Source organism: Trichomycterus rosablanca, chromosome 24 (assembly GCF_030014385.1).
Source record: "Trichomycterus rosablanca isolate fTriRos1 chromosome 24, fTriRos1.hap1, whole genome shotgun sequence".
In the NCBI taxonomy this organism is placed as follows: Eukaryota; Metazoa; Chordata; class Actinopteri; order Siluriformes; family Trichomycteridae; genus Trichomycterus; species Trichomycterus rosablanca.
The window spans coordinates 18,547,719-18,691,897 of NC_086011.1; the positions used below are offsets into that span (position 1 = coordinate 18,547,719).

At 44.6% G+C, this 144,179-nt stretch overlaps 5 protein-coding genes across 11 annotated transcripts; 2 read left to right on the forward strand and 3 right to left on the reverse strand.

Moving 5' to 3' along the window:
* Positions 1–3,319: 3,319 nt before the first annotated feature.
* cacna2d3 (calcium channel, voltage dependent, alpha2/delta subunit 3) lies at positions 3,320–40,093 on the reverse strand. Its single transcript, XM_062986328.1, has 38 exons — positions 39,999–40,093; positions 37,111–37,192; positions 33,055–33,171; positions 29,832–29,891; positions 26,580–26,742; positions 25,325–25,456; positions 24,080–24,140; positions 23,704–23,854; positions 23,375–23,449; positions 22,447–22,536; positions 20,814–20,927; positions 19,051–19,129; positions 18,720–18,853; positions 18,039–18,056; positions 16,275–16,346; positions 15,480–15,560; positions 15,167–15,241; positions 12,652–12,735; positions 12,471–12,542; positions 12,317–12,378; positions 12,147–12,214; positions 11,554–11,599; positions 10,536–10,633; positions 9,322–9,415; positions 9,073–9,168; positions 8,255–8,376; positions 7,827–7,904; positions 7,409–7,470; positions 7,201–7,245; positions 6,760–6,822; positions 6,484–6,554; positions 6,040–6,115; positions 5,848–5,888; positions 5,682–5,737; positions 5,439–5,556; positions 5,208–5,321; positions 4,659–4,740; positions 3,320–4,304 (listed from the first exon to the last, which is right to left on the reverse strand). The coding sequence occupies exons 1-38, from the start codon at positions 40,073–40,075 to the stop codon at positions 4,212–4,214; spliced, it is 3,222 nt and encodes a 1,073-aa protein (XP_062842398.1). The 5' UTR covers positions 40,076–40,093; the 3' UTR covers positions 3,320–4,211.
* Positions 40,094–43,530: 3,437 nt separating this feature from the next.
* On the reverse strand, positions 43,531–105,298 carry cacna1da (calcium channel, voltage-dependent, L type, alpha 1D subunit, a). 6 transcript variants are annotated; one of them, XM_062986335.1, is made up of 48 exons: positions 105,187–105,298; positions 96,020–96,398; positions 94,928–95,033; positions 88,240–88,379; positions 86,852–87,021; positions 85,978–86,130; positions 85,691–85,884; positions 84,380–84,483; positions 82,104–82,264; positions 79,917–80,004; positions 78,152–78,178; positions 77,755–77,915; positions 77,376–77,601; positions 76,162–76,369; positions 75,940–76,060; positions 75,545–75,629; positions 75,003–75,036; positions 73,417–73,447; positions 73,176–73,299; positions 72,945–73,074; positions 72,248–72,307; positions 72,061–72,167; positions 71,863–71,950; positions 71,539–71,646; positions 71,077–71,129; positions 70,802–70,948; positions 69,241–69,442; positions 68,961–69,119; positions 68,719–68,829; positions 65,683–65,766; positions 58,726–58,758; positions 57,896–58,024; positions 57,460–57,525; positions 57,250–57,341; positions 56,855–57,014; positions 56,644–56,771; positions 56,326–56,422; positions 55,575–55,677; positions 55,350–55,451; positions 53,562–53,695; positions 52,430–52,546; positions 50,677–51,074; positions 49,838–49,864; positions 49,557–49,685; positions 48,533–48,672; positions 48,068–48,174; positions 47,626–47,943; positions 43,531–47,028 (listed from the first exon to the last, which is right to left on the reverse strand). In XM_062986335.1, exons 2-48 carry the CDS (start codon positions 96,241–96,243, stop codon positions 46,723–46,725), a joined length of 6,192 nt encoding a protein of 2,063 aa, XP_062842405.1. In that variant the 5' UTR covers positions 96,244–96,398; positions 105,187–105,298; the 3' UTR covers positions 43,531–46,722. The 6 variants fall into 6 exon arrangements, with proteins under 6 accessions (XP_062842405.1, XP_062842402.1, XP_062842399.1 ...); XM_062986332.1 differs by lacking the exons at positions 58,726–58,758; positions 65,683–65,766 and adding an exon at positions 80,580–80,654; XM_062986329.1 differs by lacking the exons at positions 58,726–58,758; positions 65,683–65,766 and adding an exon at positions 80,580–80,654 and having other exon boundaries at positions 55,350–55,677.
* Positions 105,299–115,447: 10,149 nt separating this feature from the next.
* LOC134301480 (protein bicaudal D homolog 2-like) lies at positions 115,448–123,099 on the forward strand. Its single transcript, XM_062986175.1, has 9 exons — positions 115,448–115,922; positions 117,878–118,090; positions 118,300–118,452; positions 118,534–118,914; positions 119,008–119,301; positions 119,389–120,027; positions 120,646–120,797; positions 122,245–122,482; positions 122,923–123,099. Exons 1-9 carry the CDS (start codon positions 115,641–115,643, stop codon positions 122,923–122,925), a joined length of 2,355 nt encoding a protein of 784 aa, XP_062842245.1. The 5' UTR covers positions 115,448–115,640; the 3' UTR covers positions 122,926–123,099.
* Positions 123,100–127,147: 4,048 nt separating this feature from the next.
* Positions 127,148–132,535, forward strand: card19 (caspase recruitment domain family, member 19). Its single transcript, XM_062986853.1, has 6 exons — positions 127,148–127,165; positions 128,605–128,744; positions 128,832–128,991; positions 129,753–129,821; positions 129,930–129,995; positions 130,464–132,535. Exons 1-6 carry the CDS (start codon positions 127,159–127,161, stop codon positions 130,574–130,576), a joined length of 555 nt encoding a protein of 184 aa, XP_062842923.1. The 5' UTR covers positions 127,148–127,158; the 3' UTR covers positions 130,577–132,535.
* Positions 132,536–132,546: 11 nt separating this feature from the next.
* Positions 132,547–140,331, reverse strand: ninj1 (ninjurin 1). 2 transcript variants are annotated; one of them, XM_062986854.1, is made up of 3 exons: positions 140,253–140,331; positions 134,450–134,687; positions 132,547–134,098 (listed from the first exon to the last, which is right to left on the reverse strand). In XM_062986854.1, the coding sequence occupies exons 1-3, from the start codon at positions 140,310–140,312 to the stop codon at positions 133,959–133,961; spliced, it is 438 nt and encodes a 145-aa protein (XP_062842924.1). In that variant the 5' UTR covers positions 140,313–140,331; the 3' UTR covers positions 132,547–133,958. The 2 variants fall into 2 exon arrangements, with proteins under 2 accessions (XP_062842924.1, XP_062842925.1); XM_062986855.1 differs by lacking the exon at positions 140,253–140,331 and adding an exon at positions 136,575–136,592.
* Between the last annotated feature and the right edge of the window lie 3,848 nt (positions 140,332–144,179).

Sequence of the window (144,179 nt, forward strand, 5' to 3'; positions counted from 1 at the left end):
CACTGACTGATTTAATAACATAAATGTGAATTTTAGGGCCTGGCAGAAGTAAGACAAGAAGACAGAGCAGTAAAAAAACAAAGGTAAGTGGATTTTTTTTTTTTATTTAGCTTCATTTAATGGATAGGGGGACTGAATTCATAGTTACACATTCGTGGTAGACACATGGGGACTTTTTAAAAAACTGTAGCTAAACAGTATTTTATATGAACATGTGTGATTTTGCATCATTTGTGTGGGTAAGAGGAAGTTAGCTTTAATTCTTATCGCTTTGCTCATATTTTCAACATCTTTTTAGCACCGTACAAAAGGAAAAATGTCAAATCAAACGAGGTGACTGACCGGGGAGCCGACTCATTCAGTGAATCAAAGTACCAACTGGGCACCATCTGAATCTATAGACTAATCGCGTTAGGTAGAACTGCGACCGGGACCAGCACACTAGTTACACGGACCAACAGTGTACTGCCACCCGATCTAAATTGCCAAATCGAACTAAAAGGAAGCAAAAATAATCGCTGGAAGGAGTCCGGTGGCTGAACCGACACCGTGAATCACTAGACTAAATGAGGAATCGAGTCTGCGGTGGCGGATCGGAGATTCGATAAATATTGCCAACAAGGACAAGTGGTTAAACAGAAAAGCTCTAAAATAATAACGATGTATCGCAGCACCACCGACTACCTTACCGGCTGTTTGAGCAGCGAAGTACAAGTGTCCAGGCTTCATTAAACAGCCGCACAGTCAACTGAGCCCGAATCAGAACCAATGAGCGCTGACTCCTGGGATTTGTAGTCCGATTAGAACTACAAGAGTAATAAAATATACTTTTTATTTATTGAATTACAGTTAGGTTCAGCAGAATTATTGTAGCTATAAAGCTCTCTTGAAATATGTTATAATTCTGCTACGTTATCAAATCTATTTTAAGTTAGATTTTAGTTTTAGTAGGCCTATGTTATCTGGCTGCTTAAAACAGACCATCACCAAACCAAGATATTTCTTCCACCTTTTTGGCTGAAACGACTTCAGTGATTTTACTACATTGTTCCTAATTAGGCAGATGTGACACTTCCTTCTGCTAATGTTCATTTTCTTTCTTTCTGTTTTACTTCTCACTTTAGGATGATGTGTATCATTTGTACTGCACCATCCCTGATAAACACGTTCCTGCTAACAACATAAACACAGTTTACGACCTGCTGCAGATGCACTGACCTGCTGCACTTAAAACCATAAAACCACGATGAACTCTGAATCCATACAATATTTTGTTATGTTCTGGTGCAATACTACCCTAATGCAGGATTACACCATTTCCATGAAAAGTCCCGTTTCTGATTCGTTGATTTTGTGTTTCTAAAGAGTGAATTCACGCTTTACATGCTTGACTCAGTAACAGGTTCTGCTACATCTCCAGATATGACATCTAAACTTTGCTGATTAGGTCAAAGGTAGTTTATTGTACTGTATTAAAAATGTATCATTGATTCTTTAGTCATATTTCTAGCTTTTATAAAAATCTTTGTACAGTTAAATTAGTATTGCTGATTATGTAGGACAGAAATTGTTTATAGGCTACAATGTCTGTAGCTTATAAACAAAGGGTAGTTGTAGCTTAGTGGTTAAGGTACTGGACTAGTAATTAGAATGTTGCCAGTTCAAGCCCCACCATCACCAAGTTGCCACTGTTGGGCCCTTGAGCAAAACCCTTAACCCAGATTGTGTACTGTCACGATTGTATGTCGCTTTGGATAAAAGCGTCCACTAAATGCTGAAAATGTAAATTTGTGAAAATTAAAAGCAAATTTTGTTTTGTTAACCTTGTTGTGCCTTATTTCTTTTTGAAAGATTGGCAACAAGACATGCCGTCTTGGTGTCTAAATTTTAGATAACTAGATGCACATACTGTAGATGCAGCTAATAGAACTGACATAGGAACAGACAGTACAAACAGTGTTTTTACTTTTTAGGTTATCACCAGCCCACCAGAAACAAATGCAGGAAGTGGTCAGAAATATCTACCCTCACACAAATGTACTCATTCATTCAGAGCTTCAAACCTAGAAATCATCAATAATGTACCACTCAGTGTATGCATGCAAATTCAAGCTACAAGGCCAGGCTCAACAATAACGGTTTTTAATTTTAAAGAAACTTAGGGGAAACTTTGTTATGACAGTCTTGCTATTCCTGTGACTACATTTTTATCTAATTTTTGTTAACCTTGTTTTACCTCAGCCAGCCGCTTTTAATAGCCAACAACAAGCTACTGGTACTTCACAATAACAATTCTTGTTAGGTGACTGCTTTTTGTTTCAGATGGAGAATATAATGTCAGTGGCTTTCGACTGAGTATATTTACTGTTATGTAACTTTCACTTCACATGTTCACATGGGTGCACACCAAAACTTACATTCACACACCCCTTACTAGCCACATTCAGAACTACCTACATTCAGAATCTAAAAGTGTTTAGATGTAGTGCAAAGCCATAAATACACACACACACATTCTGCTGTGGCGAAGCTTCTAAAAAGAAATGATGAATTTAATTTGTGCAGAATGTTTATGTTGCACTTGCATTATATTTAGGTGTGACCACATGTTTCGGATCATAGTGCATTTTAGTAGCAGTCTGAGCTCAGCAAAGTGTGCATTGTTGACTAATGCTTTTTATTATACTGTTCAACTCTACTGGTTATATAATACACTTCCTATATTAACATATATTTAATCAATACATAATAAAAATATCCCTGTCACTGACAAAAATGAAAACAAAAGTAATAACACAAATTAAGTGCAAGTGTGATGATGTGAATAATCAGGACTGCACTGTGAAGATGCGAAAATAAATAAATTAATTAAAATACCTAAAGACTGAGGAAAGTTCTACATAATGCATACAATAATTATATATGAAATTATTTAGTAAAACACAATAATCGCTGCAAGATCAGGCTTTACCTGGCAAGATGGTGGGCTGTGTTCCAAATCGCACACAAAATCCTATATAGTCTGCTAGAAACAAGAAGGCTTCACTTTGTATGACGTCACGTTTAGCACACTATTTAGTGTACAAGATGGCATTTGAAACACAACAAATCTCCATGCGTTGTGTTTACAGCGAGTTTTATTAGGATTTATGCTGCGTGTTTAATTTATTTGTTTTATAATTTATTTTTTAAATCTAAACTGGCGTAAGTTTTAGTCTTTAAAATCCCCTGACACACAGTTTCTTACAAGTGTATTTAAATATACAATCCGTAAACAAACACGTCCAAAGAACTGAATCTGACGGAGCAGCGACGCTCATTTTGATGAAAATATGTTTTTATTTACAGTAAATGGCTTTATATTTTTGAGGTACAGCATCAAGCATCTTAAAGACGTTTTCATTCTCTTTTTTAAAGCAAGCATGTTTATGAAATTCTGATCAGTTCACATCATGATAATAAATCTCCGGGACATTTTCCTCTTTTACGTTTCCTTACTTCATGCATCTTGTTTTTTCATTTGAAAAATTACAAAAAAGAATGAAATAAACAAACAGAATCGTTTTTTTCAGTTGCTAATAAAGAAAAACTGTGTTTGGATTCTTGCAAAAAGCAGTAAATTATTCTTGGCTCAGTTGAAATAAAACCATCAGCAGGGCTGTGTCCCAAATGCTCCGTTTTTATTGAGTGTCTGAAAATCTACGATACATAGAATTCATTTTAACAAGATTTGTTGATTTTTAATTTATTATATGTAGTTTATCGTGTGTTTGAGACTGAATTTATCCATGTTTGGCCAAATATGTTCATTTATATGATAATTAGTAGATTAGCAAACAGTTTATTAGCTAACTAGAAAGTAAGCTAGTATTTTATTACTTAATAAAGTCAGAATGTTCTCTTTTCTAGCTTTTTTTTGTGACTCAGATGATAAAGAACAGCCCAAACGCCACGTTTAATCTTTTCATATGCTTGTTAGAATGAGTTTTGCGCAGTTCTAGCATTTTTGGGACACATCCATATCAGAACATCACAGTTAGACTTTCGGAAAAGGTCTCCGACCGCGTAAAGTGTCAGCAGGTTTCATCTGAGTTCGTCATGATGTGTTTGTTTCTGTCAGCGAGCTGCATTTAGCATTAGCGTTAGTGGTTGGCTTGGACGCTTTTCTCAATGGCCGCTCATGGTTGAAGGTCGGTGGCTGCCGCTGAAGGTCACCTGGAGACGAGGAAGGTCAGGAGAGGAAACAGAGCCACCACCAGTGCGGGAGAAAGAGCCACGGCTGATCCACACTTCATAGCGTTCTCCTACACACACACACACACACACATTAGCAGACCATAGAACATTTACTTTACCCCAAAACTCTACTAATGCCACTAAACTCCGGCTAATGGTTCATATAAATGATGTGATGTTGTCAGAATGAAAGCATAACAATATGTTGGACGTCCAAAAGTTTGTAAACATTGGTACACACATTACAATATTGGTATTTTAATCATTCGAACACCGATCTTGCAGAAAGTTGTCGCATGATGTGAGGGCAACTCCATACTAATCCCCCATGCTATTAGAAGAAAGGTCCAGCATGTTCAAGCTCAGGTGTTTGTATACTATTGGTCACATAGTGTTTGATACTGCCCAAAAACAAAGCATACCTCAGGATGGAAGGGGTGGCAGGAGTCGGGGCGTTTGCGGTCCTTCTGTAACTTAAGGGTCTCGCACTTTAGAGACTCATTGTGTGTTTAGTGGTTAAAGCTAATAATCAATCATAAAGTAATAATAACTCAAATACAACTAATAATAACAACAACAATACTATTTTACCATCACTTAATCTTATTCAGGGTCATGCACTGCACAAAGGGCAGGAAACACTCGGGACAGGTTGCCAGTTCATCACAGGGCAAACACACATAAAAATAAAAAACAGTAATGATAATAATAGTACTTAAATTGTAAGTTACTTGGTGTGTAACGCACTACAACTGGGTTGTGTCCATGTTTTTGACCGAGACAACACAGGCAATGCAATCTGGTCTTACTGTGGTTTACAAGGTGTAACATAAAGCCTCCACAAGGGGGTGCTCAAAGTTCATTTAATTATTTTTTCTCTCTGCGACTTCCAAACGATTACAAGTGAAAAATCTATAATGCCAAAAGCCGTCAGGCTCAATTAATTAATTATTATTAACGAGCGAAGGATATAAATGATCTCGATTGGCTCCATTGTAACTGAAGGGGCGGAGCTACAGTCACACTTGTTCTCCACCACGACCATGAAGAGGTTACTGCTGGGGATCTGCTGAATAACAAACGTCCTGAAAACAAAGTATAAAGAAACAAGAGGCAAATAAAGCCAATTAAAGTACAAGTGTAAGTAAAATGTAAGTATTTTACTCACACACACACACACACACACACACACACACACACACCTGATACAGTCATCACAGTCGATGCTGCCAGCCGTTTCTTTAATGGTGCGCTCCGAGACGAAAGCTGGATACTCCGTATCACACGGCACCATCATCGTCCTCTTGTTCACTCTGTCAGCTAAAACACACACCACCATAAACACAGAAATTACGCTAATAATTCCATAAATAGGATGAATATCATAATAAAAAACACACTTTATTTTCAGAGTGTGGCAGTAAGTCACTGTTAAACTGAATCACCTGTTACAGTCGAGTCCACGTTCCACCAGCTGTACAGGTTAAATTCCAGCAGGAACCTGGACCAGATGCAAACACACATAAACAAATAAAACCACGCAGCATGACACAGGAAGGTTTTGAATGTTTTATGATCTATTAATCAGCTGAGAAATTCAGTTTTGCTTACAGAATTATTTCACTGAGGAGCCACTTCACAGCGGTGAACGGCTGAGAGGAGAAAACACACACACACACACACACACACACAAACAAACACAAATCTATCACCAAATATTTAACAGAATAAGAGGATTTTGGAGTACAGGTATGATAGCTGACTACACGGTGTGTATTCACGTGTTTGTGTGATTGTACTCACGTTAAGAAGATTGTGTGCGCTGTCACTGCTGCCTACAAACTCCTTACACTGAGCCTGGTAATCATACAGAGAGATCCTGCAACACACACACACACACACACACAGGGTTTAAAGTGTATTAGTGTTAATATCCGGTTAGCATCGTGTTGCACAATATTTCTAGTAGCTCCAATTAACTTGACTGCATGTCTGTGAGAGGAAACCACGAGTACGATCTGATGCAAACTCTACACAGAAAGGACCCTGGCCTCCCAGCCAGGAAATCGAACCCAGGACCTTCAGCGCTACCCAACGTACCACTGTGTACAGTCAATGATTCTTTAACGTATTTAGTTTTTGTGCCAGATATTTATCAGTGCTGTGTGTGAATATTGTATATTGAATATTAGTGATAGTGTTTAATACACTTATGTGAGTGTGTGTGTGTGTGTCCTAGACGTTCACCTTTTAAACGAACCCATCATAAGCAGTTTGTTCATGACAGCCCCCTCCACCTCTCCAAAAAAGAGCCCCGTCTGTGAAAAAGACGTCACATCTGTTTATTGGCAATTTCATTTAGTAGAGTTATTATTACTTATTAGAAGGGAAAAAATGAACATAATAAAATAATAGTGAGAAATGAGATGTAGTGTGTTATCTGATAATGAACCGATAATTCAAAGTCTAACTGTCCTCCATTGTTTTAATTGGGAATAATTGTGAGTTTTAAGGCAAACTAACCTGAGAGTAATCCTCAGAGACCAGAACGAAGCCGTTATTATCGATGAGGTAGCACTTAATGTCCTGATAAGAGAGAGAAACAGTGTGAGTTCTGATTCATACTCGACCTCAAATCTGTGATCATATAGAAATATACAGCATCACTGGATCATGTCTAATCTGTTCATCTTTTGTGCAATGATAAAAAACGACAAGTTTTTTTATGCATTTTAATGTTGATGAACTCTACATCTTGGTTTTGACTTAATTGATGCCACTGTGACAGGAATTAAATGGACCCTGATCCAGCAGCCTCGGAGTTAGCCTGGCTAAAGTTTTATAAGTTTCACCAGCTGCATTAACGCTGTTTCAGTTCTCTGTAATTAAACTGTGGCGCCAGAAATGAGGAACCGCAGAGAAACAGGAAGCCGGTCGAGACCAAGGGAATTATGGGAGTCGTACCTGGTTATCACAGCTGATGCTGCATTTACCATCCAGAGCTTTACACTGCACAGAACAGAGAGAGGCTGATAAAATACAACAAAGTATTTTATTTTATTAAAATACAACCACTTTATCATGATCAGGGGTGCACAGGGACCTGGGCCATGCAAAACTTGATTCTGCACTGTCATTCACTACATGCAGGATTGGATATCAGTTCGTTCACCTGTCTGCTGGCCGTCCAGAATTTCCTTTGAAAGAATTCCAGTTTCATCTGAATCCCGACAGCTAACATGAGAAAAAATACGAAACAACACAGTGAGACCCGACATGGCCAAAAATATGTGGACACCTGACCAGGAGCTTGTCGGTCATTTTATTTCAAAATCATGGGCATTAATATGTCCACACTCTTCGACCCACACACAAAAAAAACTATCTGTGAGTTTAGGCACTAATGTTGGATATAAAGCTCTTATCTGCAATCAACATTTCAATTAATTTAAAGGTGTTGGGGTCGGGGACTCAAACTGTCGTTATGGACCTCGTTTTTGTGCTCAAGAGTGCAGTACCCACAGACTTACAGCCTTTTATTTACCTGTGGTGGGCTGAAAGTAGGGTCTCTACATGAAGGAAGCACTTACCTGCTATTATAGGTGAGTTCCGGTCATCCAGGAGCTGGATTGCAGTGCTGGCCAACACCACACTTTTATTATTATGTGCTACAATATACAAACACATCAATCACTGACAGTAAACAGCAGCTTGAATCAACACTTTAGGACTTGGGTTTGATCCTCTATCTGGTCAGTGTATATGAGGAGTTTTGCATGTTTACACACACACACACACTCACTCACACTCACACACACACACACACTACTAACGCAATTCTGAAGATACAGCATTAGAGCCTGTGTCGAAATGTGCACTCATATTGTAAACCACTAGATGGCGACAAATACAAAGATTTAAAACTCTGTATGTCTGTGATAGTGTATCCGTGTGTGTGTGTGTGTGTGTGTGTGTGTGTGTGTGTGTGTGTGTGTGTGTGTGTGTGTGTGTGTGTTACCTGAACTGAAGGGGATAGAGTACACAAAGGTGCCAGGAACCTGTTCAGCCGCTCTTTTATACCACAGAGGAAAGTGATCAGCATTAAACACACCCTCCTTATCCTCATCCCCTAACAGATTCCTAATAACACACACACACACTTTAAATATTACACATTTTCTTTCATAAACAAACATTACTGACGTCCTTTTTAATAAATGTTCATGCCCACTAGTGTAGCACTAAGCAAATTCAACACAATCTAAAGAAGCCAAACACTGGACATTAAAAGGTTTGATTAAGAGGCCGCTCAGGTGGCGCAGCGGTAAAAGAGACGCGCTGCAACCAGGGCTGGATTCTGAGAAGCGTGGTATCGAATCCAGCTTTGCTTTGCCGGTTTGAAGCTGAGTGGCTATATGAGCAACGATTGGCCGGTTGCTCATGAGGGGGGTGGGACAAAGAACCGGATGTGGGTCTCTCTCTGTCAGAATGCGATTACGTTCTCTGCCGGCTGATTGGAGGCGCTTGCACAGGGATGGGAGAGGGTGCCCTTAGGGTGTGTCTCTCCGCATGCAACGCTAGGTGGCGCCAAACTCATCAATGTGTGGGTGGCAAAGATGCATCTGGCTGCTGGTCGTGTTACGGAGGGGATACGGGTTAGCTTCAATCACCTCCGTCAGGGCAGGGTTCGGCATAGACAGAGAGAAAGCATGATGCTAATTGAACAATTGGATGCGCTAAAAGGGGAGAAAAGGGGTAAAAAAAAAAAAAATAAAAAATAAAAAATAAAAAAAAAAAAAGGTTTGATTAAGTAAAAGTAGTTTGATTGATACTCACTGATTGGTCAGCTGCTCCGGAACAACAAACAGGTTGGTTCTGGATAAACCGGTGCGAGTGCCCAGAAATGCGATTTCCACTCCTTTATCAGGGTTCCTGTGTGATTAAAAATAACTATTAAACTTCACTTTACTTCTTTACTGCACCCTGAATTGTTTTTTATAAAAAGCACGTTTTCTGTAGCCTTTTGTAGCTTTTACACCAGTCACATGTGAGGGAAGGTTTACGAATCCTAAAACTTTCACTTACTCAGATTTATTAAGCGCCAGGCCGGTCCAGTAGGATCTCAGTGGAGCGGTGATCAGGGCGTCGAACAGAACCTGCTGGATCAGCTCTCGGTCACCTACAACAAACCAGAGGTGACATTCACACACCCCCAACAGACACAAGGACATCAGCTCATAATGAGGACGCTGCCCGGATCTCTGGGGCAGTTTAGGAACGATGGAGGAGAACACATGCCGGGACACCAAGGGCTTCTGTAAAGTCACCACAAAGTTTCCAAAACTGGTTATTGGTGACAGTTTAGATGGAAGATTTAATACAATAAACTTTCATGCACCCTATAATATTCATTTACATCTTTGCATTTCTGTGATTTCAATGATTTGGGTTTTACTTCATTGGAACAAACTGCTTAGTTAAAACAAAACGGTTTAAATTATTTTATGTGGTTCTGGAAATATGACAAAAAAAGCTGGGTCAAAATATACATACAGAAACTTTTGGTGATGTAGAAAGCTTATTTGACATGATCTCCTAATGACCCATTATTAACTGATAAACTTTCGCTGATGGCTTCTCTGTGTCTATATACATACAGAAAGTGTAATTGAACCCATTACACTAAACCACAGACATTCTATTAGTGCCTTATAGTGTTTATTTTTATAAATTAGAAATGTCACCTGGAGCCTTTTCAAAGCAAATTTAAGTTCTGAGATACGTAGAATACACAGTACGTCCTAAATAGTTCAAAGAGTAAATCAGATGTAAACATTAGGAGTAACAGCAAAAACCATAATGTGTAAATACTGTACGTTGGACTTAATGAAACAGGCTTGGTACCTTTTAATGTTTATAAAACGTAGCAGTGTCCAGTTCTCCTGCATTACACTAGAATTGATGTCCGAGTGTTACACCAACTTTACAGTATGAGACTTTAGCGTAAGAGCAGGAGAGTGAAAACAGGACTGAAAGTGCTAAAAATTGTAAACATAATGGTATATTTAGCCTGAATTCTTGCTTTTTATGACTAATACTGTAGATACAAAACTATATTCTATGTAAATATATAGAGAGTACATTTGTATGCCTGCATAAATCGAGTGTTTTGAGAAATAGCGACATCAAGCGGTTAACAAATGATGTGACTTTATAAAAAAAATAGAGCTCCAACGCTCCACATTTTATTAGATTTTATCAGTGTGGCTGTAAGGTGAGAAATAATTGTACTTTCTTACATTTGATGTGTGGTTTGCGATTGGTCAGGTTGAGTTTGATGGCCTGTATCTGAGTCAGGTAACGATGTTCATGCTGATCGTCTGTATTGCAGTACGTCCTGAAAGGTTCAAACGTATACATTTACGCTGGACATAATGAAACACGACTAGCACCGTTTAATGCAGACTAATTAATCATCGCCGCACCCCAAAAATGCCCTAAACGGCTGAATGTCCGTCCTTGCTGTAGCTGGGTGTCCCAGTGGAGGAGAAATGTGTGTGTGTGTGCACGTACAGTGTGTTTCTGCTCTAATACACCTACTGTACATCAGCTCGTCAGCTAATTACAACGTCCTCAACACACTGCAGCGCTAAGGCCCCTAAGGAACAGGAGCAGAGAATCATGGGAGTCATTTATGGGCATGAGGTTGATGCTGCCTGCGGCACATTGTGATTTTCAGCAGTAACAGTAAGTCCTGGGTGAACAAGGGCAGAACCTTCGTTTAGTTTATCAGACTAACAGCAATGTTGACACGTAGCATTAAGCTAGTTTGTGAGTGACCTTGGCGATGCTAATGTTAGCTAAGCTGAGGTGTTACACGTTTAATTTTAGCCAAGCCTGCTGTAGTATCACACACTATATGGACAAAAGTATTGGGACGCCCCTTGTCATGTTTGAAATCATGTGTTTCAGCCACAGCATGTAATAAATCAGTGATATAAAGGGAATTATGTGCTTCTGACTTAGTTTAGGGAAGGTCCTTTCCTGTTCCAGCATGACTGTGCCCAGTGTCCTGCATAGAGCCCTGACCTCAGCCCCAGTTAACAGCTCTGGAATGAACTGGAACATCAACTGAGGCCATACAAATGCTCTTTTGACAAAACAGGCACAAATTCCTATACACAGACACACTTCTTGAACCAAACCTATTAATATAACTTAGGAAAAATAATTAATAATTGTTAATTTTGCACTAATGATGGCATTTTTCTTTCCATGTATAGAGAAATCCATGCACATAGTGCCAAGCAACTTTACCATTCATCTGCCAGGGCGACACCAGTCTGGTCCAGAGCACGCAGACCTGATACGTAAACACACAGCAGAATCCAACTTTATTCACTTTGTTAAACGTATTGATGAGAAAAGCCAAAAAATAATAATAAATAAACTAATTTCTAATGAAATGAACTTGTACACCACTGCCCCCTGGTGGAGGCTTTAGGTTACATCCTGTAATCCACAGTGAAACCAGATAGCCACCGTTTTTATTAATGAAGTATATTTCGTTTTGTGTTTTGTTTAGTGCCGTAAATAAACAGCTATAAAATTTTACATTGGATTTTTCAGATCGTGGGGGTGCCACGCCCCTAATCCCAGCAGTGTGGGAGGGAGAACTGTACCTTCAGGTTTAGTAATCTACATTTTAAGCAGTGTTACTTATAGTAAATCGTCTTTTGGTCTGTTCCTGCTCCTGGCTGGCTCACCAAACATTAGGCATCAATGTATAAATGAATTCTACTGCATTTTTAATTCGTTATCCAGTTTGGACATGTTCTGGAAACTATTAAACAGGATTAATGATAAATAATGTACAAAAATAATTAGGAACAGATTAAGAAACGGCTCACCTGCTTCGAATGAAACGTTTCCCTTGAAGAAGTGCTTTCCGTGTCCCCGAGACAGAGCCACCCCGACACTAAACACATGTAAAACTTAATTACAATTAAGTGCTTTACTTTTAAGACTCCTGATGAGTTTGTTAATGATTTAAAACATGTTATTAATTAGTGTTTTCTACCTAAACGGAGTTCCTTTGATGTCTGTGAAGTAATAATCATTGTGCATGGACAAGACACGCTTCTGTCAAGAAAATGCAGCATAATAAAGTTAACAATCTATAAAAAATACATGATATTCATTTATTCTGTTCCTTATTAAGAAATAGAGCTCACCCCTCTGTCAATGGTTCGCTTCACCTCCATGGAGAAGGTTCCTGTTTTTCTGTTCACCATGGCGTTCCTCAGCTTTCAGAAATAATAATAATAATAAAAACAAACACATCAGTGATACAACATGAATTAATAAACAATCTGGTCAGTTAATATAATCAGAGAGACTGGAAAGCGTTTATACATAATGGTCGGTGTCCTCCCACTCCACCTCGGACAGTTCCACACTGCTGTAATGGGCCTTCCGTCTGCGCTGACCCACCTGGTACTGAACACACACACACACACAGTTTAGCTTTTAAAGAGTGTAAAGTAATAAAAGTCAGATTATACGTCACACAACGTCCACAAGGTTAAACAGGATGAATCCTCAGTGACAGGAATCTGATGGTTCCAGCATCTCTCACACAGATTTGCTTTTGTGTTCCAGTATTAAACTGTAGATATTATGTTAATATAATAAAATATCACAATTTATTTGTAAGTACCTGAAGGTTTTCTGCTGTCATTTGAAAGTTTGTGATACTTGTATATATATTTATACAATCTAAAAATAATGCACTAACATGATGCTATACTAACAAAAACGATCAGTTATCTCACCCAACTCAAGTCCTGCGGTTTCAAATACACTATACTTATGGCCAAAAGTATTTGGACGCCTGACCGTGAGCTTGTCGGACGTCCTGTTTCAAAAACAAACAGAGCGACCGCTGTGTGATCCTTCCAGCTAGAACAACAGCCGCTCTTCTGAGAAGCTTCTCACACGACTTGTGACTTGAAGTGTGTCTGTGTGTGGGAATTTGTGCCCATTTGTGTGTCGGTTGATGGTGATGAGTCTTTATACAGGACAGGAACTTCCCTAAACTGTTGCTGCCAAGTCATAAGCATGTTGTTTCCTTTATATACTTGATTAAATACACCTGTTAGCAACTGTTGTCTGAAACATGTGAATTAGAAGAATTAAAAGGGGCGTCCCAATACTTTTGTTAATATAGTGTGTGGTTCAATATCTTGTCCTGGCTGGTTCACTAATTATGAATGAGGTAAATTCCTTGTAGAGTAAATGTAGGTTAGTTAGCTTAATTAATGTGTTAATTAGGTATAACTGAAGGGTCGAAGGCTGATACAGTACATGGGGGGTCTCATCTAACCTGTAGCCACATGAATTTAGTTGATTAAGTTGGATGTTTAGTGTCTGTGCATCATATTTTATTATATTTAATGTTACAGAAGTAACCTAATGTCCTAACTGTACCTTTTACCTGTCATTTGTTAAAGGTGTGTAGAAATTAAAGGTGTGTTGAGCAGTTCTAGAGAATGATCACACAACTTGGACACGATACACACATCGACAAAACACTATACAGTAACGAGAAGCCTGTATAGCCAACACACACACACACACACACACACACACACGTTAAAACACATGTACACACACACTCAGCATGGTTGAGTGTAGGCTGGTGTAACACTTACACTACCACAATAACAGATATACACACACACACACACACACACACACGCTCACGCAGTCACAGCACAGCGACCGGAGGTCAGGACGGGACGGGTCTCTGTGGTTACCTCGGCTCTTAGCTCAGGCCTGGCGGCCGCCTGAAGGAGCTTTTCACTCCTGCATGCAATACATCAAAGGAAAAGGATTCGCATTACAAAACTACAACTCCCAGCATGCACCTGCCTGCAGTGTAAACTTGTCAGAGTGAGAAACAGGTGAGCCTGGTAATACAACGAAGCTCTGGAGCTTTCTAATGTGGATTCAGATCAATATTGTAGAGCACGCTGTGTGTGTGTGTATTGCTTATCATTTACAACGTACCAACATCATCGGTACCATAGGCTAACATTTTAGAAACCTAGCTCTCTCTATATAGACACATTCTATGAGAAGAGGGCGTGTCTAAATTCTTAGCTTCCTTAAAATGCTTCTACTGACGCGCCTTAATTCTGAGTGATGATCTGACTGAATAACGAGGGAGCGTCCGACACCTCCTCAGTGCTGAAGATCAATCCCAGCATTCAGTGCGGCACGACTTCTCTCACAAAAACTACAAACATGGTGGACGAATAGAAAGTGGAGCAACTAACAGAGTTTTCTTCACATGTAAATAAATTATCGTTGATGTTTAATCTGTATAAATGTGTAATTATACGAGTGTTGTTTATTTGTAAATTCGGGTGTCAGGGACAGTTTTTGGTACACGAAGGGAGACGTTAGCTGGCGTGCTAACGTGCTGGGGTGATTTAAAGTAGAGCGTCCTAATAATCTGCCTTATGAGCTCCAGGTCTTATTAGAATCCTCTCGACTGAGGAGCTGATCAGGGAGGTAGAGGGAGCAGGGCGGGTCACCAGGTTTTCAGCCGGTTGCAAAAGTGTTTATAGTGTAGGCTGCAAAAAAAATGGAATACAATATAAAATGTGCTCTCAACAGCTCAGAGGGACTGTGTAAGGTATTACATGCTGCCAAAAGGAAATATTGCCTACATTTACTTACATTATACATCATTATGGACGTGGTTTTGTGCAACTAGTTACCCAAAATAGGTACCCAAACATTAAGCAAGAAGTGTAATTGATACGCAATACACTACACATGCAGCTCTTTTGCAGTGGCGGTTTTAGACATAACCACAGTTTATGCACTGATATACCTGTAATGCAGGATGTTCATTCCTTACCAGATGTCGCAGGTCTGGGTGCATGAGGATGTAGCCGTTATTGGTGACAGCGAAGGCGTAACCGTGTATTCCCAACTGCAGAAAAAAATAATAATAACGTTTATAATAAACAGCATTTAGCAGATACTTTAAAGTGACTAACAGTGTACTGTACAGTCTAAGCCCAACAGTGGTAACCTGAGAGTAGTGGGGTTTGAACCAGCAACCTTCTGATAACTAGTCCTTAACTGCTAGGCTACAACTGCCGAAAAATCTGATTGTTCCAGCACTGCTGCTGAGCGGTCGTGATAATTAGGATGAAGACGGCCGGTACCTTATGTTTAGGGACGATCTTCATCAGGTCCTGAATGGGAATATCTATCCCCACCACACCCAGGAGAATGCCCTGGTTCTTCTACAAGACAAATGAGACAAAGAAAAGACTGTTAGATTCTCTTTAAATCATTTTATCACTAAATAATTAAAATAAAAAAATTTTTGTCATAAAAACATTGGAAATTTTATTTGTTTTTATATTTGTAATTTAAATACATATACTTTACTTTACTTTATACTACATTATAATGCTGTGTAATTACTTTCAACTGATTAAGACTATAGCTGGTAGCATCTCTGTGCCCATACGAATTACTGCACTCAGTACTCTGAAGTACACTATGTGGACAAAAGTATCGGGACGCCCCTTCTAACTATTGAATTCATGTATTTCGGCCACAACAGCTGCTAACAGGTGTAATAAATCGATTATATAAGGGGAATCATGTGGCTCCAGCTTTGCAGAAACAGTTTAGGGAAGGTCTTTTTCCAGTTCCAGCATGACTGAGCTCTATAAAGACGTGAAGAAGTCCTGACCTCAGCCCCACTCAACAGCTCTGGGATGAATGGGGCGCAAATTCCCATACACAGACACACTTCCAAGTCTTGTGAGACGCTTCTCAGAAGAGCGGCTCTTGTTCTAGCTGAAAAGATCAACATCTTACAAGCTCATGGTCGGGCGTCCGAATACTTTTGACCAAATAGTGAAGTTAACGCCCTAGGATTCGAGTCGAGCGAGATCACTGAATAAACATTAGATAAAAAACTGTGACCTGATTTGTCTTCATCTCACCGTCTCGTTTCTGGTGCTGAACACCGGCATGGCTACTGTGGTCATCGGGTTCGGGTCTTTCTGTGCTGCAAGCTGGAGAGAGGTGGGGAAAACATATAAATATATATTTTTATTAATATACATCAGTGACTTTTCTACAAGTCACTAATTATGATCTTTTGCACTTTAGGTTTGTAGACACAAAAAACCAGGAATCCTTTATTTAAATGCTGTTCTTATAGAAGCTTTTTAACATGTGCATCACTGAATAAACATGTATTTTATATATCTGTAAAATAGTAGACAGAATTATATGTTCGTCTCTCCTAACATCACAGCGATACGAGATGCTGCATCTTCATACGTTTACTGCACAAAATTAAAAAAAAAAAAAAATAAATGAAAGTCACACTAACAATTCTAAGTGTTGTTTCTTCCATCGTCATTCGTAATAGCCTCGTGTACTCGCTCCTCAATCTCTCGAAATCATTTTCCTTCAGTGGAAATGAACTAATGTACGTTCGGGCCGGAGGAGATAGCGTTATCTTTAGAGCCCGCTTACAGAAATCCCCCAGAGTGCACTCAGCGAAACGATCCCTTGTGCCTCTTGAACCCTCGTTCTCCTTCACACCGCCCCAGCCCTCGTCCCTCGCTCCTCGTCCCTCGCTCCTCTTGACTCTGCTGTCAGGTTTATTACAGCTTCGGGAGATAAAGGCCAACGATCCACGACGTGATGAATGGTGTGTCACACTGGCCGAGGTACGACGACCGTACGCAGGAGGACAGCCGAGCCTCGGGGACAGTGTGTGTGTGTGTGATAGTGGGAACATTCAGATGCTCATGCGTGATAAAGTGTGTGTGTGATGATGAGGTTTATCAGCTGTACGATAGATAGCTCAACACTTTTTTATTTTCACCTACTGCTAAACTGAAACCCGATCCGTCTGTAAAGCGCGCTGTTGGAAGCATCATACATTTATATATACTGTCTAAGCAAGTGAGAGTTAAGGGTCTTGCTCAGGGGTCCAACAGTAACAGCCTGGCAGTGGTGGGGCTTGAACCAGTGACCTTTTGACTACTAGTCCAACCTGCATCATATAGCAGTTTAGGGCTGCATTGTTGCATTCGGTCTTGGTCGGCATGCAAACTTAAGATAACACGACATTTTGAGCTGTACTCGGGCATCTAAGGCCTAAAAGATCGAGACAGTGAGCCAAAAACAATCCCAGAACGATCCTATCAGCGTCAGAAACTCAAATCGGCTCTATTGTTCCGCCGACAAGGTCCTAATCTGCCGTTTTCCATCTCCGGCTGCACTGACGTGGGAGGAATGATGCAGCAAATCCTCACAGATTGTTCCAAATGCAATTTCATTAGTACTTCTCTGCACTTTCAAAGGAATCTAAATGAAACGCCTCTGCATTGAAATACGAACTGTAGCGAGTAATTAGCATTAAAGTCTATTTATTTAGACTGGCTCAGTGTTAGGTGGCACAGGGTGGCACAGCGAGGATGATTGATGAGGCGTCCTTGGTTCGTACGCACATTTTCCTCTCACAATACCTGAGCCAATTACTCAAGTTCAATTACTCGTTTGACGCCGCGTCCTGTCACCTCACCTGCGCTCTCGTTTTGAAACGATGTGTTTTTTAACGACTGTGGATGTTAGGAGTAACAAACCAAGATCAAACCATAACATTAAAATGAATCACATTAAACGCCAGGCTTTATATTCTTATATTCTTATATTCCTTATACAATGTGTACAAAGTCTAAATGTTTTACCTTGTGAGCCTGAGCAAGCTACAAAGAATAAAAAACATTTCAGATTAGTAACATCATCAGTAAACACACACACACACACACACACACACACACACACACACACACGTTATTCATGCTAGAGTTGATAGAGGGTGGGGAAACCAGACTTAATGAAGCTATTAATGTGCAATCATACACACAGTGGAGGTGCTGGAGAAAACCATTTACATCCTTTCAACAACACACACGATCACACACACACACACACACACACACACACACACACACGGACATCAGAGACACACTTACACAGCTTAGAGACAAATTAGGAAAAATAAAAGAGCAATTAAAACAAGCTTGAGTTACAAACACACACACACACATAGTGGTGCAATGTAACATACAAACACACATACTGGTGCAATGTAACACACAGTAGTAAAGTGTAACACACACAGTGGTCTAATGTAACACACACACACACACAGTGGTCTAATGTAACACACACACAGTGGTCTAATGTAACACACACACAGTGGTAACCTCTTGCGACCTTGTGGTCTCATACGGGAACATTACATGTTGACCTGTTGTCCCCATTAGTGGACACTTTTGTCTGCCATCTAGTGGTAACAAAAGTACTAGACAACAAATAAGGTACACACGCAGTGAGGTGTAAAAGTCCTGGCGAGGTGAACTTACCGCCTGATCCACGTAGGCCTCCGTCCACACCGTGTCGTGCTCGTGGTCGATGACTTTCGGACGGCTCATGACGTGAAGGTACCTTATAACGTTCTCCTGAACGTCCGCCAGCGTGGAGATCTGACTGAAGTAGCCTGCACACACACACACACACACACACACTGTACTAAACTGGCCCTGCACCCGACGTTTCCAGGTCAAATCCACCACAACCAAAACCAGAATGAGGTTGCTGAGGTAAAAATAAATGACTGAATGTTTTTCACTTAAAGGTGTGATGGTAAAGAACCATTATAAGAGTGTGTGTGTGTGTGTGTGTGTGTGTGTGTACCTTTATTAGCACATGCCATCCACTTAAGGTTATCAGCGAATGCTGACTCTCGTCCGATCAGGTAGGGAAATATTCTCACCTGAACACAGAAAAAAAAACAGCAGGTCTTTAAACACAATTTACTTTTTCTTTTCTCTGTTGCCAAAACAGCCCTGACCCGTCGGGGCGTGGAGTCTGACACCTTTCTATCCGAACCAGCATGAACCTCTTCAGCAGTTTGAGCTACAGTAGCTCGTCTGTTGGATCGGACCACACACCCAGCCTTCGCTCCCCAAATGCATCAGTGAGCCTTGGCCGCCCATGACCCTGTCGCCGGTTTACCACTGTTCCTTCCTTGGACCACTTTTGATAGATACTGACCACTGCAGACCGGGAACACCCCACAAGAGCTGCAGTTTTGGAGATGCTTGGACCCAGTCATGTCAAACTGGCTCAGATCCTCACGCCCGCCCATTTTTCCTGCTTTTAACATCAACTTTGAGGATAAAATGTTCACTTGCTGCCTAATATAACCCCCCCCCCCCACACACACACACACTAACAGGTGCCATGATGAAGAGATAATCAGTGTTCTTCACTTCACCTGTCAGTGCTCATAATGTTATACCTGCTCGGTGTATATCAATGATATAGCATCAAGCCAAGCCATCATCCACAATCAGGTCTCAGTACATGTACTTGGCAGAGAGAGGGGAGGAACATTATTAAACAATAGGAAGATCCTTTAGGTTTTAAAGTATAAGATCTTAAGTTCCCAAGTCTTAAAATGTGACTAGTGAACGTTTAGAGAAGAGCTCAGATTGTCTTTATTTATTTAGTATTAAAGAAAGAAAAACATAATGGCAGGAAATAAGGTAGAACTGTATAAATAAAAGAAAGAATAAATGAATTGATATTTCTGATTACAGCTATAAAAGCAGAATTAGCATTTATAATCAGTATGCTGTCTCTAATACATCACTTCCTCTTCAGTTCAGTAAACGTGAACAGTTGTCGTTTTGGTGACAGACGTTCCCGGGAGCCCGTTTGGGACGGAACCATCTGACAGTGATTTCTCCACCGCGGCGTTTTGGCTGTGCAGCCTGTGGGGCGCGTGAACACGCCGACACCGTCAGCGTTTCTAACACATTAGCAAAGCATTTCAACACACACACACACACGAGTCAATTTCTCAATGTGTCACACAAGAGCAAATGTACCAGCCGTGCAAAATCTTGATTATCCCCATCAGAAGCGAAAGAACATTAAGAGAAACAAATTAAATGTATATCGCTGAACCGTATGTACACAAAGCTTTATCTGTTCACGTCCTTCGTTTGTTTATTTCCATAATTCAATATTTACGAGTCCTGTGTTTATGTTCCCAGTCATACAGTCAAGGCCGGAACCATGAACTGAACACTGGGGGGGCATTCCTGTATTAACAACTGATGTGAACACTGACAGATCCTAAAATTATGGAAAGCTATAGTATATGTGTGTGTGTGTGGGGGGGGGGGATGATTATTATTACTTTCCTAGGCACTTAGATGGCTTGGTTAGAATCTCAGCTATGCTATTGACCAGCCAGGCATCTACACAAACGTGATTGACTATGTCTGAGTATTGGGAGGGTAGGCGAAGCCCTACAATGAATTGGCGACCTGTGTTTCACAACCCCGACCAGGATAAAGCACTTGATAAAAAAGCACCAAGTGTTTCCCCGGGGCTCTGTACTCCCAGTGTATTTCCTGGACGCCCGTGTCGGTGCGTGGTGGACGTACCTTCCTCTCGGGCCAGTTGTACTTGGCAAAAACATCGTCGTACATTTTGGTGGCTCCGTCCGTCACCAGCATGATGGCCTGACTGCACACGCTGCCACGACCCGCCTGGTTAAACTACACACACAGAGCACACGCCTGCATTTGTTTATTATTCTAGTAGCATAACAGTATCAGACAATATTTTGTTTCATCTACAGTTGAGGCAACTTATTAATACAGCAAGATTATAAATGTAATAAGTTGAACAGGTAAGAGGATAACTAGAGCACAAAAGTGCTTGAAATGAAAACTGCTGTTACAGCAAAAAAGACAGAATCTGTTCTTTTATCCTCTGTGAAACTGGTATCTTCATGATAACTCATCAATGTGAGCTGAAAGGCTTGGACAGTTGGTTTGTATCCCAGTTGTTTGCTTTATCACTCTGCTAAAAAGTTTAGAGAAGAAAATAAGGCTCTCCAAACAAAGAAACGAGTACATCATGCATACTGTGACGCGTACAGGAGGCTCCATGATGTTTTGGGGTTGCTTTGCTGCCTAAGACACTCAGTGCACAAAGTAAAAAAGCACTTATACAATCAAAAAACTATCAGGGCATATCAATGTGTCAGAAAAGGTGGGCCTCAGGAGCACTTCAAGGGTCTTTCTAAAGGAAAAATGACCCAAAACAGGTATCAAACAAGTGGTCAAACTTGCTTACTAGACCTTTTCAGAATTACAGAAAAGGCTTCCATTGCTTCCAAATTATTTAGGGTACCAATATTTTTACCCATGGACATTAAAAATGTGAAAATGTGAGTGTTTTTTAAGTAGTTTACAGGACACCAATATTTTTGGCTGCATCTGTATGCTGAGCTGTGAAGCCGATTTACTCAAAGTTTCTACCATCCATCATCTATACGTTTTTATGGGGACGAATGTGTGTGTGTGTGTACGTATGTGTGTGTGTGTGTGTGTGTCATCTTGCCCTCAGGCGTCACTTTTGTGGATATGAAAGCCTTGATAATCGCAGGGTGTCCACAGCTCAGTGTGATTGATCGTTAATCTGATGGATTAAGATCTATAACCGTAATTAAGTCACTTATTGACCCATGACGGACAGAAGGAGAAAACAACCAGCACTGACACACACACACACTCACATTTAAACACACACACTCACATTTACACACGTACATTTCTTTTAACGTTTCCAGGGTCCATCCATTAAAACATTAGATCACATACCCTACTGATGACCACATTCATTCCTTTCTCTATTCTCTCTTCTTCCTCTATTAAAACTTTCTCTTTCTGTACTGTTCCCTTCCTTGTTCCCCTCCTCTGTCCACGTTCTACCCCCCACTGCCCCCCACACCTCCCCTCACCGCCCCCCTCCATACAATCTGAGAAAGAGAGATAAAGCGAGTTTTACCACTATCTCCTCCTTTCTTCTGCCGGCCCGTTAATCAGTGATGTTAATTACTGCTATTAATCACAGCGAAGCAGCGACAACACACACACACTCTTACAAATGCACTCTCACAGTGCGCATATTACATTCACAAATCATAATTTACACGTTTTTACAGTGCGCACGCTTGTAGAGCTCATGGTATGATTATGAATCACTGAAGTCACTGTGTATGAACATCACCTCGTTTAGGACGGTAAAGGCTTCGGTCAGAGCATCTCCCAGCAACCCCATACCTTTCGCAAACAGTCGGTCGAGGTGGGCACGAAAATGCTGGGAAATAAAGAACGGGTCAGACGTACTGCATTTCCTCTTATAATAATAATGTGTTTATTATAGTAGGTAAGGTAGGGTTAGATAAGGTTAGGGAGGGAGGTAGGTAGGTAGGTAGGTAGGTAGGTAGATATGTGGGTAAATAGGTAGGTACGTAGGTAGGTAGGTAGGTAGGTAGGTAGGTAGGTAGGTAGATATATAGGAAGGTAGATAAGTAGGTTAGAACCAATAAAAAAGACAATAAATAGATGAATGAATGGATGATGGGATGGATGGATGATGGATGATGGTTGGATGGATGATGGATGATGGTTGGATGGATGCATGGATGGATGGATGAAGGGATGAATGGATGAAGGGATGGATGGATGGATGGATGGATGATGGTTGGATGGATGAATGGATGAAGGGATGGATGGATGGATGGTTGGTTGGATGGATGGATGGATGGATGGATGGTTGGTTGGTTGGTTGGATGGATGGATGGATGGATGGTTGGTTGGTTGGTTGGTTGGATGGATGAATGGATGAAGGGATGAATGGATGAAGGGATGGATGGATGGATGGATGGATGATGGTTGGATGGATGAATGGATGGATGGATGGATGGATGGATGGTTGGTTGGATGGATGGATGGATGAATGGATGGATGGATGGTTGGTTGGTTGGTTGGATGGATGGATGAATGGATAGATGGATGGTTGGTTGGTTGGTTGGATGGATGGATGGATGGATGGATGGTTGGTTGGATGGATGGATGGATGAATGGATGGATGGATGGATGGTTGGTTGGTTGGTTGGATGGATGGATGGATGTGAACACTGTGACACACTCACATCTTTATTGGCTTTGTCGGCCTGCACCAGCGTACCGTTCAGACATGGTTCCACGTAATGAATCTCCTGATTGTACTGAAAACAGAGAGCAGATAGAACATGTTATTTATTCTGTTTAAATATTTCAGGCTTTATTTATTAATCCCTATTATTATCCCTAATATTATTATTTAAACAAATTATGTTCAACACTTTTCATTCAGAGCTTTTTAAACCAAACGTATTTGATGTTCTACTGCATTTGATTGCACTCTAGTTCCCATTTTCACTGGAACCCATCCCAACATCCCAGCATTTCCAGCATCAGTGAATCTTCCTGCACTACACACAGCTATGATGTTGAAGAAGTCGTCGTCCCCCAGCGTGTCCAGAATGGAGGAGACGGTCTGTCGGGCGATGGTGAGCCGGAGACCCTTCATACTGCCGCTCACGTCCACCAGAATCACCACGTCTTTGGGGGACGTGGCCGCCTGGATGTACCTGAGGAGCAAAATCAGGGGGATGTTAATGCGCTGATTCATTTAAACTGGTTAGTATCGATGTTTACTAATTACTGTCAGATTATTAAACTCTGAATGAAAATGGGTTCGTCCTCCATCCTCTAGTAATTACTAGTTCATGTCTGGTTTTTAGATGTATCCTGCTCCTGTTGGTCCGTTAGACATTTTAGTACAGAATGAACATGAGGAAAGGTTCGTCTCATACCATTTTCTGTTTCGGCAGTCGAACGCGATGACGCCGTGTTCATCAGGATGCCATTTTGCACCTGTTAAATACAGGAAGAGAAAAAGATCAAACAGAGTCAAAAGTTTATAGACACTTTTATGAGATGAGATAATAGGAGACAATATTGAATATTACACTGATCCATTACTGTGACTGAATAATTTAAACACAAAACTTATTTTCATTATTATTGAATATTATTGTGGGTTTTTCTCAACTCTGTGTGTCAAAAATTTACATACAGCAACTTTTTTATCTTAGTTTCCTTCAGTTTATCTGGTATCTGCCAGTCTGTACATTCATCATTGCGCTGTGGATCATTTATTTACTGCACCAACAGTCTCAATATTTACAGGTACTTGTAGTATAGGTTGTTCCAGTATCCTACGTATCCTACATATATGTGTAGTGCTGTTACTGTTAAAGTATCTACAGTATCTAGATCAAGATCTTATTGGTTTTAATTATGGCTGACTACAGTTGATGACTATTGTGCCCATATAAATAGGATTACAAAGCATGCTATATAATATTACAAAGCATGCTATATGGCCACAGGTTTGTGGTGTTTCAGTGTACACCGATTAGACATAACATTATGACCACCTTCCTAATATTGTGTTGGTCCCCCTTTTGCAGCCAAAACAGCCCTGACCTGTCGAGGCGTGGAGTCTAACACCTTCCTATCAGAACCAGCATGAACTTCTTCAGCAGTTTGAGCTACAGGAGCTCGTCTGTTGGATCGGACCACACGGGCCAGCCTTCGCTCCCCACATGCATCAATAATGCACCCTGTCAGCGGTTTACCACTTTTGATAGATACTGACCACTGCAGACCGGGAACACCCCACAAGAGCTGCAGTTTTGGAGATGCTCTGACCCAGTCGTGTCAAACTCGATCAGATCCTCACACTCACATTTTTCCTGCTTCTAACATCAAGTTTGAGGATTAAATGTTCCCTTCCTGCCTAATATATCCCCCCCACTAACAGGAGCCGTGATGAAGAGATAATCAGTGTTATTCACTTCACCTGTCAGTGCTCAGAATGTTATGCCTGGTCGGTGTATGTAAACTTTGAGACTTTGAGTGGAGATTTGAGGCGTTTATATGATTACCTATAGTGGTCTGTAAATTAAAAACATCATCAATATTATTTATTTTCATATTTTAGTAGATTTAGTGAGGGATTTGACCAAACAAACACACACACGGTTATTATTTACCTGGATATTGTCTGAAGAAACCCTTTGCGCTTCCAAAGTACTGCCAGATAAGTGTTGGGTCCTTCTCGAAATTATCCACAAACACTTTATTCAAAGCCTCAGACCAGTAAACACCGTTCACCACGTCAGGATCTAAAACCACAGCACAAGTAAAGGATTATTTCATGCATCTTGTGTGGGAGGAATGAATAGAAAAATTAGACACGGTGTCCCAATACTTTTGCCCATATCGTGTATTACAAACAGTTCATTCCGTATTCAGCTTTTAATCATTTTAATTATATTCTGTCTAACCCTGAGCTCATCTTATCTCATGGTCCAGAATCAATTTGGACATTTTTATTTCCATTAAGGCACCAGTTTCATTACGGACCTAAAACTGGGCATGATGGTTCAAGCGGGATTCCGTCCCATTAAATCAATCTGCAGTTTAATAATCCCAATCCTGAAATAATCCCTGTATACACTATACATCCAGGTTCAGATGGGTTCCAACAACAAAGCTGAAAGGGGAACAGAACATCAAACGAAGTAATGAACAGAAACCTTGACATTTCACTCCTTTTATTTTACTCCTAAATCACCTCGCCCTCCCTCGTTCACCCTGTTCTTTCTCTTTAATGGAGCTGAGTGTGTCACTACTTCTAAACACACTGAGCACCACAATGAGGCCAATTATAGACAAACAAAAGAGTGTGTGTACACACACACACACACACACACACACACACACGGTGGGTATTGACCTGTGGAGGGTGCTGATGCCTAACTAATCCTCTCCAGATCAGTGGAGCAGGACCGGTCAGTGGTGCCCGACCTCAAAATCACTCACAAACACCCACAAACAAACTTATTTCATCTGACTTCAGGATTCAGTGAAAGTTGTGTGTTTATATTATATCTTAGATCGTTCCAACTTTTATTTTGTTGGTGTTACTGATTAGGCTAAAGGAAGGAACGCTCTGCTTTTGGATAGCGGATTGTCTTTAGGTTGTTGTACTGGTCTACAAACATGTAAACAATGTCCTGATGGACCCCTTAATTTTGCACAGGGGTACAGTAAAGGAAAGGACAGTTGTCACAAAGTTGGAACTACGTCTTTTATTTTATTTAGCTGATTTTATACACCTGTTAAACTGGTGTGGCTGAAAACATGAACGTATTGAGAGGTGAGTCCATTTTTACATTAAATGACATAATTACATCATTATAACTATTGTAATAACTCAACTGGAAGGTCGTAGGACGTGTTTACCTTTGTTGTACATGTTGGTGGGCACCTGGACCACGCTCAGGCTCAGGTTGACCGGCAGGTTGTTGAAATGATCGTTGGGCTCCAGGATGAACTCGCCCCCCAGTTCCACACTGTTCCCGTCCTCGTCCACCTCGTTAATCAGCACCGCGTTAAAGTACTCGTACTGTGTGGAACAACACACACACTAGCTTTAACCAGCTATGATAGACCACTACCAGTATCGAATGCATCTACAATGGGTGGGTAAGCATCAGAACTGGACCACTGAGCAATGGAAGGACGTGACCTGGTCTGATGAATCGCCTACCTGGGGAAGCCAGGATGCACTGTGAGAAGAAGGCAAGCCGGCGGAGGAGGTGCTGGGGTCCTATCTACCTAAGCAATGTTGAAGACCAAGTGCACCCCTGTGTCGCAAGGATGTTCCCTAATAGCAGGGGCCTCATTCAGCAGGATAATGCACCCCTGCGACACCCCAAAAATTGCTCAGCTGAAGGTGCTGCAAACCGTCCAACGCTCACTGGGCAAACCTGGCAACCTACAGGACCTAAAGGATCTGCTGTTTACGTCTAGTTTCCAGATACCACAAGAGACCTTCAGAGGTCTTGAAGAGTCCATCACTGTACATGATGCACCAGAGGGACCTACACAATATTCAGCAGGTACTTTTAATATCTTGAGTGTAAGTGTAAGGAGAGTGAGGAATTTTAGAGGTGAAACGATGGCGGGATGGAGGTTTGGGGGAAGGGAAGATGGAAGGGTGCTGTCGTCCTCTTGAAGTCCAGCAGTGACGGCTCATCTCACGGCTGGACGCTCCTCTAATGTTTAGAGAGCCGAGAACGAAAGCCTGCACGCTCAGCAGATCTGCTGCGCCGAAATCCCACTGCTACTGACACGCCGATCACACACAGCGCTGTGCAAAAGTAAGTGCCCCCCCTTTCTTGCTGCATTGGTTAGCGAATCAGATTGTTAAACAAAACTTGATGAAAAACCAATGTCACCCTTGTGGACCCCCCCCCCCCCCCCCCCCTTCCCCATTTCGTCACTTCACCAGTTTACTAAATGTAATTGGTAAGCCAGTTTGGGTATCTGATCACAGCTTGAACCTTACCATCAAAGTCAAGCTGCCAAGTTTCTACAGGAACACTAGAAGCTAAGAAAACGATGCCATGTTCTAAGAACACAAACCCTGGAGATCATCAGACCATCAAACTACAGGGGTTGGACAATGAAACTGAAACACCTGTCATTTTAGTGTGGGAGGTTTCATGGCTAAATTGGACCAGTCTGGTGGCCAATCTTCATTAATTGCACATTGCACCAGTAAGAGCAGAGTGTGAAGGTTCAATTAGCAGGGTAAGACCACAGTTTTGCTCAAAATATTGCAATGCACACAACATTATGGGTGACATACCAGAGTTCAAAAGAGGACAAATTGTTGGTGCACGTCTTGCTGGCGCATCTGTGACCAAGACAGCAAGTCTTTGTGATGTATCAAGAGCCACGGTATCCAGGGTAATGTCAGCATACCACCAAGAAGGACAAACCACATCCAACAGGATTAACTGTGGACGCAAGAGGAAGCTGTCTGAAAGGGATGTTCGGGTGCTAACCCGGATTGTATCCAAAAAACATAAAACCACGGCTGCCCAAATCACGGCAGAATTAAATGTGCACCTCGACTCTCCTGTTTCCACCAGAACTGTCCGTCGGGAGCTCCACAGGGTCAATATACATGGCCGGGCTGCTATAGCCAAACCTTTGGTCACTCGTGCCGATGCCAAACGTCGGTTTCAATGGTGCAAGGAGCGCAAATCTTGGGCTGTGGACAATGTGAAACATGTATTGTTCTCTGATGAGTCCACCTTTACTGTTTTCCCCACATCCGGGAGAGTTACGGTGTGGAGAAGCCCCAAAGAAGCGTACCACCCAGACTGTTGCATGCCCAGAGTGAAGCATGGGGGTGGATCAGTGATGGTTTGGGCTGCCATATCATGGCATTCCCTTGGCCCAATACTTGTGCTAGATGGGCGCGTCACTGCCAAGGACTACCGAACCATTCTGGAGGACCATGTGCATCCAATGGTTCAAACATTGTATCCTGAAGGCGGTGCCGTGTATCAGGATGACAATGCACCAATACACACAGCAAGACTGGTGAAAGATTGGTTTGATGAACATGAAAGTGAAGTTGAACATCTCCCATGGCCTGCACAGTCACCAGATCTAAATATTATTGAGCCACTTTGGGGTGTTTTGGAGAAGCGAGTCAGGAAACGTTTTCCTCCACCAGCATCACGTAGTGACCTGGCCACTATCCTGCAAGAAGAATGGCTTAAAATCCCTCTGACCACTGTGCAGGACTTGTATATGTCATTTCCAAGACGAATTGACGCTGTATTGGCCGCAAAAGGAGGCCCTACACCATACTAATAAATTATTGTGGTCTAAAACCAGGTGTTTCAGTTTCATTGTCCAACCCCTGTATATCTTTATGCACCTTGCTTTGTCTATTATGGCACAGTAATGCTGGAACAGGAAAAAATCCACCTCAAACTGCCATATTTATGCAAAAATGATGCAAAAAAACATTATTTCATTTCATGTGACCAAACAGCTATATCTTTTCGGCTGGTATATATATTCTTGACCAGAGGGCGTGTTAATGAATTCATTATTTGAAGGAAACCACCATCGCTTTAAAGGTAATTTGCTCCACTGACTTTCCCATTTAACACTGCATCAGCGCCTCTCCGCTCTGCCACCGAAACCCATTAATCTTTTTGTCGCACCGTGGGGGGAGGCACGAGGAAAGCCTGGGAATTTATACCCAAACCCCGAACCCCAAATTCTGTACGTCTGCGACGTGTCAAAATCTGATAGGTTCTGGATTTGCATGCATCAAGGTCCCGCTGATGCCAAACCTGGTTAAAAAGTGGGGTCAAGGGTTAACCTGCGCCAGTTCTAAGTGAAAGTCCCGTCCACATTGTGCTCATCCTGCAGCAACAAAAAGTTTAAGTCCAAACTGCCCTTAGTTTTGGGGTAGTGAACAGGTAAGTGTGTGGTGCCCTGCAATGCATTGAGCCTTGTCCAGTTATTGAAGATGAATGAATGAATAAATAGCTAGTTTAAATTCACTTCTGTGTATATGCACGGCTGATGTATGTGCACTGACCGGTTAAATGTTTTTAAAGCATGCAAACAGATCATGCAGACATTTGTCCATGCTTAAACCTGTGCAGGATTGGATCTTACCTGCAGGTCTGGATTCTCCTCGTGCTGCAGATACGCCTCCTCTGCTGCCTCCACCAAGCGCTGCAGCACAATATGGATGTATTAGTGTCTCTATAAGTTTAAGTGAACACAAGACGCGTTTTGCATCTGCAAGAATTATATAAATCCAGATTTGTTTGTTCCATAATAAGGATCTGAAAGCATTTTATACACACGTGTAATTTCAGACCACTATTAAAAATTGGTATTTGGGTAAGAGCTGCCGACCTTGCCACTGCACCACACACTCCACTTGGGCATCTTCTGTATTTATTTATTTATTTACTTACATTAATTGCTTTAGCCTTGGCAAGGTGAGCCATGCTCAAGGGACCCACACAGAAACACTGGGTGCCAGGCAGTAATACACCCTGTACTGGATGCTGATCCTTTGCACAGCCATACACAATTACGTACTTACTCATGTTGTAACTTATATCAGCCAATCAATCTTCTGCATGTCTCAGGTGAGAGTACCTGAATAAAACCCTCTTGGGATCTTTTTTAGGATGCTATATCGTGCACTCTCCTTACATGTTTCGTTGATGGTTGTACTGCACAATGACGTCAGAATTTATATTTTAATACATTCTTCTAAATATGTATAGCCCTTATTGCTGGCATTTTTGCAAAACCATCCAAGGCCATAGTTATGAACTGAACATTTGGGGGGACCGATTCTCGAAAGGGGGGAGAAATACATCAGTATATTGGGGGCATTTTTGAGAATCTGAATAGGCTATTGGGCAGGATGTGCTCCTAGTATACACTGTGATTACAGCCTTGTGTTATTCTGATGCTTACACTGAGCAGATACTGTAGAATGATGTGATACTCGTCATGTATTTCCTGCACTTTGTTGATGCACCCTGACAGCCTCTCCTGTACCGGTGTGCAGTGACAGGATAAGGGCTGTAATCTGTGTAATATATGAAACTGTTAGATGTGTTCGAGTTCTGCAGTTAGTTCAGTGCATGATTCTATCTGACATCTCCCCAAACAATCATGCACTTGTAATTGAGGTCCCTGTTCCTATAAAAAGGTCACCGAATAGTGCGTGTATGCGCGCACACGAGCGCGTCTGGATGTGTGCGCGCCGCGTTCTCGAGTGCCCCCTGGGGGGGAGGGGGGGGGCAGGAAAATGAAATTAGTGCAACGTTAACACAAATGTGGGAATACTGGGGTAACTGGAATTCACCCCTCCCTGCAGCAATAAACGTCCCCCAAATGTTTGCACTTCTCTGTTTGTGAGAACATTTGACCTGATCAAACATCCGAAATAATTTATTTGGGAAACACTAAACACTGAAGCTAAATCAGGTAAAATAATTACAATTAAAATAAATACAGTATCAAATTAATAAATTAATAATAAATATAATAAAGAGGGAAAGAAGGTTGCTCTGGATCTGTAAAACATACACAACAGAATATACAGTATTATTCACCTCATGCGTAATATGTGCAATATCACATAAGAACTGTGTTTTATTTAATACTTTGCACAGTTCGTCTATATAAAATTTTAAAAAAGTATTTTTTCTCCAGACTAGAATGGACCAATCGAGTATATTTAATACTTTAACATGATGGAGAAAGTGCACAGCCTATAAAATAATGCATTATTAATATGTTAGGATGCAAAAATGATATTACAAAATGACCTAAGGCACAAGAGTTGCATTCTGAGAATAAAATGTGAATTTTAGGATTTTTTTTACGTGTTTATTATGTTATGTCATATTTGTTTTTCGAAAACACACCTATTTAGAACTAAATAAAATGCTTACTGTTATAGACACCTGTATAGGTTCTTTAGCATCACATCCAGACTGCCTCTGTTTTAATTTCAGTTTGTCACTATGCCACGTTTATTCCATTTATTAATAATAAATAAGCAAATAACGAATAAATAAACCTGGTTATTGGTATCGGATTAATTTACAGTAAATTTACCAGTGTATTTCTAGAATAATGTACTTTAGTTTTCACACCCAGAGCTGTAAATGTAATAGCGGCTATATTCTCCGTTATTCCTGTTTAACACACATCACATCATCTGATAACACACTATCAGACCCGCATTTTTATTGAATTATTCCTACATTAGGATTTATTTATCCCTGTGTTTGGATTTTGTTTTTATTGGTGCAGTAACAAAACGCGGCTCTGGTTGCGCATCCAACTGTTTAAATCTGCAGCTTCATGCGGTAAAATAATACAGATTAAATACATCACTGTCCTAAATAAATAACAATAAATAAGTAACCTACAATAAAATAATAATAATAATAATAAGATGTACCTTCTCTTAAAAACCCTGAATATGTTTATAATCATTAGCCTATTGAAACATTTATTATCGCAGTAATTAACCGGGTTTGTTGGCACAAATGCACCACATCATTTTAGTCCCGTATAAACCAATTCTACAAAATTCTACAAAATTTTCCGCACCTAAACGTTTGCATCTCTGTCTTATGTAAGTATGCACTTGTGCTTTAACTAATACAAGTTCATAAAGCAAAAATAATAGCAAAAAATCAGTCAAAAAAATTTAGTAGAACAGGCAGCTACTAAAACATGTATTTAATGCATAATTTTTCTTTTGGTAAATGTTTAAAATACATTCAATTTGCTGCTAGTTTTATTAAGCAAAATTTTCCAGTTAGCAGTTTTAACCAGGTTTCATTAAGTGTACCAGAAATGGTTTTAAGTAAAACACACCTTAAAGGAAATAACCAAAAAGCTCTTACTGACCACACACAGTTTAAAGGGGTCATAAGTTTGACTTTTACTGAAACAGGGGAACCATTGATGCTTCCTCATTATTGCAGAAAGTGGGTAAACTAAATGCTAAGACTCCAGAACTTAGAGAATCTAATGACAGCTCAGCATTTTTATGATTGTAAAAAAGGTGCTGAAAGCTCACCATTAATACCAAACAGCCTACCAAAGACTTCTTTCTAAAATAAAAAAGGAAATAAATGCTCCTGAATTTAATAGTATACTAAAGTTCTGACTTACTCATGAATCATAACTCAGAGACGGTACTGTAAGCTCAGATATGTTTCAGAGAGTGAGCTGCAGGTTCAAACTCACTGATAAACCCAGATAATGTTTCTAAAGCTCAGAATCCTGATAAGAAACTAAACACTGCAACTAACAGATAAACCTAGAGGATGTACTGAAGGCTCGGACTCACCCGGGCCGCCTGCTCTTTGCTGCGGAACATTTTTGCCATTTTCTCAGAGATGCTCTGCACGAGCCTGGCACCGTCGACCTCCTCCATCCGAACCGACCGCTCGTACTCCTTACATTTCTGAAGAAACACAAAGAAACCGGTGCTTATGAGATCATTTAAACAGACTTTAATGCATTTTATTGATGCCAGGCTTTGACATTGTCAGATAAAACAGTTTACTTTTGATAATACACTTCAGGATTTGCCACCTTAAAAGAGACTGGATCAACTCTGGTAGGCTGAGTAGCTGCTGCAGTTTGTACTATTGGTGATTTATGTGTAATAGCATGTCAAGCTTTCATAATAAGGTGTCGCCACAGCAGATCATTCTGGTTTTTATGCCGGATGCCTTTCCTGGCACCCTCATTATTTTTCTGGGCCTGGGACCAGGACTGAGAGTGCACTAACAAGCACATCTCCCAATGGCTAGGCTGTTTAGTTGGTTTACTTAAGGGTCCTTCTATGAACACCATTCTTGTTTGGTATTTTGGACACAGGAACAGAGGATATAGCAGTTTGTAGAGTGTTTGTTGTTATCCTTGGGTTAGTTTCGACCTCTTACAGGACTGCGAGTTGGCTCTGTATGCATCTCTATAACATCTCTGATAATTGTTTGCCTTGAGCCATGATTCACACTAACTGGTCTTGAGTTCTTGAGAATAAGGGATTAGTCAGTAACCACGCTTTGTGCCGTCCATTAATATTTCTCCCTGCACTGAGGATGTTTACTCAACATTATTAATAAAATATATGAACAGGACAACTGCTTGTGTGTTGTTAGTTTAGTTAGATTGTCTTTGTCTGTAATAAAGACTTGGTAAAGGTTGGCCAAGTACCAGAAACAACCACTGCAGTGCCACCATTAGCCTTTTTAGTGGAGTCTGCTCTTCCTGCATTCATTGTTTAACTGTCAATGCGGATTTTCCCTCCTTGTTCTGTGCCAAGAAAGACTTTGATAAGTTATATCCCAGATCCGCCTTCCCTGATTGGCTGAGAAGCTCAGCATAGTCGTCACGGTTGGCCAATAAAAGGCATTCGCTCGCGTTTCGGTTCTTCGGGTGAACTCTGACTGGCTGACAAGCTGCTGCAGTTTATGTGATTGGCTGAGTTCTGGCACCATGGGCGGGTTGACGGCTGCGTCAAAAAAATGGTTGATGCCACACATGGACGCAGGGTAATTGAAATAGAGTCTGAACACAGGCGAGAGATAATAACGCGTCAGGCTCCGGTGGCTCGAGATAATAAAGTACATTTCAGACAATGCTGAGGCTGCAGAACACAATCACACACCTATACACTGACCTGAACCCACACTCATTACAGCTCACGGGCAGAAATGCTCGTCCTAACACAAAGGCTGATATTTGCACTGTTTATACTGAAATAAATCACGTTCACGCCACAAAACTGGGTCAATATACTGCGGCACACGTGCACAAAAAATAGCAGTTTGGTTACGGGCAACAAAGCGGCAAATCCCACAAAAATCAGACACATGTTCCTGCGAACCCACCACCCCCCAATCACATACAGAATCACCCCATTACAGTGGGGAGGAGAGGGCCGAGTTACTGAGGTGGAACACTTCATTTCACGCCTGTCCTCCCCTCGTACCCCCTCCCTGCCCGTTCCCCCCAGTCATCTCCAATATTCCTTCAGTCCTGAACGTTGCTGTAATTCACATCTTCTCATCAGTAGCCATGATGGTTCCAGTGCCTTTAATATACAGGGGCTGGGCCACTTGGTTTTTCAGAGCCTCTCAGACACACCCTTCTTAAATCTGTCTTGTAGATCTTAATATCTTCCAAACAAATCGTTTTACTTTTATTTGTGTAGTCTTGGTCCAGACCCTTTAATGAAGACCACAGCTACTGATTGGAACAGTGCTGCATATCTTAAGTCAAGTGTACTGGACACTGTAATGCTATTAAAATGCTTGCTTGTCAATATCAACCAAAGTAAATGAACCAAGTTAGAACTAGAAGATGGTTGGCTGGATGAATGGATGTTTGCAGGATGGATTAATATAAAAATGGATTCATGGATTAATGAATCGAAAAATGATTACACGGCTGTATGGATGATCAGTATATTAACGATGAACGACTGGATGAATGGCTGAAGGGTTGAATGGGTGTTGCGGTGAGTGGATGGGTGGATAAATGTTGCACAAGTGAATAAATGTTGAATGGGTGACCAGAATTTGTTGATACGAACAAGTTTCTTTGGAGTTTTTCTGGCCATTTACCAACAGTAAAGTTCATTTTAGACTGTCAAAAAAGCTGTTATACTATAAAAGCAGTAGAACTCAGACCCTGCCAGGTCACTGCATTGGGAACCTTGCTAACGTCAGCTATCCGGGCATTATTTAATTCCTTTTATCCCTGTCTGCTAAGAGACTTTAACTATCAGGACCTGCTTTGAATGCCGAATGTGTGGATGCGTTTCTTATCAGTGTGGTAATAAATCAAGGTAATTACAGGTGCTGATGTGTAATCAGCCCTCCAGAGGTGCAGCTGTCAAAACAAAGCTGCTTTTTCATTTAGGAAATGGAAATCTGGACGAGTCCACAGACATCCAGAGATACGGCAAAACAAAAAAGAACAATTAATGGTCTTTAGATAACAGTAGGAAAAATGCAGTCAGGTTTAATGTTTGTTGAGCTGCGTGCAAACGGGGAGACCTTCAATTCTTAAATACATCATTACACTTGTAATGTTTAATATTAGTGCCGTTTATCTGATGGTACCATGTGTCACGTGGCACTTGTGACTCAGGTCAGTGGTTTTAATGAAGTTCTCTGGAGGTCTGCCATGAACCAACAATGGCAACGTCTATAGCCCTTACTTTATGAAAGACAATACGTCAGTCACTGAACCTCAGAGAAATAAACAAGGGCGATGCTAACATCTCATATATCTCTGGTAAAGCCCTCGTATTGGTAAAACCTAACCATTTGACTGGACGCAGCACTGATGCTACTGCGCAGCATAATGAAGCCAATCATGAGCTGGATTGTGCAGCAGTGGAACTGAAACACTTTTAATGTTCTGTGAATGAATTCATTACTGATTACATCTAGGCTGGTGCATTAAATATTCAGTCATTAGTAGATTTCAGTGTATTTGCCAAACCTTGATTTTAAAACACAGTTTTTCTCCAAATGTCCTTTTTCTTTCTTTCTTCCTCAGTACACACACATTCAGTTATTCAATTTGTCTCCTCTGGGCTGATTCTGTCCCGAGATAAGGATCACTGTGTAATGAGCCGTCACCAAAACACTCATCAACACACACACACACACACACACACACACAGTCTGATCCACACCTGAGTCCTCAACCAAACCATCAGCATTAAACTCAGCCTGCAGCTACACTTCTGCACTGTGTATGTGCTCACAACCAGGGTTCACAAACTTTGGTCAGTTTTAGGGCCTAAAACCCTACTGAAATAGAAACATGCTGCTTTCTATTTAAAAAGGTAATAATCTTAACTTAAAGGTTTTTGCTAACGATGCAACAGTGGAAGCTTGACAGTCACTCCGGCCAAATAATTGAACGTTCATAGCTCAGTGACTTTAAATCATTTTTATTATATAAACATATAACATAATATATTATTTGACAGTGGTGAATGCCAGACCGCCACTGGTGCACCCATAGCAAGACCCTCAACGCTCAGTTGGTTGGATTGTATCCTGTTTCATTTGTTGGTTGTGTTAGATAACAGTGTCTGCCAAAAGAATAAATGTAAATGTTAAAAATATCATATACCATCTTTATTAATAAAGCTTTACATAAACATTAGGTGCTTTACACATGTAATAAGTGTGGCTCTAAATAGGCCAGGTGAAACAAGTATGCTTAATATAATCTGGGATACAATTCCAAAGTTTAGAGATTGATCTGGAAAACAGCAGAGCCACAAGGGATCACAGTGTGATATCACAATGTACCAAGACCAAGGAAATGTAGATAAAGTTGTAAAGCAACATAAAATGACATAAATCAGTACCTTCTGCAATAATATAGAGCCAGAGTATTTGGTGGCAATAGATTTGATTTCACCGCCAAACGCTGAAGCCCAAAGTTTAACCCTGCAACCAAGAAACAGAGAAACACACGATTACTGTGAGTAGTCTGAATAAACAGCCAAACATAACATCATATAAAAGTGGTCATTCTGGAGGATTAACTTCAGGACAACAGAATTCTAATTAGATTTTGTGTTAAGTGTTGGATGGGGTTGAGGTCAGGGCTTTTAAATCATTTCTTAATGGAATTGACTCTTTGCTAAAGACAGGCAAGAGTCAAGTTTGGGCGATTTGGTATTATTGGTAGAACAAAGTGAAGTGGTTTATAAATGAATGAAGATTATTATGTATTATTGTGTGTTAGCAACACAATGTTCATTTTGGCCAAAATGGTCACTTAAATCTCTTCGATTTAGAAGATTATACTCTACTGCCAACTCTCTAAGTTGTGTAGTGTACAGAATATACCAAAAGATGTTGTTGTTTAACTGATAAATGAAGTAAAATCGAGTCGATAACTGTCTGCGTTAACAAATCGGCAGAACAATTGAATAATTGATTCTTTTGGGAATCGAATGATTCGACTCTTCTTAATGAGCTGAGCCAATTAATATGATTCACAGAGAGGAGCCAGCGCGCGCTTAACTGTTCCAGGCTCGCGCCGCTGTTTGAATTTGAAACGGTTTGACGGTTAAACGGACAAACTTCACCATATATAGAACTGAGGACTGAAATAGTGTAAAATATTATAACATGTATAAAAAATATAGTATAAATAAATATGGTATACATAAAATAACAACAAACAAGATGATATCTGGTTTTAACGATAATAATAAGTGAAACTTAAGCAGCAGGTATGAAGCTATGGTACATTTAGCTAAAGCTACAGGTAAACAAAGCGCTAGTTGAATGAGTAGCTTAAGCTAAACGTTAAAGAATTGTACTGTACACAGAGTTGTGCTAAAAAATTATAATAAAATACACCAAACTTTCCTGCGGTTAAAGTGACAGCTTTAAACATTTATATACATTATAGTTATATAACCACTGTACAGGGTGGGGCATTGTACATGAGCCCCTTGTGCTAGATTTTCATCCAAGTCTTCTAAATGCATCAAATACTTTACTAAATGTAATAAACATACTTTACCAGATGCACCTTGCTTCAATTCAGCCATAACATCTACCATAAATTACATATTTAAAATTAACTATGTTTCTGTAGGGGTCCATTTATTTCCTTTCCACTGGAGCCAGTAGGATAGAATTCACGCCACTGCAGCAGCAAACACTTCATCTGTGTTTGTTCTTTATCTTCTGTGGTGATTAGTGCAAGTGTTTGTCAGACTGAATGTTGAACAGTTTCATACACTTGAAATCTATAATAAATAGTTATATTAATAAATATTTAGGTAAAAATTTAACAGTTTGCAGTGGTATTTATTTGTTGTATTTAATTGGTTAATGGTTGATACATAATTAGTTTTATTATAAGGCAAGATTAGAAGATTAGAAGATTAAATGTACATAACACTGTGTCTGTATAAACTGGTTTTATTTACAGTATCCATTTCTCCAGTTAAAATATTTGATTCAGAATATATGATCAGACTGCTTTATACCAAATTTTATTTTATTTCACTTTTAAAGAATCCACAGTATGCAGTGCTTTTAATTCAGACAAGAAAAGAAAGACTTTATTTATATTCAGTGCACCATTGACGATTGTGTGTTAATTGACGATTAATTGCATTACAAATATTTGCTTCCAATAATTTGATTCTCTTTTGACTTCATAACCCTCAAATATTTGTCCTATAGCTTATATTCTAGATTAGTTATACATTTACTGCGGAAAAGGTTTATTATTCAAATATATCAAACATTTTACTAAAATAAACAAAAGTCACACAACATATAAACATCTAAAAATAAATAGAATTATAATTGATTTTACAATTTCAAAGCTTTGACTGGCAATAACAAATAAAATCTAATGTACAGTGATTTATTATAATAAAGAAATTCATGATGAACATTTTTGTAAGGGTCCAAATCTGCGATTTTAAATAAGATGAGTCATTTCAATCATTATAAATAATCACGATTATCTTAAATAACATCTTTTTACAGACGATTATGAAAAAATGCTATTTTTAAACTCAAAATCTTAACATTGATAAACAAGTGAAATGATTTTAGCAAATTAATCTGATTTTATGTTTATGATCATGATCGTGTATAAGCTTAAACTCGTGCTTTTTTCCTTCATTATTGAGTTTATTTTCAGGGTACAAACCTTTACAGGCAGCGAGGGAAAATATAAAACAAATACAAAAATGTTATTTTAAATAGTTTGTTTAAAAGTAATTAGCAGATTAAATGGAAGCTGTTGTTGTTTAACGCGTTGGGGGTTTTTGTACCACAGATTTAACTTTTAAAAATACATGTATGATAGAAAATATTCTTATTGAATAAATAATACCAGCAAATCTTAAATGTCTTTGCTGCATCACTGTGAATAACATTTTCTTTTTGTATGATTGAGTTCAAGCAAAAAAATATAAAAATTCTGGCACTAAACACAATCATTTTAGTACACATAATGTATTATTTAAAACATACGAACTTTGGAGAGCTATGTAAAATATTTGAATAAATGATCGCACTCTTGGGTACTGAAGTATTCCAGGTGTTAGGTAGTTCAGTACTTTCTATAGTTCAGTACAGTGGTTTGGTGCCGGATTGGACCCGACCATGGCGCACAGTGATTTAAACCGAATTCTAACACGATTATTGAGTAACTACAGAATCAACTCTGCGTTTTTAGGTTCGGTCATGTGATGTGATGTGATGCTGGACTTACACTCCGAGCGGGATACCGTGCTGTGAGCCGCGCGCTCCCGCCGCAGCCACCGAGCACAGTGCCATCCAGTACAGCATGGTGCGCGCTCCCGACCCCGGTACCGTCCCCGGTTCCAGCCGCATCTTCACAACACCTCCGTCCTGGTTCCTCTCAGCCCTCCCAAACCGAGCCGCCCACACGCTGCTCCTCACCTCGTCTCCAGCGCTGAAAGATCAGCGAGCTGTCCATGGATTAACCCGAATTAATCCCGCAGTGCAAACAGAGGAAATGAATTAAATCTGAACCGGGTTTAATTCTCCCAGATTTCTCTCATGAGTCGCTTTGTCACTGTTGTGTTTTTATTTAGGTTAAATATTTAAACGAGTTCCTGAAACTTGGTTTTGAGAGCAAAAGCTGCTGCAGAATGAGGATTTATACCCGGAGTGAGGGGAGTTGTGCCTCCTCTGTCCCTCCCACTTCTCTTTAAATACAGACGCGCTGAAATGCGGCTCGAACCGGCGGCTGTTGGTGCGTTAAAACAGAAACATCAACTGTGCCAATCTGCCTACCTGCAAGTGTTTCCTAAACGCTGTAATGATTACTAATGATTACATGAACTGGTGATTCTCAAAGTGTGTAGACTCTGAGCAGTTGTAGCCTAGTGGTTACACTACTGCCAGGTTGCCACTGTTGGGCCCTTGAGCAAGGCCCTTAACCCTTAATTGCTTATACAGTAAGTCACTTTGGATAAAAGCGTCTGCTAAATGCCAAAAAATGTAAATGTAAATGTAAAGTGCCAAATCAAACCAACACCACCTGAAAGTCATTTTCCATTTCCAGTCCAAGATTGGGACAGTTGTGGCCTAGTGGTTAAGGTACTGGACTAGTAATCCAAAGGTTGCTGGTTCAAGCCTCACTACTGCCAGGTTGCCACTGTTGGACCCTTGAGCAAGGCCCTTAACGCTCAATTGCTTAGACTGTATACTGTCTGTCACAGTACTGTAAGTCACTTTGGATAAAAGCATCTGCTAAATGCTAAAAATGTAAATGTAAATGAAGAACAGCATGTGTTGGACATCTGTGGAGAAATACGTGTCTCCAGTAAACAATAAACACTATTTAATAGATAAAAATATTTTCCCCTAAAAAATAATTAAATACAAATAAAGAAATTTGTACATGGTTAATAAACCACTTTTTTCAGTCCTGAAAAATCATCCACTTGGAGAGCTTCCACATTCTTTTGGCTGCAGGATGTGCAGTAGGTACAGTGGGTGCCTCATGCAGACACAAAGGTCCTGGGTTGGCTCCTATAGCCTCCAACTTCTCATAGGGAAAGTGGAACGTTCTCCCAGTGCACCTATGGGTTCAATCCCACTTCCGAAAAAACATGCAGAAGGTGAATTGGCTAGGTGTACATGAGTGCCCTGTAATGGTGTAGCACCCTGCCCAGGTAAGAGTGCCGTATCCACTGTGACCCTGACCAGAAAAGCACTTAGTGAAAGTCCCCAGCAAAGCAGGAATGAACTGAGACTAATTTTATCTCGCTGTGTTTACTGTGCTTACCGTGTTTACTGTCTCGTAAAACACCGTCCCACAATTTGCCCGACTTATCTAACTGTAACATCCGCACTTACACAGATTAAAGTCTCAGTCAGCCTCAGTGTGAAACTCACACGTTTAAGCTTTAAATAAGGTCCTGATTGGAAAGTCAAGGGTACCTACAGGAAACTGAGTTAGTCTGTAATGAACTTGTGTAATGAAAATGTATTTATTTTACATTACATTACAGTGTAGCTCAGCCAACTCCAATAAAATCCATAAAACACCTAATGTGGGCTTTTAAACTAGCTTTGTTATTGGCAGAACTTCCCTAAATGTCAAGAAGGAACGTTCACATACATGTGGTGGGAGAGAAATCATGCCAAGGGTTCTGAATAAGCCTGGATGTGTCTGTTTTTTAGCTATTTAGTAGCTGTTTGTAAATTTTCACTCATAACTAATCAATAACTCAGTACTATATACTTTTACTTGAAGTCTAACTCGTTATGTTGGTGAGTTCTGGAGATCCTAATGATTTAAACAGTAAGTAAATGCATTGACAGAAGGAACAGACTGGACCAGGACTCGATTATTGATTTATCTGACCAACCCGGGACAATCTGGACTGTAATAAAGATTGTAATAATGTGAAGCTAATTAGATTTGAAGTTTGAGTCAGAACAATGAACTAATTATTATTGTAACGCTAATTATTAACAAGAGAATCAGTCTGAAGAAGGCACAGCTGGACAGATGTACTCCTTTTATGATTGTGGTCTATAATCAGAGGTCACACACGTCTGAATGTTGAAGATAAATTTAATACAAACCTTTGTGCTTTAGTTTAAAATAAAAATGCCCTCTTGCCCCGCTGTGGGCGACTCAGATTGTTCATCCAGCCATTATGACATTTTCCCTTTTACACAGTCGCCCCGATGCACAAGCAGCTGTGCCATGCAGTCACCCAATTTTGCCCTGGATGATCTTGCTAGCAGACAGGATGCCATCTGTGGTGCCCAGCCCTGCAGCCACACAAATGCAGTGTTGATTTGTTCAGCACATCGTCTCCAGAGCGCACAAGCTGTTAAGAGGATCGAGTGTGGGTACGAAGTTGGTCTGTCTTGGTTTACATGGGAAACGTTTTGGACAGGGCGCAGGAGTGTGGGCAGAATGATTTGTGTTGTGCTGTTGTGTAATTTATGATCCTGAAATGTACAAAGAGTCACATAATGCAGCTTCAAACGTGACCTATTCACCCTAAAAGACGTAACATCAACACTGGAAATGAAAGTAAAAAATAATGGGAATGAAGCGAATTGAGATCATTCAGACACGACAGTGTTGTGTCATCTTTGAGTTAATAACAATAAATAAATAAAGATTTAATGAGTGTTTATTACCAGGCTGCAGACACTCCACTGCCATCCCTGCCATACCGCCAAATTATTATTTTTTTTTTCTATTTTTATTTCTGCATTTTCTCCCAATTTAGTGTAGTCCGTTTGTCTTCTGCTGCTGGGGGATCCCTGATTGCACACAGCTCTTAGCGGAACCCTTTTCCACCCTTGCATTCTGCACAGGAGCCTCTATCTGCTAATCAGGGTCCTTACACAGCGTTTTGAAGACCTTACCCACATAGTCCGGTCATCCCGCCCTAGCAGAAACGTGTCTGCTGCAGGCACTGCCAATTATGCCCAGTAGATGACGCCCAGCCGGCCAGTGGCAACTGAGGAGTTCAGAATCTCTGCGCTGGTGTGCTAGCAGAATATCACGCTGCGCCACCTGGGCACCTCAAATTATTTTATTTTATAATCTGTTTGATGTTTTTCTAATGAATGTAAGTTTTATTATGTGAGTCAGTCCACATTTTTCAAGTTTATTTACTAACGATCGATAGAAAATAAAACTTCGGTATCGATTCAAACCGAGTCTGGGCCAAAATCATCAGGAAAAATACAAGATACGCGTCGATACAAAAACCTCGAGGGTTTTTCATAAATCTGCTACGAAAAAAAGAAAATCATTTCTTTACTGAATAAAAATCATAACAGAAAATCATCACATCATCAGTCATAGTTTAGTATATTTGTACAGAATATACATCATGACCTTCATTGTCCTTACAGCGTTAATAACAACAGGAAAACGTCGTCACGTCAGCAGTAAGAATCCTCGAATGAAAAACGATGAAAAGTCCTAAATCAACACTTTAGTTTTTGTAAACCTGTAAGTTCTGTAATAATAAACCCGTTACCATTTTAATCATGGTGAGGTGCATGTTTTTTTAATCATACTGTCCCAGCATTAAAGGTGAAAATTTTCAGACTAAAATCTATTTCACTAAACCATAAACACCAGTACAGAAAATAATCATCATCCGTTTACCTAAATACACGAAACAGAAACATAAAGCACGAACATTTCTTCAGAAAACCAACAGCCATGTGCTAATATATCAATCTAACAGGAATAAAATCAACCAACAATATTTATATATATATTTATTTATATCTATAATTAATTTCTATTCTTCAGGAGTCCCTGACTTGAGGTAAAACAAGTTGGTTTAAACTTTAGTGTAATTGTTAAAAAGCTTCTTAAAAAATAATGCATATATTATTCTTCTTAAGATTAATTGCTACAAATAGTACAATGTGCAGAGAGAATGCGCATTGGTCCTCTTACGTACAACAAACGCCACATAAAGACTGGAACACGTTATATTTACACTCAGTCCTCACTAAACATTTCGGAGCCCTTTAGGATGTGCACGTGTAGTGGTGAAAACCACAGTATTTTTTTATTTATTTACTCACGACAGTTTGGTTGAACGAAAGCACTCAACAAACTTCACTCAACGATCCAATATCAACCCCAAAACAAATACAAATCCCATAATAACCCTTTATTCTGTTACGTTTGCTCTGACGTAAAAAAAAAAGAAAGAGAACTACTTTTGGTTACTCGATGTGTCGGAAGTGACGTGATTCCCTAACCTGACACCTGATAGTTCGAATACTTGAGGAGATAAAACACTGTCAGGACAGAAAGGAAGGTGAATACTGAATACTGATACGCTTCCCCTGCGCTGACGGAGGTATGTGCCGAAGCCAGAGAGACAGACAGACAGGGACGGTCCGTATCTGCTCCAGCCCTGCTCGGTGAGATGATGCAGAATGCCGACCGTAGAGGTCTCGTGGAGCCAGACGTGATGCCTGATTATAGAGAACACAAGACGTTTTAAGTCAAGGATGGTTGGGGACGTCAAACTGCGCACTACCATGCTCAACACTCGCTCAAACGAGTTCTTCCACCTCTATGTGCCACCCTGGTGCCAATATAACCAAACAAGACCAAACTAGTTTTGTTGGTACTGGTTTTACCAAGTGCTTTCTGTACCACAATTACGTTTATAGTCTCATTGGCTTTATATCTCTGTAAATAACTCAACAATATTAACTTCTTCCTTTTTTTCCTATCATTTTCATGTCTGAGTATCGCTGTATCCTGGTGATGGCACCAGTGGGTCAGATTTCTCCGTAAACACCGTGCACAAGGCAGGAATACCCCGGACAGGGCGCCGATCCATCGTGGGACTTCGGGATATCCACTCCCCTAGGAGGTAGCCAATCGTGTCTGTGCAGACCTTGGAGAGATTTGAACCCGGACCTCAGCGGTGGTGGGCTAGCTTAAAGCGCTGCACCACTCCAGCGCCTTGTGATGAAGAGTTAAGTCAAACGGTAAGTCTATTTCCAAAACATCCGTCTGATATGGCTTGTTCACTTCAGTTCTAAACTGTGTTTTATCGGCAGTTGTAGCCTAGTGGTTAAGGTACTGGACTAGTAATCAAAAGGTCGCTGGTTCAAGCCCCATCGCTGCCAGGCCCTTAACCCTCAACGGCTCAGAATGTATACAGTCACAGTCGAAAATGTAAATGCATTAAAGCTAAATGAGGCGGGTTTAGGGTTTATCTAGGATGATTTGAATCAGATCGAGGTTTTATGATTGAGCATGGCAGAGGAAATCACATCCGGCCCCATGAGACGAGTCTTGCCTCCCACAATCGACAGAGCCCTGTTTTGGTCGTAAAGGGAAAAAACCGCCCCCCTGTGGTCATTCATGAGAGCAGCACATACCAGCGTCAGCTCCAGGTCGGTAAATATATCAACACTGTTAAAGCAGCATCGAACCCTCCGTGTGCACGAAACACGAGGAGCACGAGGTTCAGCTCCACTGGCCCCGCCGGAGCGTCCAGAGCCGGAGATTCATTACCTCGTGATCCATACCGCCTGCCGGGGGTACCGGGGCAGGAACGGGCCAAAAGTTCACTCACACTCTCACACACAGAAGAGAAATCTCATAAGAAATATTTGCATATCTTGTGCGGTTGTTTCCTACACAGATGAACCGATAAATAAATCAATAAATAATAAATAAATAAAAGTGCAAATAAACATTAAAGGTCGTTATCTAATCAAATCACACAAAATGTTTTTCTTCATAGTAACATCATAGTAACGTCAGTTAGGATCAGTATTGCTGATTCCCGTCGTCCTACAGTACAGAAATACAAAAACGTTCGGCTTTACAAAGTTTGTGTACGTTTAAATTCTAAATCATTTACAGCATAGTAATTCTGAAAGCCCGAAACAGGAGAAGCTAAAGTTTAAAAAAATAACCTGCCCTGCTAGTGCGCTCATCACCGCGAACGCTGCTTAATTAAAGACGCGATGAGTCGAAAGTCCAGCATAATCGTATCGGTGTTAATTACTCTAACGAGTTACGTCGTCATCCGGTAATGAATCTGTGTGTTCTGTTTAAACTAAACACTGAGTGTGTGTGTGTGTGTGTGTGTGTGTGTGCGCGCGAGTGTGTGTGTGGGGGGGTTATGCCTTACTTAACTTGCACTATAAAACATGCCTGATATGCAAAACCCTTAATAAAGTGACTGAGGTAATGACATTTAATTCTGATTGTCATCACCCTGGAGAAAGTTCCACCCCCTGCTCACCGGCTGCCACTGCTGATTGGTCCATGGCCTGCAGTGACAGCACAGGCAGCCAATCATGTAGCTGCGCTCTCCCTGGCTGGCGCGTCCTCGTCCCCTGTGCCTCCTCCGACAGTTTAAGGCACTTCTTTTGGTTACTAGCCGAATAAATGCATTTGTTCAGGAACTCATAAAAAAGTCGCTCGGCTCCGGGCGCTATAACGTAGTAACGCAAATCATCTCGTCCGCCAGGTCCTCCTCGTACCGGAGCCGGGACTCGGCCTCGGGCTCCTCGTCGCTGTAGCTGGCCGAAACGTCCTGCGCGTCGTAGTCCCGGTGATTCAGGACGGGGTAGACGTTCACCCCGTTGACCCCTGGAGTCACGCCGCTGTTTAGCAGGTGACTGGCGGCGCTCTCCATCTCGTCGATGGTCATGTCGCAGGCGTCCGCGATCTCGTGCTTCGTGGCCGCCACGAACTTCGGGTCCTTCGCGTACCGGCCCAGTCCTTCTGATATTAAAACCTGCTCGTTATACACACACACGGAGTCAACAAATGCAGAGTTATGTTTTAATTTTTTATATATATATTTTGTTTATGCATTTTCTCCCGTCCAATTGCTCGATTGCGTCACGCTTCCTCTCCACTAATGCCGATCCCCGCTCTGATTGAGGAGAACGAGGCTAACCCACGCCCCCTCCGACACGTGGGCAGCAGCCGTACGCATTTTGTCACCTACACTTTGACGAGTGCAATGCGGATCAGCACTGTGTACGGAGAGACACACCCTGATCCGCACTCTATTCCCATCTCTGTGCAGGCGCCATCAATCAGCCAGCAGAGGTCGTAATTGCATTAGTTATGAGAGAGACCCCATCCGGCTTAATGCCCCACCCCTGTCTGAACAACAGGCCAATCAATGTTTATGTGGCAGCTCAGCTCAATACGATGTATTCGAGATCCCAGCTCTGATTCCAGCGTGTGTTTTTACCGATACGCCACCTGAGCGGCGAGTTATCTTTATATTAGATTTATAATGTTGATACGTGTGTATGAACCTTTTCACTTTTACTGCTGACTTAATAATAAAGCACAAACTCTGACGCATGTGACTGCTCACCGCTTCCACGAGGCTGGTGGCGCTGCCCCTCTTCTGGTGGTACTGGTTCCGGTACTCGGGCGGTATCTGCAGGTGCACCGGCGAGTATCCGCTCTGCTGGTACTCCGACTCGTCCGTGTACCACGAGCTCTTCCGCACCGAGCAGTAGCTGCCGTTCGCGCCCTCCCGGAGCGGCCGGTCCACGCGGATCAGGGGCGTGTAGTAGGGGGTTCGGTCCTTGCTGACGGGCGTGGCGGGGGGCGTGGCCCACGAGCGAGTGGAGCGAGTCGGAGAGAGTCTGTGGGCTCTGCTCCAGTCGAGTCCCGCCACTGCCATCACCTGAAACAGAGCGGAAGTTCGTACGTACGCCACCTTCTGACGTTTTATTCTGCTATATTTATGATTCTAATAAGTTAATTTTACACGTTAATAATTTGTTTAAAGCATGAAATGACGACGTTACCTGGTGCTGCATCAGATGCAGAGGAAGAGCGGTTCTCTGGCGAGGAAGCTCATCCTGACTGCTCTGTCTGCGCAAACACTCAAAATTAAAGGACGGCCGCCGGTTACCTGAGCACAAATATAAATCTAATTAAAGTTTATTTGTCACATGCAGGTCATATATGGTCAAACTAGCGGTGAAATGCTATTTTTTATAACTGCCTGGTCACATTTAGTACTAAATAACAAAAGAAAAATGTAATGCACACAATATAAATAATATTTTACAAAAATATATAGAAAAATGTAAAGTGAGATGATACATAGAATAAAAAGAAGAGGGAAAAATGCAATATAAGGTGCAATATATATATAAAAAACTAAATGAGGTACAATGTAAGCCTATAATAGTTAGTTTCCTGGACGTTTCCTGTCCCTTCACACCCCTAATTAAGATCTTTAACGTGCTGGGTCAGCGGGGTCTCACCTTGCGGCGTGGGAGGAAGCCGGCGTCTCTTGGGTGACCGGTGCGGGTCGTGGTAAAGGGGCTGCTCGTCGTCCTCGTAGTAACCGTCGGGATGATGGTAGCCACGGGGAGTCTCGTACTCCTGGTCGCTGTTTTGGTATCTGATCAGAAAAGGGTCAGACGGGTTAGGGAAGAAGACGCGACGAAGCTGCAACTTCCCGGTGATACGGACACCGTACGCATCAACAAGATCTGAATGATCTAAAGTTGTGATATTTTAAAAAAAATTTAATGTCAGACCTCACGTATAGTAGATTCAGGAGGTATTTAGACCCTTTTACTTCCTGTGGAGTTAATATAGATCCTCTCCAAACATCAGTGTTGTTTTGGTTGTATGCTTCGGGTCACTGGTATGTTTTTTTTTTTTTTTTTTTTTACATAATCCAGTCCTGGCCAATTGAAGCTTCTCTCTCTCGTCACTGCTACCACGCCCACCTCCGATCGAGAAGGGCCAAGGCTGTCAGGGGCAGGGCCCTGTGCAGGCGCCTTAACCGGTCAGCAGAGGTCATAATTGCCCCAGTGATGAGGAACGCTGTTACAGCCAATTATGTATCTGTGTAGGCGTCTGGCCGGCTGATAGCAGACTGGTGGGCTAGCGTGTTTTACTGCTGCCCCAGTCTGAGTTTGTGCAACCTAGATGAGGCTTTCTTCAAGTGTTCCAGTCTGTTCTGTAAAGCACAGGGTCTGAAAACTGTTGTAAACAGAAAAAGTCACGTCCACGACTCGAATGGGGTCTGAATACTTTCTGAATCCACTGTACATGCCAAACTAGACCAGATACTAGCAAATAACACAGAATTACACTAAAGCACAAAGCTGGTGTGAATAATCACTGTGGTGCCACCACGCTTTGGCATTTATTGGCAAAATAAACAATTATTTGGCAGGAAGTGTTGGTGGAGCACTTCTCCAGGGACCCTGGTTCAATCATCCCCTCGGGTATCTACGTATCTATTCCCACTCCCTGCACTTGCAGTGCTGTTACCTGTCTCCAGACATGGTGCCCTCGTCCTCATAGAACTCCTCGCCGCTGTAGTACTCGGCAGAGTGGCGGTCCTCGTCCACCTCTTCCTCGCGCCGAATGGTAGGATGGCGCCTGTCGTTGCCGCGCGACCTGTGAGAAGCATAAGGGGTTAAAAGGGATCGGTTCAGAGACTTTGCGGCAAATCAGAGATGATGCAGCCATGCAGACGCAGAGCTTTAACGAGCAGCGATGCAGCAAAGATCCTCACAGTAACGTTAATGATGGAGCCTGATGGAACCTACCTAATATAGGTCTCGTAGTAGCGTCTGCTGCTCCGGAAAACAGAGGAGGAAGCGGATCAGTCGGGAGGACCGAGAGGTTAGGAGAGCAGAGGAGGAAAAGAAATCATTTACTTTCATTGAATTTAGTTTAAGTAAATGAGAAGCTTTGATGACGTCCACACAGAACGAGCTTTGTATCACCGTTGGCTAAAGGGTTCTGCTTTTTGTCTGTACATGTGATCAGCATCACATGTGGTAGAGCTTTAAGATGCCAATTCTGAAGCAGGGGCTTCTGTGTGAGGCTCACTCGACTGTGGACGGCATAACCTGCGTTCCGGTTCTTCTAAATTTAGTTCTAGTTTAAGGCGACAGTTTGGGTTTTCTTCCCGACTTTGGCAAATCGATTACTGAGGCTAAGGTAGTGGACAAGAATTCAGAAGACTGCTGGTTCAAGCCCCGTTTCCTTAACTCTCAATCGCCTGCACTGTGATTGGCCAGCCAAATTCTAGAGACGTAAACAGATGAGCAATGCACACTACAGAGACAGTTCTAAACGATAGGACTGCAACGAACCACAGCGAAAGCGCTGATCTCCAAACCCTCTCCATAGAGAAACCAAACGCTAACGTACTTCCATAAAAAGATTCTATAACTGTATGTAACATGGAGCTGTATTAAGCGTTCTCAAGCCTATTTTCAGCTCTAGTTAGGCCACTTTTCATGGAAGGATGCAAATAGCGCCACCTTCAGTCAAAAGGTGAGATACTGGACGGCACAAATGGAACTAGGTAATCTGAACTAGGTTACAGGATTAGTTGGACTAAACTGGACACTAAAAAGAATCGGCGCGGTATATTCACCTCTGTCCGTGCGGTGTCCTGGGCTTCTCACACTCCCCCGGGTGGTACGATCCTGGGTACCCGTTGGCCGGAGCGTGTTGGTAGTAGCGACCGTGGCCTCCGTTGGGCAGGACGGACACGTTGGCGTTGTTCAGGTTGATGTTGGTGGATTTGGGCGACTTGCTGTATGAATTGTGGTTGTTGTGATGGTGGTGGTGATGGTGGTTGTGGTGGCGGTGTTGGTGATTGTGCTGGGCCATGGCGTTGGCGCGATCCAGCCGGCCGACGGGCTGCTCCATGTGGGCGTAGTGCGGGGGAGGGTGAACCTGCAGGGGGCGCTGCGTGGCGTTGGTCTGGTGTCCGCGGTGGGGGTCGCCGTTGATGTGGTTCACGTGGTTGCCGAATATGCCGCCGTTCCGCTGTCGATAAACACCGACAAGCGTGAGACCATCGAGCCGTTGTTACTCACAGATACAGAATCATCATTTTTAAACGTTTATCTTACGACTTCATACTTTTGGTGTTAAAAAAAGAAAGAAAACAAAAAAACTGATGGCAAAATTAGGACAGCAGTGATCGCAGGGATGCATCTGAAAGCCGTGAACATGGATTTATATATTTATATATTTATATAAGTCGTATTTTTTATTTTATTTCTGGAAAAGTTGGGACATTTTGTAACACGCAATAAAAACAAGCATCTGTGATTGTTCGTTCTCTTGAAAATGAAATTAACTGACCAGCTTCATTATATTTTGTAAATAGAAGCACATTTATAATTTGGTCCCTGTAACACACACTCCAAAAAAGTCAGGACGGGAGTGTGTTCCATCAGCGTTCCTATTAATGAGACATTTTAATGATTTGGGAACTCAGGACACTAATTGCAGTACGGCGTCAATAGAAGACAGATCTGGACTGCAGGCAGGCCGGTCAAGCACACAAAATACAATTTTGTAAATAATTTGCTGTTGTTAAAATCTTAATTTCAAAATGAGGTAAAATTAGGTTTTGCATTTGACCCCTAATTTTACTCCTAATCTGGTCGTATCCGATAATACATGACATTAATCCGATTTGTATTCCCCCTAAGCACGTGTGCAGTACCGACCGCCTATTTTCACCGGCAGCAGGCAGGTCACACGGAGATCCGTATCGTGCACGGAGAGTCACTTAGGCGGGAGTATCAATCAGCCAGGAGGGGTCCTAACTGCAGCAGTTAGAAGGAATCCCCTCCAACTCTCCCGCCCTCCCAGGACGAGCCAATCATTATCCGTGTAGGCTGATGCCCGGCTGTCCGATAGCAGAGCTGATTCAAACTCGCAAAAGCACAGTTTTGGGTGACTTTAAACCTGGTCTGTTTAAATAATCAGCTCATGTTTAAAAATAAATTAATTAATTAAATGAACAGAAAAGAAAAGAAAAGAAAAGGAGCTGGATAAATTATGTCATGAGTGAATATGAGTGAATCTGCTGGACTGATCTATAACAGATCCATCCTGGACTGTAATGAACTGTGCTTCCCATCACTGCTGGGTCTATTTATGAATAAAAACCTGCAAATAAATGTAGGATTTAGTTTAATGGCCCAACAGCCTGTCGCTACGTTATTACAGCGTCCCGAAAGCTCTGTCGACCCCCTCCGGACAAAAAAGATAAAAATAAAAATAAAAATAACACCAGAACTCGTCTTCATTACCAGAAACCACAAAAGTGGGAGATTAAAACATCGATCGCTTGTGCAGAAGGAGCTCGTGAGGTGTAAATCCTTTACCCTATAAATCTCCTCATCCTCCTCGGGCATAAAGTCTACTAGCTCCTCGTCCTGGAGGTCACATGATATGGCGCGGCGGATTTCCGGCCCGATATCATGCAGCGTGCGGAGACCAGCCTGAAACCACCACAACACACAGGAGAGCTAAGAACCCGAGCCGCACACACACACACACACACACACACACACACGCCAAGCATCAACATGTAACAGGTGACAACACAACCCCCCCCCCGTCAGACAGGGACAGGGTGCGGGATGAGGATGTTTCACAGGAGACGGACAGACACGAAGGTTCTACACACGTCTCGGACCCGGAACAGAACAGACGCCGTAATTCTACCTGCATTCTGGACCGATCAGAGCCGATGCAGCTTCACAGCGCACGGAATGATAAACAGAACGTGTTAAACATGTAGATCTGTACAACACGCGTGTGTGATGAGCACATGAGCCGATGGTGTTATGGTGTTGACGTGACGGAGATGATGAAGATGCGTGAAGAGCTTTTAATAAAGATGGATGTAAACAAACATGTAAACAAAACAACATAGAAAACTGCTGTCCCCCCCCAATTTTCCTCCCAATCTAGTCATATCCAATTCCCAGATTGCATTTCGCTTCCTCTTTACTGCTGCAGACCTCCACTCCTGACCGGGGAGGGTCGTACGGAGATCCGTAACGCGCACCGACCTCTATTACATTTACATTTGCTGTATTTAAAGCGACTTACAGTTATGACTGAATACATTTTAAGCAATTCAGGGTTAAGGATCTTGCTCAGGGGCCCAACAGTGGCACTGTGGTGGTGGTGGGGCTTGAACCGGCAACCTTCTGATTACTAGTTCAATACCTTAACCACTAAGCAACCACTGTCCCTTCATTATATCCCATCTCTGCGCAGCGCCTCGACCAGCCAGCAGAGGTCGTAATCGCAGCAGGTATGAGGAACCACTACAGCCCTCCCTCCCTCAGACAAGCCAATCATCGTCTGTATAGATGCCCAGCTGCCCGATAGCACCTCTGCAATAGCAGACACAGCCCCCCACCCCTCCCCAAACATTAACACACACCACAACACACACGAACACCGAGGCACGCGGCCGCTGTCGTCCAGCCCGGCGGGTCTCACCTGCAGCGCGATGGCCGTGCTGGTCTGGGTCGGGTGCACTCCCACCAGTCCCTCCTCCTTGCGTTTCTTGAATTTCCTAAAGTAGTCCTGTATCAGGAAGGTGGCATAGAACTTCCCCACGGTTACCTCATCATCTGAACAGACAGACCACATACACACAGACACGCCTTCGGGGTCAGCACGCGGACTGAATGAGGCACAAATTCCCACACACACAGCGGCCTGCTCAGAAGAGCGGCTGTCGTTCTAATGAAACGATGGTTCTATTATAAAGCTCGCGCCTGTTTTTTTGTTTTTCGGGATGTTCGACCAGGTCATGGTCAGGCGTCCAATTACTTTTGGCCATACAGTGTATTTAAGTTGTAATGATATTGCGTTAACATGGGGCTCCTTATGAAGCTTACATTTAAAAGAAGCTTAAAATGTACAGTATTGTATAATAGTATTCGAGATGCTAAATTAGAGGGCCGTAAATTCTGCCAAAATTCTATTTGCTCTACCAGAATCCTTTAGCGTCACCGAATCGACTTTTTACTCATCCAGTGCTGATCGAAACTGAATTATCCTTCATTAAAAGTGTAATTCTGGTGAGAATCGGGGTTTAAGGATCAGTTTAATGAAACGGCTGTAATAAACGTATCGCTGAGGAGGTGTGTGTGTTCGTTAGAGTGGTTCTGAAGCAGGGTCTCGGTGTCATCGTTTAACAAGAGTTCGGGGACAGAGCTCGTAAGGAAGAGGCAACACTAGTTCCATGCCACCAGCCTAAAACAGAATTGCTTCAGAATATTCGCTTAGAGCTTTGGGTTAAAGACAGAGAGACACGGCGACGAGGAGCAGAAGCTGAGAAAGAGCTCGAGCACAGAGAGAACATGAGACATACAGAGACATGGAGAGAAAGAGAGAGAAACCGAGAGAGACAAAGACAGACAAAGAGAAACCAAGAGAGAGACCAAGAGAGAAACCAAGAGAGACACCAAGAGAGAAACCAAGAGAGACACCAAGAAAGAAACCAAGATAAACCAAAAGAGACCAAGAGAGACACCAGGAAAGAAACCAAGAAAAAAACCAAGAAAGAAACCAAGATAAACCAAAAGAGACCAAGAGAGACACCAGGAAAGAAACCAAGAAAAAAACCAAGAAAGAAACCAAGATAAACCAAAAGAGACCAAGAGAGACACCAGGAAAGAAACCAAGAGAAAGACCAAGAGAATAAGAGACACCAACAGAAGAAACAAGAGAACAAAAGACAGACCGAGAGAGACTAAGAGAGAAACCAAGAGAGACAGAAACAGAGACGGAGAGACAAAAAGAGAAACCAAGAGAACAAATTAGAGACCAAGAGACACAGAAACAGAGAAACTGAGAGAGACCAAGGGAAACCAAGAAAAAAAAACCAAGAGGGAAAACAAGAGAGAAACCAAGAGAAACAGAGAGACAGACAAAGCGAGACAGAGAGAGAAACTGAGAGACTGCATTAACAAGAAGAATACAGCAGGCCTATATGTGCCATGCAAACCTGAAGCTCAACACACACACACTCACACACACACACTCACACACACTCACACACACACACTCACACACACACTCACACACACACACACACACACTCACACACACACTCACACACACTCACACACACACACACACACACACACTCACTCACACACACACACACACAGAAAGCAAATAACAGCAGGTGTACAGAACGTTCTTTGTGTTTGCATAAGTGTGTGTGTGTGTGTGAGGCAGCAAGCAGCATGATCTAATCAGATCACTGTGACTGACCACCAGCAGGGGGCACCACTTGATCGAGCAGCTTCATGCTGGTCCTCTTCCAGATCTTCTTAATGACGGCGCGCAGCTCCTCGTTAGCTTGCTCCAGGTTACCTACACACACACACACACACACAACCTGAACTCCACGTGAAATAAAACGTCTCCCTGACGGCGTCCAGCGTGGGTGCAGATTGATGCCACGCCTCTGTGCTGGTGGGGAATTGAACTGCTCACCTTCTGTTTTGATCTTCAGCGCCGTCCTCACCAGGGCGAACAGAGTGGCGTTGAACATCACGGTGCCGTCGCTGTTCAGTGGCATGTTCATGGCTACCAGCCGCTGAGAGACACACACACAACCACGTTTAGGCCTCTATGTGTGTGTGTTCCTGCTTTATCTCTAAATTTGGTCATATCCAATTCCCCATTTTGAATCCGTTGACATTTTGTATGACCCCCGACCTGATAAGGATTGCCACACGCCCCCTCAGACGTGTCTAATCTGATGCCGCTTCTTATCACCTGTCAGTCTCGGGTTCCCACTCCTATCTAGGCTAAGCTCCATGCGAACCTGCCTCCCGCTCTCACAGTCGCCCGGACTGGTCCTGAAATCTCTCTTTGGAGTTTCTTTCGAGCCACCATGTCTATCCAGAAGTGTGACGTCCTTAATGTTTTAAATCAAGGGATAACGTTTTTAGTTTTCTGTGGTTTTATGTGATAGCGACACCCAGTGTCCAAACTAGGAAGTACTTTCTTTTTTCTGCATAATAACAGGTCAACTTTCATTTACTTTCTAAAATATTTCACAGGCCGTTTTAGTAATGGACTCCCCCCCCCTAAAACATAATTTCCCTAAGATCTAAATATCCACACGGTGTTTCCTCAGTAATAATATGCACTTCTGTTGCCTGGACAGTTTAACTTCAGTATTTATTGACAGCGCTGCTGCAGAGATGCTCCCATCAGATCAGGTGGTGTGTGTAAGAACCTTGCACGCCACTCTGTGTGGGCACAGCTTCCCGAAGCCCAGCGGAGGCTGGATGCGCCGCAGTAGAGTCACCACGTCTAAATGCTTTATTCTGCCCCTGAGAGACACACAGAGGATAAAAGGATGTACAGACAAGGACGTAAAGGGCCCAACAGCAGCAAGCTGGCAGAGGTGGGGCTTGAACCAGAAACCTTCTGATTACTAGTCCAGTACCTTAACCACTAGGCTACAACGTCCCTAAAGTATATACATATATAGTACAGTATATGGTATAGTTATTGTTTACAGTGATATGGATTGGGGACATCACACACTCACTTAGCCTCAGGATCGTATTCGGACCATATCCGCTTGAACTCGTCGAGGTGATGCGGCCCCAGGATCGACCAATCACGCGTCAGGTAGTCAAAGTTGTCCATGATGACGGCCACGAACAGGTTAATGATCTGGAAAACAAAAGTGTCCGAAAGCGTATAATAAAAATAATCACATTAGTGTGTTTCATTAGTGTGTGTGTGTGTGTGTGTACCAGGAATGCACAGAGCATGTAGAAGGTGATGAAGTAGATGATGGCGAAGCTGCTCCCACAGGTCATCTCCTCTCCGGGGTTATAGTCCGACTCTGGATCGCACAGCTTACCGGACATACATGCCAGCATGATATCCTGCCACGCTTCACCCGTGGCACACCTAACAACACACACACACACACACACACACATGTTGTTCACTGTTATCAACACTATTACTGCCGTTTGTAATTAAAACCGCTATATGAGAGACGTCGCATGAAATTTCATTGTACCTGGGTATAATGACTATATATTCTATTTCTTCCTATCGTATTCGATTCAATTCTATTTTATATCAAGGCTGACTGGTCAGTTTGGAGTGGATCCAGGATCAGCGAGGGTTCGGTACGAACCTAAAAAGCAGCAGCACAGCCTGGGGGAACGTCTGAAAGTTGTTGTTCCTGTTGATCTGTGTGCCGTCCACCATGGCGACCTTCCCGAATATCTGAAACACACACACACACAGATGATTCGGTCATCAGACATCAGACCGGTCACACCCGCCACCCCCCCACCTTGCATGTAGCCTGTGAAGCAACCTGTGAAGCAGCCTGTAAGCTCACCTGCATCCCGATGACGGCGTAGATAAAGAACAGCATGGCGATCAGCAGGGCGACCCACGGCAAAGCCTGAGGAAAACACAACCCGGGTGATTAGGACAGGTACAGAACCTCGAATTAGCATGTCATACCGCTGTGATATTATAACATCCCCGCTGCTGGTTAGCCTCAGCGGGAAGCGTGTTAGGGATTTTTCCCTACCAGCGTTAAATAACGTGAAGTGTTAATAGCTAGCTATTTAGATCGAATTATCTGATATTATAGCCGTGTTTCTCGTGTAGACCCTATAATTACAAGAGGTGTCCCAATACTTTTGTCTATGTAGTGTATTTGGGCGGATTGTGCCTGGAGGAGGGTGCAAAATAATGTGCAAATATATAATGAAGTCTGTGAATAGAAGGTATCATATCATGAGGGGTGAGGGGTGTGTGATCCTGACCTGGAAGGACTTGATGAAGGTCCAGAGGAGGGTGCGGATGCCCTCGCCCCTGTTGAGCAGCTTGACCAGTCGCATGACCCTGAAGAGGCGGAAGAAGGTGATGGAGATGCGAGAGCTCTCCTCCGTGTTCTGTTCGGGAAGGAGTCACAGAGAGTCAGACACACGAGAGACGAGGAGACACGAAGCGCCCGGTGATGCGGCAGTCGCCCGGCCAGAAGAGGGCAGCACAGGAGGGGTGAATATCAGCGCCAATGTGTTTTGGAATCACGTCCGAGGCTTTGACCGGTTCGAGTGACCCCCAGGCTCTCGTCTGGCCGGGGCTGCGGCATTTCCAGGGTCCTGCGGGGTACGAGTTAGCCCTCAGAACAGGAAGAGGAAGTGTGGAGGAGGGGCATGCTGGGGCGGAAACAACCCGGCCATACTTGATGGCGTGGGCACAAGCATGGCACCGTCGACCCCGAGTTACTGCATGCAATGTCACCGGGCCCCACGCCCTCCTGGTTCGGGATCAACCTGAGGTCCTTACCTGAGCTGACCCTGTGGGGCCCGAATCATGCAGTAGTGTCAGCGCTATGAACATACAGGGGGCCAAAACACCCCGCACACACACACACACACACTCACACACACTCGCTGACACGTTCTTCCCTCATGAAGATTTGGATTGTAAAGCGAATACAAACGAAAGTATGAAGACAAACCAAACCAAACAAAACCAGGTCTGGAAAAAGGGGGCGGAGTCATTAGATCAAAGGGAAGATCAAAGGAAACCTAATAAAAATGTAAGATATTAGAATAGCCGAGGCCCAAATGGAGGCAGAGTGTCTTACCCCCGACTCATCCACCTGCGGGGCCTCTGTGGGCTTTAAAATTAAAGAGCTGCGTTAATCTCTTACACACACACACACAAACAAACACACACACCACTCAAAAAAAACAAACTAAAACAAAACAATCTCATAATAAATCATAAATATTAAATAATAAATGAAATCAGGCAGAAAATTCGATCCCGATGCACGACGCGGTCCGAACGTCACCGAGCATCGAGATCTTCGCTCAGCATGTTCACAAAGCAACAGAACACAAACGTGGAACAGTGGGAGCTTAGCAATGGAGCTCTGGGCGATCCAGGCTCTGCCGTGCATCCACTGTCGGGCCCTCGAGCGAGGCCCCCGATCCTTTCGGCTCACGTGTGCCGTACAAGTACAAGGATTTCATCGTACTGCACACATGTAGACGTATACATGATCAATCAGGGCATTCTATTCTACTCTGTTGTATTCTATTCAAGACCACCGATCTCTGCATCACGCCAACTCAGGACGGCGTAGACGCACAACGCTCTACGGTCCACCATCAAACCGGAACAGAGCAAAGATGGAACATCAAATTTCATTCCAAATCGAAAACAAACGCTGACGGATAATGTCCTGTCTCAAATACGAAAATTCTCGCCCGTGTTTTGACCCGCCCTGACCCCCACCCCACCCACAGAATTGAGAACTGGTTGTTATGTTTCCAAACTCAGTTACCAGAGTCGTGTGTTTAGCTGCTTTACACTTCCACATCTTGGACATTTTGATTAAGCGATTGCTAACTGAATTGCCGTAGGATCGCTAGGACGCCTCATAGTGCAGATTAACCAGCAAACGTGAGGCGCTTAAATGCTACACGGATTAAAAACGTTAAATCGCTAAACACAAACATTACAGTTTGAATTTCACAGCAAATTGCCGTGAATTAGCTCAGGACTTAGTCATGAACGTCTGAACGTAGCTTAGATAATATCTGCGTTCTTCTAGTTGAGGCTCGTTACGATGATGACCCCTTACACCCCTAGAATCATAGAGTCCTTTCTTCTCTACAGGCGTCCTCATTGCACTGGCGTTTTTTAAATCTACCTACCGCAGCACAAACAGGAAGCACATGCGCGTACGCACACGCTCAGGTTCCGCGCACCTGATAATCCGTTATGGCGTAAAATCATGTACCTGATCGTTGACTAATAAAAGGACACATGCTTTTGCTGCTAAATGGCGCTGCGCATCAGTTGCACGTCTGTTCTCGTTAGCATGCACGTTTTTAGCGCTTTGTTTAGTAAACATGGCCAAAGCTGTGAGAAAAGAAATCTGAACGGAAACCTATTAAAATATATATGAAGTATAAATGAGGCCCAAAAAAGTCTTACCAACTCTTCCCCCTCCGCCGGCTTTAAAATCAAAGAGCTATGTTAATCAGCCGCACACACACAGCGTTAACACACCGCTAAAGCTTTAACGACAGGTACAGTGCCCGCGCAGTTTAGCAAAAAAGCTAAAAACAAGAATTTTACTCCTGTTCACACTGTATGAAGATTTTATTATATTATTATTAACACATTCTGAGCATGCTCAGTGCACATTGGACGCTGCTGGTCCCAGTAGTGACACTTCTTATCATTTGTAATGGATGTAACACAAGCGTGACCTTCCTGACAGTCGTGTCCCTTTAATTCACACACACATATACACAAACACACACACATATAGACATACACACATATATATACACACACACACACACACAAAGCAGAAGCTTTTTCCTTCAGCAGGAGGTAAGAGGACAGACTCCAGACAGGCGAGGCCGTCCTCACTGAACCCCGCGCCCGTACCTGTCCCGTGAGCCGCGCGCTCGGTGGTCCGGGTGTCTGAGTGCTCTACCTAAAGCTGTGCTGACCCACAGTCCCACATGGGCATTTCTCAGTCAGGCCCACTCAAGACGTTTAGTTATGATACAGAATAATCAGGACGATTTTGAGGTAAGAAAGTAATGAGATGCAGAAGATGATCTGAAGCATTCTAAGCTTTTCCAGCATGCATCGTGCATTCAACCAGCAGACAAGCGTTTAGGACCAGCCCCCCTTTACCCCCCAAACACACACACGCTGGCTCGAGTAACCTGCCACTCATCCACACAGAGGAAACGTTACGAGCTCAGATTTTCATCCTCATGCGAGTGCTGTATCAGAGGCGCCTCACGGGGGCGCTCTCACGCAGTCCGAAACAAAACAAAGAAAGACTAAAGAGTAAAAAGAAGCGGCGCCGGGAGCAGCGTGGAGACGAGCCGTCATGCAGCCTGACTCCAATCAACACACCTTCACTACCCACAATCCCTCTCTCTCTCACCTGAGATCTAAACGCTCACTGGAGGAAGCAAAGAGCAGAACAGAGACAGACCATCACACACCGTACACACAACAACACACACAGATCTCCGTCTCACCCACTGCCCTCTTACTGACCAGAGAACACAGAGGACCCAAAATCCCTGAAACAAAAAACAGAGAACCCAAAACATAGAGAACCCAGAAAACCCAGAGAAACTAAAGAACCTGGAGACCCCAGACACCTCAAGGACCGCAAAGACCCCCAAAAACAGAGACCCCAGAAAACCAAAAAACAACCCAGAAAACCCAGTGATCCAGAGAACCCTGGATGACCCCAGAAAAACTGGAGACCCCGGAGAAACCAGAGAACCTGGAGACCCCAAGGACCCCAAAGACACCCAAAAAAACAGAGACCCCGGGAAACCCCAAAAATTCTGAAGACCCCCAGAACCCAGGAAACCTAGAGAACACAGAAAAAACAGAGAACCCAGAAAACCTGAAAATCCCAGAAACCCCAGAACCCAAATACCCCCAAAAACCTAGAGACCTCAGAGAACCCCAGAACCCAGAGACCCCAGAAAACCCAAAGAATCTGGAGACCCTAAAACCCAGAAACCCCAGAAACCTCAGAAACAGTGCACGATGTGTTTATCAGCCGAGCAGATCCGAATCCCTTTTCATGAACTCAGTACTAACACCAGTTAGTGTAAGATTATGAACGCACTACATTGCTGAAAGTATTCGGACGCCTGACCATGAGCTTGTCCAAACTGTATTAAAACGAGTGACCTCTACATGACCTTTCCAGGACAGATCTCTATCTCTAAAGCTAACACTTCTGTCCTGTATGCGACCGGACCCCGGGTCAGACCCTACGCCCCGGCGCGTCGGCCCTACTCCGATCTCCGCGGCCGCTCTGTCTGGAGGTGAGCAGGGAGGAAGGACGGACAGACGTGAGGCACAAAACCCAGCAGTCACTGACCGAGGAATGGAACACCTTGTCAAGCGCCATCTGCAGAACACGAAGTAGCGTTAGCATGCATACAACTACTTCTACCCAGCATGCACGTGGGTAACGGCACACATATACACACACACACACCAGTGCAGATGTGAGACGTGCTGGATCGGACCACGAGGTAAAAGCTGATCCAGCAGGTTTATATCTGTACCAGGAACATTCAGTGATGGATGAAACGTGATTCACGAGGACTTTAACACGTCAGTATGTACAAATATTATTTATATTATTCCTTACTAAGGAGGAAATACCATATATGGTCGAAAGAATCTGGACGCCTGACCATGAGCTTGTTGGATGTCCAGTTTCAAAAACCTCTGCGTGATCTTCTCGGCTCTTTTGAGAAGCTTCTCAGAGAGCTTTGAAGTGTGTCTGTGTATGGGAATTTGTGCCCCTTTTAGTCAAAAGGTGACAGCATTTATATGGCTGGGCATTGATGGGCATTCCAGAGCTGGTGAGTGGCGCTGAGGTCAGGGCTCTGTGCAGGACACTGGAGTTTCTTAATGTCTTTACAGGACAGGACCTTCCCTAAACTGTTGGTACAAAATCGGAAGCATATCATTTCTTTTATTTGATTGATTTATTACGCCTGTTAGCGACTGTTGTGGATCCATTAAAGTCCTGGTGAAATCCTCACAATAACTACAGACCAGCACAGAGAGACACGGAAAACACCGAGAAGCACTGACGCGGACACACACACACACACACACGTGTACCGTGCTCACAGTCACACACACACACACACACACGTGTACCGTGCTCACAGTCACACACACACACACACGTGTACCGTGCTCACAGTCACACACATCCACACAGGGACACAGACACATGTAAACTGTACACACATATACACGATACAAACACCTACAGGAACACACACACGTGGACTCATGGGACGAATGGGAACTCCAGAGAGACAGCCTCGCAGCTCAGACAGGCGTGGCTCAGATTCACTCCGGGTCAGCGAAGGCAGAGGTCAGAGTCAAATCGTGCGACTTCATCACTGGTCTTGGTTTTGAAAGGGTTTCTGTGTTTTGATTTAGTAACGCGAGGGCGAGATCCTAAAGGCGCATTCACAGGAGAAGGAGCCAAACCACTTTTGCTGTCTGTGACTTAGGGCGTGGCAACACAATCCTTTTATTTTGGTCACGGCTAACTCCTATGAGTTAATACGTTTAGGTATAATTTTTATTTATTCGGGATTAATACTGTTTATGGTAAGTTAAAGGAAATGTGACACGTGATATCACATGATAAAATTTCCACTAGCTGGACACGTATGGAAAGCTTCACCTTCGCTGACCCGGGGTGTCGGTCGCAATCAGGACGAGCTACATATAATTATAATTGTAAAGGGAAGCTAACAGGTTGAAGAAATGAACGACAGATCATAACGCTAATCAGCAGTCGTGTATTTTCTCCAGCGCTTGTGATAATCTGTTCTGATTCAGGACAGTACTGAGGACAGTAACACTGAGGAAGAGGAAAGACAACCACCGTTCTGGTGCTGAAACGTTTATAGCCTGAGTAACTGTGTGTTCACGTAGATCAGAACACTGTCCTGTTTTCTGCTGGATTTTCCCCCCTTTATCTCACAATTTAGTCATATCCAATTCCCGACTGTGAAGCGCAAATCCTGATTTGATCAAGGAGAGTCGGCAGAGAGTGGCCGCTTTGTATCACCTGACAGAGCCATATCGTAAGCTTCCAACCTTCTGACCCTCCCTCCCTCAGACACCACCGTGTTCGTGTGGACGCCCGGTCGGTGGCTCTGCTGAGATTCCTTTCCTCCCTTTTTCTCCAGATTTAGTCGTAGCCGGTTCCTCTCCTGCTGCAGGACACGCCCTCCCTGCGACGCCTTCTTATTCGCCCGTACTTCAGTGGATTCGCTTTGAAGAGTCATGCTCTGATCTCCACGTTTCCGTACAGGCGCCTCGGACCACTAACCAGGGTCCTTGCGCGGCGTCGAAGACCCCGCCCACTTTATTTTTAGTCATGTGTTTTCCCTCCCGGCAGACTAGTGGCCGATTTTGTCTGCCGCCCGCTAGGGGGCGCCCAGCCGACCAGCAGCAGAGCTGAGATTCTAACGATAACGGGCGCGGCTTCGATCTACGTGAAGACGGTCGACTAACAGGAGCGTTTTCAGATCAAAATGATTTCAGTCTCACAAAAATGATTGGCAGTGATTAGAGAATCAAACACAGCACGTGTCCATACTTGCCTGAAATATTTTCTAAGGAAACAAAATTAGAACGAGTGTTAGGCAAAAATAACTAAATAAATACTACAGACGTGTCACATGATCAGTATCCAGTACATTAAAAACCAAAGACTTCAGTTCTGCCGTGTAAATTATTGATAATATATAAGTGTTCACCCAGCTTTTAAAGTTTCATTATATTTGACATAAGCAGGATTATTCAGAACATCTCAGTTACACGTTCAGTCACAAGAACAGGACGATCACAGACACTGTTAAACAAAACCTCGCAAAAATAAAACAAAACACAGTGGGGGGCGAGATGGGAAGAATTTCTTCATTTTCTTTTACACACCGGAGGTGTAAGAAACATCAGGACCGAGAACTTAACATCTGCTCGGTGTCAGTGGGTGGATTTGCGTGTTCGGAGGCGGAACTGACCATCCGATCCAATTCCCAAGCTTACAGACTCCACAGGCCAACTCGTCTGAGCTGAATATCGTACAACAGATCGTTCTCTATATGGCCTAAAGTGTTGGGACGCCTGACCATGAACTTGACGGACACCCACATTAAAATTGATTGACCTGTCAGGGTTTTTTTACGCTGCTGGTGGATCCCTGATTGCAGGTGAGGAGGGTATATTGGTGCTCACGCCTCCTCAGACCCGCACCAACCCTTAGCGGAACCCTTTTTCATCCATGCACTCTGCACAGGCGCCTCTCTATCTGCTAATCAGGGTTCTTACACAGCGTTTGAAGACCCCGTCCGCATAGTCCAGTCATCCCACCCTAGCAGAACCGTGTCTGCTGCAGGCACTGCCAATTATGCCCGCTAGATGGCGCCCAGCCGACCAGTTCTGTGGTCTCACTGTGTAACAAAAAGTCTCCACAAGGGGGCGTTCTCATACAAGTTTATTTAATTATTATTATTTTGCTCTGCGAGGAAAAACCCTGCTCTATGTGATCTTCCAACAAGTACGTCTGTGGGAATTTGTGCCTCGCTGATGAAGCGTTCATATGGCCGGGCACTGACGTCCACAGTCGACGTTCCGGTTCATTCCAGAGCTGCTTAATGGGGCTGAGGTCAGGGCTCTGTGCAAGTGTTGTCATTCTAAGTGGTGTCCCAATACTTTTTCTATATAATGTTTACGTATCTGATGAGAGGGGGGTTCTGGTTTTAGATTGGTGTTGCGGTGAACCGCTGCATGCATGCTCAGAGGTTTAAATCCTATCAGGTTTCAACACTAACGTAAACAAACACGGACCAGTTTCCTGACGGTTAGCCAATAAATGAGTCATTGGAGTCCCGGCCAGCATAAGCAGTGTCTGTTCTTCAGCATCACGCCTCCACGTTTGTTTGTTTGTTTTTTGCGAGATTTCATAAAGAGGAGAGAAGGTCGTCATACTCACGTTAGCTTCGGTGATCGCAATGTCTACGACGCTACCGACTACTATTAAGGCATCGAACGTGTTCCAAGCATCAGTGAAATAATGCTGTTAATGCAAAACCACACATCACACGGGGCAGGGAGGGGGGGGGTGTTTAGGGAAGGAGCAGAAGATGGACCAGAGAGAGGTGATGGAGGACACAGAAGGAAGGGTCGAGGAGAGACAAGAGAGAGACGCAGAAGTTAGAACAGGTCTGAAGAAAGGTTCAGAAGTCGGGCCGAACCCGAAACGCCACCCTGAGAGAGATCAAAGCCGCGTGAGGAAGCTCCGGCGGGACGGAGAGAGAGGGGGGCGCGGCCCGTGCCCGGGCTTTACTTACGTCGGCCTCGGTGAGGGCAATGTCGACCACGCTGCCCATCACCACCAGGGCGTCGAACACGTTCCACGCGTCTTCAAAATAACCCTTAGACAGCGAGGCAGCGGGAGTTAGGTACGACCGTCATGGACGTCCGGCGCCGCCGCACAGACACTCAGCACCCCCCCCCGGTTCAACTCAGTGGTTATAAACATTTTACTTTTTTAAATCATGCATTATACTGTATAACACAAACCGCGTTTCCAGAAAAGTTGGGACGTTTGGTAAAAAAAAAAAAAGTTTTCCAGTGTTTTTACTGATCAGCTTCATTGTAGTTTGTAAATAAGAACACATGCAGAATTTGATGGCTGCAACACACTCTGTATTTCGTGACGCAGTGGCGGGCTGTGTTAAGTGACGACGGTTTTCTGAAGTTCTCCCGAGCTGAAATACTTGCCTATATTTAAGATGGAGGTTTCTCATTCACAGTCACACGCATTCAACAGTGGTTTCCAATTTTGCCTTATACAGACTGAGATTTACTGAATCTTTTTACAATATTATGTACAGTAGATGGTGAAAAAGTGAATTATATGCAATCGAGCATTGAGAAACATCCTTAGTTGTAGAGTTTGGAACACAGTAGTGAGCCACAACCCATCGTCCCTTGTACAGACTGATCCTTTGGTCTATTTTCCTTTAATACACAATCATGATTCCCTCACCTGTTACTAACTCACCCGCTCATAGTGGAACGTGAATATTTTACGAACTTCTAACTCTGCCTCCGTCCCGACTTTTTTGGAGTGTGTTGCAGGAATCGAACTCTAAATGTGTTTTTATTTACAAACTACAATGAAGTTGATCAGTAAAACGTTGGAAATCTTTTCTTTCTGCTTTTATCTATTAAATAAAGACTTAAGAGAATGAGCACATCGCAGATTGTAGTTTTTATTGCGTTTTACAAAACGTCCCAACTTTTTCGGAAGCAGGGTTTGTACGTCTTGTGCTAGCGATGCCCGGTCACGCCCACACACATGCCGGCGTGGATCCAAACCAATCGACATATCACATTCCTGAAATTAAATCGTACATGCGTTCATTTTGATGATATTTGGTTATGCCTTCGATTGCTTTAAAATATTCATCCTAGCTTAAACATCACCATGTTCATATATAATTTACTGAGACGTATTTATCCTAAGACCTGGTGGTCAAAAAAATACATAATACGCCTTTAATAGCAGGACCAACACAGCCGATGGTGCAAAAGCTCAGTCACACTTATTGGTATTGAACCCTCGTCAATTCAAGGTGACCAAAAGTCCAGGCGTGTGGGTAAGACGGGCATCGCTGTTTTATTTTTACTGCAACCAACGTCTAACTACATCACTGAATTCTGCAGCATGCACCTCAGCATTTTTAAAAAATGCTGAACAGAATAAATAAAACTAATAGAAGCTAGACGAGCGAGAGAAAGCATCTGAACACAGCACACCAAACTCAGCCCCTTTTCCACCGACACGCTGCCGCTGCTGATGCCCGATCCAGAACCGCTTCATTTATTTCAACATGTATTTAAACATGCTCCTAAACCGCTTCTTTTCACCTGTCTGAGATGGATTCTCATACGAAAAGTTGTGCACTGCTCTCCATTATTCCCTATCTCTGTGCAAGTGTCTCCACCACTCAGCAGTTTTTTTAAATCCTGCGTCTTTTAAATGTTGCGTTCCTGGTATCGTATAAATTCTCTCCTTTTAAACTGTGCTTTTATTGACTCTGTAAATGTTGTTGTGATGTGACTCAGTGGGGCTCCGTATAGGACTGAGTTAACAGTATTTAAATATTACATTTGTCCTGTCTGTCCTGTTTCTGTCTAATTTTAAGAAATTGTTCTATATTTGTTGTTCTCTCTCATAATTTAGCTAATTTTTAATGAACTGTCTTATGCTGCTCTCTTTGTTTTTATCTTAATTATTCTTGATGTTGATGTACTATTTCGATTTTGTACTATGATTTGTATGATGTACGTATTTGTTTTGATTATTTGTCTTATGTAAAGCGTCTTTGAGTATCTTGAAAAGCGCTATATAAATAAAATGTATTATTATTGTATTATTAAAAAACACATTTGGTTCTTTACGCTCGTCCCGCCAGTCGTGCTCTTAGTGTGCACTCAAAAGCCCTTGATGTGATCCTGCTCTCAAATGAAAGCATGGCAGACCTGAGCCAAAGCTTAGCATCTTATAAAAAAAATATGGTTCTAAGGGAAAGCATAGAAGCTAAAAACTACCCCCATACACCCTTAAAAATAAACCAGAGCAGTTCACATGTGTTCCCATTTCCTTAAATTTGCCAAATTTGTGTGTATCGCATGTAAACCAGTACTAGTTCTCTATGTGCGATCGTTTATTTACGTCTGTAAATGCTCAAGAAATCGACTTCCGGCTCCTAAACCGGTGAGAACGGCACGGGCTCTGGGTCCGGAGCGGCAGCGGCAGCGTATGGACGGAAAAGGGATTAACTGTGTCTCTTACAAGCGTTCTGTCCTTCTTCTCTACACACAGCTGGGCGCGGGGAGAAGGAAGTGGAGCTCATTACCATATACGCACATATAACCAGAATTTGGTTAATAACACGGGTGAGAACATTAGAAGCAGTCAGGACGTGTGTGTGTGTAGGTGGAGGATGGACGTTCGTACCTTGGGTTTGAAGGCGATCAGCTTGAGGACCATCTCTACAGTGAAGACGGCGGTGAACAGCATGTTCAAGATGTCCATCACGTGGTTAAACGTCTGAGACTGACCGTAGTGCTGCCGACACACAGGAAATGATGCGTATGTGATAATATGTGGACCGGGATCAGTAACGCCTGTGCCGTGTGCCAGGTTTATCCTGGTCAGGGTCACAGAGGGAACGTAACATGTGTAGATGAGGTTGGTACCTGGACGGCCAGACAGAGCGTGTTGAGCATGATGAGGACGAACATGATGTACTCGAACCCGGTGGAGTTCACCACGTACCAGAACTTGTACTGGTAGGGATTTTTGGGGATGTAGCGCCTCAGAGGGCGAGCCTTGAGCGCGTACTCCACGCACTGACGCTGCAGGGGGCGAAAAGAAAGCATCACAGCAACACCAGCAGCACAGGATGGTCAAAAGTATTGGGACGCACATTTTCTCGATCTGTCACAACCACCGGAACGCTCACACACGCACACACACCTGGTTCTTGTCGAGCTCACAGTTTCTGTACTCCTTCTCTCCCTGCTCCTGAAACGTCACGATGACGAAACCGACGAAGATGTTCATCATGAAGAAGGCGATGATGATGATGTAGATGATGAAGAAGATGGAGATCTCCACCCGGTAGTTGTAGATGGGACCAAAGTTCTCTCTGTTCGAGTCGATGGCCTTGTACAGGAGCCTGGAGGAGATGCATTATAACGTTTGGTGATGATTTTCAGACCCAGTTTAACAGCACAGCAGAGCATAGCGCAATTATTATTTATAAAACTACAACTAACTAATTTCTCCTGTAATAAATGAAACTTATTTTGTCCGGCCTGTTTCCACTAAGCCCGTCAGTGGGGGCAAATACTTTTATGCAGATGGTATAAATAAACCGCTGTGCAATTCAGAGCAATTAGTGCACAGCACCCGCGGCACCATCGTCTCACCTCCTTCCTTCCAAACAACAGCAACGATCACAGTAATTACAGCCCGACTGAACCACCATCATCAGCCCTCAAACACTGTTATTAAACACCAGGGCTGGAAACACCGGCCAGTTCAGATCCACACACCAGTCTCAATATTTGTGCAGCGGCTGCACTCATACACAACAGTGTGTCGGTACAGGAGGCGTGGCCTAAATACCTGTCAGTCCTAGTAAACGAGGTGTGGCCTCTCTACTCGTTGGTACCAGTAACAGAGGTGTGGCCTCTCTCTACCTGTCAGCTCTAGTAAAAGAGGTGTGGCCTCAATACCTGTCAGTCCCAGTAACAGAGGTGTGGCCTCAATACCTGTCAGTCCCAGTAACGGAGGTGTGGCCTCTCTACCTGTCAGTCCCAGAAACGGAGGTGTGGCCTCTCTCTACCTGTCAGCTCTAGTAAAAGAGGTGTGGCCTCAATACCTGTCAGTCCCAGTAAAGGAGGCGTGGCCTCTCTACCTGTCAGTCCCAGAAACGGAGGTGTGGCCTCTCTACCTGTCAGTCCAAGCAAAGGAGGCGTGGCCTCTCTACCTGTCAGTCCTTGTAAAGGGGGCATGACCTCTCTCTACATGTCAGCCCCAGTAAAAAAGGCGTGGCCTTTCACTTCTCATTCCTAATAAAGGAGGCGTGGCCTTTCCACTTCTCATACCTAATAAAGGGGGCGTGGCCTCTCTACTTCTCATTCCTAATAAAGGAGGCGTGGCCTCTCTACTTCTCATTCCTAATAAAGGGGGCGTGGCCTCTCTACTTCTCATTCCTAATAAAGGAGGCGTGGCCTCTCTACTTCTCATTCCTAATAAAGGGGGCGTGGCCTCTCTACTTCTCAATCCTAATAAAGGGGGCGTGGCCTCTCTACTTCTCAATACTAATAAAGGGGGCGTGGCCTCTCTACTTCTCATTCCTAATAAAGGGGGCGTGGCCTCTTTACTTCTCAGTCCTAGTAAAAGAGGTCTGGCCTCTTCACCTGTCACTCCCAGTAAAGGAGGCGTGGCCTAAATACCTGTCAGTCCCAGTAAAGGAGGCGTGGCCTCTCTACCTGTCAGCTCTAGTAAAGAAGGTTTGTGAGGCTCTTACGCTGGCCAGCCCTCGAAGGTGGACACGGTGAACAGCGCCATCATGGCCATGAGCACGTTGTCGAAGTTGAAGTCGCTGTTGTGCCAGTGGCGCTTCTGAATGACGGGCTGGTTCATGTCGCCGTCCTTATACATGATGTACAATCCTCTGGTGGAGAGAGAGAGAGAGAGAGAGAGAGAGAGAGAGAGAGAGAGAGTGTAACATCCTGAACCCAACCTACCTGCTGCAGGAAATCTAAATAATAATAATTTTCTAGCGTGTGACGTGAGACTGACTTGCACTCGTCCGGGTTCGATTTGGCCTCGTCGCTGCAGCGGTAAAACTTCCCCTGTGGAGCAGAGGGAATTAGGAACACCTATCTGGTACCTACATTTATTACTGTACAAGCTGCACATATACAATTACTGACTGTAGATCATTTTGTTTCTTTGTGCACTTTGTCACCCCTCAGAACCCCATTTATTAATATCAATTAGGGTTTTGACAGCAGGTGTAGCAGGTGCAACAATGTTGTTGGGATTTTTTCTCTAGTCTTTTATGATCACAAGAGCGCTGTTCTCCCGAGATGTTTAAAAATCCCAACAACACTGCTGCACCTGATACACACATTTAGACAACCACTGGTCAGTGGGGGTTCCCGTCTGACCGATAAATTAGGTACGGGAGAAGGTGTGGGGAGGGGGGAGGGGCTGCACATGGAAACTGAGTATATCCAAATGGGATTAATGGGAACTGACCTTAAAGAGCTGCACGCCGATGCAGGCAAACATGAACTGGAGCAGCGTGGTGACGATCATGATGTTTCCGATGGTCCTGATGGCCACAAACACACACTGCACCACGTTCTGCCGGGAGCAAACAATCACACACTCAGCGACTGTATCGGGTACAGCAGGATTCACACGCTTTAAGCCTCTGACGCGCATCAGAAAACTGCTTAAATTCTTAATAGAGGAAGATGACGATCACTGAGCGAGAGTACGAGACGGCCAGAACAGGAAACGAGCTGCTGAGCTTCTGTGTTCTGTACACACACTGTAACTCCAGGGAATTTTTTGTACCTTGAGTCCTTTGGCTCTGTTGATGGCTCGGAGTGGCCGCAGGACTCTCAGCACCCGCAGGATTTTCACCACGGAGATGGCCGACGACCTGCGCGACACACGTACGTACACACGTATCACACATATAGCGCAGACGTACACATTCAGGTCCCAACGGTGAGGATCGGGAGAGGACCTGACGTCACAACTCCAACTTACTGTATCCCGAACGACACCAGAGAGACTCCCACCACCAGCAGGTCCAGCAGGTTAAAGTAGTTCCTGCAGAACGCCCCCTTGTGGAGAAACGCCCCGAACGTCATCATCTAGGAAGTGAGGAGTTAAACGTCAGCGGAAACACACTCCACACGAAAGGCTGTGAAACGTGGTGAAGGTTGTCGGTTACCTTCATCACGATCTCGAACGTGAACACACTGGTGAAGACGTAATCTGCGTAGCCCAGGACCTGAAAATGAATCAGACGGTTACGGCGCTTCACCTACAACAAAATCCACACTGTAAAGATACGGCCAAAAGTATTCGGACACCCGACCGTAATATCTTTATTTTTTTAATGCGTTTTCTCCCCATTTTCCTCATAATTTAGCGCAGTCAGTTAGTCTTCCGCTGCTGAGGGATACCCGGGTGCATCCGAGGAGGGCACGTCACTGCCCACACAGCGTATAAGGATCACACCCACACACAGTCCGGTCGTCCCATCCTAGCAGATACGGTGGCCAATTAGTATCTGCTGCAGGCACTGCCAATTATGCCCGCCAGATGGCGCCCACGCCGAGTTTCAAACCGAGGAAGTTCAGAATCTCAGCGCTGGTGTGCTGATGTTGGTGTTCCGGTTCATCCCAGAGCTGTTGAGTGGGGCTGAGGTCAGGGCTCTGTGCAGGACACTCTATGCAGACTCAGCCATGCTTGAACAAGAAAAGGGCCTTCCCTAAACTGTTGCTGCAAAGTATAAAGCATGCCATTTATTTGATGTAATTAAATAAATAAATAAGTGGAACAGTAACACTGATGGAAAAGTTGCTAATTAAAAAACAAAAACATCCTAAGTGTGTGTGTGTGTGTGTGTGTGTGTGCGGACTTACGATGTTGCGGAAGGACAGGGTTCTGATAGGATCCTCAGCAGCGAGAGAGGCGGAGCTGAGCATGATGAATACCAGGATGAAGTTGGTGAAGATGTGATGGTTTATCAGCTTGTGGCACGCGACACGAATCCTACAAACACACACACACACACACACACACACCGAGTGAAGGTGCGTCCAGAGGAACTTTCATTACATTTGTATGTGTGTGTGTGTGTGTGTGTGTCGTACGGGTTTGTTTTGCTGAAGATGAAGAAGGCGCTGCCCTCCGGTATGGGTGTGATCTTCTCCTTCCTCACCAGCTCTGACATTTTGGGACGGGGTCCCGACGGAGCCTCGTCCTCCTCGTCCTCTTCTGTCACGCACACACACACACACACACACACACAGAGTGAATGCTAATTCAACAAGCAGAACACACCGATCACTCACATACGTAATGTATGCATGTATACATTTCCACACGCAGTACCTGCATTGTTCTTCTCGTCTTCATCTGCACCCTGAAAGTAGGAATATTAATATTATAATTATTATTATGGCACTGTTCATGACGTGCTGCACTCTTCAATATTCTAAAAAAACTGTGACAGTTTCTGTGGGACTGAGGAAGGTGTGGTGTGGCGTCTGTTCGTGTATGGTGTGGTTGAATGTGTGTGGTTGCCATAGGTAGTTGTATGTGGGGGGGGGGGGGGGGGGGGGTGTATAGTGTGTAATTGTATGTGTGTGGTTGCCATAGGTGTTTGTGTGTATATGTGTGGTTGTGTGTGGTGTGTGGTTGTGTGTATAGTGTGTGGTTGTATGTGTGTGGCGTGTGGTTGTGTGTGTGTGTGGTTGCCATAGGTAGTTTGTGTGTATATGTGTGTGTGGTTGTGTGTATAATGTGTGGTTGTATGTGTGTGGCGTGTGGTTGTGTGTGGTGTGTGGTTGTGTGTATAGTGTGTGGTTGTATGTGTGTGGCGTGTAGTTGTGTGTGTGTGTGGTTGCCATAGGTAGTTTGTGTGTATATGTGTGTGTGGTTGTGTGTATAATGTGTGGTTGTATGTGTGTGGCGTGTGGTTGTGTGTGGTGTGTGGTTGTGTGTATAGTGTGTGGTTGTATGTGTGTGGCGTGTGGTTGTGTGTGTGTGTGGTTGTGTGTATAGTGTGTGGTTGTATGTGTGTGGCGTGTAGTTGTGTGTGTGTGTGGTTGCCATAGGTAGTTTGTGTGTATATGTGTGTGTGGTTGTGTGTATAGTGTGTGGTTGTACGTGTGTGGCGTGTGGTTGTGTGTGTGTGTGGTTGCCATAGGTAGTTTGTGTGTATATGTGTGGTTGTGTGTATAGTGTGTGGTTGTATGTGTGTGGCGTGTGGTTGTGTGTGGTGTGTGGTTGTGTGTATATGTGTGGTTGTGTGTATAGTGTGTGGTTGTATGTGTGTGGCGTGTGGTTGTGTGTGGTTGTGTGTATATGTGTGGTTGTGTGTATAGTGTGTGGTTGTATGTGTGTGGCGTGTGGTTGTGTGTGGTGTGTGGTTGTGTGTATATGTGTGGTTGTGTGTATAGTGTGTGGTTGTATGTGTGTGGCGTGTGGTTGTGTGTGGTGTGTGGTTGTGTGTATATGTGTGGTTGTGTGTATAGTGTGTGGTTGTATGTGTGTGGCGTGTGGTTGTGTGTGGTTGTGTGTATATGTGTGGTTGTGTGTATAGTGTGTGGTTGTATGTGTGTGGCGTGTAGTTGTGTGTGTGTGTGGTTGTGTGTATATGTGTGGTTGTGTGTATAGTGTGTGGTTGTATGTGTGTGGCGTGTGGTTGTGTGTGGTTGTGTGTATATGTGTGGTTGTGTGTATAGTGTGTGGTTGTATGTGTGTGGCGTGTGGTTGTGTGTGGTGTGTGGTTGTGTGTATATGTGTGGTTGTGTGTGGTGTGTGGTGTGTGTATATGTGTGGTTGTGTGTATAGTGTGTGATGTCTGGATGTTGTGTGTATATGTGTTTATGTGTGTGGTTTGAGTGTGCACGTGTGTGTGGGGCTGAGTGTGTATTTGTGTGGTTGTGTGTGTGTGTGTGTGTGTGTGTGCATACCTTAAACTCTTCTTCGTCTTCTTGCTTGTCATCCCTTAAAAAAAACACACACAGGTTACGATTGTTGTTTATTTTTCGCTACTTACCGAAAACGTTTTGTTGAGGGGTCGTGGCCCTTCCTTTATAACACCTTCCCTAAATATATGTTTTTAGTTCTTGACCCCAAGACACACACACACACACACACACTGCAAACGCAGACCAACATCTCAGACCAAACTCACAATATGTTATTATATTCCCCCGTGTTCCCCTATGTTTTACTCCACACGCCTATCAAGGGGGCCGAGACATTCACATGACCCCGCCCCCCCAAGGAACACTGTTTTAGCAATAGTCCCTCCCCCTAGAGACACACAGCCAATCACGTGTCTGCGTAGGCGCCCGACCGGCTGATATCAGTGAGATTGGAACTGGAGACCTGGAGATCTCGGCACTGTTGAGCTACTGCGCCACCCAAGTGTCCTTATTACTGATCCGACCTTTGCAGCAACCAGTGCTTTTGAATGACACTGTGCTTTGTGTGTGATCTTATCATTTACTCTGTCTTGGTGGTGGGTGTGTTGAGGGAGTCCGTGTCGGCCAGGTTATCCACGGCGATAGCCAAGAAGACGTTCAGCAGGATGTCTGAGATAGAGAACTCATCAAGGAGAAACGACACAGCACGACAGATCCTTAAATTTGGTCTATAAACAAAGGAAGTTTTGCATGTTCTCACTACATGGTTTATATTAATATTGTACATGAATATGGGGCTTTACCACACCCATATCCAGTCCTCACACAGACATTCGTCCGTGCAGACACCAGACTGGTCGACAGCAGGTACTTGGACAAACACAATGCCTGACTAACTGTTATAAGTGTGTCATAAGCGTGTTATGACTTAGTATGAAGGTTTATGATGTCACGCAGCAGGTAAACAGGAAGTGGATACAGTTTCCGCAGATAAAGAGGATGATGAAGTAAATGCACACGATCATCCCCGACGACGAAGGGCCGCCGTACGCCATGATGCCGTCATACATCACCACGTTCCAGTCTTCACCCGTGAGGATCTAGAACATCAACGCATTCACACACACTCAGTGTTACGTTTAGTGGAAATGATGGAAAAATATGAAATCACACACACACACACACACGCACACACACACACCTGAAAGACGGTGAGCAGGGCCTGGGGGAAGTTGTCGAAGGTGCTGCGCTTGCTGTGAACGTCGTCGAAGTTGAACTTGCCGCCGAACACCTGCATGCCGAGCAGAGCGAAGATGATGATGAAGAGGAAGAGCAGCAGCAGCAGAGACGCGATGGACTTCATGGAGTTCAGCAGAGACGCCACCAGATTGCTGAGCGACGCCCAGTGACTGTGCAGGGACGGAAAGAAACGTGAGCAGAGAGCCGCCGACTCACCCTGGAGTAGACCGAATATGGCCAAAAGTATTCGGACACTTGACGGTGAGCTTGTCGGACGTAAGATGACAGCATTTTTATTACGACTCTTTTCTTCATGTCCTTATAGAGCTCGCTTTGTGCACAGGGGCTCAGCCATGCTGGAACAGGAAACGGCCTTCCCTAAACTGTTATATAAACCTTTATATAACTGATTTATTCCACCTAAGCCCCACTCAACAGCTCTGGGATGAACCGGAACATCAACATCAGCTTCCAGCCGTACAAATGCTGTCATCTTTCGACTGAATGGGCACAAATTCCCACAGACATACTTTAAAGTCAGGTGGGCATTCATGCTGCAACAGGAAACGGCCCTCCCTAAACTGTTGCTGTAAAGTTAAAAGCTTATTATTTGTGTAGTTGTGTGTATACAGTGTGTGTGTGTGTGTGTAAGGTTGTCTGTGTGTATATAGTGTGAGTTTGTGTATAATATGTATATAGTGTGTGTGTGTGTGTATAATATTTCATTGTGTGGTGTGTGTGTATAGTAAGTGGTTGTGAGTGTGGTTGTGTGCGTGTGTATTTAGTGTGTGTGTGTGTATACAGTGTGTGTGTGTGTAAGGTTGTCTTTGTGTATATAGTGTGTGTTGTATGTGGTGTGTGTGTGTGTGCAGTATTTGACTGTGTTTGGTGTGTGTGTGTTTAGTAAGGGGTTGTGTGTGTGGTTGCTTGAGTGTGTATATATATAGTATGTGTGTGCGTATATATAATGAGTGTGTGTGTGTATAGTGTGGGCACAAATTCCTATACACATACTTTATAGTCCAATGGACATTCATGCTTCAACAGCATGTACTTATTATTTCCTCTATGTACTTAGAAGGGGCGTCCCAATACTTTTGTTCATATTTGTGCTGTCCACGTCTGTATACACACACACACACACACACACACACACACACACACACGCTGTCGTACCGCGTGACTTTAAAGATCCTAAGGAGTCGCACGCAGCGGAACACGGAGATGCCGAGCGGGGGCATGATCTCCAGCTCCACCAGGATGGTCTCCACGATCCCGCCGCACACCACGAAACAGTCGAAGCGGTTGAAGAGGGACACGAAGTAGGCCTGCAGCCCCAGGCTGTACATCTTCACCAGCATCTCTGAGGTGAACATCGCCAACAGCACCTTATTGGCCACCTCTGTGCACACGCAGCCAATCAGAGAGAGAGAGAGAGAGACTCAGGTGACTATCAACTTCATGCAATCAGATTCAGTGAAAGACATGAAAGTGGACTTCTAATACTGTGTGTGTGTGTGTGTGTGTGTGTGTGTGTGTGTGTGCGCGCCCTCACCCTGCACCTCTGTCAGCCAGTCAGGTTGGTTGTAGTGCTCTGATGAGATGGTGAGCGTATTGAGGAACACCAGGATGATCACGAGCCAATAAAACGTCACCGATTTCACAGCCAGGCGGCATTTCCTGCGGCAGAGTCTGTTCCAGCGACGCCAGCGCCGACTGACAAGAACAGGAAGTGATGTCAGACGGGTACCACGCTTCTATCTGCAAGTACTCCAGACCCCCTGCTTATAGCACCCACCACACCACCCACCAGCCTCAATGTAATAATTAAATATACGTCTCCTGCGACTCTACTACATACGGTCTGTACTGTATGAAACTCAGTGCTGGAAGAAAGAGCGTGATGAAGTGAAGCAGGACATGAGCACACACCAACACGTTTCATTACTCACCTGAACTTCGACTTGGAAATTTTCTGACTGAAACACACAAAAAAAAAAAATTTTTAATTCTTGCTGCATTTCACTGAACACATCTGTGTTATAGTTCTTTATCAGACTGTGGTTGTGTGTGTGTGTGTGTGTGTGTGTGTGTGTGTGGTTGTTATAGGTGGTTATGTGTGTGAGTGGGTTGAGCGTTTGTGTGTATAGTATGTGATTGTGTGTATAGTGTGTGAGTGTGTATAGTGTGTGGTGTATGGTTGTGTGTAGGGCATGTAGTTGTGTGTATGTGGTTATGTGTGTGTATATAGTGTGTTTGGTGTGTGTGTGTGTATAATAGGTGGTTGTGTGTGTGTGTTTGTGTGGTTGTGTGTGTATAGTGTATGTGAGTGTGGTATGTGGTGTGTGTGTAGTATTTGATTTTGTGTGTGTGTGTGTGTGTATAGTAAGTGTTTATGTGTGTGGTTGTTTGCAGGTGTATATATAGACTGTGTATATAGTGTTTATGTGTGTGTATAAACGTATATAGTATGTGTGTGTATATATATAGTATGTGTGTATATATATAGTATGTGTGTATATATAGTGTGTGTATATACAGTGTGTGTATATAGCACTTGTGTGTATATATAGTGTGTGTATATATAGTGTATATATCACTTGTGTATATATATATATATACAGTATATATATATTTATATATATATATATATATATAAATATATAGTGTGTGTGTATATATAGTGAGTGTTCGTATATATATATATACTATATATAACTTCGACAGCCCTAATATATATATATATATACTGTATATATTAGGGCTGCCGAAGTTAACGCGATAATAACGCATTAACGCGATCTCAATTTAACGCGATTTAAAAAAAATTGTGCCGTTAACGCAAATTCTAGTTCATGTTGAGACTTGACTGGTAGAACCAACGTTTTAATGTCGGACTTGCCACCGTTGTTCATTTGCGGTTTGTTAAAATAATATAACTGAGCGTCGTAGGGATGCACTTGCATAATAAAGAAATAAATACACGGTATATTCACAAGTTGTCGGGAGCAAAACACTTTATTAACTTATTCTGTTACGGCACTGAATACCGGAGTCAAGCACGCTAGTCCATGAACTATGGAAGCCCCAAAGGGTCAAAACACACTCACTTCATGTAGAAACGTCCATCAAACCACTGTCACGATACAAGCACAGAAAAGTCTGTTACAATAACTACGCCTTATCCCACCTAAAGCACCGCTGATCTACAATGTTTGCTGATGGAGAAATTCTGACCTACAATCTGACATTTATACGAAGTCAAGGGTCTGTGCTGGATAGTATTACTGCCTAGTATGTGAGTGAATAAAACTCCCTTACAGTTTTCTCTTGTCCCAGCACTTTTTAACATCAGTACATTTAGCATAAAATGTGTTCACCATTTTAATGGTAACATTTCACTTAAAAATCCTTGTTTTCTATAACATTTACACAGATTTTATTTAATGTGATTAATCGCGATTAACTATATGAAATTCTGAGATTAATCGCGATTAAAATTTTTAATAGTTTGACAGCCCTAATATGTATATATACAGTATATAGTGTGTGTGTGTGTGTGCGTGTGCATATAGTGTGAGTATGTGTGTGTATATAGTGTGTGTGGTTGTGTGCATGTGTATATAGTGTGTGTGAGTGCATGTGTGTGTGTACATACGTAGTATGTGTGTGTATATATAGTGTGTGTGTGTGTGTGTGTGTGTGTTGTACGCTCACCACAGAGAGCCACAGCAGACCGTTTTCTCTTCCTCTCCTTTCTCGTTCTCAGTGTTCACTGATTCAATTTCACTGGCCGGAACACTCGCTGGAACACACACACACACACACACACACATCATTTTATTTTATTTTATTTATTTTTTTATGGATTCAGTCGACAGTCCACAAATCGAGTTCGAATCTCAGCTTTGCTACCGACAGGCCGGGGCGCCTAGACAGACGGTGAATTGTCTGGTCGATAGCGCTGCACATCAAGACGGGGGATAACGGTCTCTCTGTGCACGATACGGATCTCGGAGAGGGCGTGGTGTTAGTCACGTGTGTTAGTCTGCAGCAGCAGCAAACTGGTAGGTGGATACGACTAGATTGGGAGGAAATCTGGAGGGAAAACGGATTTAAAAACTGAATTTAATGTTTAATTCTGGAGGAAATGATCGTTTGGACTTCCCCAAACTGTTTGCCATGAGGAAGAGTAGCTCAGCTCAAACTGATCCTGTAATGAATACGTCACGTGAACACTAACACATGTAACACACGGAAATAATGATGGGGGGGTCAGACACGGACAAAAGCAACACCCACACACACACACACACACACACACACATAGAAACATCAGTCACACTTTGTTGTGGTGTGTGTGTGTGTGTGTGTGTTTACCGTGAGTGTCGGATGAGTGACCGAACCAGCCTAACCCTTTCTTCTTCTTTTGCATGATGTCGTCGAGCGTGACCCCTGTGCCAGTCGCAGCCCCGGCGCCACACACGCACACGTCAGCGCGCCAATTCACACACCCGGCACCGACACAGCAGTGAAAGAGCAGGTAACGGGTGAATATGGGTTAGAGCACATTGGGTGGGGGGCACTCGGGGGGGGGGGGGGTCCACCCTGACCTCCAGCGTCCTGTCCACGTCTGCACACCTGATCTATTCCAGCTACTGGGTTCCTTCTTGGGTTCCTTATGGGGATCATGGGTTCAAATCGGCCAGTCAGGCGTCCACACAAACACGGGTGACTGAAACATCCCAGTCGTTGTGAGGTGCGCTTGTCAGTGCAGGTCCCAAACCCTGGATATAAACAAGAACGTTGCGTGCCGAGTCTGGCGGGACAGAAGAAGCTTCTGTAATTTTTAGAACAGTCCTGGTTCCGATTCATCTAAGCTCTGGAGGAAAGGAAGACGAGCTGGAGCGTGACAGGTCTGCGGACGGACGGGACGCCGAGGACAGAGCGGGTGCAGCAGGGGGTAAAAAGCATCACACAACCGCAACGATAAGACAACGACGACATCAACAGACGACAGTATACGTCAGCGACACTGCAGGCATGATGGGACCGGTCAGCTGGAGGAGGACGAGAGGAACATGGGTGGTCAGTCACGACAATCTACACTTAATATAGTGGAGGTTTATACCGAAATTTGGATGCCCCCGGGCACACCTGTTTCCGTAGCGACTGTGTTAACGTACACTATATGGCCAAAAGTATCCGGACGCCTGTTCCAGAAACCTCTGTGTGTGTTCTGAGGAGCTTGAAGTGTGTCTGTGTGTGGGAATTTGTGCCCATTCAGTCAAAAGATTACAGCAATTGTATGGCCGGGCTCTGATTGATCAGTCGATGAGTGGGGCTGAGCTCAGGGCTCTGTGCAGGACACTGGCGTCTTCACAAAGCTTTATAGAACAGGAAAGGGCCTTCCCTAAACTGCTGAAAAGTTGGAAGTATGTCATTTCTTTTATATCAGTGATATAGAAGTGGTGTCCCAATACTTGTAGTGTATTTTCACTTGAATGATAACTTGACTAGGGGTGTCCAAACTTTTGCATAAGAGTGGTAGTGTGTGTGTGTGTGTGTGTGTGTGTGTGTGTGTCTGATGGGTTCTGCTGGACACCAGTGGGTAGCACTGTCACCTCACAGCATAAAGGTCCTGGGTTCAATTTCCAGGTGGAGCGGTCCAGGTCCTTTCTGTGTGGGTTTCCTCCGGGCGCTCCGGTTTTCCTCCCACAGTACAAATACATGCAAGGTGTGTGTGTGTGTGTGTCCTGCGATGACCTGGCGACCCGTCCGGGGTGTTTCCTGACCCACGGTGACCCCGATCGTGATTCAGCGGTGCTAAACCAGACCATAAACGACTGAACGTAAACGTGCCGTGTTAGTACGGCGTCCGCCGAGCGTCCGTTAGCGACTCACGGTTGTGTTTGCTCCCGTCCTCCTCGTCCTCGGGGTCGATGTCCTCGGCCTGGGTGATCCAGTCCAGGTAGCCCTTCAGGTCCTCCTCCATCTGCTGCTTCTCACGGAGCTTTTGGAAATCTCCTCGCGCCTTCGCCTTCTCTCGCTCCTTGGAGAACTCGCTGTGTGTATACAAACAAGCACACGAAGCTGTTAGTACCTGTGCATGCACACACACACACACACACACACACACAAATAAATAAATAAATAAAATAATAATAATAAGCACACACATGCACCGGTGAGAGCATGCACTCGTACGGCTGGATGTGGATCGTGAGTACGAAACCAGTGATGCTCAGGGATCGCTTTCATTCCGAGCTACCTCATTGTGACCTGGGGTTCGAATCTCTCGAATCTGCAGTGCTATCGGCCGGTCGGGCGTCTGCACGGACATGATCGGCTGGCCAAAACAGCCTAGTCACTGTGAAGTGCGCTTGTCAGTACACTCTCAGTGCATGTCCCAAGCCCGGATAAAAATAGGAGGGTTGGGTTTGGGAAGGGTATCCGGGGTTAAAACTGTGCCAATTTTGGTATGAGGACCAGATCAGTTGTGATGCCTAAATCCAGGAGCTAAAATTAAGTAAATAAATAAATAAAAACAAACTGTAGGGGTCTAAAGTGGAAGTTTGATTTCTTATAATCCTCCAAATCAGAGAAAAAATCATTCATATTCCTCACAGAAACGTCGTTCGGCTTGTTTGACCTTATGACTGAGACTCCAATTTTTCCCAGCACCCCGCGGGACTAGATTTCAGCGCACGCTTCCGGTTCGTACCAGCAGACGGCGCGCTCGTCCTCTGTCAACACAGGCCTGGCTGTCGCGGCAGAGGTCACCCGCAGTAAACACGAGCTTCAGCTTCCCTCACTCAGCAGCTCACTACGATCGGCCCAAACATCGGGCTGAGTCAGGCGCTGACTCACACGAGTCACAGCTCCGGCGGCGAGTCGGAGAGTCTAAAAGAACTCACGCTCGCCGCGCACCGGAATACACAAACACGCCGAGGAACACGGAGAGTCTGCGCCCGGCCTCCGCTCACGTTACGTACCGACCGGGGCCGGACACCAGCACAACCAGATACAAAACCTATTCTTATATTATCAAATAAAAATAATAAGAATTTGACGGCTGTCTAGAAACGCTTTTACACTTGACTGTAGATGAGCAGGACTGCGTGTATTTGGACTTGGAGGAAACCCATACAGACATGGGGAGAACATGCAAAACTCTGCACTGTTTTAGTGCTCTCTGTGTCTGCACTGATTATACCCAGTGACCACAGCAAACTCACACCCTTACCCACTGACCACACCCCTTATGCCCAATAATCACAGCAAACACATGCCGTTACAAACTGACCACACCCCCTTATACTCAGTAAACACAGCAAACACACACTCTTATACCCACTGACCACAGCAAAGACATACTTTACTTACTGACCACACTCCCTTATACCCACTGACCACAGCAAACACACACCCTTAGCCACTGACCACTTCCCTTATATCCACTGACGACTCCCCCTTATACCCAGTGACCACAGTAAACACACCCTTACCCACTGACCACTTTCCCATTATAACCACTAATCACAGCAAACACATGCCCTTATACCCACTGACCACACCCCCTTATACTCACTGACCACTTCCCCTTCATACGCAGTGACCACAGCAAACACACACCCTTACAAACTGACCACACCCCTTACACCCACTGACCACACCAAACACACGCTCTTACCCACTGACCACTACCCCGTTATACCCACTGACCACAGCAAACACACGCTCTTACCCACCGACCACAGCAAACACACGCTCTTACCCACTGACCACTACCCCGTTATACCCACTGACCACAGCAAACACACGCTCTTACCCACTGACCACAGCAAACACACGCTCTTACCCACTGACCACACTCTTACCCGCTCAGCACACCAAGCACAAGGTTCAGGACGAAAAACGAGCCCAGAATGATCAGACTAACAAAGTAGATCCAGGGCGTCTCCCAGCCAATAGCATCGTTCACCTGCAGGAGCCCAACAGGAGATCAACACGTTACACCAGCGACACACACACGCACCAAGAGGTGAGGAGGCCAGAAACGCAGCGCCCAGAACCAGCCGGAAAAGGAACGGAGACGGAGGGGAAAGACCCGGAGGGGGGGAACGGGATGGAGGTGAGAGACGGAGGGGTTCGGGAGTGAAGAAAGAGGAGCTCCTCACCCACTCAACACTCCCAGAACAAGGTTGAGGACGAAGAAAGAGCCGAAGATCACCAAGCTGACAAAGTAGACCCAGGGCAGCTCCATCCCCATGGCATCGTTCATCTGGGAGAAGAGGAGAAGAAAGGAGAACACAGAGAGAGAACAGGGAGGAGAAGGAGACGCAAACGGGATGAAACGGGGGCGGCAGCAACGGGGAACAGAAGATACAGAAGCTGGTGCAAAGACGGTACTGGCATGTGCAGGATAACAGGTCGAATCTGAGGAATCGCTTCGGCAGACCGTATCAGTTGGGCCATTCCACCAAAATATATATGTATAAACGTATAAACGTATATAAAAATAAACTTTAAATGCTTTCTTAACTGAGCAAAGTTCCTGCACATTGATCTAGTTACAAATTTAGGGTATATCATTTAAAACGTTAATAAAAAACCACCTCCCTGTTTCTACACTCACTGTCCATGTTATCAGCTCCACTTACCATATAGAAGCACTTTGTAGTTCTACAATTACTGACTGTAGTCCATCTGTTTCTCTGCATGCTTTGTTACCCCCTTTCATGCTGTTCTTCAATGGTCACTCAGGACCCCCACAGAGCAGGTATTATTTAGGTGGTGGATGATTCTCAGCACTGCACTGACACTGACATGGTGGTGGTGTGTTAGTGTGTGTTGTGCTGGTATGAGTGGATCAGACACAGCAGCGCTGCTGGACGTTTTAAACACCGTGTCCACTCACTGTCCACTCTATCAGACACTCCTACCTAGTCGGTCCACCTTGTAGATGTAAAGTCAGAGACGATCGCTCATCTATTGCTGCTGTTTGAGTCGCTCATCTTCTAGACCTTCATCGGTGGTCACAGTGGCTGGGTATTTTTGGTTGGTGGACTATTGTCAGTCCAGCAGTGACAGTGAGGTGTTTAAAAACTCCAGCAGCGCTGCTGTGTCTGATCCACTCATACCAGCACAACACACACTAACACACCACCACCATGTCAGTGTCACTGCAGTGCTGAGAATCATCCACCACCCAGATAATAGCTGCTCTGTGGTGGTCCTGTGGGGGGTCCTGACCATTGAAGAACAGGGTGAAAGGGGGAAACAAAGCATGTAGAGAAACAGATGGACTACAGTCAGTAATTGTAGAACTACAAAGTGCTTCTCTATGGTAAGTGGTTTGAATCTCAGCTGTGCTATCCCCCTGTGATAGACTGGCGGCCCGAGCCTGCCCTACCCAAACCCGGCTGATCGGCCTGTTCATGACCTTATGCAGGTGTGTGTGTGTGTGTGTGTGTGTGTGTGTGACTGACCCAGTACAGCACGTCCGTCCAGCCCTCCATGGTGATGCACTGGAACACCGTCAGCATGGCGAACAGGAAGTTGTCGAAGTTGGTGATGCCGCCGTTGGGACCGTGCCAGCCCTCCTTGCACTCCGTGTTGTTGAGCGTGCAGGTACGACCGTGACCGTTCACGGCACACGGGGCCGGTTCGTCCTCGGCTACCACTACACACACACACACACACACAGAGTCACACACTTAGTGATTTCTAGGGTCAGTCCATGCGACTGTAACTGTGGGAATCTCTCGACACTCACGCGTGCCGGTCACGTAGCAGGTGGCGTGCATCTTGCCGATGAAGAGCTCGAGGCCGATGATGGCGTAGATGATGATGACGAAGAGGACCAGCAGGGCGATGTGGAGCAGAGGAACCATGGCTTTGATGATGGAGTTCAGCACCACCTGTAAACCTGCACCACACACACGGTACCACAACACGTGTGTGTTTATTATCTGGTACAACAATGGTTCATTATACACTATATGGACAAAAGTATCGGGACGCCGGGACTTTAGATCAACTACATGCCTTCAAATATGGGGGAACAGTTTGGGGAAGGGCCTGTATGACCGTTTTTTTATGTACATTTCTGCAACCCTGCAGAAAATCACTGGGATGATTTGGAATCCTGACTGTGAGCAAGGACTTTTGACTGAATACGCATAAATTTCCACAGGCACACTCCAAAATCTGCTACCTAACAAGCTCCTGTGGTTCAATATGCACTATATGGACAAAAGTATTGGGACGCCCTTCCTAATTATTGACTTCAGATGCATACAATGATGTATAATCAATTACAGGCCCCCAAATGTGTGTCAACAATATGGGGAAGGGCCAGTATGACTATTCCCCTGTTGTAGTTTGACAAGTTCGTTGTGGAGAAACTGTTCCGATCCCTGACCTTTAACCCTGCTAAAACCACTGGGACGATTTGGAATGCTGACTGTGAGCAACATTCAGGCATGAATTCCCACAGGCACACCCCAAAAGCCTTTCTAAGAGTAAAGAGGGTGCTGGTGGCACTATATTAATGCAAGCTCATTTCTAAGGTGTCCGGATACTTGTGGCCACATGTGTGTGTGTGTGTGTGTGTGTGTGAACATGGTGGTATGGTGAGAGGGACTCACTGGGCACCCCCGAGACCAGGCGCAGGGGTCGCAGCACTCTGAACGCTCGCAGCGCTTTCACATCGAAGCCTCCCGATTTGCCTCCGTGGCCGTGCGCGGAGGGCGGGGGGCTTCCGGCCGCCTGCTCGCTGCTCTCTTTGGTCAAGACCTCCAGAATGACACTGAACAACCTGCGAAGACAAAAAAGTTCGTGTTACGCCTCACGAAAACGTCACCGCAACCTCCAGGTATCCCGAACAACACACGACCAGACAGTACAGGCTGCAATAGCACAGCGGTAATGAGACCCGTTCCTGTCTCTGGGAGTCTGGGAGGCGCCTACACAGACACACGATCGGTGGTAGGTGGGGGGAGGAACGATGGCTGAAACGAGGTTCCTCGTCACTGGTGCAAGTGCAGCCTCTGCTGACCAGTCCAGACGTGCACAAATCATCAGCGAGTGATGTACAGTACGCGATACTGTTCTCTATGACAGGGTTTTTCCTGCGACCCACATTGTGTCCATGATTTTTACCGTGACCCAAACAACACAACAAAATATACACAATGAATGAAACTGGTGGCAATCTGATCCCACTGTGGTTTACAAGGTGTAACATAAAGCCTCCACAAGGGGGTGCTCATGTGTTTTTATTATTATTATTTTTGTCTGGACCCATTTTTAAAGAAACCCTGCTGTATGAGACCCCGAACCTGGCAGGTGAAAAGAAGGGGCGCGTGACAGCCTCGGCCCTCCTCGAACGAGGGTCCAAGCTCCAACTGGACACGACTGGACTGCAGAAAAAAAACAACTAAATATTGTTCAGTATGATATAATCTGACTCTTCTCCACTAGGCTTTTTTGTTTAGTGATTAAGGTACCGTTGGGCCCCCTGAGCAAGGCCCTTAACTCTCAACACCTCACAGTTATAATCTGCTTTTAAAAAAGGCGTAAATGTGAACGATTCGAGAGAATCGGTTCTGTTCTGACCGTGTAGATCGTGGCTCAGATCTAACGGCGTGAGGCGGCGAGGTTCTGGAACCCTGAGCTGAGAGTCGGTTCCTGGTTCAGGATGAATAACAGGATGATGAATAAAAGGCGAGATTAACCGGGAGGAGGAGGAGGGACAGGAATCCAGGAGGAGATTATTATACGGTCATTATACGGTCTTTTCTGGGTCAGAGGACTGCATAGGGAGCGCTCTGTACCAGCGCGAGTGTGTGTGTGTGTGTGTGTGTGTGTTAGGGCAGCGTGAATACACTAGAGGAGGAGGAGGGGTTCCACTTTCATCTGGAGGAAGCAGAACATGAAGAAACAGAGGTGGTTAAGGTACTGGACTAGTAACCAGAAGGTGGGAGACTTTGGAGTGTGTCTGTGGGAACTTGTGCCCATCAGTTCAGCCACTCACCCGATCACGACGATGACGAAATCCAGCATGTTCCAGCCGTTCCTGACGTAGGCGTTCTGGTGCATGACTAATCCGTACGCGATGATCTTCAGGAAGGTCTCGATGGTGAAGATGATGAGGAAGGCGTACTCCACCGTTTCCTGCAAGGAGGAAGCACATGTTGAGTAAAAGGCATCAGACAGCGCGCTATTTTTGGCCAAACGGCTCTAACCCTAAGCCTAACCCTAACCCTAGAGCCTTACACCGGAGGCCCTTCCTGACCCGACCCTCCTGTTTCTATCCGGGTTTGGGACCTGCACTGAGAGCGCACCAAGTGCGCTCTCAGTGCAGGTCCCAAACCCGGATAGAAACAGGAGGGTCGGGTCAGGAAGTGCCTCCGGCTTGAAACTGTGGGCATTGATAGCTCAGTGCTTCTCTACATGCTGATGTGTGTGTGTGTGTGTGTGAGATTAACCTCTGCCTGGTGGGCGTGAATTTTACTGCCCTTTTTAACCGACGCCGTTAACGGAACCCTGATTAATTCCTCGGTTAACGGTTAATCGTCAGTGCCACAAATCTGTCCGGATCTGCGTCTGATTTCTTTCACCGAGGGTGTAAAACTCTGCCACTTTGGAGCCGCTTTTAGTGCCAGTTTAGCAGAAACTGGCACAGCTGAGAGGGAGTGTGTGTGTGCGTGTGTGTGTGTGTGTCGGGCCCTTCACCCGCTTGCTAGATTCATCCGTCAGCACTTTGTGAGACTGAGTGTGTGTGTCTATATGAGTGTATAGCAAGTGTGTGTGTGAGTGTGTAATATGTCTATGTGAGAGTGTGTGTAGTGTTTGAGTGTGTCTATGTGAGTGTGTGTGTGTGTTTGTGAGTGAGCGTGTGTGTATGCGAATGTGTGTGTGTGTGTGTAATGTGTCTATGTGAGTGTGTGTGTAGTGTTTGAGTGTGTCTATGTGAGTGTGTGTGTGTGTGTTTGTGAGTGAGCGTGTGTGTAATGTGTCTATGTGAGTGTGTGTGTGTGTGTGTGTGTATTTGAGTGTGTAGTGTGTGTGAATGTGAGAAAGTGTGTGTGTGTCTGTGTGAGTCTGTACTGTGTGTGTGTGTGTGTGTGTGTCTGAGTGAGTGTGCAGTGTATGTGAGTGTGTGTGTGTGTCTTTGAGTGTGTAGTGTATGTAAGGGTGAGTATGTGTAGTGTATAAGAGTGTGTGTGTGTGTGTGTGTGTGTAATGTGTCTGTGAGTGTGTGTGTGTGTGTTTGTGAGTGAGCGTGTGTGTATTTGAGTGTGTAGTGTGTGTGAATGTGAGAAAGTGTGTGTGTGTCTGTGTGAGTCTGTACTGTGTGTGTGTGTCTGAGTGAGTGTGCAGTGTATGTGAGTGTGTGTGTATTTGAGTGTGTAGTGTATGTAAGGGTGAGTATGTGTAGTGTATAAGAGTGTGTGTGTGTGTGTTTAAATGTGTGTATGTGTCTATTTGAGTGTGTGTGTGTGTGTGAGAGAGAGTGTGTAATGTGTCTATGTGTGTGTGTGTCTTCAAGTGTGTTGTGTGTGTCTGAGTGAGTGTGTGTGTATGTGAATGTGTAGTTTGTGTGCATTAGTGTGTGTGTGTGTGTAAGTGGTTGTGTAGTGTATGTGAATGTGTGTCAGTGAATGTCTGTGTAGTGTGTGTGTGTGTGTGTGTGTGTGTTAGCCAAAAAGTAGCCATACTGTAACATTTACACTACATCCTCACACACACACACACACACACACACACACACACACACACACACACATACACACTTGGCAGAGCAGAACTGTCCTTGGCACTGAAACTGCACAGTAAGGTTCTTCATCTCTCACACTGCTGTAACCAAACTCTATATAATATGGACGCTACATCACTCACACACACACACACACACACACACACACACACACACACACACACACTCACACACACACACTGTGCAGCTCTACACGACCGCTCACTCGTCCTTCCACTTCCTGTGAAAATAAAATCCACCTGCGGAGCTTCACCAGTATCTGTGTGTGTGTGTGTGTGTGTGTGTGTGTGTGTGTGTGTGCGTGTGTGTTTGTGCTCATGAGTCACGGGTTCCTGTCACACACACACACACACACACACGTAGATGCTCATGCACGAATCGAGCTGCTGAAATGACATTATCCACAGTGACAGCGTCCTGCTCCGTGGCTCGGTGGGTAGCACCGTCGCCTCACAGCACGAAGGTTCTGGGTTCGATTCCCAGGTGGGGTTTGCATGTTCTCCAGTGTCAGCGTCGGTTTCCTCCAACAGTACAAATACATGGTCAGGCTAACTGAGGGTACTAAAGTCCCCCTAGGTGCGCTGTGACGGACTGGCCACCTGTCCGGGGTGATTCGGACCCACAGCGACCTTGACCAGGCTAAACTAGAGGTAAAACAGATCATTATTAGACAAAAAAAGCAGATCTGGTACGGATGCCCTCGTATTTCTATCCGGGCCTGGGACCTGCACTGAGAGCGCACTGACCACCACAATGTCTAAAGCTGCGTCCGGAATCGCATACTTCTATTTACATTTTCAGCATTTAGCAGATGCTTTTATCCAAAGCGACTTACACAATGAGCAATTGAGGGTTAAGGGACCCAACAGTGGCAACTTGGTGGTGGCGGGGCTTGAACCGGCAACCTTCTGTTCACTAGTCCAGTACCTTAACCACTGAGCTATGTGGGTACCTAACCCACTTCCATACTCAATAGTACGCGAAATGAGGACGCGAGAGCGGTTAGTATGTCCGAATACATAGTACACACAAAGAGAAGTACCCGGATGACCTACTTCTTGGGCAGCCATGTTTGAGTATGCAAGCGATGCACACTTGTCCGCTAATGTATCCCATAATGCAACCGGAGCTGCGTAGGCGTTCGAAGCGGAATAAGAAACAAGAAAGACGCGGAAAACGGAGTCCTCTGTTCACAAGTGTAAGTAAGATAAATAAAATAACAATTTTTAAAGATGAATAAACAAAAAGACGATAAATATCCAAAATTTTTGGCGACTGGGGTTTGTAATGAGTCTGTAACTATGGTGATATTACGTCATCACTTGACGTTGGTAAGATGGCGGATGTAGTACGTAGCGGTGTTGTGTGCATACTGCACACTCCTGTACTGAGAGTATGTACTTTTTAACCGGCCGAGTAGTGCACACTTCCTCCAATCTAGTACGTACTCTGTAAGTATGCGATTCCGGACGCAGCTTAAGACTCGCCCAGAGTACTCAGGGGAACTGGGTATATCTAAACTGGAACAGTGCGAATACAGGAAAGCAAGCTCCCTCAACGTAAAAATGCCCGACTGCAGCTGGCTGGCGCTTTGTGCTCGGCCGACGACGCTCAGACATCAAACGTGTGTGTGTGTGTGTGTGTGACACGCCTTCTACTCATGTTTACACACACACACACACACACACACACACACGCAGCGAGGAGCGAGCCTGTCAGACGTAAATGAGCGCTTAGCTAAGTGATTAAACACACTCTTCAGGCGTCGCCCCCACTGAGGTCACACGGCAGCGCATCGGCCATCTCTCCAGGATGTGAAAGTGGAGATGGTGTGATCACAAGTAAAAACATGGCAGACTCCTCTTGTTGCTGCTGTAGCTCTGAATCCAAAATTCTATCCAGTACAACTGGGCGCATGACTACATTTAGTGTGTGTGTGTGTGTGTGTGTGTGTGGGATGCGATTGGCCAGGAAAAGGGCACGGGTCTGAGCAGCATCAGCAGGAGGCCACAGCATCCTTCAACCCACAACACTGAGAACTGACCTTTCAACAGGACGCCAGTCTGTCTGCCCGCCTCTGTGTGTGTGTGTGTGTGTGTGTGTGTGTGTGTACACAGGTGAGCACGGTAGAGGTGAGTGTGTCAGTAAGAGAGGTGATGATGTACACAGTGTGTGATGCTACACCAAAGCAAATATTACGATATGGAGACGAAAGTATGTGGACACCTGAGCGTGAGCCCGTTGGTATGGAGTTGCTATGAGGATTGCTGAAAGGTTCTGTGGGAATTTCTGCCCGTTCGATTAAGAGCGTATTTGCCACATACGCTCACAACACCTCTATATCACACCCTTCATTTTCCTCTCACATCAGGGGGGGTGTAAAGGGTGTACCCTCTGTACCCGTCTATACCCTCTGTACCCCCATTCTCAGTCACGGTTTATTCTCTGTACCCTCTGTACCCTCTCTTCCAGTCATTTTCAGTCATGGTGTACCCTCTGCATCCTCAAGAAGTACCTTATGAATCCTCTGTACCCTCTGTGCCTTCCATTTTCGGCCAAGGCGTACCCTCTGCACCCCTTGTACCCTCTGTGCCCCTCATTTTCAGTCAAGGTGTACTCACTGTACCCTTCGTGCCCTCTGACCTTCCATTTTCAGTGAAGTTGTACCCTCTGTCCCCTCTGTAACCCCCATTTCAACCAAAGTGTACCCCCTGTACCCTCTGTACCCCCCATTTTCAGTCACGTGTACCATCTGTGCCCTCTGTACCCCCCCCCCCCCCCCCCCATTTTCACTCAAGGTGTACCCTCTGTACCTGCATTTTTAGTCAATGTGTACCCACTGTACCCCCCATTTTTAGTTAAGGTGTACCCTCTGCACCCCCTGTAACTGCATTTTTAGTCATGGTGTACCCTCTGTACCCTGTCTACCCTTCATTTTCAGTCAGGCTGTACCCCCTGTACCCTCTGCGCCATCTGTGTCCCTTGTACCTTCCATTTCCAGTTCAGGTGTACCAACTACCTGCCATTTGTAGTCACAGTGTACCCTCTGTACCCTTCATTTTCGATCAAGGTACACACTCTGTGCCCTCTCTACCTTCCATTTTTAGTCGAGGTATACCCTGCGTGCCCCCTGTACCCTCGAAATCTGCCCGTCTAATTGGCGTGGCCTCCCACTCAGGCGCGTCTGTACTGAACCACCAGGGTGGCGTGTGATACTCAACATGCTGCGTTTGTAATGAAACATTAACCTGCTGCGCTAACGTACCACAGAGCAGCGCACACACACACACACACACACACACACACACAGATTTTATATGCAGTTTAGCAAGCGCATGCATGCAGACCGGGCGCTGGAGTTTTCTTTTTTAGCCTCATTAGCAGCGGATTATTGTTTTTCACGTCGCTCTGATAGCAGATCGCTAATGCTAATCAGTGTTCTGGATTTCTTTCCTTTCCTTTTTTATCTGATGCAAATTTTGGAAACGCGCGTCAGTTCGAGAGCTTCCCGGAGTCGTCATTAGCCCGAGCGAGCTGAAGTACATCGAACAGCTGCCTCGTCCAGCCCCCTGACACACACACACACACACACACACACACATCACCCCCCGATTCAAGCACCTCCATTCACTCCACTTCTCCAAACACGCCGCACAATCGCAGCTAATAAACATAACAAACGCAGGAGGTCGTAAAATGCAGATCAGCCGCGCTCGTACGGGCAGCGCAAGACCCGCTTCTGTGTAGCGGCGCAGACGGGACGAGCTCCTTCAACGTCTCGGGGTGTTCTATTATCTTCTCTGGAGGCTTCCAGGTATTATATACACCACACAGCCCTCTCTCTACACAGACGCATTTCCCATCATCCTTCACTCCTGAGAAGAGGGCGTGTCTTAAAATGCTCCTACTGAGGCGCCTTAATTCTGAGTGATGATCCGACTGAATGACGAGTGAGCGTCAGACGCCTCCTCAGCGCTGAAGATCAATCCCAGCATTCAGTGCGACACGACTTCTCTCACAAAAACGACAAACGTGGCGGACGAATCAATGTGGAGCAACCAACAGAGTTCTCTTCACATGTAAATAAATTCTCGTTGATGTTTAATCTGTATAAAGGTGTAATTATACAACGGAGGGAGACGTTAGCTGGCGTGCTTGTGTCGGTTTAAACGTCCTGAGGCTAACCGTGTTAGCTTAGTAAGCTAAAACCGCGGTGATGTGAGTAGAGCGTCTAAATAATCTGCCTCATGAGCTCCAGGTCTGATTAGGATCCTCTCTACTGAGGCAGCTGATCAGGGACGTAGAGGGGAGCAGGGCGGGTCACCAGGTTTTCGAACACTGACCTCTGTGTGACCTGTCTAGCTAGAACAACAGCCACTCTTTAGAGAAAGTGTTTCCGTGTGTGGGAATTTGTGCCCGTTCAGCCAGCGTATGTTGGAGTTCCGGTCCATTCCAGAGCTGTTGAGTGGGGCTGAGGTCAGGGCTCTGTGCAGGACACTTTATAGAGCTCGCTTAGTGCTGGAACAGGAAAGGGCCGGAAGAAGTCGGAAGAATGTAATTTCCCTTGTATAACTGATTTATTACACCTGTTAGCAGCTGTCGTGGCCGAAACGCAAGAATTCAGCAATTAAAAGGGGCGTCCCAATACTTTGGTCCTTCAGGTGGACCCTAGACACCCAGGACCGAGGGGGGGGGGCGATCCCAGGGCGAGAAGCTCCACGAGCGTTTATTAGCGCGGTCAATTCTGTCCGAGCAGTAAAACCAAATCAAACAGGTCACACGGAGACCATTAAGCGTAATAAATCACTGAACCCTCGGCCCACCGAGCGCCGCCCTCCGACCTCTCGCTGCAATCAGACGCACCTTCGCCACGAGCTCAAATCAGGGCCGATATAAAGCCGAGCGGCCGAGCGGGTCGAGCGCTAATGCTGGCTTTACTCACCAGGTCGTGGTTGGTGGAGTTGGAGTCGTCCTCAGGGAACGGGATGTACACGGCTAAGGCCATGCAGTTGGCGAAAATAGCGATTAGTATAAAGATATCGAAGGGTCTGAAACACACACAGAGTTAAAGAAAACAACCACGTCTACAATAATACAACTCATTTATTTTCCTGGGTTTAACATCCAATCACGTCTGATCACTTTTTTACCACAGCATCAAAATATCTGTAACAAATACACCTGACCATTGAAGAACAGAGTAAAAGCAGGTTAAAAAAGCATGTAGAGTAACAGACGGACTACAGTCAGTAATTGTAGAACTACAAAGTGCTTCTATATGGTAAGTGGAGCTGATAAAATGGACAGTGCGTGTAGAAACAAGGAGGTGGTTTTAATGTTATGGCTGATCGGTGTATAAACAATCTGAGCACTGAAAAGTGACTCCGAACCATTTTCCCTCCAAATTTCCTCCCAATTTAGTCATATCCAATTCCCAAATGGTGTTTCTCCTCTACTGCTGCAGACCTCCACTCTAATTGCACTCTAATAGAGCCGTATCACGCACCGATCTCCGTTACCCCCCCCCCCCCGTCTCTGTGCAGTACCTCGAACGGCCAGCAGAGGTCGTGACTGCAGCAGTTATGAGGAATCGCCACCCAGATTCGAACCCGAGAGCCGGGGAAAGGCACTCACTCACTCAGCCCCTCTATTCCCACCTCTTTTGCAACTATGATCTTCTGAGAAAGGCTTTTCACCAGATTTCGGAGTGTGGCTGTGGAAATTTGTGCCCGTTCATTATGAAGAGCAGTTGTGAGGTCAAGCATGGTAAAAAAAAAAAGACCCTTATCTGGGGACCCATGGTTTGAATCTCGGCGGGGCTTTCGGGACAGACGTGATTAACTGATGTCTGAGGGGGGTGTGCCCAAATCAGCCTAGCCATTGTGAGGTGCAGGGAGAGAACATGCTAAACCCACTGAGACAATCACCAGAGGTATACACGGGTATCCAGTGCTGACTGAAACACGTCACCCAGGTAACAGAATCCGGACCAGCACTAGCGGGTCTCTCTCTCTCTCTCTCTAATGAAGGATACTTCCACTCCACGATGCTGATGCAGGCCCGGCGGAACGGGTTGTTCAGGTTGAGGCAAAACAGCGCCCTCTGGGGCCGGGTGTTGGCCGAGCTGCTCTGCTTCTTGCTCTTGGCGTACTGCTGCCTCCTCTTCTGCGCCAGAGAGCCAGCCGCGGCCGCCAAGGACGTGGGCGGGGCCTCTGCGGCGGGTGGGGCGGACGGCGGGACCGGGCCGTTGGCGCTCATGGTGCCGGGGCATCCACCGGCACGTGCCTCCCAGGGGAGAACGCAGAGGGGCGGGCGAAGGGGCGGGTGCTGGGGCGGAGGGGCGGGGCTTTCTCACCGACACGCCGGCACGTCACCAGGAGCAGGGGCGCCGGTGCGGCTGGCATAATTTACCTCTGCAGGAAAAGAGACAAAGTGTTAGAGAACCACGACTGACAGGTAACATGAAGGTTAAGACACGTACATTTTATTTATCATACACTATATGGTCAAAATTATTGGGACACCTGAACATGGTCCTGCATGGTCCACAGATATTTGTGATTTATTCTGCAGAGAGGAATAATCACGGCATCATGTTGCCAAAATAAGAAAGTAAAGAAATGTCAAGAGGGACGGAGACATGGAACAGGATGGAGATGTGAAGAGGGCCAGAGACGTTAAGAGGGATGGAGACCTGGACAAGGACATGGAACTGGATGGAGACATGTAGAGGGACGAAGACGTTAAGAGGGATGGAGACCTGGAGAGGGACAGAGGTGTTGAGAGGGACAGGGACGTGGACGGAGACATGGAGAGGGACAGAGGTGTTGAGAGGGACAGAGACGTGGACGGAGACGTGGAGAGGGACAGAGGTGTTGAGAGGGACAGGGACGTGGACGGAGACGTTGAGAAGGACAGAGGTGTTGAGAGGGACAGGGACGTGGACGGAGACGTGGAGAGGGACAGAGGTGTTGAGAGGGACAGGGACGTGGACGGAGACGTGGAGAGGGACAGAGGTGTTGAGAGGGACGGGGACGTGGACGGAGACGTGGAGAGGGACAGAGGTGTTGAGAGGGACAGGGACGTGGACGGAGACGTGGAGAGGGACAGAGGTGTTGAGAGGGACAGGGACGTGGACGGAGACGTGGAGAGGGACAGAGGTGTTGAGAGGGACAGGGACGTGGACGGAGACATGGAGAGGGACAGAGGTGTTGAGAGGGACAGAGACGTGGACGGAGACGTGGAGAGGGACAGAGGTGTTGAGAGGGACAGGGACGTGGACGGAGACGTAGTGAGGGACAGAGGTGTTGAGAGGGACAGGGACGTGGACGGAGACGTGGAGAGGGACAGAGGTGTTGAGAGGGACGGGGACGTGGACGGAGACGTGGAGAGGGACAGAGGTGTTGAGAGGGACAGGGACGTGGACGGAGACGTGGAGAGGGACAGAGGTGTTGAGAGGGACAGGGACGGAGACGTGGAGAGGGACAGAGGTGTTGAGAGGGACGGAGACGTGGAGAGGGACAGAGGTGTTGAGAGGGACAGGGACGTGGACAGAGACGTGGAGAGGGACAGAGGTGTTGAGAGGGACAGGGACGTGGACGGAGACGTGGAGAGGGACAGAGGTGTTGAGAGGGACAGGGACGTGGACGGAGACGTGGAGAGGGACAGAGGTGTTGAGAGGGACAGGGACGTGGACGGAGACATGGAGAGGGACAGAGGTGTTGAGAGGGACAGAGACGTGGACGGAGACGTGGAGAGGGACAGAGGTGTTGAGAGGGACAGGGACGTGGACGGAGACGTAGTGAGGGACAGAGGTGTTGAGAGGGACAGGGACGTGGACGGAGACGTGGAGAGGGACAGAGGTGTTGAGAGGGACGGGGACGTGGACGGAGACGTGGAGAGGGACAGAGGTGTTGAGAGGGACAGGGACGTGGACGGAGACGTGGAGAGGGACAGAGGTGTTGAGAGGGACAGGGACGTGGACGGAGACGTGGAGAGGGACAGAGGTGTTGAGAGGGACGGGGACGTGGACGGAGACGTGGAGAGGGACAGAGGTGTTGAGAGGGACAGGGACGTGGACAGAGACGTGGAGAGGGACAGAGGTGTTGAGAGGGACAGGGACGTGGACGGAGACGTGGAGAGGGACAGAGGTGTTGAGAGGGACAGGGACGTGGACGGAGACGTGGAGAGGGACAGAGGTGTTGAGAGGGACAGGGACGTGGACGGAGACATGGAGAGGGACAGAGGTGTTGAGAGGGACAGAGACGTGGACGGAGACGTGGAGAGGGACAGAGGTGTTGAGAGGGACAGGGACGTGGACGGAGACGTAGTGAGGGACAGAGGTGTTGAGAGGGACAGGGACGTGGACGGAGACGTGGAGAGGGACAGAGGTGTTGAGAGGGACGGGGACGTGGACGGAGACGTGGAGAGGGACAGAGGTGTTGAGAGGGACAGGGACGTGGACGGAGACGTGGAGAGGGACAGAGGTGTTGAGAGGGACAGGGACGTGGACGGAGACGTGGAGAGGGACAGAGGTGTTGAGAGGGACAGGGACGTGGACGGAGACGTGGAGAGGGACAGAGGTGTTGAGAGGGACAGGGACGTGGACGGAGACGTGGAGAGGGACAGAAATGTTGAGAGGGACAGGGACGTGGACGGAGACGTGGAGAGGGACAGAGGTGTTGAGAGGGACAGGGACGTGGACGGAGACGTGGAGAGGGACAGAGGTGTTGAGAGGGACAGGGACGTGGACGGAGACGTGGAGAGGGACAGAGGTGTTGAGAGGGACAGGGACGTGGACGGAGACGTGGAGAGGGACAGAGGTGTTGAGAGGGACAGGGACGTGGACGGAGACGTGGAGAGGGACAGAGGTGTTGAGAGGGACAGGGACGTGGACGGAGACGTGGAGAGGGACAGAGGTGTTGAGAGGGACAGGGACGTGGACGGAGACGTTGAGAAGGACAGAGGTGTTGAGAGGGACAGGGACGTGGACGGAGACGTGGAGAGGGACAGAGGTGTTGAGAGGGACAGGGACGTGGACGGAGACGTGGAGAGGGACAGAGGTGTTGAGAGGGACGGGGACGTGGACGGAGACGTGGAGAGGGACAGAGGTGTTGAGAGGGACAGGGACGTGGACGGAGACGTGGAGAGGGACAGAGGTGTTGAGAGGGACAGGGACGTGGACGGAGACGTGGAGAGGGACAGAGGTGTTGAGAGGGACAGGGACGTGGACGGAGACGTGGAGAGGGACAGAGGTGTTGAGAGGGACAGGGACGTGGACGGAGACGTGGAGAGGGACAGAAATGTTGAGAGGGACAGGGACGTGGACGGAGACGTGGAGAGGGACAGAGGTGTTGAGAGGGACAGGGACGTGGACGGAGACGTGGAGAGGGACAGAGGTGTTGAGAGGGACAGGGACGTGGACGGAGACGTGGAGAGGGACAGAGGTGTTGAGAGGGACAGGGACGTGGACGGAGACGTGGAGAGGGACAGAGGTGTTGAGAGGGACAGGGACGTGGACGGAGACGTGGAGAGGGACAGAGGTGTTGAGAGGGACAGGGACGTGGACGGAGACATGGAGAGGGACAGAGGTGTTGAGAGGGACAGAGACGTGGACGGAGACATGGAGAGGGACAGAGGTGTTGAGAGGGACAGGGACGTGGACGGAGACGTAGTGAGGGACAGAGGTGTTGAGAGGGACAGGGACGTGGACGGAGACGTGGAGAGGGACAGAGGTGTTGAGAGGGACGGGGACGTGGACGGAGACGTGGAGAGGGACAGAGGTGTTGAGAGGGACAGGGACGTGGACGGAGACGTGGAGAGGGACAGAGGTGTTGAGAGGGACAGGGACGTGGACGGAGACGTGGAGAGGGACAGAGGTGTTGAGAGGGACAGGGACGTGGACGGAGACGTGGAGAGGGACAGAGGTGTTGAGAGGGACAGGGACGTGGACGGAGACGTGGAGAGGGACAGAAATGTTGAGAGGGACAGGGACGTGGACGGAGACGTGGAGAGGGACAGAGGTGTTGAGAGGGACAGGGACGTGGACGGAGACGTGGAGAGGGACAGAGGTGTTGAGAGGGACAGGGACGTGGACGGAGACGTGGAGAGGGACAGAGGTGTTGAGAGGGACAGGGACGTGGACGGAGACGTGGAGAGGGACAGAGGTGTTGAGAGGGACAGGGACGTGGACGGAGACGTGGAGAGGGACAGAGGTGTTGAGAGGGACAGGGACGTGGACGGAGACGTGGAGAGGGACAGAGGTGTTGAGAGGGACAGGGACGTGGACGGAGACGTGGAGAGGGACAGAGGTGTTGAGAGGGACAGGGACGTGGACGGAGACGTTGAGAAGGACAGAGGTGTTGAGAGGGACAGGGACGTGGACGGAGACGTGGAGAGGGACAGAGGTGTTGAGAGGGACAGGGACGTGGACGGAGACGTGGAGAGGGACAGAGGTGTTGAGAGGGACGGGGACGTGGACGGAGACGTGGAGAGGGACAGAGGTGTTGAGAGGGACGGGGACGTGGACGGAGACGTGGAGAGGGACAGAGGTGTTGAGAGGGACAGGGACGTGGACGGAGACGTGGAGAGGGACAGAAATGTTGAGAGGGACAGGGACGTGGACGGAGACGTGGAGAGGGACAGAGGTGTTGAGAGGGACAGGGACGTGGACGGAGACGTGGAGAGGGACAGAGGTGTTGAGAGGGACAGGGACGTGGACGGAGACGTGGAGAGGGACAGAGGTGTTGAGAGGGACAGGGACGTGGACGGAGACGTGGAGAGGGACAGAGGTGTTGAGAGGGACAGGGACGTGGACGGAGACGTGGAGAGGGACAGAGGTGTTGAGAGGGACAGGGACGTGGACGGAGACGTGGAGAGGGACAGAGGTGTTGAGAGGGACAGGGACGTGGACGGAGACGTTGAGAAGGACAGAGGTGTTGAGAGGGACAGGGACGTGGACGGAGACGTGGAGAGGGACAGAGGTGTTGAGAGGGACAGGGACGTGGACGGAGACGTGGAGAGGGACAGAGGTGTTGAGAGGGACGGGGACGTGGACGGAGACGTGGAGAGGGACAGAGGTGTTGAGAGGGACAGGGACGTGGACGGAGACGTAGAGGGGGACAGAGGTGTTGAGAGGGACAGGGACGTGGACGGAGACGTAGAGAGGGACAGAGGTGTTGAGAGGGACAGGGACGTGGACGGAGACGTGGAGAGGGACGGAGGTGTTGAGAGGGACAGGGACGTGGACGGAGACGTGGAGAGGGACAGAGGTGTTGAGAGGGACAGGGACGTGGACGGAGACGTGGAGAGGGACAGAGGTGTTGAGAGGGACGGGGACGTGGACGGAGACGTGGAGAGGGACAGAGGTGTTGAGAGGGACAGGGACGTGGACGGAGACGTAGAGGGGGACAGAGGTGTTGAGAGGGACAGGGACGTGGACGGAGACGTAGAGAGGGACGGAGGTGTTGAGAGGGACAGGGACGTGGACGGAGACGTGGAGAGGGACAGAGGTGTTGAGAGGGACGGGGACGTGGACGGAGACGTTGAGAAGGACGGGGACGTGGACAGAAGCAGAACGTGATAAAGACATTAAGAGGGACAGAGACGTTGAGAGGGACGGAGACGTTGAGAGGGACGGAGACGTTGAGAAGGACGGGGATGTGGACAGAAGCAGAACGTGATGGAGACATTAAGAGGGACGGAGACGTTGAGAAGGACGGGGACGTGGACAGAAACAGAACGTGATGAAGTTAGGAGGAACAGTGACATAGACAGAGATGTTGAGAGGGACGTGGACGGAGACGTGGAGAGGGACAGTGACATGGACAGAGGTGTTGAGAGGGACGGGGACGTGGACAGAAGCAGAACGTGATGGTTGTAGATAGGAGAAGGACGTGAGTGAGTCAGTGGGAGGTTTGTGCTGATTTTCTTGCCTGGATTATATAAGTCTGTGGGTGTGAAAGTGTTCGGCTCTAAAGGCTCCTGAGACCCAGAATGCATCAGTGCTTAACAAAACGTACACAGTCAAACCTAACCGTCCATAAAAAACACGATTAAACCCAAAACCTCGTCTCAGTCTAAACGGATCAGAGTGACCGACAGAACCAACGGCTTCTAACACCCACATGCATTCATTTATTGTTTGTTTTACCACTACTTCATCCTGGTCAGGGTCGTGGTGGGTCTGAGTCATTGAGTAAAAGGATGGAAACACTCCCCTCCCCCCCCCAGACACACACACTCACACTCAAAAGTGAATTTTGATGAGTGTGTCGATGTCCATTAAAAACTGCAGACGGTGGCTGAACCCCAGTAGCTCTAGACAAAGTCAAACTGTCACGATCTTAAAAAACCATTATAACATCGCTGGAGCGATTTATCATCCCGGTTCTGAACAATAGATTTTCTGCGGCGCTAAAATGCATCAGAGGACGAGAGGACGCGGAGACGAGACAACCATCAGCTCAAATCGGCTGTTTAAAGCCCCTGACTTGTGACTCTGCAGGGAAATGTGAACAAAGGTCACCCCAAAGGTCACGCTGCCTGTCCCCTAAAGGTCGTGTTGCACGTGTATTCCCTTACACACTGTACCTACCGGCTCCGGCTGCACCGGCGCGGTGAGAAAAGCGACCAGCTAACATGAAGAATAAAGCCGGAACCCAGAGGACTGTTTACTGGACGTGTGGGGTAGAGATGCGCCAATTTTAGATACATGATGGGCACAAAAGGGTCCTTTCTGTGTGGAGTTTGCATGTTCTCCCTTGGTTCCCCCCCCCCCCCCCACCACAAGTCAAAGACACACAATCAGGCCAATCTGAGATACTAAAAACTCCCCTTAGTGTGAGTGTGTTGGACCAGTGGGTCCAGTGGGTGATGGACTGACGACCTGTTTGGGGTGTTTTTAGCCTTTCGGTCAATGAATGTGACCCAGCGCAACCCTGACCAGGATAAATCGGTGCTAAGACAGACAGTGAACGCATAAATAAATAAATGAATGAATGAATGAATAATAACTGTTGTGTGTTTATAGGTGGATTTTATGGAGTGTACTAGCTAGTGCACTTCAGTGGGAGATGTGATGCTGTTCAGTATTCAGCCTCTGGACTGTGAGAGGACAAAAACCAAGGACTAAATACCGAACAGCCATGAAAGACTAAAATAGAAAGCAGAATGTCTAAACACTTGGCTGCTTTTGTTTTCTATTTCAGGCTGATTTCGTGTCCTGCAGGTTGATTGGAATCCATCATGAGGAAGAGTCGGTGACATTCCCAGAGCTGTAACCTTCACCAATGTCTCTGACTAACGTGTTTATCATGTAACCTGACGTGAGGAGCACAAAACGCGCATTTATAGACATAAAATGATAGAAATATCGCACTGTCTATGTGAAAACGTGCTGAATAAAACTGCTCATTATTATTTTAGCCTCCTTGATACGTTACCATAGGTTACCATATTGCTAGGTTACCGTACCGCGAACCGACACCACTGACACGCCGCTTATCGTATATTTATTTCTATTATTTATCAACATAAAATCTGATTTAGTTCGGGGTTTAACACAGAAATCAAACGAAAAACAAACACGTTCGTGGAAGCGAGTGCCGTTTACAAATTTGCCCCGTATGATGGGAATAGCCGCGAGTCGACTCCTGTGAGTCGATTCTTCGATTCCACACAAATGATTCAAAGAAATCGTGAAGAAAGATGAGATTAGCTTTGTTGACTGAACGTATCAAATCAGAATTTTGTACATAAATATTAGAAAAGCAACGTCAAGTCCATATTTATCAGTCATAAAAGCGTTTCACCTTGAATATTAGCAGAAGATATAAACAAAATAAACAATTTAAACTGACTGTAAATGCATTTGATCAACATAAATACATTGTATGGATTATTTAACCTAGAAATGATGTAGATGCTTGAATATTTACATTCGTGAGAATGTTTTTAAGGATCAGTGTGGACGGGGGGTCCAAAAATTGATCTGACTGACTGACTGAACAATTGCACTAGCACCGGCTCCTTGCAATTCACTATAAAATGCGTTAATTAAATGCGTAATATATTCTAGGACTGTTGCAGTTACCTAATGACCATTATATAGGGTGACTTAATTTGGAGTAAGAAATGCCCTGTGATTGACGGGCACCCTGTCTGGGTGTTTCAGCCCTGCACATATTGTTTCTGGGTGGCACGGGTCTACACCAACCTTCACCAGGACACAGTTCCTACCGAAAATGATGATTTAGATGGTAGAACTGCAGAATATGTACAACTGTTCAGTCTAAAGTATCTTGGTGATTTTGCAGGTCACCATTCGGTTCCAAGGCTGTTGGGTGGGTTTGTAAGTCATTGTGAACTCAATATGCAATGATTTGACAGTGACAGTGGTAGCCTAGTGGGTAGAGCTTTGGGCTATCAACTAAAAGGTTGAGGGTTCGAATCCCAGGTCTGCCATGCAGCCACTGTTGGGCCCTTAAGCAAGGCCCTTAACTAATCGTACCTCTGTACGATGGCTGACCCTTTGCGCTCTGACCCCAGCTTCCAAACAAGCTGAGATGTGCGAAGAAGGAATTTCGTTGCACTGTACACGTGTACATGTATATATGACAAATAAAGGCATTCTATTCTATTCAATTGAAGAAGTCGCTGGTTCAAGCCCCACCACTGCAGGTTGCTGTTGTTGGGCCCTTGAGCAAGGCCCTTAACCCTTAATTGCTTAGACTGTATACTGTCACTGTACTGTAAGTCGCTTTGGATAAAGGCGTCCGCTAAATGCTGAAAATGTAAATGTAAATTAAAATATACAGTATACTAGTTGTGTGTGGCATAAAATACAGAAACATAACAGTAACAATTTAAATATATGCAATTATTTGCTCAAATGAAACAGTTTATACAGTAAATATTGTATAACCTTGATTGATCTCTATGTTTAATGTACTGTATATTAAACCTTCTTGCCTGACCTGCTTCAGTGTCTTTTTTGGCAACACATATATTCGCAGAATCGACTCCGGAATCGACTCCCTATTACCAAGCCAGGGAATCAGAATCGGAGTCAACTCCATCAATTCTGAAACCGAGACCCGTTTGATTAGCCAGTTAGCTTCGCGACGCTAAAAATATGACACAATTTAGGCAACGACACCCAACCTGACAGAAAAACAAGCTACCGAACGCGGCCCCGCTTACCTTCTCGGAGGACTTTCTCTCCGGCCGGTGTGTGGGCGCCTCGCTCCGGTTGGATCGGAGGAGAAAAGTCCGCCGACTTTCAGACCAGAATCGCTCAGCGCCGGAACCAACCGTCCAGTCCACACTCATCAGCTCGAGCTGCTTGTAGCGTCTATTAACGCGCGCGTGCGGTGATCATTCCAAACGGTCCATGTTGCTCGCGAGCGCGCGCGAGAGCATCCTCGGATCCGCGCGCGTTTGTGTATATGAGTGTCTGTGCGCACGAGATCGTCTCCGCACGCGCTCGCACACACACACACACACGCGCTCGCGCGAACCAAACTGCGCGTGACCGTCTGACAGCAGCCGCACGCGCACGCTCGCTCATTCATCACCTTCTTATCATCTAATCAAACCCGTAGCCTCCACATCCGGGTCCTTTTACAGCTTTCACACACGGCCGGGTGACATATTAAAGGAAAACCCAACAAAACCCGGTAAAGCATTTCAACTTGGTATAGACTTATTTGAAAGTGTGTTAGAGGCATGGGACACCCCCTCCTGGGGAACTTGATTGCAATTCTCACCTCTAGTCAATGGATGTGAACTTTTGCATGTTCTCCCACCTCCTAAATGCATGCTGAAGAAGGTGGATTGGTTGATTGATGTATTTGGAACTGTATTAGAGGCCTGGGACACCTCCTCATCATCATCAAGATCTTCTGGTGTTCTGGGGACCTGGTTGTGACTTCTAGTCACTGGATGTGAAGTTTTGTATGTTCTCCCACCTCCTAAATGCATGCTGGAGAAGGTGGATTGGTGGATCCACTGTATTAGAGGCCTGGGACACCTCATCATCATCAAGATCTTCTGGTGTTCTGGGGACCTGGTTGCGATTCTCACTTCTAGTCAATGGATGTGAACCTTTGCATGTTCTCCCACCTCCTAAATGCATGCTGAAGAAGGTGGATTGATTGATTGATTTTTTTGGAACTGTATTAGAGGCCTGGGACACCTCCTCATCATCATCAAGATCTTCTGGTGTGTTCTGTTGGACCTAGTTGTGATTCTCACCTCTAGTCAATGGATGTGAAGTTTTGTATGTTCTCCCACCTCCTAAATGCATGCTGAGGAAGGTGGATTGGTGGATCCACTGTATTAGAGGCCTGGGACACCTCATCATCATCAAGATCTTCTGGTGCTCTGGGGACCTGGTTGCGACTTCTAGTCACTGGATGTGAAGTTTTGCATGTTCTCCCACCTCCTAAATGCATGCTCGAGAAGGTGGATTGATGTATTTGGAACTGTATTAGAGGCTTGGAACACCTTATCATCATCAAGATCTTCTGGTGTTCTGTTGGACCTAGTTGTGATTCTCACATTTGGTCACTGGCTGTGAACTTTTGCATGTTCTCCCACCTCCTAAATGCATGCAGAAGAAGGTGGATTGGTGGGTTGATGTATTTGGAACTGTATTAGAGGCCTGGAACACCTCCTCCAAAAGATCTTTTGGTGTTCTGAGGGACCTAGTTGCGATTCTCACCTCTAGTCAATGGCTGTGAAGTTTTGCATGTTCTCCCACCTCCTAAATGCACTCTGAGAAAGGTGGAATGGTTACTCAAATTTGAGAGAATGGGTGTGTTCACCCTGCTATGGTCTGGTTCCTTGCCCTGCTATGGTCTGTGATCCTGCTTTGCTCTCAATGTCTCCAAGTGGCACCGGATCCACTGTGACCCTGACCAGGATGAGGTTCATTCATTCATTCATATTCTTGTTTTTTCACCACTGCTTTATCTTGATCAGGGTCACTGTGTGTCTGACTTAGCTAGATGCAATGCAGTAACACACCCAGACAAGACCGCCGGGCTTCGGCCATCCCCTCCCCCAGACACAGCCAGTCGTGTCTGTATGTGGACACCCGGCTGGATTCGAAGGCTAGATAATTACGGAATATATATAAATAAATGAATGAATGGTTTAATGTCTAGCAATTACATTTTGACTCAAGTGATCAGGCTTTATGGGAGCCCTAAATTCATAGCGCACAGAGAGCACAAACGTAGCATAAATTTAGCTCATATTAATAATTCCACACTGTTGTGTCATGTCTGAAGATGTTAAATTATGCTACAATACATTCTAAATCTATTCGTGAGGAGAAAGCCAGATAAGAGAGAACTGATGACGCAAAATGTCGAACCCTAGATTGCCTTCTGACTTAACTCAGCGAGTTTTTAAACGCTAGCAAGATCTGTATCTGCACAAGCAGAGACGTTACGACACGAACCAGCGGAAACAGAACCAGCTCAATTCATCTTCCGACGAGGTTCCGTCTTAATTCAGGTTAATAGTTCACGGACACAGAATCATTTGTTCCCATAGCAACAGAGCCAAACAGAGCCGACGTAATGACAGCACAAGCTATACGACAGGAAAAGTAAACAGAACCTGTCGGAGTCTCTCTCGTCCCTCCATTCATCTCCATTTATAACATATAAACGAAAGAGAACGAAATAAGGGAGCGACTCTTTATATTATATTTACATTAACAGCGCTTAGTGGCGCTTTTATTTAAAGAGACTCACATTTGGGACCCAATACAATGCAAGCAATTGAGGGTGAAGTGTCTCACTGAGGTGTTCCACAGTGGCGAGGCTTGAACCAATGACCTGCCGATCACTAGTCCAGCACCTTAAGCGCTACGCCACCACTGCTCAGGCTTTAACAGGTTTGGGTTCGACCTAAGGTCACTGTGAAGAGTCGTAGGCTGGGTTGACCCATGGGAACCTGAGAGCACTCGAGGGAACCAAAATTGTTTAAAAGACTGGACTGAACACCCCCGGGGGTGAAATTCGTCTCAGAACGTTCAACGGGCACCAACTGACCAAGGACGTGCATTCTGAGGCATCTTGTTGGTTTGATTTATGTTGGTACTGGTGCACCTTGTTCCAACATCTTTTAAGAGCCTCAATGTGGACAGTAACTGCATCCCTGTTGCTGTTTGTTAGCTTCAACAATGAGCTCAAATTACTTTATTTGTTAGATTGGCGGCTTTATTAACAATTGTATCACCAGTCGGCTGGGTGTCATCTAGCGGGCATGATTGGCAGTGCCTGCAGCAGACACGTTTCTGCTAGGGGGCGGGATGACCGGACTATGTGGGTGGGGTCTTCAAACTCTGTGTAAGGACCCTAAAAAAGGGTTGGGCCCCTGAGCAAGGCTCTTAACCCTCCATTCCTTGCATTCAGTCACTAAACTTGGTGTCTGCTAAATGCCGTAAACGTTTACTCCTCACAAGTGCGAATATGGCAGACTCCTCTGCTAAACGCCACTGCATCTCAAGATACTATTAAACCCGAATTTCAACTCGGGAGCCAGAAATCCACTCAGCGCACCTTTAATGAACTCGACTAATTAAATTGACTAGAAGATGAAAGTGGATGTTTGGAAGATGCTGGACACTGAGCGAGCGAGCGAGTGAGTGAGAGAGAAATAATGTCTCACTTTCTGACTCAGCTCTCTCCCATCGTGCCAAAGAGGAAATAAATGCGACATAAAAAGTGCAGCTGTCGAGTTGTAAATAAATCTGCAGTGAAATGAGGATGGACAGCAGCGGGAGACGGGGGTGCGGGGAGGGGGGGTAGGTGCACGGATCTAAGTGTCACAACCAAGCTCATGTTCAGGTGTCCCAATACTTTCGTCCATATAGAGTACATTAGTAAATAATAAATATTAAGTGTATTGCACTTATTTATACCCTAACAGGTCTATAAAATAAATGATGTTTTATAAATTATGGCTGTGGTCCCACGTCCACATACTTTTGACATCTTTGCTGACTGACGTTCTGAACTCGATGCTAAAACGTCAGTCATACGAACGAATGAATGATGCTCGATTGCTTGCTTGCTGGACTGATCACTGGCTGGCCGAGGCACCCTGGGCAGCTGCTTGTGCCGCCTGTGACGGGTTCCACAGTTTAGGGAGAACAGTATTGGTTCAAGTCCCTCTAAAGGACCCTCAAACTCATTATTAGCCATAAAACCTGAACGGTTGGCATTTTTAGATCATACGCTACGGAGAAAGACGACACCCTTCCATCTGATCCACTTTCATACTGGAGCCGTCGCTCATCTTACCGAGGATCTGGAATGTTCTCCCGGAACCCTCCGGAGGAACTCTCGTTAAGTTTTGAGAGAAATTGGGAAAGACCTTAACATAAGTTCATACAGCTCTACACAAATTCTACACACACTTCTAAGAGACTCGTATTCCTTCTTCTTTATGATTTCAGCTGCTGTTCCTGTTCTGCGAGTGAAAAATAATACTGGGTCCAAATATACACCATATGGCCAAAAGTATTTGGACACCTGACCATAGGTTTGCTGGACATCCCAATTCAAATACATACTTTATTAATACAGCGTGACCTCTGTGTGACCTCTATCTGACCAGCAGAAGGCTTCTCACAAGACTTTACATCAGTGTATGGGAATTTGTGCCCATTCAGTCAAAACAGCATTGGTCCAGAAAGCCTCAGTTGATGTTCCGGTTCATTCCAGGGCTGTTCCAGAGGTCAGGGCTCTGTGCAGGACACTGGAGTTTCTTTGAACCGAACTTTTCTTCTTGCTTGCTTTGTGCACAGGGGCACAGTCATGCTGGAAATAGAAAGGGCCTTCCCTAAACTGTTGCTGCCAAGTTTGAATATTATAATTACCTTTACGTAATTGATTTATTACACCTGTTAGCAATTGTTGTTGCTGAAACATGTACATTCAAAGATTAGAAAGGGCAGTTGTAGACTAGTGGTTAAAATACTAGACTAGTAATCAGAACATGGTCGGTTCAAGACCCACCACTGCCAGGTTGCCATTGTTGGGCCCTTGAGCAAGGCCCTTAACCCTTAATTGCTTAGATTGTATACTGTCACAGTAAGTCGCTTTGAATAAAAGCATCTGCTAAATGCCAAAAATGTAAATGTAGAAAAGACGTCCCAATACTTTTGTCCATATAGTGTACACGGAGTAACTTATTGGTGTAGAAGGTTCTGTGTTATGTAACTTTGTGCCACGACCTACTGATCCCTCGTCAGTCATTTTGCCCATTAATAAAAAATACACATAAAATAAGAAGTAAGAAGTTGAATCTCCTACCTGTTTCCTGTCCTCCTGTCTGCGCCTGATAAAAACCCGTCCATGTTTTTTCTCCTCTCGCTTCGCCTCGGGTAAAAGAAGGAGTTAGCCATTAGCGGTCACAAGGATAATTTTACACACGGTGTCCACTTACCTGTGGGCCAGGTGCGAGGCCTTCACCCAGAATGCACCTGAATTATTGAGCAGCTCAAGAGCCAATGGGAGCGAGCGCTCTGGCTCGTCACATGACGTTCGTCAGTCCGTGATGCGTCCATATTAAAATTTCACGTCCTTAATGACTGAACAACCTTTTCCTGAGCATATTAATAATCAACGTATTGCACACACACACACACACACACACACACATGGCCCATCCACCTACTGGCATGATTTGGAAGTAAGAGGAAACCAGAGTACCTGTTTAAACGTTTAACTGTTTAAAATGTGAAGTGTGACCGTAAAGCGTCCACAGATTCTGGACAAGCTGAACGTTCTGACCAGGAGTAGAACCTGCAGGATGAACGCTAAACGTCAAGCTCATCTGACAGCCTCACTACATCCACCAACATGTCAGCTCAGTCTGAAATGTTCCTGTCTGCTTCGATGAAATCTTCCTTTCTTTTCTTTTCTCCTCAGAAAAGCACGTTACCTTCTCTGTTTGTTCTGAGGCTGCCAGATTAAAATCTGAAACATTTCCTGTAGGCACCTGAGCTTTTAATCATTCAAAGAACCCTGTCACACATTCAATCATTCAGTAATTGTCTGTTTTACCACCGCTTTGTCTTGTTTAGGGTTGCGGTGGGTCTGATTTATTGGGTGAAAGGCAGGAAACACCTCAGAACACACACACTCACACATGTAGAGTCATTTCTTCTATCTCTAGTTGACCAGAACAGAAGAAGAATGCTTTTATTTGTCATATATACGTTTACGTGTACGATACAATTAAATTCTTTTTCTGGGGTCAGAGCGGAGGTTCAGCCATTGTACCCCTGAAGCAGACAGGATTAAGGGCCTTGCTCAAGGGCCCAACAGTGCCTTTATAGAAGAGTCTGGATTTGAACCGCCAATCTTCTGATTCTGATTGATAGCCCAAAGCTCTGTACACTAGGCTACCAGAACACCCGGAGGAAACCAACATGGACACAGGGAGAACATGCAAACTCCACATGAAAAGGACTACGGCTGCCTGGCTGGGGAAGCGATCCCAGGTCCTTCTGTAAGGCGACAACGCTACCCACTAGTCCCATATTCAGGGCAGTTGTAGCTTAGAGGTTAAGGTACTGGAATAGTTATCAGAAGGTCACTGGTTCAAGCCCCTGAGCAAGACCCTTAACCCTCAATTGCTTAGACAGAATACTGTCACAGTGTTGTAAGTCGCTTTGGATAAAATCATCCGCTAAATGCTGGAAATATAAACATAAACCCCCAAAGTGGTCCCTTGTATTAGGACATTAAGAATTTATAATGTTTGTAATTACGGTGAAGATTGAAAACACACATTTATGGCTGTTTCTGTTTCTGTGTGTGTGTGTGTGTGTGTGTGTGTGTGTTTGTGTGTGTGTGTTTGTGTGTGTTTGTGTGTGTGTTTTTCTCGGCCAAAAATAGAAACACTCGCTCACACTGAGTGTACCAAGGTTTTGCCCTGATTGGCCAAAACGTGTCATGTGACCACGTGTTCACAGGCTGTGATTGGTTCACCCATTTCACAGAGGTTTGAAGAGAACCGTTTCTGACGAGGATGGAGACCCTGAAGGGGAGAACAATGATTTCTGCAAATGTTCCTTTTTCTGTGATTTTACTCTTCATACACCAACATTTGTGGTCCAAAACATTTGGCATGATCTTCTAAATGTTTATCAGTGATTATGAATGTAAGAGGTGACTTCTCTGTGCCCATATAAAGAGCTACTTTGACTGCACCCATTAGAAAGTATATAAAATAGTGGTCTGTTTACCAAGGTGAGGAGTTTGGTTGGTCCAAGGATGTGATTACAATATAGATTGAAAGGGACACATCTCCTCAATATTCAGATATGCTATTCAAAATGCCCCTAGCCTTTAAATATACTGATAAATGTATTTAAGTGTAAATAAATCAGTCGATGATATAGCATCTCTGTAGATTTGGTCCCTGTCAATGTTCACGTAATGGCTACAGCCTTGGTGTTGTCAGATGCAGTCCAAAAAACACCCCAAAATGCAGGAGAGAAGCTGCTAGAACATGGGTCCCACTGCCCACAATCAAGCAAGCTTAACAGTAAACAAGCTTAAGAGGAAAAGGGTGAATGGACAACATTTTAGCCATAGCGATTACAAGCCGTGATTCCTCCAGGAACCTTAGGAGAAATGTAAACAAACCTGTAGCACCTCAGACTTGTTGTGGGCAAATCTGGACACCCCCCCCGGCATACTAATAATAGAACCAATTTTCTTTTGGTTGCTTTCATCTGCCACAGTTGATCATTTTGGCCATAGCGATTACAAGCCGTGATTCCTCCAGGAACCTTAGGGTCTTAAGACAAGCAAGCAGGGTGTCAGGGTTTATTTTGGGTTGGTGTATTCTCATCCTTTATTACACCATTTGAACAATACTGTTGATAAAGCCCTTCATCTTCGTGTAACCCGTTCTCACACTCTTATGGGAGCACGGAGAGAATTTCAAGGTTCTTTTAGCATAGCGACGTCGCTCTTCCCGCCGGCCTCGCATTAGTTCAGCTCCGTCGCTGCTCGCCTCCCCCGTGACATCACTGCCCCGTTCTTCTGCCAGCCGGGGACGAACATATGACATCAGAGCCGCCCCTGAGACAGGGACTCGTGTCCCGCCTGGAAGGAACGCACCTGAGACTGAAAAGAGAGTGTTTGTGAAATAAATCAGCATTTGGTTTTACATTCAGTCAAGAGAATGTCTTTATATTTACACTTTACACACATCCATGTAAAAAAAAATGCAACTGACCCCCTGAAATACGTTTATATTAATGTAAGCTTAGCCATTTATAAGCTTTATTTCCCAAATTTGTGTTTCATGCACAAGTAAACATTTGCTTGATGCAGCAAGAAAACCAAACCATGCCAACCTGGCAACCTTGCTGTGCTCCCAGAGCCCATTTTTCTGCATGTCATTGATGCCATCGGGTGGTGAGAGAACGAAAATTCAAGGCCCAGCTACCAAACTCGATTCTCCTTCATGATTCACACTGCTTTTTTTCAACATGCAACCATTGATTAGCCGTGGGTGCAGCTTTTACTGCAGCACCACTGTGTGTTTATGCCAGTTTATACCACTGTACCAGTGCAGTTCTGTAGGTGGTACGTCTTACTGAAACACTGCTCATTTACTGAACATGTGTTTTCATAATGGTCCTGTAATTACTGATGATTGATCACACACACACACACACACACACACACACACACACGTTCTGTGTTGTACATCGTGTTATGCAAGAAAGTGTTTTTTTTTTTGACGATGTATGATCCAAGGATGTGTGTTGCTGTCATGCCTCCCCTCCCACACATCATGGTTTCTAAAATTATCCCTCCCCTCTACAGCAGGAGAAGAACGTCCCCTGTGCTCCAGAAGCTGCTGGATCACTCCGGATTCTGGCAAGATGGAAATAGCTGTAATGGCACAACAGCAAAACGGCCATGTGGCAGCTATAAACGGCACTGCGTCTTTCCAAACACACACATTATTGTACATCACACACACACACACACACACAATAAACGATAACAGCACACTGCAGTACGATTCAAAAAGACTCTGTAGCAAAACCTGTAGCGTCTCAGACTCACTGTGGAAAAACTGGACCCCCTGGCATACTAATATACACCCATTGTTTCCATTTTGGCTGCTTCTATAGACCTAGGAGTCGCCACAGTGGATGTGGTCCACAGTTTTTACGCCAGATGCTCTTCCTGACACAACCCTTCTCTTTCTAACCCAGCTTGGGACCTGCACTGAGAGTGCACCGGCATATACAGTACATTAGCCAATCACATCCATACAGACGCCCAAACAAGCAGTAGCACAGCTGAGATTTGACTGAAGAAACTGCATTTATTTGTTTTTACACAATGATGAATTTAGCAGCAGATGAATAGAAACTCTGGCATTAAAGAAGACAAACAGAGTTATATTTGATTCCTCTTAAGGATGGAAATGTGTGTTGCTCTGCGATTTAGTATAGGAGCCTGCTTTGTTTGCATTTGTGGGATACTTATATACATCCATTGAGTTTGTGGCATACTTATATACATCCATTTTTTCTATTTTGGCTGCTTCTGTAGATCTAGGCGTCGCCACAGTGGATCTGGTCCACAGTTTTTACACTGGATGCTCTTCCTGACACAACCCTTCTCTTTCTAACTCGGCTTGGGACTTGCACTGAGAGCATTTGCATTATCCAATTACATCCATGCAGACGCCCGACTGACCAATAGCACAGCTGAGATTTGATCAAACAAACTGTGCATTTATTTGTTTGAATGTGATGAATATGATAAATTTAGCAGATGAATAGAAACAGATTTATATTTGATTCCTCTTAAGGATGTGTGTTTGGAATGTGTGCCAGTATTTTTTATTTATTTTTTATTTATTATTATTATTATTTTTATTTTTTTATTATTATTGTTTAATTTATTTTATGTTGTATTTTATTATGTAGATGAGTGTATATATTTTGTCATGCAATGTTTTTGTAAAGCACTTTGTGATTCTTATCTGTGAAAAGTGCTATATAAATAAATTTTACTTACTTACTTACTTATAGGAGTCTGCCATGTTTGCGTTTGTGATCAGTAAGTTCAAATAAAAGCCTTTTGTAAACAAGCCTTTTAATACATTTGCTTTGATTACATTTCATTAACATGCCCTCAGTTCCTCCCAAAAGAGGGGTGTGGGGGTTCACTATTGTTCCATGGTCAGTTAGAGTCTCAGGGTTCTGAAGGGGCCACAGCCCTGGAGATCTGGATGACGTAGCGGTGAGGAACCAACAGAACCGAAAAGCATGCTGGGAAGTGTAGTCCACACGCCCCACACGTCCACGTAGCGTCAGTAGAAAGCGCACTACGTTTCCCAGCGGAGTTTCGGGTTCTGTTAAAGGTATCGCGGTTTCTTCCCGGCTGGGTGAGCTGAGGTCCGGGTCCCCCTCCCCACGCACCGACCAACGGAGAGAGAAAAATCATGGATCCGATCGATAAACGCGAAACTTCGGCGTGGACGAGAAGTTCTGGTTGGTGCTGAGGATCGAAAGCGAGATCGGGACGCACCGGAAAGTTGATCATGTCGAGCAGATCACTAATAGTGGATCACCAGTAGCCGGGTGAACCATGTCCGGTACAGAGCAGTGTTATCCGGACTCGGAGCAGGGCTATACCGGGTCGGAGCAGGCTTATCCCGGGCTGGAGGTGCCCCCGGACGCCGGGGCGGACTGGCTGCGGGATGAGCTGGAGCGCGTGTCCCGGGAGCTGCGCGACACGAGCCGGGATAAGATCCGCGCGGCCGAGTACGGACTGGCGGTGCTGGAGGAGAAACAGCAGCTGCAGCAGCGCCATGAGGAGCTGGAGACGGAACACGAGTCACTGCGGCGTGAACTGGAGCAGCTCAGGGAGGTGAGGAGGGCCAGGGGAGGGTAATAAAGTGCTTATAACCTCAACAAACTGAGAGACATCCAGACATCCTACACATTACAACAATATACGTACATGTACGATACATCAATGTATATGTACAGGTATGTATATGTACAATGTTATTCATATACAATACAAAAGCATTACTAAACAACAGTAATAAACAGTACAGTATTATACATGTACATTATAGCAATATACACAAACAATACATCCATGTATATGCACAATACAGTATTATACATGTACAATGTTATTCATATACAACACAAAAGCATTACTATACAACAGTAATAAACAGTACAGTATTATACATATAAAATACAGCATTATACATGTACATTATAGCAATATACACAAACAATACATCCATGTATATGCACAATACAGTATTATACATGTACAATGTTATTCATATACAATACAAAAGCATTACTATACAACAGTAATAAACAGTACAGTATTATACATATACAATATAGCAATATACACATACAGTTCAGCGATGTATATGTACAATACAGTATTATACATGTACAATGTTATTCATATACAACACAAAAGCATTACTATACACAATACAACAGTAATAAACAGCACAGTATTATACATGTACAATACAGTTATATACACGTACAATACAGTATTATACAGTGTTATTCATATTCAGTACTAAAGCATTATTATACAGTTCAACAGTAATATATCAGTATTATACATATACAGTATAGTAATAAACATGTACATATTTAATATTATACATTTACAATATTACACATATAAAATACAGTAGCGTACATATACAATACATCATTATTCATACACAATACAACAATATACATATGCTATATAGCAATATATATATATACACAATACAGCACTATACATGTACAGTACAGTATTAAACATATACAGTATTATTTATATACAACAAAAGCATTACTATACAATAAACAATGTATAATACCATACTGTTTATTAATGTTGTATTTTATCATAATGCTTTTGTACAGTACCACAGATACAAGAATGGAACCCAGGACCTTAAGGAACCATGTTGTTGTGGCACCCACACTTAATGCATAGCTGCGTGACTGATACAGTACCGTGTTAGAACACTGGCTTAATAAAACTACACTTTTGTTTACAGTATTTTTACTTTGATGTTAAAGATCATAACGTCTGGAATGCCCACGGTGCCACGACTGTGGCGTTTAATAAAACTGCAGTTTTGTTCACTGCAGACAGAAACCTGAAAGTGAGCTCATCTGGGAGGTTCTGCTTCTAGTTCCCCATCGTGGTCTGCTGGCTTTTGTGTCATGAGGTGTGAAATCATGGACGTTAGCATCACACAGTAACCAGACGGGTGTAAAATCTGACGTGTTGGCGGCTCAGCTTCCTTAAAACGAGTGAAATGATGAATCACGGCAACAGAAATTGGATTAAATAGCTGATCTGATTGTATCACTAGATGTTTTTCCCATAATTTAATGACATTTAAATACTTTAGTTCTGTAAAAGCAATCAAACACACACATGCAGAAAATCAGTCATGATCTGTTTAGCTTCCATGTTTCTTCAGACTAAAAAAAGATGACACGACTTCCTTCCTGTCCGCTATCTGAGAAGATTCAGGATGTTTACATTCCACCTCAGCAGTGAGAGTAAATACCAAATAAAACAACAGCAGCACCGTGTCAGGGCTTAACTCATTATTACGGTGCTGTTTGGGGTACTTGTGCTTTTGATCATTATAAGCTGTTATGAGCTGTTATGAGCTGCAGGAACGGTTGTGTTTGGTTTTGTGGACCTTAAGTTGTGCGACGTTGTTGGAAAATCCCATGATGATCCAAACTGTTAGTTTTTTATAAACGAGCGCCTCTAACGTTCCGTTCGAAGGTTCTCGCGTCTCTAATCGTTCCACTCGTGTGCAGGCGTACGGTCACGCCCACTCGGCCCAGCGGAAGGTGGCGGAGGACGGCGAGAACCGCGAGGAGTCGCTCATCCAGGAGTCGGCGTCCAAGGAGGCCTATTACGAGCAGCGGGTGCAGGAGCTGCAGGTCGAGCTGAGACAGGCCAGGACCACGCTGAGCGGCACCCAGAGCGAGAACGAGCGCCTGAGCAACCTCGCCCTCGGGATGAGGGAGGTGAGTGGGGGCGGGTTCGGATCCGGGTTCGAATTCTCATACACAGTCTTGCGAATAACCTTCTCAGAGGAGCGGCTGTTGTTCTAGCTGAAATCGAACGAGCTTGTGGTCAGGCGTCCAAATACTCATGTGAACGGACTAGATAGTCATGTGACAGTCTAGACGCCCTAGGATAACCTCCTCTCTCTTTCCTCGGTCCCTGCGTCCAGAACAGCGAGCTGATGGACCTGCAGCGCGGCCGCCTGCGGGACGAGATCCGCGAGTACAAGGTCAGAGAGTCCCGTCTGCTGCAGGACTACAGCGAGCTGGAGGAGGAGAACATCACCCTGCAGAAGCAGGTCTCGCTGCTGAAGCAGAACCAGGTGAGCTCCTCGTTTACCTTCCCTCACCCGCGTCCGGAATCCGGCGGGTTCGTAACCGCGTCCGATCTGTGTTGAGCGCAGGTGGAGTTCGAGGGCCTGAAGCACGAGATCCGGAGGCTGGAGGAGGAGGCGCAGTACGCCAGCAGCCAGCTGGAGGACGCCGTCCGTCTGCGCGAGATCGCCGAGCGCCAGCTGACCGAGGCTCTGGAGACGGTCAAGAGCGAGCGCGAGCAGAAGGCGGCGCTGCGCAAGGAGCTGACGCAGCACGTGACCCTCGGGGACTCGCTCCTCAGGCTGGGCGATCCCGGCCAGCCCCGCGACGAGCTGGAGAACGGCCTGGCGAGGGCGGGCGAGGAGGACGAGGACGACGTTCTGTCTGTGCCCAAGAGGAGCCTGGTGGACGACCTGCTGAGCGAGCTGAACATCTGCGAGATCCAGAAGCTCAGACAGCAGCTGGTGCAGGTGGGTCCCGTTGCTGATATATTTCGTGGTTCCTCTCTGGTGGGCGTGTAGAGAGCTGACGCCCGTTTTTAAATGTATTCCCGTTTCTCTTAGGTGGAGAGGGAGAAGGTGGCTCTGCTTTCCTCCCTCCAGGAGTCTCAGAAGCAGTTGGCGCAGACCCGTGGGGCACTGGCACGCCTGAGCGAGGATCTCAGCACCGCACGGCGCGCCCAGGTCGCCAAAGACGGCGAGCAGAAAGAGAAGGACGGCGACGTCACGGGGGGCGTCGACTTCTACGAGCTGGACATCGACGGGCCGGAGATCCTGCGCTGCAAGTACGAGGCGGCAGCGGCTGAAGCTGGAGGACTGAGGGTGGAGCTTAAAGCGGTGAAGGCGGAGCTCGAGGAGGTGAGGGCGTGGCGAGGACGCTCATTTACGAACCTCGAACGAGCTGATATGCACTAATCTGGAACTCCTTCGTTTTTGTTTCACCAGACGAGGGTCGGGTATGAGGGGGCACGGGCGCAGCTGGAGAACCAGGTCCGCGACCTGTCGGCTCAGGTGAGCAAGCTGGAGGCCGACGCCCGAGCGGACCGGGCGCAGGTGGCGCGGCTGCAGAGGGAGCTGGACGAGGCGGGCGCGGCGGCTGGCGAGACACGGAGGACGCTGGGGGTGGCGCAGGACGAACTGACGCTGTTCAGCGATGAGCTGGCGAACCTGTACCATCACGTGTGCGTGTGCAACAACGAGACGCCCAGCCGCGTCACCCTCGACTTCTACCGCGAGGGCAAAGGCGGCGAAGACGACAAAAACATCAAAGAAAACCAGGAGGGGAAAGAGAGCGCGGGCGCGGGCGTCGGCTCGGATCCGGGTGCCGCGCGCGACTCCAGGAAGGAGCCGATGGACGTGAGCGTCCTGTCGTCCATCATCCGCGAGCAGATGCGGCACCTGCAGGGGGCCGTGGAGCGCGGCACGCAGCTGGCAAGACAAAGGCTGGCGCCTTTGGAGCTGGTGACCCCGCCCGATAGAGAGCAGATGGCCTACGTGGAGGAAATCCTCAAACTCAGGTCACTGCTGAGCACCAAACGGGAGCAGATCGCCACCCTGAGGGCCGTGCTCAAGGCCAACAAACAGGTGTGTGTGTGTGTGTGTGTGTGTGTGTGAGGTGTTATGTAAATAAACTGGACGACCGAGGCCCAGCGATGGATGACGGTCCTGTCTGGTGAAAGTGGACCCACTGAGACCCTGACCAGGATAAAACGTTTGTTTGGAAATGTTTTTTCTTCAGCCGCATAATTGATTTTACACACCTGTTAACGATGGGCGTGGCTAATCACCTAATTCAGGAATTAAAAGGCGAGTCTGCGTGCACTGTGTGGTCAAAAGTATTTGGACGCCCCTTCTATTTATGTAATAAATTAGCTAAATAAAGGACATAAAGGAAAGGCTTTTGGCTGTTCTGGCTGTCTTGACCGATGTCAGCGTCCAGCCCTACAAATGGAGTCACAAATTCCCACAGACATACTTCAAAATCCTGTGAGAAGCTTCACACAGAGGTCGCTCTAATTTAATACATTTTGTTTTTGAAACGGAACGTCAGGCGTCCAACCCAAAGCGACTTACAGTACCGTGACAGTATACAGTCCTACAGGTTAAGGGCCTTGCTCAAGGGCCCATCAGTGGCAACCTGGTAGTGGTGGGGCTTGAACCAGCGACCTTTCGAAGCTACAGTGACCTGTTTTTGTTCCACAGACGGCGGAGGTGGCTCTGGCGAACCTGAAGAGCAAGTACGAGAACGAGAAGACCATGGTGAGGGAGACCATGATGAAGCTGATGAACGAGCTGAAGGCTCTGAAGGAGGACGCCGCCACCTTCTCCTCCCTCAGGGCCATGTTCGCCACCAGGTACACACACACACACACACACACTGTTAGAGCGACTCTCTGCTTCTTCAGAGAAGTTTGGACGCCCCTATTCGAACATCCTGTTATTCGTTTTATAATCAGCTGGTGGTTTGGTAGGTAGCACTCTCACCTCAGTCAGGAAGGGTCTGGGTTCGATTCCCTTTCTGTGTGGAATTTGCATGTTCACCCTGTGTCAGGTGGGTTTCCTCCGGGAACTCTGGTTTCCTCCCACAGTCCAAAGACATTTAGTCAGGATAATTGGAGCTACTAGAAATGACCCTAAGTGAGTGTGTGAGTGTGTGTTTGTGTGTAAGTGAGTGTGTTTGTGTGTGTGTGAGTGTGTGTGTGTGTGTGAGTGTGTGTGAGTGTGAGTGTGTGTGAGTGTGAGTGTGTGTGTGTGTGAGTGTGTTTGTGTGTAAGCGAGTGTGTGAGTGTGTGTGTGAGTGAGTGTGTGTGAGTGTGAGTGTGTGTTTGTGTGTGTGTGTGAGTGTGAGTGTGTGTGTGAGTGTGTGTGTATTTGTGAGTGTGTGTGTGAGTGAGTGTGTATTTGTGAGTGTGTGTGTGTGAGTGAGTGTGTATTTGTGAGTGTGTGTGTGTGAGTGAGTGTGTGTGTGTGTGTGAGTGAGTGTGTTTGTGTGTAAGTGAGTGTGAGTGTGTGTGTGAGTGAGTGTGTTTGTGTGTAAGTGAGTGTGTGAGTGAGTGAGTGAGTGTGTGAGTGTGTGTGTGAGTGAGTGTGTTTGTGTGTAAGTGAGTGTGTTTGTGTGTAAGTGAGTGTGTGAGTGTGTGTGTGAGTGAGTGTGTTTGTGTGTAAGTGAGTGTGAGTGTGTGTGTGAGTGAGTGTGTTTGTGTGTAAGTGAGTGTGTGAGTGTGTGTGTGAGTGAGTGAGTGAGTGTGTGAGTGTGTGAGTGAGTGTGTGTGTATTTGTGAGTGTGTGTGTGAGTGAGTGAGTGAGTGTGTGTGTATTTGTGAGTGTGTGTGTGAGTGTGTGTGTGTGAGTGAGTGTGTGTGTGAGTGAGTGAGTGAGTGTGTGTGTATTTGTGAGTGTGTGAGTGTGTGTGTGAGTGTGTGTGAGTGTGTGAGTGTGTGTGTGAGTGAGTGTGTGTGTGTGTGTGTGTGTGTGAGTGAGTGTGTGAGTGTGTGTGTATTTGTGAGTGTGTGTGTGTGAGTGAGTGTGTCTGTGTGTAAGTGAGTGTGTGAGTGTGTGAGTGTGTGTGTGTGTGTGTGTGTGTGTGTGTTTGCCCTGTTATGGACTGGCAACCTGCCCTGGGTGTTTATTGCATTTCAGCCCATGAATCAGACCCACTGTGACCCTGACCAGGATAAAGCTCTTTAACTTTCCCACCGGAGCTTTGAGTTGAACGTGAAGAACGTGAAGGTTTAGCATTACACATTCCAAGCGTCTACCAAACCCTCGACCCGCCTCGCGCCCTCTCTCCCCCGCCCGCAGGTGCGACGAGTACGTGATCCAGCTGGACGAGATGCAGAGGCAGCTGGCGGCGGCCGACGACGAGAAGAAGACGCTGAACTCGCTGCTGCGCATGGCCATCCAGCAGAAACTGGCCCTGACGCAGCGCCTGGAGGACATCGAGCTGAACAGCGAGCAGGAGCGCGGGGGAGGCGCCGCCCCCGCCCGAAACAGGAGGTCCTTCTCCAAGGGCAAGGGTCCCTTTTTCACCGACCAGCACGTAAGTCGGGGGTCGGCCCGCCGAGCTCGTGGGTAGACGGCTCTTCATGGCTTTCATTACTGACCCTCCACTAACCATCTTCATCTCTGAGCGCCGCTGCTGCCTCTGCTAACGTGGCTTTGACATGGTGCTGAACGCCGTGCTGAGCAGGTATCTTCATCTCCGTCCTGTCACCGCCGCGCCGTATTTTATCATTCTGTGTGTTCGTGTCTGAGTTTTTAAGGGCGCATTCACATGAGAAGCGGTTAAACGTCATCCTGCCACTTCTTACGTGACTGGACCCCGGGTGTTTGTCTTTTCATTCTAACATCTAACATCTCGACCATCTGCATGTGTGTGTGGTCAGTTTTACTTAATTTACTTTACTTTATAATCACATTCATGATTGTTTAATATAATCAGGTGATCATGTGACCACGTTTGTTTTATGTATTTTACAGTAATCGTAGCCGCCGTGGAGGTAAAACGCTTCGGTTTCCGGCTGCACGTCGTCCACGGAGATCCTGCCTTAAATAGGAAGATACGATGAGAGTCGACGCCCATCGTGCGTCACTTTAATTTAATCAGCTGCACTTTCGCTTCTTTACCCGGTGCTTCGTTTTTTGTGTTTTGTTGCATAACGGGGGGCTTTTATTTATCATGTACCCACATACAGTGTATCACAAAAGTGAGTACACCCCTCACATTTCTGCAGATATTTAAGTATATCTTTTCATGGGACAACACTGACAAAATGACACTTTGACACAATGAAAAGTAGTCTGTGTGCAGCTTATATAACAGTGTAAATTTATTCTTCCCTCAAAATAACTCAATATACAGCCATTAATGTCTAAACCACCGGCAACAAAAGTGAGTACACCCCTAAGAGACTACACCCCTAAATGTCCAAATTGAGCACTGCTTGTCATTTTTCCTCCAAAATGTCATGTGACTCGTTAGTGTTACTAGGTCTCAGGTGTGCATAGGGAGCAGGTGTGTTCAATTTAGTAGTACAGCTCTCACACTCTCTCATACTGGTCACTGAAAGTTCCAACATGGCACCTCAGGGCAAAGAACTCTCTGAGGATCTTAAAAGACGAATTGTTGCGCTACATGAAGATGGCCAAGGCTACAAGAAGATTGCCAACACCCTGAAACTGAGCTGCAGCACAGTGGCCAAGATCATCCAGCGTTTTAAAAGAGCAGGGTCCACTCAGAACAGACCTCGCGTTGGTCGTCCAAAGAAGCTGAGTGCACGTGCTCAGCGTCACATCCAACTGCTGTCTTTGAAAGATAGGCACAGGAGTGCTGTCAGCATTGCTGCAGAGATTGAAAAGGTGGGGGGTCAGCCTGTCAGTGCTCAGACCATACGCCGCACACTACATCAAATTGGTCTGCATGGCTGTCACCCCAGAAGGAAGCCTCTTCTGAAGTCTCTACACAAGAAAGCCCGCAAACAGTTTGCTGAAGACATGTCAACAAAGGACATGGATTACTGGAACCATGTCCTATGGTCTGATGAGACCAAGATTAATTTGTTTGGTTCAGATGGTCTCAAGCATGTGTGGCGGCAATCAGGTGAGGAGTACAAAGATAAGTGTGTCATGCCTACAGTCAAGCATGGTGGTGGGAATGCCATGGTCTGGGGCTGCATGAGTGCAGCAGGTGTTGGGGAGTTACATTTCATTGAGGGACACATGAACTCCAATATGTACTGTGAAATACTGAAGCAGAGCATGATCCCCTCCCTCCGGAAACTGGGTCGCAGGGCAGTGTTCCAGCATGATAATGACCCCAAACACACCTCTAAGACGACCACTGCTTTATTGAAGAGGCTGAGGGTAAAGGTGATGGACTGGCCAAGCATGTCTCCAGACCTAAACCCAATAGAACATCTTTGGGGCATCCTCAAGCGGAAGGTGGAGGAGCGCAAAGTCTCGAATATCCGCCAGCTCCGTGATGTCGTCATAGAGGAGTGGAAAAGCATTCCAGTGGCAACCTGTGAAGCTCTGGTAAACTCCATGCCCAGGAGAGTTATGGCAGTTCTGGGAAATAATGGTGGCCACACAAAATATTGACACTTCAGGAACTTTCACTAAGGGGTGTACTCACTTTTGTTGCCGGTGGTTTAGACATTAATGGCTGTATATTGAGTTATTTTGAGGGAAGAATAAATTTACACTGTTATATAAGCTGCACACAGGCTACTTTTCGTTGTGTCAAAGTGTCATTTTGTCAGTGTTGTCCCATGAAAAGATATACTTAAATATCTGCAGAAATGTAAGGGGTGTACTCACTTTTGTGATACACTGTATATTCACATGTACTGTGCAATGAAATGATTTTTGGAAGATGGGGTCAGAGCGCAGGGGCAGCCAGGTCAGCCAGGATTCGAACCCACAACCTTCCTCTACTCACTAGGCTCCATCTGTCTCTACTGGAGGTGCTATTGGTCGTACAGTTGCCAAATAAAAAACACAGCGACTGTTTTATTTGATGGCTTTATTTGTCTTAATTTATTTTGGTTCAATGAAACGAGCAGAGCCTGTTACAGACGGGAATCATGTGCATGACCTGCTGCACGTCCGTGTGGTAAAGAAAAGTCAGCAGCTTATAATAAATAAGGTTTAAATCATCGTTATCTGTGTGTTGATCTGTTACAAAGGTGCCTTTCATTACACGGGATCAGATCCGTCCCGGAACTCCAAACAATAAAACATTTTCAGTATTGTGTCGTCGGTCTGCACAGAACCCACCAAGACCCTGACCAGGATAAAGCACGTTTACTAACTCGGTAGCCAAAATGATCAAAGTAAATATAAAATTCCTCTTCTGTGCTGCACGTGGCTTCAGTATTGAAACGCAGGACTGGAGTTTTATAATTATTATTATTTCTATTATTATTATTATTATTATCTTTTTTTTTTATTATTATTTTTATTTTTAATATCCAGGCCAAAAATGCAAGTGCTTTTATTATATTTTGTATTTTATGCTGTTTTTAAGCTTTATTTTGGGTGTTTGTGCCTTTCATGAGACGTCTGGGTTATTTTCTGTTATTTTGATACTACATGTTATTGAAGCATATTCATGTTTGAGAGCACAATTTTTATATCATGAGCAGGGCTACGCTACGTTATTTAATCAAATTTATTATAAATAATGTGTACTAATGTGTAGTTTGTAAATAATTTGTCTGTCTCTAACGTATTTTCATGTTGCCAAAACCTCTGTTACACTTGTTCTGTTCTTCACTAACACACATTTATGTCACTTTTTTATGGGTGCCTGGATTTTGGTTCTGGTTCACCAACATGTTTTTGAGGAGGGTCGTATTCATTTTTAAACTGAGTTTATATTTATTTATAATTCTTCATTTCTGTTGTGTGTGTGTTTGTGTTTTCTGCCTGTTTTTGGTTTGTACTTGAATTCTTGTGTGTTTGCTTTTATGTTGCTGGTTATAAACACGTTTCTACTGATGAGTGAGTACTGTCATTTTTCATCAAGGGAAACTTTAATCAGTGCAGCACTGTTCAACTAGTTATAGTGTATAGTGCACTATGTAGGCTGTAATGTATAGTGAGTAGTGCATAGTGCCCTGTGTAGGCTGTAGTGTATAGTGAGTAGTATAGTGCACTGTGGAGGGTGCATTCTATAGTGAGTAGTGCACTATGTAGGGTGTAGTGTATAGTGCATTATGTAGGGTGCAGTGTATAGTGAATCGTGAGAGTGTATAGTGCACCATGTAGGGTGTAGTGTACAGTACATTATGTAGTGAATAGTATATAGTGCACTATGTAGGGTGTAGTGTATAGTGCACTGTGTAGGGTGTAGTGAATAGTGTATAGTGCACTATGTAGGGTGTAGTGTATAGTGCATTATGTAGTGTATAGTGCACTATGTAGGATGTAGTGAATAGTGTATAGTGCACTATGTAGGGTGTAGTGTATAGTGCACTGTGTAGGGTGTAGTGAATAGTGTATAGTGCACTATGTAAGATAAAGTGAATTGTATATAGTGCACTATGTAGGGTGTAGTGAACAATGTATAGTGCACTATGTAGGGTGTAGTGAATAGTGTATAGTGCACTATGTAGGGTGTAGTGTATAGTGCACTATGTAGGGTGTAGTGTATAGTGCATTATGTAGTGTATAGTGCACTATGTAGGGTGTAGTGAATAGTATATAGTGCACTATGTAGGATGTAGTGAATAGTATATAGTGCACTATGTAGGATGTAGTGAATAGTATATAGTGCACTATGTAGGGTGTAGTGAATTGTATATAGTGCACTATGTAGGGTGTAGTGAACAGTGTATAGTGCACTGTGTAGTGAATAGTGTATAGTGCACTATGTAGGGTATAGTGTATAGTGCATTATGTAGTGTATAGTGCACTATGTAGGGTGTAGTGAATAGTGTATAGTGCACTATGTAGGGTGTAGTGAACAGTGTATAGTGCACTATGTAGGGTGTAGTGAATAGTGTATAGTGCACTGTGTAGTGATTAGTGTATAGTGCACTGTGTAGTGAATAGTGTATAGTGCACTATGTAGGGTGTAGTGAACAGTGTATAGTGCACTATGTAGGGTGTAGTGAACAGTGACGGTGTAATTTGCGACACCTCCTCTGACTCCGCCCCCACCATGCGGAAGTGAGGGAGTGCCAAAATAAAGGGCAGGACAAGACAGCCAAGATGGGAGGTTAGTGTCAAAGTTTGACTTTTCACTAAAATAACTTCAGTTTATTTCGTTTATAAAGTGATTATAAACTATAATCTGTATTAGTGTGAGTCCGGTGTGTGTTATAGAGCTTTATATCCGACACATAACTGATTTACATAAACTTTAACATTAGCTCATTCTGCTAACAGATACACACAGACCCATAAACACTGAAACACGATTTATTCTGATTATTTATTTATTTAAAACACAGTTAGTTTATTTATTTTACTTAGAGTGTAACACAATAATGTTTAACTGTATAAACCTGAGCTTTTAAGCAGTGTTATGACTTTAATCCACGCAGGCTCTCACTCCATTCATTTTCCAACCTTCCAACATATTCATCCTGGTCAGGCTCGCGGTGCCACCTGGGCACTGGGTGCACAGCAGGAATAAACTGAATACGGTGCTCACTCACACTGCCAAATTCACTCAAACCTAAGGGCGATTAAGAGCTGCCAATCCACCTTTGGCATATTATTGGTACCAGGAGGCACATGGAGAACATGCCAAAATTCCATACAGACTGAGACCGAAGGCGAGAAACAAACCAACATTACCAGCTGTGCCACTGCCCCCTTGTTGCCCTTTGATTTATGTTCGAACACACACGTTACACGACTTACAATTGTGAGCAAATACAGTCCAGGGTTAAGGGCCTTGCTCAAGAGCCCAACAGTGGCAGCTTGGTAGATGTGGGGCTTGCACCAGCAACCTTCTGATTACTAGTCCAATGCCTTAACCGCTGAGCTACCTGTCCTAAAAATGAGAACATTCCATTCAGCTGCTTCTGTATGTAGGGGTCACCACAGCTGACCTGGTCCACATACCAGACTGGGCAGTTTTTCCATCGGATTTCCTTCCTGACACACCCCTCCTATTTCTATATGGCTTGGGACCTGCACTGAGAGTGCACTGACAAATGCGCCTCCCAATAGCCAGGCTGTTTTGACCATCTCCCTTTTAGATATAGCCAATTATGTCGGTACACACCACCATTGATTCAAATTATTACTTTTATTGAATGTCTAAATGCCTGATTAATTACTATTAATTACGATATTGCTATAGCTTGCTTTGGGTGCAGCTCTTCAGCGTGAGGAACTACAGAACCTGTCATTGTTATTATAGAATTATTATTCTACAATTATTACATAATTATCATTGTAGAATTATAATTCACCACAGAGTCTCCATGTGTTCTATCATTAATGATACAGGATTCATTCTATTAATTCTACTATTAATTACTATAGCAATCGTAGTCTTTATTTGCCTAAATCCAATCCAAAGGTTTTGAGATTTGAACAGCTGACTCAGTCCTCAAAATCATTTGTTCAGTCGGTTATTTGGTGATCAGGATTTGGTCATTTTTGGGTCAGGTTAGTTATATTTAGTTTTTCTGTGAACATCAGACAGCTTCCACGAGCAGTTACAGTTGGACAGCTGGTTCCTCAGGTCCGATCGGCGCCTGGACACCGAACTGGTGGATAAACTCATTCTGCAGCTCAACAGAATCTACCCTCAGATCCTGAGCGACAAGGAGGCCACCAAGGTAAGAAGACAAGCTAGCTGTGCTGTACAGGTAGCTGTGATTGAAACCATATAAGACAGTATGTTCAATACATGTTGCGTGTTACAGTTTCGGGACCTGGACGTGCCCACGTGTGTGCGGCTGGGCGAGCTGATGGCTCACCTCCAGGAGAAAGGTGAAGAAGCATGTCGAGAGTTCTACCGGGCTCTTCACCTGCACGTGGAGGAGGTTTACTTCAGCCTCCCGTCACGTCTCAACCGCCGCAGGGGTGAGTACCTGTCAAACCTCAAACAAGCATCATGACTGTATTAACTCAGATACACTGAGAAGCCAACATTCCAGCCTCGATGAACAAAAAACACAGAGGAGAATCACTGTTTCAGCTCTTAAATCATCATTTTAGTGAATCAGAATCAGTCATCTGCTGCATCATGGTGCAGAATTTAGGCTTTATTTGGCTTCCTCGCCACCAGGTGGCACCAAACGTGCTGAATTGGCAGTGTAATTGCAATTCTGGAAACATTTGAACACTGATGAGCACTTTCATAAGCAATTAATACATTTCTAGGTGTATTCTGGCTGCATGTGGTCAGCTGGGGCAGCATGGTAGTGCAGTTGGTCGAGTGGGTGCCATAAAGCAGCATGGGTTCCGGTGGCCTAGGTTCAATCCTCTCTTTTGGTCTTCTGAAAACATTCAGAAGGTGGATAGGCTGCTCCAGATTACCCCTTGAGGAGAGTCTATACAAGAGAGTGGAGGCTGTTATAGCCGCTCATGATCAGGTGTCCAGGTTTTGATTTTACATCCTGATATATTGGCTTCGATCCACTGCAACAATCAGTGTTTCTTTACTAGACATAGTTACCAGTTACTTTAATAGTTTTGTGTTGGTAAAACAACGTTCGAGTCCCTCAGTAGTCCAGACGGAGGCCAAAACATCACATTTTTATATTTTAATTCTGCTCACACATTTACTCACCATTCAGTGAACTCAAACTAAATGTTTTTAACATGTATTCATTTTATTTTAGCCGAGTCTGTGGATCCATCAGTGATTCCAGCCATCAGACCCACAGAGAGACACGTGCTGAACGAGCAGGGTACACTTACTTTCGCTTCTCTTTGACTGAAACACCCGCTTATGTTTGCGTTCGTGTCGAATTCAGTGTTTTGTGCGCTTGTTTTAAGTGAAAATAATCTGCGTGCAGGTCCGTTGTTCTTCCTCGGCTGTTTCAGTGCAGTTTTGGGAGCAGCTTTATTGTATTACTATGGAGGTAAGAAGCACCCACGCTGCCTGTATGAAATAATTACGATACGCTGATGGTGAGCGTCTCGTCTAAAGAGTCTATATCATGTGTATTTACATACAGTATCAATTATTTCATTTAAACCTGTATTAGTGATATAACACCCAGTGTTTCATAATACACACATATTTGTCTCCCATTAAAACACAGGATGCCACCACCTTTCCCTTCAGACACAGCCAGTCATGTCTGCGTGGGCGCCTGGCCAGTCGATAGCACCTACTAAAATTTCAGTGTAATACGCCACTTTTTGACTGAATCATTATTGCCTATAGATGTCTGCGAAAAGAACTTTTATTAGTATTTATGGTGAAGCGTTTTCAAAATCATTAAACCCAAAAGGTCTAAACAGTATAAATTTCATATCAATGAAAAGCAAAGCCAAAATAAATCCTCCTTTTACCCGTTTCTGTGTTTTTTCCCCTTCTTCGGCAGAGTTAAAGACGGCGTCAGGTCCGAGCAGTGCTCTGGGTTTTGCCACTCTTGGGATTGGAAGAAAAGTGCGTGAGGTTCTAATCTGGTACACAGAGGACGGGATGAGCAGATAACCCATAGTGTTACTGTTTTACTGTTTTAATGATGATACTCCGATTAGCCTTGAAACAAGTTTAAGTGCCTCGTTATATCCGAGTTTTTATTGACCACGCTGTACATACTGTAAGTACTGTTTTTATCTCTGACAACAAGCCCAAAGGTCCTTCAATTCCACATTTTTAAGGGTTCAATTCATAATTCTAATAATTTACTGGTTGTTTACATACAAGATAATTATTCGGGCATTTACATTTATTACCTGCAATAATAATTTTATTCTAATGTCAGTTCACCTCGGCAGCTTATAGGATTCAATCAAGCATGGCAAGCATTTAGCTTGATATTTATTTTATTTTCTTTAACGTTGTACCTCTCTTTATAGCTACGACTCTTCTGAGGCATCAGTGCCTTTTTGGTATTTTGAATTTTTACCTTGCTTGGCCTTGTACATCAGCAGAATGTGTGCAGAAATGTACACGCCAGATTCAAAATACATGTATTAAGCCACTAAATTAAAGATAGAGGTCAGTAGAGGAGGATGGTATTAAAACCATGAATTTTAGCTTACATTTCAAATAAACCCTTAGGCTTGTTCAAATTGTAGCTTCGTGACAAGTCACATTTCAATTAAATTTCACTTTTGACTCTTATAATCCGACTAAATTAAAAAACATAAACATAAATGGACTTACTGTTACATGTAATCATTTTATTTCAGTTATATTCTTTCCCTGTGGGTGAATGAACCTGTGGAACACACAGTGCCCATAAAAACCATCAACATTCAGAAATTTAGTGGACAGTTGTTTAGTTGAGGGGCCAAAACAATGAATCCAGTACTATTGGTATAAATGCTGCATATATCTGACATGAGAGATTTATTCAACCACACCAAAACATCCAAATAAATGACAAATAATGAATAAACGAAGGGTAAGAGCAGTCAAATGTGTATAAAAGTCAGTCATGGGAACCCTGCATTTTGTGATTATGCAGAAATATTCAAATGCATTTTTAAAGCCCTTGTTGCTAAAATGCTAATCGCTAATTGCTCCACATCCATTCTCAATATTCTCTTAGACAAGAGCAGCACCTTCTGTAACACATTTTAATCCTATTAAGAGTTCAAATATGCAGATATTTACCATGTTTATTTTTATATTAGTAATATTGTAGTATTGTCACTTTAATCCTGTGCTAAGAGCTAACTCATACAAGCTAAATTGCGACGGTTCTCAGATTTGGTCGCCTCAGAGGTAGATGAGAACACAAAATTGTCTAAAAACTGAATAAAAACTTTAATTCTCAAGAATTTTTTTGAAGTTATCAAATATACACTACAATATACAAACAATACATTTCATTTAGAAGGTTTTTTAATCACCATTTAACTAGAGGAAGCCTTAGTGTCCACTTTCTTTTAGGTCTATTGGGTTTGTTTGGGACAAATGAAAAGGCTCCTCACTGTAAAGTCCACATTATTTTTGTATTTGTAAGAGAAATACGGTTAAATGTGTGAACGTGTGTAAACTATGCAGTGCAATATTACATCTGCATGATACATTTGTAATGATATTCATCATAAAATCATTATTCTGTGGAATAAATAAAATGTCAAGATTAAATTAAAGAATTTAAAAAGGGTTAACTGGCCAAAGCAAGGCTGGAAAATCGCTTTACTAAAGTTTTTTTTTGAGTAAATCCATAGTAATGGCTTGGCTGGTGTAAATGCAGATAATGTTAATAAATGATTTGGATTTTGCAGGATTCTTGTAAGTTGGTTCACTCTGAGCTTCTTCTGTAACTGACTGGAATAAATGTTGGATTTCTGAGGTGTTTATGGATTTAATTTATCTAACGCACAATGAAATGCAAAACTGCCACAAGTGCCTAAATGTATAAAACTCTGATATTAAGTGTATAAAGTGCCTTACCTTTTATAGTACAAACAATAAACCACTCAAACAACTTCACTGCTCTCCTTTTATTACTTATTTTTTATTATTTTTTGTATTTTATAATAAAAAAACAACATAATAGTGCTATATAAAACAATGATTTACACAAATATTAAAGTGAAAATGAATATTTGGTCATTATAATGGTTAGAAATACACAGATACACACCAAGTTGTGCATTTACATGCGACACCACAAAAATAACCCGTGAATAAAGAACTAAATCAAGTGTTGATTGAATATAACAGTGAAATAAAGGCAGCAGGTTTGGGGTTTTTTCTCTGAGATGTGATGTGATGACCTGTAGAGGACGCTCTAACTTCAGTCCTGAGCTCATGAGTCCAGACTCACCATGTAAATGCACTTTGTATTTATTTATTTATTTTCTTAAACTGCTTAAACCTGGTCAGGGAGATGGGAGTGGGACCAGTGCCACCCGGGCACTCTTGGCGCAAGGCAGGAGTACACCTGAAACAGCAGGCAGTAGTAAAAAGCCAATCCACCTTCATGTTTTGTGAGGTAGGAGGAAACCACACTGACATGAGGAGAACATGTTAAACCTTCTGACAGGCAGTGACTGGCGGTGAGGATCGAATCCAGGTCATTAATGTGCCATTGTGCACTGTGCTGCCCTTTGTACTTTCATTTCTTCTTAGCAATTGTGATAATCTGGAGATTTTGGGGAAGTTCTAGGAGTAATGTTTACACAAAGTATTTAGGGGATGTACAGTAAGTGATGACAGCATATGAGGTATGATGTAGGGTCCCATGAGGGATTAGACAAATCTGCCAACTCATTTGATGGTTAGCTTCTTAATATCAGCTTTAGCTTCTAGAAGAAAACAGCTCAGCTTCAGAATAAAGAACCATCAGCATTGTTAGTTCAGGGATTGATTATAAATGTAATAAACACTATACAGTGTAGTGAGATGATGGGCCACCATAAATTTCCCAAACAACTTCAATGCATCTTGGATTTAATCTTAATTCTATAGTTTCAGAAACTGTACCGTTCATCTCAAAACCAACAAAATGTGTTACACAGGGTTGAAGCTCTGGTGATTTTTTGTGTCTGTACTTGTCAAGCTTGTGCTAGCCGGCTAGCTATGGATAAAACATTTAAAATTTTATATTCATCACAGGTAAAAATGAGTAGGATTTCAGTGTGACTCTTGATTTACATCATATCCTGAATGAACATCGGCTTCCTATCAGCCTTTACATCAGTAATAAAAAGTCCTACATTTTAACCCAAAGTCCATCTGGGTTGCAGCGATTCTTCATTTCTTTAAACTTCATTTGTTTTAACGTAATGTAACCTGATCTCCAAATATTTAAATCAAGTACTGGCCGTGTTCACCAGAGATCACTAGCAAAGCTACTTAAAACCACTTGGGATGAGTGATGCAGATGTGGAGAGAGTGATCGGCGTGGTGATCATGCATCTTTGGGTCTCTGTACGCCGAACGCTGTGATGAAGACGTTGACAACGACGATGATGAAGACGAGGGCGGTGGAGACGTTCTCCAGTATGTTCAGTCGATAGTGTTTACTCTCGTCATTCAGGTTCCACTTCACTGTAAACAAAAGATAAATCAACTACAAACCATCCTGTTACTGATTCTCAATTCTGATTGGTCGAAATGTGTTGATTACTTTTCTTTTATTGTTTTATTACAGTTTGGACAAGCTACCTAAATAGTTTGTTATAATAGTCAATAACTGGACAGGAATTGCACTCTCCAGAGGAAACCACAAGCTGAAGAACCCATGGTGAGGATTAAACCCAGGTCTTCAGGAAGCATGTTGTTGTGCAGCACCCACTCTACCAGCCATGGCTTTTTTTGACCACTCACACTGGTGCTGTGCATCAGTGCCACTGTGCTACCCAGAACAAGCTTCAGTATTGGTATGCATGGACGTTTTACCTATGAAGATGAGCAGCACTCCGACCACGATCTGCAGAACGAGCGAGATGCTGATGAGGGTGATGAGAGGTGTGTAGAAATTAAACGTCGGCCCCTGCTCCAGCACCGCCTTCAGCTGCGACGCGTTAGCCATCAGCAGCGCTACGTCCAGCATGCTCTCCGCCGCGCTCTTCTTATTAGCATAGTGGTTCATGTTGAGAGGGGCCGACGTCCTCCTCCAGTGGCGCGGCCTCGGAGCCTAAACGCACAAAAAACACCCAGAGAGGCACTGTTATTACAGCGTTCAGGACGTGATGGACGGTAATTACGGCAGTAGGAACGCTGAGGAGGAGCGAGCTGCTATTTTAGTGCCATGAAGTAAAAAAATCATCCTGAAGCAGTGACGGCGTTTTACACAAATCAATAAGCGTAGAAGAAAACAAAGAACAACTACAAGCCACTAGGACCTCAGTTCTCCTAGCAAGAACAGCATCTTCTGAAATACAATATTTAACCCTCATTCACCTCCTCCAATATCATCATATGTAACCAAACTGGGTTTTTAAATGAGAAAACATTTCATATTATAAAAATACAATACAAAAAAAATCTGGCAACCTTGTAGGAGTGAACATCATGATGGTACATACACATATACCCTATTTAAATACAGATTTATTTATTTAAAAAGCCTTTCCTCATCTTCCTATTGAACCTTCCAGATTTAATGCATTTCTGGTCACATTTCCTATGAGATGGTTTGGTGTTGTGGAGTTTGGTCATGTTTACTGGTCAGCGATTAGTGTGAAATTCCAGTTTACAGAAGGTTGTGTGTTGTTCTCACAGGGCAAATAAAAGAAAGTGATCAGCAAGGTCAAAGGAAGTGAAGTAAAGAATGTCAGGATGGTCTGAACTAACTTCCTTCCTCACACTCTGTTGGACCTGACATTTTATTAACATCCTTTATTTAAAACATTTTATTATTATTATTTAGTACAATTATCAGCTGATTACTGCCATTCTATATTCCTGTAGTTTCTTTTTTATTAAAAGTCAAAAATGAACGTTCAGTCCTAAACATTTTCGGTTCCTATAACCAGATGAGCCGCTGTGCTGCCCTATTGAAAGATCAGATTAAATGAATAAATAACAGCACACTGGATGTTTGGGTGTTTTCCACACAAGACCCAGACACAAACATATTTAATACTATTGGTCCCACCTAACACACACACACCTCCACCAGCAGCATCCCAGTCCTTCCCCCAGTTTATGTTACCAGTGTGGGAAACACTGTATAACGGACTTTCAGGACACGCTAAGCATGCGAAGACAGCAGATACCACCATGGTCATGTGACCCAAACAGTTTCTCAGAAAGCATTCCATTCAGTCTGGAAATTCTGAATGGAAACTGGAATACAGCCCATACGCTGGGAGTTTACCAGTTCAGAAACGAAAACCAGGAGTGGAAGTGAAAGTTCCTGTCTGACGTCATGATTAAACAGCAGCAGTTTGGTTCAGTCTGTGTTTATAAAACTCCTGCAGACCGAATCTTTCTCCAGTGAAGAGAATGAAGGTTGAATTTGGGTGGTGACAAACACCAGTCCACGCACACAACAGAGAAACCCTTTGTGAGTAAACTGGCACGAGTAGACAGGAAAACGACTCTCACGCTGCACCCGGGCACCAAGCTTCCCTTACAGAAGCTTATCTGAAGTCAACAGTCCATCTTATCATTCTCTCTCACCCCTCGTCCCCCTGGCCTGGTCTACTAAACCGAAACATCAACTCACCCGCAGGAAAACGACCACCACTGCTAGAAAACAGCCGATGAGATCAAGGCTCACCCAATCCTGTCAAACCATTCTGATTATAAAGCATATTCTCTTGCAATGCCCCGTCTTCAGTTAAGTAAGAAAATGTTTTTATTCAGCAGACCAAATGAAAGACATTTGAACTTTAGAAGTTGCATATAATAAAGTATAAAGCGATTCCTAAACGCAGCAAACGTCAAACCACTCGCATAGTGATTGAACACTGAGCTGGCACCTCTCAAGAACGGATACCTGGTCGTATACATAGACTTTATAAACAATCAGGTGTGTCACGTGAAAAGCCATAAATGTTAAATAAATAAAAAAAACCTGATCTAGTAGAAACTCTCTTCATGCTTCACATTGTGGGTAGATCGTACGTTTCTTTCTCTACACAAACTAGAAAGCAACGGTCACCGACAACAAACTTCTGCTTTGCAGTGCAAACATCCTCATTGAGCGATCGAACAATATCAAGCACGTTCCAAAAAGACTGAGTCAGGAATACAGCCTGGGTAAGCTGTCAATCCATCACAGAGCATCCTACACTTACTTATTGGCTCATTTACACCTAAAGCCATTCCACCTTCTGCATGTTTTGACAGATTAATTGTACTCTAGGACTCTAGGAGCTGTTAACACACACAGAAAGGTGCCCATGTATAAGCTGTGTGTGGAAAATGTAAAGATGCACTGCCAGTTCACTATACTACAGTATTACAGATCTGACTGTTTAGTACAATGGTCTAAGATTAGAGTTGAGATCCAGTCGGACTGGTTTCTTTAGATGAATTTAACTGGATCAAATGAGTATAAAGGCCAAAACCACAAAACAAAAACAGACTGGAGTTCTTGAAAATAGTAGTCAATTAATAATAGTCCACTCTTTGTACGATTAATAAGTGTAGGACTGGTTGAACTTTCATGTGACCCTGGTTTAACAAGGCAGGGCAAAACCACAAAAGCAACAGAGAACTACATTTGCCCTTCTGCCCCTCACATTCGTGCTGAAACTGAAACCCAGTCTAAAACTGAAGAGGGGAAATAAAAAAAAATTTCGTCATTGCGTTAGCGTCGTTGTTCGCTCAGGGTCAGGTGGTCTGAATTTCACCGATTTGCTTCAGCTTGGAGATTTAGTGTTGAATTCATAGATTTTTCTGTTAATCATTTATTCATCTGCTCTGCAAAGTCCCAACCAGAGGAAACCACATAGAGGCCACATACAAGAGGACATTTTAAATCTATGCAATATTAAATTAAAACTTTATTGTCTTGAATGCTTGAAATGTAAAGGTCTGGTTGATAGGTTGGCCTGCATGGGGACTCCTGTTGTGCACCCGTGACTCTGTGCTCTAGATTGGTGTCCAAATTCTTTTACACCCCCACATCCTCGACAACGCTGAACCTTAATGATAAAGCCGAAATGTGCAATTCTAGGGCATAAGACACTTTCTGGGTAAAGCTGAGTCGGTTTCTTAGCTGCACTGAACTACCCTAAATAATGTGGAAGTGATACTTCTGTACACCCTCTTTTAGGGTGTGTTCAGTGTTCCAAACTTTTTATACCCTGAAATTCTCAGTAAAGCTGAACCAGCATGAAGCTAGTTGTGCAATTATAGTACATGAGGTGCTTTCTGGGTTAAGCTAAATTGGTTCAAAAGTTTTTGAGATGTTGGCGGATTAAAGAGCCTCCATCAGCGTTTTACAGAACACAATGCTGATAGACGCCTTCGTCTGATACACCCTGTTTCTCTGGAACAGTGAGCTAAATCATAAAGGCTGTAGTTATTTGAAAAGAATTGCAGGACAAACTGATTTTGACCTAAACAGTTACAGAGTGAACATTAATCACTTAATTTCATCACAATCAACACTATTCTACCCCCCACACCCCACCCACACCCCACAAAACGTTCCTGCTAATAAAAAAAGCACAGCAATGCTAATAAGAAAGTGCGAATCCATCAAAGGAACATTCAGAACCTTGTAGTACTGAGGACAAACCATAATAATGCCTTACAGTGGATGTCTTGAAGCTGTTATTGCTAACAATGTTGTGTGATTTACTTATTTACTGCTAGAATATCTTGGACACAGTTGTATTTTTAGACAGCATATTTATCAGAGCCCTGAGCCCAAAATAAACAATTGTTCCTAAGCCGAACAAACAGCTCCGACTTCAGGTAGAATTCAGGTTTTTCCCAAAGTGGCACAAGGCAGCACAACACCACCATATTTTCTCTTAAATAAATGCTGTTTCTTAAAGTAAACAGGGTAGAACTGTAGCTCTAGCGGTTACAAGGTCACCCACAGCCACAGACTGTTTGTCCCCATGCTAGCTATTTAGCAAGGCAGATTCATGTGTATGCCATGTTTTCAGTTGTGACTGAAGTGCTTTTGGATGTACTTGTTTTGTAGCTTCATAAAGAAACCAAACAAGTCAAGACTAATCAGACATTGATCCATAAGTGCATCTTTATTGTGCTGATCTGTAGTCTGGTATGAATAAAATCTCACCCCTGTCTCAGATTTACATTTATGCCATAGGTGCTTTAATCCAAAGTGACCGAATACAGTGCCAGCAACTGAGGGTTAAGAGCCCTGCATCTGAGCCCAACAGGGTCAACTTGGCGGTTTTGAGGCTGGACCTTCACCTTCTGACCTACTAGTCTACTAGTCCAGTATCTTAGCCAGTGAGTGACCACTGCTATTATGGTTTAATACTTTTGTATCGTCCAGCCCTTGAGTCCGAGTCTGAAATTGACTCAGATTTCCATTATGTTCCCTCCCAAAGTCACGTGTTGCAGCTTTATTATTAATATATTGTGCGATATAAAAAAGCACAGCAATGCTAATAAGAAACCGTGAATCCATCAAAGGAACATTCAGAACCTTGTAGATGTCTATATTTAGTAGACGTCTTGAAGCTGTTATTGCTAACAATGTTGTGTGATTTACTTATTTACTGCTAGAATATCTTGGACACAGTTGTATTTTTAGACAGCATATTTATCAGAGCCCTGAGCCCAAAATAAATTGTTACAAAGCCGACCAAACAACAGCAGCACAACACCACCATATTTTCTAGTGAGTGACCACTGCTATTATGGTTTATCGTCCAGCCCTTGAGTCCGGTTTAAGACTTAAGGTTTGTCCCCATGCTAGCTATTTAGTAAAGCAGACTCACATGTATGCCATGTTTTCAGTTGTGAAAATCCTAGTGGACTGAAGTGCTTTTGGATGCACTGGTCTTGTAGCCAAACAAGTCAGTCCAACATTGACAAGTGCACCTTTATTGTGTTGATTTGGAGTCGGGTGTGAATGTCTCAGATTTACATTTATGCCATTGAGCAGGTGCTTTTATCCAAAGTGACCGAATACAGTGCCAGCAACTGAGAGTTAAGAGACTTGTATCAGGGCCAAACAGGGGCAACTTGGTGGTTTTGAGGCTGGACCTTCACCTACTAGTCTACTAGTCCAGTATCTTAGTCAGTGAGTGACCACTGCTATTATGGATTAACACTTTTGTGTCGTCCAGTTTGAAATTGTGGCTTTAGTGACTCAGTTTTACATTATTTTCCTTACCAAAGTCACGTGTTGCAGCTTTATTATTAATATATAGTGCAATGTGTACAATTTTGGACAATATTTACAACTTTATTATTAAGAAGTGTACTATTGCTGCTGTTGTTCTATTCATTACGAGGCTCGTCGGGTTTCTGTAACCATGGTTACCGGACACCCCACATTCGAGCGAATTATTACGTATTACATACAGAGTAGCCACGCATTATTACGTAGTACATACAGGGTATCAGCATGGTAAAACAGGGTGTAACGATGCTGGTTAGGCGGTTTACTTTCACCGGGACTTTTGTTTGTTCCTGTGTGAATCCACCTCGTATCTTACTGAATTACACACTGTAAACACATTAGCATTCCGCTACACGGTAATAGTGGACAAAATGGCTACTCTAGAAGCACACATACACACACACACACACTGACCTCTCCGTCCTGTCGGTGTGTATCCGCACCGCCGTTCATCTCCATCGTCTCAGACGCCATGTCTCCTCTCTGTATGACTGAATGAACGTGAGTGTGAGTTTAAACCCAGTTCAGTTCAGAGCTTTTACGTAGGGACCAGTGGGCTGGGTTTGTTCCTGACCAGTGAGAGTTCCACCACACTACACTACCCCACTACACACACACATCAGCACATCTGTTTGGATGTAGGAACTTCGACCACTTCACTTTTCTGACTGCTGAAATACAGATGTGCAGTAATAACGGTTACACATGGCTAGAACCTGCCAACCGGGCACCCTGGGTGAAAATCTACGTGCCACTCTTTAGCAGCCACAGCATGTTCATCAGTCATGACACCCACCTCTTTACTTACACCAGGAGTTATTTGACGTTTTACAGCCAAGGGACCCTTCATGTGGAAGAAGAATCCACTCACATAGTTCTTTCATAAAAACAATTATTTACAGTTTCACTTTTTAGATCTCACAGTGGTGGTTTATTGGTAAGTTACTGGAGTATTCATTGAAGGGCGGCACGGTGGCATCACAGCAAAAAGGTCCTGGGTTCGATCCCCAGGTAGGGTGTCTGCGTGGGTTTCCTCCAGGAGCTCCGGTTTCCTCCCACATTCCAGAAACATGCCACCATGCCACCAGGCTAATTGGAGATACTGAATTGTTCTATAGGTACCAGCCGCTAGGATGCATAAACCAGTGCATTGCAGTGCCGGTCCCAAGCCCGGATAAATAGGGAAGGGCATGTCAGGAAGGGCATCCGGCATAAAAACTGTGGCAAATCAATAATGCGGATCATGATCCGCCGGCGACCCCTAACGGGAGCAGCCGAGGAAATATATAGACTGGACTATTTGTTAAAAAGGTTCAAGCCACACCACTGCAAGCTACCACTGTCGAGCCCTAATAAAATTATAATAAAAATAAAGCATATGCCAAAGACCCAAATGTAATAGCTGATAGCTACATAACCCACTCTGTGCTCATGTTTAGCAGGTAGAAGTTTCTCCACAAGAGGATGCTGTAACACAGTATTAATACATGTTCTTTGCATCAACGACGGTGCATTTATTTATTTACGTCTTTTAAAAAATAGAATGTTAAAGCTTACATTCAAATTAAGCTCAAATTGGAATAGTTAGTTATAAAAAGTGTCGCACAAGTGCTGTAGTGCTCTGGCTCTTGTTATAAGTGTTTAATTACGACTTTCTAACTACATTAATACGTTTTTCCAAATGTAAAAATGAGTGGTTATAACAATTTCTTAACAATAAGCTTTTATAGTGGATCCAGACCATAAATGCATTTAAACTATTCAACATACAGTATAACAATACATTTCTGCCCAGCTTACGTTATTTATCTGTACCCTGGTATGAATGATATAATCTTTAGCAAAGCTAAAGTTCCATGGTTAAACACCTTTGTATCTATCTTTGTATTTGGTGTGTATGGTTGTTCCATCCAGTGCTGTGTACGCTGACCCCCCACCACCACCCCACTGCAAAACAAAGAACAAAAAAATTCCAGCTTTAATTAAACATTTTGTATGATGTGAAAGTGTTTAAACAAGATTTGTGATTCAGGCTGGAATTAGAATTACTGTCTATTGTTGCTGTTCTATTATTCCTGATCAATAGAAGGGTCGTGTTTCTGTAACCATGGTTACCAGTATGCATGTACACACACCCACACACACGTATTTACTTTTAAATGTATATTTATTATAAACAATAGTGTATAATTCAACCTTAATGGAAATTATGATAAAAAATGTATTATCTTTTTATTAAGTTTGGTTAAAACTGTTCTCTGAAGAACTGTGTGTAAGTGCAGATCAGAACCTAAGATGACTAATGAGTTTTGAAAGACTTTGTTTATGCTGCCACCTTCTGGTCTGTATGGGTATTCTCTCTCTCTCTCTCTCTCTCTCTCTCTCTCTCTCTCTCTCTCTCTCTCTCTCTCTCTCTCTCTCCCTCTCTCTCTCCCTCTCTCTCTCTTTACAATAAATTATTAGTAAGACACGAGGAGAAAAATATAATTGAGGATCAAGGATCTTGCACTAAACTTTTATACTACGTGTCCAAAGTCCGGTCCTGGTTGTGTGAACAGTATTTTGGACACCCCTGGTATATTGCGTGTATATTGCCAGGTTAACATAACGCCTTTATTTGTCATATATACATATATACGTGTACAGCACAACGAAATTCTTTCTTTGCATATCCCAGCTTGTTTGTCAGAGTGCAGGGTCAGACGTTGTACGGTGGCCCTGGAGCAGAGAGGGTATAGAGCCTTGCTCTAGGGTCCAACAGTGGCTGCATGGCAGAGCTGGCATACAAACTCTCAACCTTTCACTTGATAGACCAAAGTTTTACCCACTAGGCCAGCGGTCCACAACCTTTTTTTTTGCACCACAGACCGGTTTCATATAAGATATAATTTCACGGACCAGCGGGGGCAGGAGGATTTAAAATAGAATAACTATAGAATGGAAAATCAGTGTGAATCCTGAGCTTTTTTCACTGCAACAAGACGCTGCTCCCACCTAGTGGTGATTGGGGACAATAACACCCGAAAAGTATTGGAAATTTAATTGCTCTTGTAGTGTCTCTAATTATTTATTCTTTCTGTGCGGCTCGGTAATAAATGACCCTCAGACTGGTACCGGTCCCTGGCCCGGTGGTTGGGGACCACTGCACTAGGCTACCACTGTCCCTAACTAAGTTAAGCATAAATTAAGAAATTAGTTACAAAACTGCCACGTAAGAATAAGTTAGCAAACAAAAACTATTGTGCATTTAGAAAGCCCAGCAAACACATCCTAAACACGACGTATGTGTATTATAGTTCTGTAAGCTAGCTGGCTATGTAAATTGTATAGATACAAGACAGATACAAAAAGCTTACTTATTAAATGATAAAATAGATAAAATAGTGCATGTCTACAGATTACAATACAGATTACCACAAGATAAAATTAGCTGCTTGCTAGTACTTTATGTTGTCCACCAATTTAGCATGACTAGCTAGCTAACATAGCTACATGTGTGCACAAGTGTGGGTGAATGTTGGCAGCCCTATGACAGATGAATTTTGCTCAGGATTATTATACAACTGCGACTCTAGAACCCAGTCTGATGTGCCATAAACTGAAGCCAAGTCAACAAATAAACAATCCAGTAAATCTTAACCTGCCATGTTGTTCTTTACAGAAACTCCAGACTGCTGCCTCAGTCATCATTTTATTATTTTATTTATTTATCTGAGTACTTCTATCTCTCTGTAGTAACCTGCTGAGATTTTAAACACCACTTACATCAAAAACAGTCACTCAAACCCTTAAGACATACAATTAAGCTAATTACTGGTTACTCATGCAGCTCTAGAATCTTGTAGCTGTGGACTAAACCCACACTGTTTTCTACACAGAACCCATCACAAAATCATCACTAAATTATCACTAAATCATCACTAAATCATAACAGTGTGGTGAATTTAAATGCTTTATGAGTTCTCACAGCACAGGGGTAAATCTAGCCTACAGGAACCTAAAATCCATCAACAAACTTGTATGTATGTAACTTTTACTACACAAATAAGTTGTGAAAGCAGATAAACGAGGTAATTTCGTTGCTTACTGTAGGCAGGTCATGATGCAAGATCTGATCTAAGTCAGCCCACTTATGATTAACACACACAGTACAGATGTGTTTACTTCAGCTGCTGGACGGATGAAATGATGGACAGAGAAAAATCATTTTAGTGTGAGTACATAATAATAATATATAAGCTGAATGCTTTTGAGCTGGATCTTACACACGTTTTGTGATATATGTGGATGCATTGATAGATGGATAAATAAATAAATAAATACGTTTGTGGTTGATTAGGG

Bases quoted from the DNA above. Each gene is read 5' to 3' on its own strand.
- cacna2d3 (XM_062986328.1), bottom strand. From the start codon at position 40,075: ATGCTGTACTGGATGGCACTGTGCTCGGTGGCTGCGGCGGGAGCGCGC. The intron at 15,561-16,274 runs GTGAGATGAAGA...TTTGTCTTGTAG, and splicing joins TCAGCACCAGAAACGAGACG to AAGAACCAGGGCATTCTCCT. The intron at 15,242-15,479 runs GTACCGGCCGTC...TTTTTTCTGCAG, and splicing joins AGATCGTCCCTAAACATAAG to TTGGGAATACACGGTTACGC.
- cacna1da (XM_062986329.1), bottom strand. From the start codon at position 96,243: ATGAGCGCCAACGGCCCGGTCCCGCCGTCCGCCCCACCCGCCGCAGAG. The intron at 71,130-71,538 runs GTCAGTTCCCAT...TCTGCTCCACAG, and splicing joins TCGGCGTGCAGCTCTTTAAG to GGGAAGTTTTACCGCTGCAG. The intron at 47,029-47,625 runs GTGAGCAGTCAC...TATAACGAGCAG, and splicing joins CCACCAGCCTCGTGGAAGCG to GTTTTAATATCAGAAGGACT.
- LOC134301480 (XM_062986175.1), top strand. From the start codon at position 115,641: ATGTCCGGTACAGAGCAGTGTTATCCGGACTCGGAGCAGGGCTATACC. The intron at 118,091-118,299 runs GTGAGTGGGGGC...CCCTGCGTCCAG, and splicing joins TCGCCCTCGGGATGAGGGAG to AACAGCGAGCTGATGGACCT. The intron at 118,915-119,007 runs GTGGGTCCCGTT...CGTTTCTCTTAG, and splicing joins TCAGACAGCAGCTGGTGCAG to GTGGAGAGGGAGAAGGTGGC.
- card19 (XM_062986853.1), top strand. The intron at 128,745-128,831 runs GTAAGAAGACAA...TGCGTGTTACAG, and splicing joins GCGACAAGGAGGCCACCAAG to TTTCGGGACCTGGACGTGCC. The intron at 129,822-129,929 runs GTACACTTACTT...ATCTGCGTGCAG, and splicing joins ACACGTGCTGAACGAGCAGG to GTCCGTTGTTCTTCCTCGGC.
- ninj1 (XM_062986854.1), bottom strand. From the start codon at position 140,312: ATGGCGTCTGAGACGATGGAGATGAACGGCGGTGCGGATACACACCGA. The intron at 134,688-140,252 runs GTCAGTGTGTGT...TTGTGCGTTTAG, and splicing joins CACACCGACAGGACGGAGAG to GCTCCGAGGCCGCGCCACTG. The intron at 134,099-134,449 runs GTAAAACGTCCA...TTTTGTTTACAG, and splicing joins AGTGCTGCTCATCTTCATAG to TGAAGTGGAACCTGAATGAC.